At 37.4% G+C, this 144179-nt stretch overlaps 4 protein-coding genes across 6 annotated transcripts; 2 read left to right on the top strand and 2 right to left on the bottom strand.

Moving 5' to 3' along the window:
• Window positions 1–32623: 32623 nt before the first annotated feature.
• Window positions 32624–83889, bottom strand: LOC124155691 (putative tricarboxylate transport protein, mitochondrial). The gene is made up of 6 exons (XM_046529721.1): window positions 83571–83889; window positions 58167–58386; window positions 50580–50803; window positions 42834–43054; window positions 41169–41242; window positions 32624–33802 (listed from the first exon to the last, which is right to left on the bottom strand). Exons 1-6 carry the CDS (start codon window positions 83680–83682, stop codon window positions 33694–33696), a joined length of 960 nt encoding a protein of 319 aa, XP_046385677.1. The 5' UTR covers window positions 83683–83889; the 3' UTR covers window positions 32624–33693.
• An 83-nt stretch (window positions 83890–83972) lies between these two features.
• On the top strand, window positions 83973–94018 carry LOC124155690 (SET domain-containing protein 9-like). The gene is made up of 6 exons (XM_046529720.1): window positions 83973–84346; window positions 84497–84641; window positions 86378–86510; window positions 87247–87370; window positions 90270–90385; window positions 91861–94018. The coding sequence occupies exons 1-6, from the start codon at window positions 84270–84272 to the stop codon at window positions 92085–92087; spliced, it is 822 nt and encodes a 273-aa protein (XP_046385676.1). The 5' UTR covers window positions 83973–84269; the 3' UTR covers window positions 92088–94018.
• Window positions 94019–98038: 4020 nt separating this feature from the next.
• Window positions 98039–101560, bottom strand: LOC124155689 (nuclear speckle splicing regulatory protein 1-like). 2 transcript variants are annotated; one of them, XM_046529719.1, is made up of 6 exons: window positions 101471–101560; window positions 101226–101338; window positions 100962–101082; window positions 100725–100874; window positions 100431–100638; window positions 98039–99053 (listed from the first exon to the last, which is right to left on the bottom strand). In XM_046529719.1, the coding sequence occupies exons 2-6, from the start codon at window positions 101243–101245 to the stop codon at window positions 98344–98346; spliced, it is 1209 nt and encodes a 402-aa protein (XP_046385675.1). In that variant the 5' UTR covers window positions 101246–101338; window positions 101471–101560; the 3' UTR covers window positions 98039–98343. The 2 variants fall into 2 exon arrangements, with proteins under 2 accessions (XP_046385675.1, XP_046385674.1); XM_046529718.1 differs by having other exon boundaries at window positions 101429–101528.
• A 753-nt stretch (window positions 101561–102313) lies between these two features.
• On the top strand, window positions 102314–120440 carry LOC124155688. 2 transcript variants are annotated; one of them, XR_006864220.1, is made up of 8 exons: window positions 102314–102765; window positions 102880–102978; window positions 106511–106672; window positions 109423–109559; window positions 111114–111252; window positions 115129–115258; window positions 116145–116369; window positions 116477–120440. XR_006864220.1 is itself a non-coding variant. In XM_046529717.1 (7 exons), exons 1-7 carry the CDS (start codon window positions 102463–102465, stop codon window positions 116246–116248), a joined length of 1074 nt encoding a protein of 357 aa, XP_046385673.1. In that variant the 5' UTR covers window positions 102314–102462; the 3' UTR covers window positions 116249–120440. The 2 variants fall into 2 exon arrangements, 1 of the variants encoding a protein (XP_046385673.1); XM_046529717.1 differs by having other exon boundaries at window positions 116145–120440.
• The last annotated feature ends 23739 nt before the right edge of the window (window positions 120441–144179 follow it).

The raw sequence follows: 144179 nt of genomic DNA, 5'->3' as shown, positions 1-144179 counted from the left end.
AATCGTCCCCACGGGCGTATTTATAAAAATCCTATCCGGGAAAAATTCTTGGAATCGCAGAAACGCTGCAAATCGCGGCTCATGTAATTTCACTCCCAACTCTTAAAGCCGCCTGGCCAGAGCCTCCGACTCTTCCGTGATTCACCGTTGTCTAGCGTATTGCTCTCGTAACTCGCGCGCATTCTGTCGCATCAAGCTGGAAAATTCCACGGTACCAAGCTGTGGGATAGGCAAGAAGGTAGGGAAAAGAATTCCACCTGAAAAGGACGAGGTTGGCAAAATCGAGATCACTCGCGGAGAATTCATTCTCGGAGCGGATGGAATCCTACGGTGGAGGCACCAAGGGGTGTCCCGGCTGTACTTTTACTCCGCGGCGACATCCAACCCCCGCAGTGCCCACAGCTCATCCTTTATCCCACTCCAAAATCGGATTCTCTCCTCTTCCGGGCCATTGCTTTCCTTGCTCTACGTGGGCTTACTCTGCTTCTCTTTCTCTCGACTGCTCGCTTCGGTCCTGTGTTTCTTTTTACACTACAATAGTTGCGACTGTCCGTGCCAAATCTTTCAAACTGTTACGTAAACCTTCTGCGGTAAATAGTGGAATCGGAAAAATATGACGTGATTCTTTCCTGAAGTCGATATCTTTTAAAAATAAATGCTGAAGACTGACTTATAAGTAATTTATTTGCATGCGTTCCTTTACTATGATTACGCCTGTGGCATTATAATGATGATATTATTTAGTACTTATACTAAACATTTAAAGAGCTCGTTAAGCATTAATTCACTATAAATGTATGCTTGAGGATTTAACAAGAAACTGACATCGCTTTCTTTAAATTTCCATTACATATGCTGCATATTGTTGAAGGAAGCACCTCGTTCATTTTAAGTCTTCCTCGAATTTCCATTTGATGAAATCGCTGTGCATCACCAACTTTTCTACGGACGAATTTTGGTCATGGGCGAGTTGACCATGGTCATCAAGATAAATGAATTTGTTTGATTAAATTAAAACCGTTTGAGATGAAACGTTGAACCGTAAACAGTCACAACAATCACGATTTTCCTGCTACTCCTGATTGGCCCGAAATATGTGGGATTTTGAATGGAAAGGAGTTATTCCGTTTTTTATTTTATGAAAATCGGTGGGCATACACTGACTCTATTTCTGACAACTACTCGCTTCGTTTCTGTATATTTTTTACACTACAATAGTTCTGACTATTTGTACCAAATTTTACAGACTACTAGGTAAACTTTCCGTGGGAATTAATGGAATAGGTAAAATATTACGTGATTGTTGCCATCTTCTCAGGTTTGGCTATAAGCCTGTTTAAAGCCATCATTTCGATGAGAAACTCTTTCATCGTCATCACTGACACCCTTAGCCCTGATGAGGGATTTTCTCTAAGAAACGTTGGTCTTAAATAGCCCTACCCGATGTCAAACCCTAAAAGATTTCATCAATTTTAATTCACGAGATAGATTACGATCTATTTTTTAGTTAGTTTTTTCTGGAGAATCATTTCAGTGAAATCTTCTCGGAATTTCCATTTGTTTAAATCGTTATGCATCACTAACTTTTCTACGGAGAATTCGCGGTCATGGACAAGTTTTCTGGGGCCATAAAGTGAGTGAATTAGTGTAAGTTAATTAAAACCGTTGAGATAAAACCGTTGAACCGTAAACAGTCACAACAATCACGATTTTTCTGCAACTCTCAATTGGCGCAAAATATCTGGGAATTTTAATGAAAAGGAGGAGCTCTAACCTTAAAGTGGAATTCTACGGATTGCTAAGTTTGTAGCCCGCGTTTCAATGAAAATATAACAATTCGATGTTATATTACTATTTAAACCCGTGAAAGTCCCGAGAAAACTCCAGCAAAATGTGCGGGGTGCTTTCTTCAGTAAGGTGAAGTTTTAATACCGGGAATTTCAAGAAAACAACGTCAGTTTCTTGATAAAACCTCATGGCTGTATATTGCATTGATGCTTAATGAGATGCTTGAATTTTTAGAGCACTGAATAATACCATCAACATTCTAATCGTACAGGCGCAATCATAGTAAAAAGACTCTTGCATTTAAACTACGCATAAATTAAACAATCATCAGCTATATTTATTTACTCATTTGTAATTATTTCATTTTTATTAGGAAATTTATATGCTTGACGGTTTTATATTTGTGGTTAAATTTTAAATTTCTCATTGAAATTCAAGACTTGTTAAGTCAAATATTCTTCCTAGTTTTCAGGGATACCTTTAATTTTATTTTACGTAGTATACTACATATTATGTTGAAATTCTCACCGTAAATAATATTTTAAAGATAAAAAAAATACTTTTTTCTCTCTCTTCTTCCATGTTTGCTTTATTATCCATGTCATTTCAAATAAACTCTGTGAAAAGCGAAGGGTGAGAGGTTTTGAAAGATATAATGTTCTGACGTTATCTAATGACTAACACACCGTTCTCCCTGTATCATGAGAATGATTTTAAAAATTCTTTAAAATTATTTCACAAAAAAAGAGCTTTCATAACATTGTCTAATACATTCTAAGTGTTGTGTGTTATCTACAATTCTCCATGGCATATATTTTCCATTACTCACTCCTGCCTATGACAGTTTTTCCTTTAAATATCATCGCGTATTCGCACGCTGCCTCTCACGTATCGTATTCTCAATTTAATCGTTTAAGAAGTCCCCACTGGGTCTTTTGCCAATAAGTGCTTCGTATGCGTGCGTAAAACCACCTGTAGCATGCGTGTCGGAGGTATTCAACCGTATCCTAGGTGACGATTCTCCTTACTGGTAACGGTGTGTGCAGTCTGCATCATGTCTGCACATCCCAGTATAACTCTTTTCAAAATATAACGTGTTTATTGGTACAATTTACACTCTTTAGCGTGACAAATAGAGCATAATGGGTGAATTTAGCTAATAATCGGCGCAGTTGATTAAGACTTACAAGGGAAAGTCACTCACGCGTCACCACCAGATTTCGTTCAAATTTTGCTCGGTGATAGGAATGGAAACCCAGGAGGTGCAGCTGTTGTTTCAGCTTCCAATTCTCAATAATTTTCGAGATAATAGCGACAGAAAGTAACAGGAAAGCGCCTGGGTGTGTGCAAACCTCTGCGCAGCCACAGTCCCCTATACTCAGTTGCTAGGATGATTGTATTATTTGCTCGGTGATTGAGTTCCTTGATGACAATGTATTGTTGTGATGTGGGCTGCATTAACGTAGGCGTTTTCCTGTTACTATCCGTCGCTAAAATGTATTGAGTATTTAGCGGTTGAAACAAAAACTGCACCTCATGGGTATCCATTTCCTATTATTATTAATACAGTATTCTACCGATTAAGGTAGGTTTCCATTAGGTACTATAGAAGACATCTGGGAGCCTCCCTTTCCTTCCAGTACTGTCTTCTTCAATTCACTGTAAGGCCTAATCCCTTTCAATCTATCTAAAAATCCCATTCTTTTCCTTCCACTCCTTTGTTTCCATAACATTCTACCCTCTAACACCATTTTCAACATCCCCTCCTCGCTAAGTACTCCTCCCATCCATACCTTCTGTCTCCTCATCTAAAAGCTGCCTCTCCTTGCCAACCATATCCAGCACTTCGTTGTTCCTTTTCCTCTCTGTCCATTTCACCTTCTCCATTCTTCTCCATACCCACATCTCGAATGCCTCCAATCTTTTCTTGTCTTCTTTCATCAATTTCCACGATTCCGCACTGTATAGAGCTACACTCCAGATCAAACTCTTCACTAACCTCTTCTTTAAACTCTTACATAACGATCCTCTCAGAAGCTCCTTCCTGTTCATGAACGCCTCTTTTGCTAGTGAAATGCGCTTCCTGATGTTGCTACTGTGTCCGTTTTCCTCAACTGTACTGCCCAAATAGTTAAATTGCTCAAGTTTTTCACCACCCACCTTTATCTAAGTCTCACATTCCTCGCTAACGATGCTTTACAAAACCGCATTACCTTAGTCTTCTTGTGAATAATCCTCATCCCATACTCCTCGCACCGCTCGTCTCACGCATGCTCTAGAGCTTGAAGTCCCCTCGCTGACTGGCTAATCAGCCATTTCCTATAATCTTGTAAAATTTAAACGTGGTTTTGGTGGTGACACTTCAGGGACTTCCCTTCTTAGATATTATTTTTGCGCGTAAACCATCGGATGTAGTACTACTCCGGCCAATGGGCACTAAATACTGTATTAAAAATATTTTTTGAATCCATTTCCTTCTCCGGCTCATCACACGACCTATTTCTTTTACATCCACCGCTTACCCCCAAGTACTTTCATTCTTTTATACATTCAGCCTCGTCTTAATTCCACCCAACAATTCGTATTTTTTGACAACTAAATCTAATGTTTTTTGCATTTTCACATTTCGCATTTCTTATAGCATTCTTTATGATTCTCATTATTATTTTCTACTTTATTTCCTTGAACTCGACAATGAGCCTGTTTTCATTCTCTTTCACTCATAAGGTCCTCTTCACCGTGAAATTAACAGTGCTCAGGAATACTTACTCGACAATTAGAGTTGTGGTTCACGTTTTCTCTAAGTCATGGAGAGCCATTTTGAGCTTAAAGTTTATAGACAGAGTATTAGAAACAGTGAATAAATTTCTCTAACTTAGCCGCTGTTCAGTCATGTATAGAACTATTTTCTTACAAGTAGCTGTTCTTCGAAAAAAATCCGAAGTTAATGCCATGACTTAGGATCGTGGTTTAGCCACAATTCAATTAATTCTAGGTTTTCGAGGATATGCCTAGTGTTATTTATTGCTTTGTGTTATATTAGCTGCATATTTTGACCTCAATGGATAGGAAATCACGAAAGATTCTCTAACAGGTTAGCGGAAACAACTTTTACTTTCAAAACAACGAACGCAAATGCAAGAATTTGCGATGATTCGTAAAATAACCCATAAAACTATTCCATTGAGGCTTTGCTTAAAAATTTGTCTTTAGAGAAAAGAGAAGTGAGCATCTTTGTGATTCGAAATTAAAGATTCGTTCAAATTTCATAAGATCTCCGTAAGTAAAATAGAGAATACTTTTGGTAAACAATTGTAGGAAATGGGAATAGCATTGTTGACATCTTCAAAATAGTTTATGGAATACGGAAAGAGCAGTAGGCCAAGCTCGTATCTAAGACAGTAATATAGATGTAACTAAATTAACTTGTAAGATAAACAGATTTCCTTTCAAATTTGCTCCTATGCATTGCATTTTTTCTTATAAATAGATCTGGAATATATGGAGTGTCAAAGGTCGTCATTTCTTTAATAAAGTCTCCTCTTAAATTTATTCTCAATACTTGCCCTAAGTTTTCATCATTGGTATTTTCACAACTTTAAGTCATTCTGCAAAAAATATTTCAAAATCCTTCGGTATTTTAAATAGTGTGACCAGTGAGATCATCAATTTTTTTTCCTTTCTGTTTCCTGCGGAATCTACAGAAAAACCAGCCTTTTACAAAACCTCTCCTCGATGGTATTTACTATTTATTTATAATTAATATTAAGCTTCATCTCATTCCCATCGCTTCGAAAAGTATTATGCTAGTAGCAGTTGCAATCACACCTTTCCATCCGTATGACAACAGCGTAGAACCTTGGTGTGTATGCAATTTACTACTCATAAAAAGCGTGTGTGTTGCGGAACTATTAGGATGCGAGTCAGCCATAGTAGAGACGGTTAGAAAATCTCTGCGCACTTATTACCGCATGACATTCTGTCCTCATTTGAATAAACATGATCCAAGGATGGATGCGAAAATGTATACTCCTGCGTGTACCCGTAAATCTCGTGACGATATTTTTTTCAAAGGAAGAGAGTAAAATATAGTTTTCACTGCTCTCGCCAGAAAGGTAATCCCATCGCTTAGGGTGAAATTGTCATATTTTTTAGCCTTCGATATAACTCACGGAATTACGGTTTTTTCTCCACAAAGTGTTCTTTTAGGTGCAATAATTTGATTTTGACCAAACTAGTTGTATGTTTTACCAGGTATTTAAAAAAAAAGCTCAATTATTTTATTTTTTCAACTTAAGAAATAACTTGAAATTGATTTCTCTGCATAGAAGTAAAGAAATAGTATAGATGAGAGATTAAAATGACATTCCAAAGAGATGAAACATTATAAAACTCAATTGGAGGCTTTGTCAACATGTTACATTTCAGATATTCTCATTCATAAAACCAGTCTCAAATACATTTTCAGTTGAACAAGTTATGAAAATAATTCGTGAAGTATACCAATGTCTTGATTTGTGTTTCCTATTATTATTATTATCTATGCAAAAATGTTTAAGCTGTAATATTATTTAAGATGCTTTTGTTCATTGCGATTAGAAAAGATCAGATAGGAAAATAATACTTATGCGAAAAAAATCAAGAATTTCTTGCCAGAATATTTGGAGCAGTAATTATTTCATTTATTTGCATAAAGATAGTAAAAATTGCTTCAGGTATTTCATGTAAAGGCTAAATTTGCAATTATAATATCAAATCCTGATCAGTTTTATCGATCTACGGCGTATGAAGATGAATTGGTGAAGAATATTTGTGGCGTATGATTCCTGTAGGAATATTACGGCACGAAAGACTATGAATGCTCATTATTTAGCCATTTAGTTTTTGTTTTAATCATTTTATTTTATAAACATGATAATTTGTAGGAAATCTTTCAGAATCACATTCCATTATAACATGTGATTGTTGTCATCAATTTTTTTTCGAAAGCAGCATTTGGCTGCAGTTTAATCTTTTTCCATTCAGGTTCATTTGATGTCAATCTTTTTAATCATCCCACGACTCCACTGTCAATCCTCCCTAAAGGCTGATCTTCCCCGTTTGCCTGTCAAATTTTTGAAAAGCCTTTCAATCTAATGCTGGATAGCTTTAACCTTTCTTTGCAAACAATTTACCTTTATTCTTTTACTTCGTGCATTTTGATTCCTGTCATGACTTATATGAACGTTTCTAGCGAGTCAAAGTCATAAATGTTCCTTAACTTCCGGTAGTACGTGTATTTTTTGTGAGGCAGTGTCGAGAGAAATTTCAGGAGGCTCAAATTCCAGGGACAAAATAAGTATTTTGTCAATATTGTAAATCATTATCGTCTAATTAACAGTAAGTAATCAAAACCATGCTACAGATCCAGTTTATTTTGTGTTAATATAACTGCAGCAAGAGACATGAGCAAAATTTGGATTTTGTCACTGTTTCAGCCCCGAAGTATTTTGTAATTAACCTGTTGATGACCTGGTGGGAAAATTTTACTGCCTTTTCCGCGATCGTGGAATACTTCAGGATGTGGTAGGAGAATTTTAAGAATTTTAGAATGTAATTCGACTTTTAAGAATCATGATAAAATAATTTCCTGTGTGTAGTTTTCCCTTAAGAAAACACCTTGTATGAACCTTTGGCTGCCTTATTGGAACATTTTATAGCCGTCACCCTGATCCACATAGGAACAATCCTACCTCAGGCGCGAAGGGCTTAAAACGATGACTCGCCTTTGGGAGTCGTTTCCAAGTGACTACTCATACCACTCGGAATGGGTGAGATCACCACACTGACGGAACCCCCATACTAAAGTAGTATCTGGTTAGGAGCGCATCATTTATTATATACCTTTGAACAAATACTTGAGTATACTACCTCATCACCACGCACACCCCGTCTTATTTACCGTAATTATATAGCAATATGGTTCGAATAGTGTGCCACTAAATTCACTAAATAAATTCACTAAATTCACTAACTTGCACACTCCGTGTATAATGCGTGTAATGTGAACAATTGAAGAATCCCATGAAAGTGAAAACCAGATGGTTATCTGCCCCCAGAAAAAAATCCCTGACATAAACCTATCGGCGGCCTGGTTTGAAAATTTTACAACCCTCGCCGTGGTCCGCGAAGGAACACCCTTACCTCAGGCGCTAATGGCTTAAAACGCTGACTCGCCTTCAGGCGTCGTTGCCCGGTGACTGCTATGAACACGTGGAGTGGGATGGGATCGTGATTGTACGGAGGGGGAGGAGGGTTGGCGGGGGAGCACGAGAACAAAAGGGAGTTAGTAGAGTGTAGTGGTGCATTGTGGGTGGAGGACAGAAGGGAGCGGAGAGGGTTGTTCAATGAGGAAGAGGACGAGGACGTGTGAGCAAGGAAGGAAGCTGGGAGGAGAAGGAGGTTTTTGAATTTGTGGGATGATCGATAGGGTGTCTAGCTCACCGATCCGGTTTTTATATTCGTCGTAGGCAAGGCCAAGCCCCGACAGCCTTCTCTGTCTTTCTTCCCGTTGTTTTCCTCCCTAACTGACTCATGCCGTAGTGGTTGGGATAGTGAGCGGAGAGATGGAGTTTTTAAGGAAGAGCAAAGAATGGCTCCTCCCCTTGCGTTCTCTCTGACAAGGGTTGAGGGTAGGTAAGTGCCCTCCTCCCAGATCGGGCCTGCCCGGTGTGGGGGTGGCCGTTAAAGCCGGCCGACACGGCTGCGTTTAGACAACCTTCTGCAGACGGTCGTAGACTAAATTTCTTCATAGCATGGAATCAGCGTGGTTAGATCTTCGGAGAAAACGACTCCAACTGACAATTGAAAAGTTAAAAGTTAATTGTGAATCAAAAGAGAAAAAGTTGACTCTTTATCACAATTTTTTTGTACTCCATTTAAAATTATATGCCTCAATTTAATGGGGATAGATATGAATTTCTTCACTCAATACGGTGTCCTTCACTCAATGAGTCATATTTCAGCACTATCTTTTGAAATTAACTTACTCAACGTTGTGGAACTAAAACATTCGTATTATACCTTTCTCTTTGACATTATTTTTTAATAATATTTAATATGCATGGGATAACAATACACAGGTTATTCATAGGTTAGCCATTGTGGAATATTATAACTTACATAATTACCATGTATCGATATCGGTAAGCATTATAAACGGGCCATTAAGTGTGATGCTTGCGAATATTTGCTTTATAGCTATAATTTTACCTTGGTTATTCGCAGGTTTTATTTTTCATTGCAATTTGAATCATAGCAGGTGAGAGTGACAGATTCTTTAATGTAGCAGTGAAGGTAGAACTAAAAGGTAAGGATCAAGAGTAACTGTCAATTGTGGGCTGTAAATGGTATGCAATAAGAAACTTAAAATTAGAAACGCATCATGGATTTAATGTTTTAAACTGATTTGTGAGAAATGCAATAATTTGAAGCAGAATTATTTTTATTGATTCATGTTCCATAGAGTATTTCCAGCCATTTTCTTGTTTTTGTCATTTATTATCAAGGAGCATTCCAATAAAGCGGCTCCTTATGGGAAGGTTAAAATAGTTCGTTCGTGATCACACTACTTTTTAGAAGCGTTATTTTAAGATATTGAATAAATCTATGCTAAAATTATGAAAAACTATCAAAAATATCCGAGTTCTGTTTTTATGTATTTAATGTTAAAATTTTCTTGCAATAAAGAGTGTTAGTTATTTCAAAATTACCCTCGTACTTCTCAGATAAAAAGTTACAGGTGTGATGTGTCTGGTGATCACGTATACGATAGGGAGGCAAAGAAAACGAATATCTGAAAGACGAATTGATCCATATTCATGCTTGTGCCCGTAGCGCTCAGATCCCAAGAATTTTCGAGTATGTTCAACAGACTCTGTGGCATTCCTCTCACGTGTATCCAATCAAGCCTATTTTATGGGGCTCTCATTCTCCCATGCATCGCAGGAGACGGGAACCTCGTAGTTATTCCACATACATCTTTCACCGTGGCAAGATATCGTCATATGAGCTACCTCACCGGCACAGGAACCGTTTCAGTCACATATTGCTATTCTCCACCCCTCCTTCACTTCAACTAAAAATTATCCGATAAAAATGATAAATGGCAAAGGACGAATTTAATATATTCTCTATACTGACATTTTCCTTTGAGAGTGCTTTCCTGAAACATTTTTTTTTTCACTCTGAAATCGGTTTTTGCCTCGGTAGGCTTCAAAAACAAATCAAGTAGTTTTTCCCAGGTAAAAATTCTCAGCACTATCCACCTCTTGTTTCCATTTTTCGTAAATTACCATTCCAAAGGTAGGACAATCTATATTGTTTTTTAAAATATATTATTACTGTATAATAATTTTAATTTTACACCAAATACCAGAAATTTTATAATGAGTTTTGCGTTTTCCATAGTCATTAGCCACTTCCTCATTTCGATCCCTGGACCTTATGCTCGGTTATTACAGAATGCAAAAGAAATTACTCTCGAGGTTTCGAGAAGTCTTCCATTTTAAGGTTGGGATTTTTTATCATGACCTTAGCTTCTGAAAGATTCTTTCAAATTCTAGGATGTTGATGATAGACTTTTACCAATAAACCTTTTTCATATAACTCAGGCAAACTCTTCTTCTCCAGTCCTAACGATAGATGGCATCTCAGACTATTTCGCAATGAGTAAATCGTTATTGTGATGAAGCTTTGCATGAATCTATCTACCATGTGTAGCATCGTTGAATAAGATGATCTATATTGCGTCTCATCATCGAATGACCTTATTTATTTAAGAGAATAGTAGGTTAATTCGGAATTGGTGAAAACTGATCACTTTTTGCATTTGCTTGCTATGCGTATATTTATGTAACAGTGTTATAGGTTATTCAAAGAATATATTTTCGTTAAAATTGAAACACATTGTTCTTGTTCATCTGCTTTCTTTCAAGAAACCATGTTTAAAACAGAGGTCGAGCAAATGCTTGATTTTATGCTCTGCGGACTATGTTAGCTAGTCGCTCTTCAGTTTCCTACTTCAAATATCGATGCCGCGGCGTTTGTCTTTTTATTTTTTACGTCCTAGTGACAAGACTCAATTTACTTTGCCATTGGCGTGGTCTAATTTTGTTCCTACCGCAAAAATGCCACCAATGTGTGGAGCCCATAAATCGTCTGCTTCCCTAGGGTTAAAAATAAATGTTACATCATTGGAAGGTTTCCCCGGAATCAATGGAGGTTTTATCGAATATCCATCCTTGGGTCAATATTTATTCATTTTCATTTCGTCTAATCAAGATTCTCTTAGCTCATAAGAAATAATCCGTACCAAAAGTGGATTCCAACGCGGATGGTTGATTGAAAATTATTACGGTGATACTAAGTTTTTAATGATGCTTGATGGAAAATAATTTGTTGGAAGTGTTTTGATTTTAGCGACAGGTTTAAATAGAAATTATTAATAGTGATTGAAATTGCTCCTTGTCCACACTTTTATTTCGTTCCTTTAAAACCGTTGTCTTCGTTTTATGTAACATGCTACGAGTCACCACTTATGAAAAGTAGTTTAATTCTATTTTTTAAACCGCTTACTTATAAACCAATTATAATTCTCTTAAGATTATATTTATCCTTACCGTATCGTCCGTGGCTGTATAGACCATCCTAAGATTGTGACGATTTACCAGTTTTGCCTCGCTGATGTCGGTAACTCATCGAAAGCTTGGTCACTTAATGAACAGAGCGTGGATTGATGCTTCGCCGAATTATAAGCAGCTGAAACTTACTACGCAAAAGAAAAAGGCATGACCTAGAATCGTGGAAATGAAACAAATAAATAGTGCACAGAAGTATAGCTTTCAGTCTCGTCATATATGTAAAACTCACACAACTTTAAGAGCTTGTTAAAAAAATGGAGAATGTGTTGAGCTAATTAAATACGATGGATAATGAGCAAACTGAAATAAATCTATGCCGAGTGAGCAGATTTAAATGCCCCTCGTTAACAGAAAGTCATCGTAACTACTTTAAATACGAGAAAGGCGCGTGGGAGATCATTCACAACCCAAGAGTTGTCCTATGCAAAACTTCAATCACCTAGCTCTATCTTCTAAAGAGACGCTGTACCTTGTAAAAATATAGCTGAACCATATCGTCTATCGTCTGCGGTAGTGCCTCTGTTTTTACTTTTCACTTTGATTGCGAAACTTAGTCACAAATTAGTGGTGATCTTATAAAAATGCAAATGGGAATCAATTTTATTGGTAAAAACTAAGTTACTTTTTTCGCAAATAATTATTTCTACATCCATAAAGGACACAATCAAAGAAATTGGTTAAAAGAAACAAAATACCGGCAAGTTGCCATAATTTATCTTTACACTGAATTCGCCAACTATCGACTTGATAAGAAAATACGTGGAGCTCAGAACCTAGCCGTGAAATACTTTCGCGGTGGATTCTGGGGTTAATACCCTGTCTACTGGTACATATGCAAAAGTCAAAATTTCGTGGGCACTCTTGATGTACTTGATTGTAGCATTCGACCCGGGTAAAACCTCTACAAGTCGATAAGGAAAGCAAATTCGGTTATGTACGATTGCTCATGCGAAAGGAAAGATTTTGTGCATGAATCATATTTTTGTATTCACAAAAAAGTACGTAGAAATAATTTATTGTGGAGACAATCTTAAGGCTAACTCAAGAGTGAGCTAATCACGTACCTAATAAATCCCGGGGTTTATGGCATGACAATGAGCTTATGATGGAAAAAAATCTCTGTAAAAGTTTAATTCCAAGACGAACCGCATTCAGGCCGAACCACACAAACTTTTGTTTTCACTCTCAATTATCGCAGAGAGGTATATGGCTACCATTAACAAGCACTTAGGTATTAGAAATTTTTCTCACATACTACGATGCTAAATTCCAAAAGGAACTCCTCGACTGACAGTTTTATGACCATGAAAAAATAATTACGGTCGTAATATAATAAATCTCAGACATTTTATGCAGGCTTTTATATTTTTAAATCTGATCGCAGGAAGAAGCCATTCGGCAATGAACGAGAATAATTCATGAAAATAATTAATTTTTCAAAATTCTGGCCCATTGAAAGACGCGGTTGCGGCGCAGTGTCACGCGTACGACTTGGACTGCTAGTTGCATAATATGGTCAGAACTCTAGACCATATTGCTGGAGTCCACAAATTTCCACCGAGGGGACTGACGTCTCGGTTGATCAACTGGCAAAAGCACTCGGCCGGAAATCGAGGTATCCAGTTTCGGATCCCGGACAAGTCGAGTGATTATTCCCCTGGGAAATTTCGTGCATTTGTGTATTGCGGGTATTTCCATAAAGTTATCATCGCGGCTGGTACCATAATACTAGAGTCAGTGAAAGACTCTTTCATCTTTAAGGCGGAACACTGAAGGAGTCCAGAAATTATTGCCCTAATCACGTCTAACACTTCAGGGTTTTCCTAATACGGTGTTTCCCATTGAAGGCAGGTCCGCCGATTAAACAAATGTAAAAAAAGATGTCCCATTTAAATGTAAAATACTTGACTGGAACGATTTACCGACCAAACTCTTCGAGCCCCTCCCAAAAAACTTTAATGTATTAAAAAAAAGGGTAGTAAGTACAGAGGAACACGTGTCTCTTATGAAATTTTTGATGACATTAAACAATTTTTTTATTACGACTGGGAACAGCCCACTTCTAACTATTTTAATTATAATATAAAAAAATTGTGACAGTCTTTCTAAAATATTAGCACTTCGCATCCTGCTACTTATGTCTCAACGTTTTATTATAGAATTTCTATACACCTAACACTACAGTGTACCCAGCCGAGTTATTGAAGCGCGTGCTCCAACCCTCGTATCTCGTAGAGAGCCGTTGACGCCTAGCCACCGATGCGATGAGGACTATTGGCCGAGGAGGACGGGCCGTTGACAAAGGGAACGCGGTTGGCCTTGCTACCTCTCTCCCACAAGTCTCACAAGTGCACGGTGGAAGGGGTGTGGTAGGGGGAGGGTTTGGTGACGTCACAGTCCACCCACCCTCCGACGCCCACACACCAGTGGGTCACACAGCGCGAGATTAGGACTCGGAAACCCCTCAACCGGCGGCGCGGCGACAGCGGCGGTCGGCAGCGGAGGTTGAAGTCGGTCGTTTGACGGCCGAAGTGCGTCTTGGATGGACGTGCTCACCTCATGCATATTCACGAAAGAAAGGTCCGCCACCGCCATGCCAGTGAGCCAACGTGTAATCGCAATTCTAAGGTGTGCGCTTGAGTTATACGTAGATTTCAGCCTTCGGAATCCGGGATCGCATCCCGGTTTTAAGGGACATTTTAGTGCTCGGATTCTAGATTACCTATTTAGATTTTAATCGAGAATTGCTGAAAAATAAATTATTATCATCATGTTAATGAAATGGAAACCTTTTTTGTATTCCACCGATTGAGGACCGCCAAGAGGGATAAGTGTATTTTTTTTTATATTTACAGATAATGGTTGGTGGGATACACAATACTGTTGTAACAAAGAGATACATGTAAATCATCTAATCTCTATGATATAAGCTTATCAGTGATTCACCTGTATTCCTTAGCCACGAAAGTATTGTGTACCCCACCAACTTGTACTTATCTCCAAAAATAAAAAATTGCACTTATCCCCCTAGGCTTCTTAGGTCCTCAATTTATTTTAAGATACTAATATTTCGAAGAAGCGGCGTCATCCTCGGGTACAATCCTCAGTACGCGCTGCGTGGAAACTGGTAGTGCCTTAAAAATAAATTGGAGAATACCGCAAAGTTTTTCATTTCATTAACATTAAAATGGACTTCCACAAAGTTGAGCCTGAGACGTTAGTTATAGTTATGATATTTTTATTTTTCATCTGTCTTTCCCGAAAACCTTTCCACTCATATTTCAACAGTAAATCGTCTAATACGTTGAGAAACGTATCAAGTGTTATTTTATGTGTAACAATTGTGGTGAGTGTTTGGGTTCTCACAAATTTATAAAATTCAGCACTGAGAATTTACTTTTTTTTAGCAAGAAGTTTCTTCTACTTGATGAGAATTGCTTCTTTAGTGATCCAGTCTTTCGATTGTACGAAAATTTTACGAACATCTTCCTTTAAGATTTTTTTGGGCGGAATAAAGCCAACGTAATATACCTATCCATTTTTCCTCCTTTTCGCTAACGATTCTTCCACTCCCTTTTAACCGGCTTATTTTTCTTGGCACAACTGGGAACGCTGCTGGCCACTTTTTCTAAAAACTACCTCTCCAATAGGTCTCCTTTGAGTGCGTGCGTGCGTGAGACTCTTTTATGTTTATTTTTTGCGAGATATCTGCGTACTTTTTGATAATTTGGGACTAAATTGACTCTTTGACTTGTCGCCTGAATTCATACCTAGAACATGAATTACGGAAAAACCATTTAATCGCGATGAAATACAGAGGGATAAAGAAAACGTTAGCTTCCTTAATGTATTGAATAGATGGCGTTCCTATAAAAAGGAATCAGGATTTTTCCCAAAATCTTTGTCATTTCCTATTTTTCCTTTCGAATAAAATCAAGAAAAATTTAAATGAACGAGAAATCGAACAATAGATCACTAGCTTTTAGGATCAATGAGCAGATTATTCAATCCTCCATTTTTCACTATTCTACGTCTTTTGTTTTAATTCCCCAAGATTTCTATTTCCAATGTCTCTTGACTTACCCCCAATTACTTATTCCTTGTTATTTCTAGAGTAACTTTCCTTCGATTTTCTCTCCACCATATTTAGCCCTAAATGACAGTGTCTCACATAATGTTGCCTACCCGCAGCGAGTTCTTCATTGGCACAATGTGCCCTACTATGCCATTTCTCCCCATATTCTTGTTTACCTTCTCGTCCGTTACTTTGCCAATCCTCTGCGCAGTTTGTCAAAATGGGAATAATTACATTTCAAGTATTCAAACATGAGCCGTCGGTTCAATAGTATGATATTGAAACTATCGTATCTCTATAGCATTTCTTTTTAATTTCTGACGCGATTTCTACCGAAACGTATTGCAGGTTGCCTACAACATAATAACGCTGGAATCCTGGAGGGAGGGGGCAAGCCGCAATTACACAATCAATTTACATTTCTATTTCTATAACTAATCTCAATTTTTTGTTCGTATTTCTACGTCATTGTCGGTAAAATCCCTTCATCGGTTTTCCAGCTATATCCATCCAGCTCAAAAGTATAGAAAAAGAGGACCACATATCGTGGGTTACCGACTACCTGAGGGAGATAAAATCTTGGAAGGAGCCGCTGCGGCACATTCCCATGCATCTCTTCATCTTACCTCGACCAATTTTTTAACCATGATTCCTATGGTATCGACTATAAAAAATACCCACGTTTGGTTTATCACTGTGGGAATAGTGGAGGATGTGAAAATATAAAATTTAATATTCTATTCTTCCCAGAATTCGGGGGGTAAGATCCATAATCCCTTGCATGGGCGTACCCCTGCGGGGTGAAGGGGGGCAGCTGCCCCCCAGAAGAAAAAGTAAATGTAGTTCAAAAAGAAAGTTTTGAACAAATTTTCTTTAAATCCTAGAAAAGCCTTATTAGTATAAAACACGTGATTAAAATAATTTTTTAGCAAACATTTTTAAAAACTAATAAAGCGCTGTCATAATTTTCTTGAGATGTTAGTATCCTTAATTTTTCTGTGTTACAACTTGAACAGCCACGGCTTGCCCCCTCTAGTTTTGATCCTGGGTACGCCCTTTATCCCTTGGGTAGCATCGGCCATGGATGTGAGGAAATTTTCCTTGATGATGTATCGAAGGGCAAGATGAAAAATGCAATTTCACAAATATTAGAACACTTTAATTCACTGCTATGGTTTCGCAGCATATCAGCACCATGAGGATAGCTATCAGATGTAAATTTCATATTTTCTTTAGATTCACATCGTTCTCCTTGATCTGTCGACACATTATCATGATCTGCGATTCGCAACTAAAGAGTCGTTAAATGTCAAATTGTGGCGTTGATCGCATGCCTAAAAGTACTCCATAATCCTAAAAATACTGCATTCTATAAAAAATATCCTATTCACTCACGATTTCTCTAATGTTACATGCTCACTGATTTCGGGTCCATATTTTTACGGTAAAACTCGCTCATAACAATCACCCATGTCACGAAATCCCGCCTATGACGAAGTTAGTTTCCGATACCTTGGACTTCCCAAGGATCGCCAATCTTAATTTCCCCGCAGGTAACGAGTTCGGATGATACGAAATCCCGCTATTACGAACTATTCTTTTGTCTCTTTGGAAATAATTTCCTCTTTTATAAAGAAATTACGGACATATTGGCTACTTAACCGTTTCTTACATCAGTTGTCCTCACGGTATGTCATCACCACATAGTTCTACTGTTGATCGTAAAATCCTGAACTTTACAGCCGTTTGATGGAAAGTGTGGGACGATGGTTAATTGTTACTGGTATGACACTTAAGTAAATATGATTTACGGAATATAAGCCGGCAATCCTATGATCTATAGGGAAAAATTCTTTATAATGGGTATAACGAAATCCCGTTAATAACAAAATAGAACGATATTCCTGTGAAATTCGTTATAAGCGAGTTTTACTCAACGTATATTTTTCGGGAATACCGTCCAGAAATTTCTCTTGGCCCACCGGTTACCGGAGTCTTTTCCCGAGGCGTGCGTGCGTGCCCGTGTGGTGAGACGAAAGAACTGCGCGTGCCTGGCGTGGACCATGCGGCCGAGGGCGGCTCCTTTGAACGTGTCGCTTCGCCGGCCGAAAGCGCCTTGCGGCCGTCCCGGTGGTAAACGGAGAGATTACGCATCCCAAGAAAGAGATCGATGAAAGGCTTCCCGAATGGAAATTATCTGTCCAACCATGTGTCCCACTCATGGCAGTCCAACAAATCGATTGGCCCTCACCCTTACCGTGTGTGCTCTAGTCACTTCTTGCGTGAAGAGAGTACCTACGATGCTTTATGCTTCCTAAGGTGGTAAACAATGTGGTACCGCTGCTTTTCTCGGTGTTTTCCTAATTACGCACCTCGTTAGTATTTACCATTTAATGTATTTTTCATACTTGGAAATGTTGAAGTACAATATTTCCCGTGAATGACAAAAATGAAAACGTTCGTGTTTTGCAGTCTTCCTACGAAACTCCATTTATAATCACTTGCGTACACGTATCAAATAGCTTTCTGCACAAGTCATTTATCACTAACCAAAGTAAACAACTTATGCTGACGAATCTTACGAGTCGTTGATTATAGAGTTTTACTTTCACTATCATTAAAATATTTGTTTAATTTTTACTTCACGTTGTCCAGTAAATTTCCTAGTTCTTTGCAACAATTTCATGCCACAGGAAAATTTTATTAGTACATACGAAAGTCGCAATGTTCTCCCCAGTAGAGTACTTCAACATTTCCAAGTACGAAAAATACATTAAATGGCAAACACTAGCGAGGTGATGACACCTGATATTTGACTGACACCTGCTGTTTTTTGAGTGACAGACCGTTGTGACGCTGAAAGTGTTCTGTGAGTGAACGGGATTTATCACCATTTCGTATCTTTTACATTTCGAGTAAATTAGTGTATTTATATTTATTCAGGCGATGGACCTCAAAATTTATTAACTACCTGAAAATCTTAAGTTAAGGTGTAGGATCTGGCAGCACTCCCAAACCGATACACATGGGGATGAAAACTAAATACTCCATAGTCGCCGGCGTAATATATTACGCATCCGAATATCCGATCGTTATTGACTATTGGTGACGCAATATAACATGGAAATCACCAATGCAACCCTCCTGGTATCCGATGAATAATATAGAAAAATTTCATAAATTTTCTCTCTCAGAAACACAATTGTCATCTGGTGGCATATAATGGTTACAAGCTAATGTACTCTTAATAATAATTTTAAATTAGATATAATTGAGTCCAATGCATTTTTCACTCAGGTTAAGCATTCGCATCGTCCGAAGAATGGCGATAAAAAGATATCTTTCTACAGATAAATACATGTAAACACGGTACGCATCCTTGGGTAACACGATTAGGTTAGCATGGGAAAAACACACGCTCCTCCAATCACTTTCGTCGCGAACCGTAACGAGCACAACTCTTCAACACGTGGAGAGACGGTGATGGAACCTACCTTGGATGGCGGCCCACAACCAAACGCCGGCCCCAGACTCCCGAGGGCTTGGAGGTCGCGCGGCGTGGCCAATCCGGAGGGACGAGGTTCGAAATGGAGCAACAGCCCTCCCAACTCGCGCGCCGAGCACGCCAAGACTCGTTCCCCCTGTTCGCCGCCGTCACTTCCTCTTCCGGCCGGCCACCTGCGCGCCCTCCGACAGCGAGGGGCTCAACTAACGGCGGTAGGTGCGCCGGGAAAGCCGGCGCCGCCCCTCGCAACTTGAGGGCGCCGGCGTCGCCGTCGTGAGGGGTACGAAGAGTGGGGGCGGAGACAGCTGATGTTGTTGAAGCAAAGCCGCGAAACTGTGCCTCCAAAACACATGGGTCGTCCCCCAGAAAAATTTGACAAATCAATTGTTGTCTTATAGTCTTCCCTGGCGTTCTATATTCATTAATCTCTCCAACTTTCGGGTTTTCGCCGCAGTGTTTGTCATAGTTCAGCGATAGATACTCTGGGATTTCACCAAGCGTCTTCAGGTCGACGTCAATTAAGCCTGAAGATACCTGGTAGAATCTCGGCGAAACTGTCATCGACCTATGACAAACAACGCGGCGAAATCCCGAAAGTTGGAGAAAATTAAGGAATAGGGTGGTTTCCTATTATTTTTTACTGCCTAAATCGAAAGATTATTACTCCTGGAGTACGCATTTCATGCTTATATATTTTTAAATTACGATATCTATTTTTCGCGATTAAATGAAAAGTGAAAATTTTCAAACGCGCGAAAACGCGACGGCTAAGTATGAATGATGGGAAAACTCCGTGTGACGTCGTTCTGGTTCCCCCTGCCGCCGTGTGAGGTGACCTTGGGGCGAGGCTTTGAGCGCTGATACGACACAGGATGCTAGCAGGTGGCAGAGTACCCAGCTAGCTGGTAGCGCTTGGCTTAAATAAGGATTATTAATACCTTATCAAACGAAGAAAACTTTCCGACCTTAGCCAGTTTTAATAGGTGATTATTAAGACATGTTTAACTGAGCTCTGTGCCGCATGCATGCATTGGTAATCTCAGTCGATGTAAAACTCCTATCTACTCGTATAGAAACTAGGTCCCTGTGATGTCACGTGGAGTGGCATCGCATGGGCGCCAATCTGGCCTTTTTCAAATGCGGTTAAAATTGACCATGACATTCGTCTAAACTGGGATTTCTAAAACCAAAATAATTTGTATATTATGAATACACTAATGGTGGGTAAGGAATCGCAATCAATGCCTTTCGTTTTCTTTGATGAAGGAAACTACCCTAATGACAAATTGAAATTGTGGCGGCCATGCTTCACGGAGTGCTGGGTTACCCTGTTAGTATTATAAAAAAGTCATTTTGAATTCTGCTTAATTTTAGTTCGGAGAACGTTAAAATTTTAAAAAAATTTTGAGGGAGAAACGAGAAATTTAGGAACCCTCAAAACACCCTGGTTGCCAAAGTGGTGGGCGGAAAAGAGCTCTGAAGGGCGGTAAAGATCAGGCTTAGACTGCCGAGTGCTCTCTTTGGAATTCAAAACATTCTGTCTGTTTTAACCTTCCGTCGAGCGCAATGGATCTGACAGACACAAAACAATTTTTTTCCATTTCCCCGCACCACTATGCGATATAGACCCTTGAGGCTTATATTCGCTTTATATTTTCATACACTCTATGCAGCCTTTCACTTTTCGCATTTATGCCGACAGATCAGACGCGGATTATCCAGGATAATTGGGCAAAATAATGCCACAGTAAAGCAAAATAAAAGCGTTGTTTGATGAATAGATATATATTCTTATAGAATTCATATGCTAAAATACATTACATACAGAGATACTTAATAGGTACCCTAAAGAGCACGTTAAATCGCAACTCTATGGATCGGTCCGCAGCCGTATAACGGTATGTAAAGGCAGTGGCGCAGCGAGGGTGGTTTTAGGGGTTAAACCCCCCCCACAGCTCAGAGAATTTTTACAGAATTTAATCCATCTTACTTAATGAATTAGTGTTACTTATAGAATAGTGTTAGGATTAATTAAATATCCCTCATAAAGCCGTAAAACTCGCCATTTTGAACCATTAATCTTAAAAAAAATTCTGGAGGAGAACCCCCGCAACTCACACTCACCCTGGCGGGTATGCAATACCCCCGCACCCCAAAGTATTAGTTGCGCCTACAACCCCCCCTAGCCTTAATTTTTGGCAGCGTCCCTGTGTAAAGGGGTATATGCTTAGTACGAAAAACATCATGTAAGTGTTCAACTACATTAATAATGGTTATTTAAACTTAAAGGTATACCAGTGAGCAATACCAAGAGTTAGTAATGTTTTTTCATATCTGTGCCTGTCAGGCACATTCTGAACTCTGTAGTTCCAATATTGCGCCTGACTAGTAGCGTAACTATGGGGGGGGGATGAGGGGATGTAACCCCCACCCCCCCAAAGCCTTTGAGATATCAAAAAAATATTTAAAAATCTTTTCTGGATTTGATATATAACAACTGCATCTGCTTTAAGTTATATTTTAAATGCCAACATGATGTAAAATGCATATTCAGGCACGTTATTGTTCAAAATTTTTCCTCAATTCCCCGTTTTCTGGGGGGGGGCCTTAATCCCCCAAAGCATATTCCTAGTTACGCCACTGCGCCAGACGAAAGGTTAAAATGCTATATAATATAATAAAAAACATTTAGTAAAGTAATGAGAAATGAATGAGTGAAAGTATAAAAGCTAAAATACGCTTAAGATCACCTGCTTTCAAAGCTTAAAACCATGCGCAAAAACCTATTCCATAGCACTAAAACAGCAAAAACTGCCAGATTCCTTGGCTACGCCTACACTCTAGCGTCATCGTTTCATCACGTACTTCTGTCGGCACCAAAATCTTTTAGTCTCCAGTTTGAATGCCAATAAAATGAAAGGAAAACGCCATTGACCCAAAAAAAATTTAACTCTCGCCCAATAATACACAATAAAGCACTATGTTGGCAAGCATGGAATATGGGCACTTCTCACGCAAATACGATAAACCAACGTGTTGGATGCGGAGAACTCCAACACAGACGTTTATTGTGAGCATTTTGACGAGAGCTTGAAAATAGTTTACGTTTATTGTAGGTTTTCCTTTTGCATGATTGCATTTGGAGGCCGTTCATCATCCATTTCCCCTTACGTTGATATAAATAACTAAAAAAGGTAAAAAATAAAAGAAATTTAATTTGAGTATAACTTTCTTTGTCTCAGGCTTGACTTCATTCAATTTGCTTATAATTGAGTTGGCTTTGCTATAACTGGGCAATTTCTCGTAAATTGGGTTAAAATGAAAAAAAAGTAAAATGTTCCAAGTGATTTCTTTCAAATCAGAAATATATTACGGTTTTTTAAAAGTCTGCGTTATCGCATGCAAATGAATTCCTTTCTTTTCCTTATTCATACACCTGTCCAGTTGGAACCGACATATGTTGCTGCTCCTTCTTTGTAACCAGTGGCGTAACTAGGAATATGCTTTGGGGGGAGGATGAGGGAGGTTTGGTGGGGGATGTGTGGGCTTTGGGGGGGGGGGATGAGGGGGTTAGTGGGGGCTAACCCCCAGGAAACGGAAATTTCAGGAAAAGTCTTGAAAAATAACATGCCTGAAAATGCATTTTACATCATTGTGGCACTTAAAATTTAACTTTTAGCAGATGTAGATATTATATATCAAATCCAGACAAGATTTTTATATAATTTTTGATTTCTCAGTGGCTTTGGGGGGATACATCTACTCATTTTAACGTTAAGTTACGCCACTGCTTGTAACAACATCAAAACTTTGAAACTCATTGCCCTAGTATATTATTAAGTCTTCTCAACTTCAAAAATTACCTTATATTCATAGTAAAGTTTTATTCAGTCCTGTTAATTTAAATTTATATTTTTAACTAAAATATTTACCATATGTATTTATATTTACTGCTTTTTATGATTTCCATTAAAATTTTATGCATTTATCATTTTTATATTGTTCTAATATCCTTTGCGAATCACTTATTTCAGCTGAAATAATGGAAATAATAATAAATATTCCATTGTTATTACTATCTCTATGTCGAGTATCCCCAGTGCAATAATATATCTGATTGATTCACCATACTCCGATACAGGTGCGAATCCAAGGTATTGGACGGAAAAGAGGGCAACAACCTTAGCTACCAAATGCTCTTTATGAAATGCATAATATTCTGCCTGTTTTTGAGCGCTATTAATTGAATGAAATCATTATAAATGGACGAGTGAAAATTTAAAATCTAAAATGCGCGTAAAATGCCTTAGGTACTTTTAATGCCGAAAACCATGCACAAAAATTTATTATAAAGCACTCAAACCTTTTAAGATTAATGGCAATGGTAAGAAGGAATTTATTCTTTGAAGGGCCGCGGTCTGAAAAAGTTTTCTTCGTGGCCTTATTTGAGATACTTTGGGAAGTATAGTACGGGGAAGGTCAGCCTTAGAAAATTCACTTTATTCACAAATAAATTTTTAAGATTGACATTCTTGGTGGCAAGGGCCATAATCTCAAGATATATTTCCTCATATAAATGGGATAATAATTATTTCTCTGACTGTTATAGTTATTTTTTGTCTTCTTCGTGTCTAACATCAAGATTAGCCTTCTCTACTTTCCTCTGAACCCAAAAGATTGGTGGCCATGACTATTGCTTTGATTGTGGAGCTCGTCATCATAAGTTTATATTTCATCTAACTGTAATAAGCGCTTTCTTTTTCAGCTAGATCTAGACAGAATAGACATCTAGACCTTCACTTTGGTTTCATTTTCACTTTTTGCTACCTTCCGAGCACTAGCTTTCTACTAGGGATGTTTGAGTACAACTCTTTGATCTCGAGTCGAGTTGAAAACTATTTGCGAGTATCGAATCGAGTATATGGCAATTCCTGAACTAGGCAATACAGCAATACATGCCCCAACATATTCTCATAATTCCCTACTAAATTTTCCATTTTGAATGCTTAGCTTGGCCTAAAAAGGAAAAGATGATGAGGAACGTTGATGGTAATTGTGTCACAATTAGGAGATGAATGAAAATTGACGTGTCTCAAACAGTTCCATAAGCATAATAGAAATGAATCTATCTCTAGTAGTATGCCGTCAATTTAATTAATATATGTATTCAAGCTGCTGAGAAGAGCCCTCTGTATAGGCATTTGTGCAATTATAATAAATATTATATACGTAAATTAATCTTGTAATATTTGATCCTTTCAAATTCTCATGCAGAAAAACTTATTGCTCTACATGCTCACGCAGCAGGTTTTGACGTCTCCATGTTACAGTAGTACTGCCAACTGAAAATTGTCTTTCACATCACCTTTGTGTGGCTGCACTATTACATACTTTCTTGCCAAAATTAAAATATTTGAAAATCTTGGGAATATAAGTTATATCAACGATTTTTACGGATCTTGAATCTACGTGGAGACCAATTTTTTTAAATTTTATACTTCGTTCAATCGACCATTTCGACGTTTTTTTGTTAATTCAAGAAGAAAACCAAGCGCAACAAAAGAATAGACGAAAATTAACGTTGTACGTATGTTGTACGCAAAAAGGCTAAAAGGAAACACCACTTTCGATGTCAAATACCGGGAAATACCGGCATTGGCCACTAAAACCTAAAAGGTGCATTTTTTCCATGTATATCCCTGCAATTTCTACGTGTTCTCTCGGCGCTTGGATAAATAAAGTATTGTAGGATATAAAAGAATCGCATATGAAAGTATGCGCGATGCAGCGGTCCACTCCGACGCCGCGTAACCAAGTCGGATGACGGTCGGCCGCCGCCGCTGGCGAAATGGTAGTTGCTTCATGAACTGAATTCACTAACTCTTGATTTACTTTGTGGTATTCCATTATAAGTTTTCCTGGATATCAGACAATTTGAAATGACCGCCGTAAACTGGACTCTAGGGAGCAGTTAGAAATTTTAAAAATTATTGAAAGTCAGGACAGTATTCTTATAAATGAATATCTCTACCCATCCTTTTCCCCTATTCTGGCGTCCGTTTTAAAATTCATCAAGTAACTAGGTAACAATAATAAGAAAAAAAATCATAATTTGCGCCTGAAGATGATGATAATTCATTAAAACCCGGGTCGCGCTCTGGTAAAAAATTAGTGGTATAAGTAATTGCCTGATATTCAGGAAAACTTGAAATGGTAGTATCCGGCGCGCGTCGACTGCTATAGTGGTTGACTGCTACGCATACCAAAGCTGAAACTCGTAGGCTAAGGTATTATGACGACTTATCGACTTCAAAAACGGTATTTTTATATTAGTTTCATGATAACCTCCTGTCGGCAGATTTCTGAATTTACTGGCCTCGACAGCTCTGTTACCGAAACTACTCGACTCGATATTCGTACTAATGCTACTCGAAACGCTCGAGTCGAGTACCATGAACTACTAGACTCGACTCGAATTTTCGGATACTCGCACATCCCTACTTCCTACCCATCCTACCATAGCTAGAATTAGCCAGAGGACAAAAGACGTCAATAATAGTCACAGAAATATTTATTATCCCAGGTATAAAAGGAAACACATCATGAAACTATGGTTCTCGTCACCAAGAATACTAATCTTAAAAGTGCCAATTCTCTGTAATATGATCCCTCAGCACCAGGGGCGCAGCCAGGAATTAAGGCTGGGGGGGGGGGGGGGGGGGGTTAGGCGCAACTAACACTTTGGGGTGTGGGGGTATTGCATACCCGCCAGGGTAGGTGGGAGTTGCGGGGGCCTTCCTTCAGCAAATTTGAGGATCAATGTTCAAAATGGCGAGTTTTACGGCTTTCTTAGGGATATTTGATTTATCCTAACACTATTCTATAAGTAATACTAATCCATTAAGTAAAATGGATAAAAAGTAAAAATTTCTCTGAGCTCTGGGGGGGTTTTGTCCCCCCAAAACCCCCCCCCCCCCTCGCTGCGCCACAGCTCAGCACTGTTCTCTTTCTCCTTTTTCGCTCAACTAAAATGTTTTTCATCCCCTCCCCGTTTCATAAACGCTCGATCCAGACCCTTGGCTTCCTTATCTCCTTTAGAAGTTTACTACACTCACCCACCGTCTTCATCTCTTCCTCGTTTCCTCTTGGTCCATCCCACTTTCGCCATTTTCTTTTACACGCACATTTTGGACTCCTCCATCCTTTCCCCATCCTTCTTCCTCAGTATCCACTTTTAGATCAGGCTCTTCAGTGGCGTAACAATCGGGGGATTAGGGGATAAATCCCCCCCAAAGCCTCAAAGAAATAAAAAAATATTTTTAAAAAATTGTCTAGTTTTGAGATATAATAACTGAATCTGCTGAAAATTTAAATTTTAAGTTACAAAATGATTTAAAATGTATTTCCAGGCATGTCATTTCTCAAAAATTTTTCCGGAACCTCCGTTGCCTGGGGGCGGGTGGTCGCCCCCCAGACTCCTCAATGAGGAGTCCTCATCCCCCCCAAAGAATATTCCTATTTATGTCACTGAAGCTTTTGTTAGCCATTTCACTATCCTTTTATCCGAAGATCCTCTCATCAAATTTTAAGCAGTCATCAATTCTTTTCTTAATTCTAGCTCAGATATTCCGTTGTACCTATTTTTCTCTCAGTTGCTGCCCAAATAGATAAAACTAATCCTCTCGTTCGGTAATATCTAATTTATGCTTAACAACAAACACCTTGCATTCGAAGCTTTTCAAAACTGTAGGATTCATACCATTCTTGGCGTAGTGTTTACCCTGTTTACGTAAGACATCGACCGGTGCCTGCAACCCTTACGCACACTAGCTACTCAATGTTTAATCATCGGCGAGCGTCACTGAATTTCATGGGCGTACCCAGCGAGGGGCAGGAGGAGGCAGCTGACCCTGCCCCCCCCCCCCCAAAGCAAATATCTTTAAAGAAAATAATTTTTTTTTCAAGCAGATAAATTTAAAAACTAATTAATAGCTGTTACAGTTTCCTTAAACTGTTGATTTCATTCACCTTTTCCATGCTTAAATCTTACCTACAATTTGAACAACCATGGCTTGCACCCCTAGTTTTGATCCTGGGTACGCCCTTGCAGTATTTAACATCAATTCACCAAATTTTGCTCGTCCATATGGCCATTCTACATGGAATTAAAAACAAACAACCGGGAGACTTGCCTCATGCCTCGTCTTTTGCTTGCCACCATAATTCTCATCTACATCTGCATACTTCCAGAGTGGAGTCCTCGATACTACTTCGCAAACCACCTAAACAGGCGTGTGGAGGTTGGTTCTACACAACCCGTCACCCTCAACATGAATGATAAAACAAGTATAATACTTAATTAATAATTAACTCATTTATTGCTCTAGGAGTTTTAACTCCTTTGGAACACAGAAATTGTTAAAGTGGTGAGCAGTAAAGTTAACATGATAAACTGGAATTAACATAGTAAAACTGGAAAAGAATAGTCTATTTTTCTAACAGAAAAACGAACATTAAATATACCAAGTAATAATGAACACAACCTTAAAAAAGGAAATTTAGCTTAACAAATGAAAAAAAAACTAGAAGAAGTAGGGGCACGTTGTGAGAGATTTTTCTGGGTTCGCTCTGGAAAAAATCTCCCTGCCATCTCTCGTTAGGGTGGTATCCCCTTTATCTATTAACATTTATTCGTGTTTCACTTCTGGTTGCTAGTATCACGCCGTCGATAAATTCTTCCATTCCTCTTCCTCCCTTTCCTATTCCAACCCTAAAGAGTCGTGAGGTTCATATCGCGGCGGCACGCATCTCGCCTTTTTTCATTTCTTTTTCTACACTCTTGAAGAAAAGGTTGCATAGATCGTCACAAGATCATGATGGAATTTGCATCCACCTGCCCTAGTTCGACCAAGCATTCATGCAAGCCCTCTATTTTTCGGAGGAAAAAATTCCAATACCCACCCATTTGGAAAATTATTATTTATTGTTTATTTTATTGTTTCTATCAGGCCTGGAATAAATATTGCACTTCAAAGCGTTCATTTTCATTCGAGTTCGTCTCAATGCTGATTTAAAAGTATGACGTCCCGTTAACGCAGGAATAATCTGGTAATTATAATCCCTCCTCACGATAATGAATAGGGGTTAAAAATTCTTGCATTGATAATTGAAAAAAAAGAAAAATTCCTTGGAGCAAGAGCTTATTTACGAAAAATATAAAGCAGACAATTTCCAAAAAAATCAAATATTTATGATCTCGAGAATAAATAAGAAAAAACTGACAAAAAAATAATTAAAAATTTTGAACGGCAATTTCAAGCTTCGGATTTAAAATGAATTTCAGCCGCTTTCGGCAAGGCCAGTATAACATAACAGAGGGTATTACTGTCGAAGAGTGCACTCGATTTAACACTCCTAGTACAGTTCTAATCCCCACTCGATCCTTTGGAATCCTAGATCCTATAACGTCATACACGGTGAATGATCATGCGTATGCTTAGCGATTTTTTTAATTTTCATAATAATTAATGGATTTTTAGTTTTTATATTAGTCCTAGTCTTCCTCTACCCTTCCCCTACACTCCAGGAAGGATATAATGTCTACCCGCCAATGTTCTAAAATATGCTCTGTCTACCCTTGCTGAAGGGTATAGGAAGGGTAGTCCTATCCTTCCTCTACCCTTCATTGAGGCTTGCCCAACCCTTCCTCTACCTTTCCCCTACACTCCAGAAAGGATAGGGCCTACCCGCCAATGTTCTAAAATACGCTCCGTCTACCCTTGCTGAAGGTTATAGGAAGAGTAGTCCTATCCTTCCCTTACCCTCATTAGAGGGTAGACCTCCCCACAATGGAGGAGTTTATTTTTATCAGGCACGGAAAAATTCGCGAATGCACCTTCATTCGCATGGTCATTCAGTGAATATTAGAACGCGTTCTATTTTGCTGAATGACCACGTGATCATTCAGCATGATCATTCACCGTGTATAGTGGCCTTTATGTTTCGCTGGTAGGACTTAGCTAAATTTTTTACCACGAAATCGGCGAAAAACGCGTTGCGAAGCCGTGAATTATACCTTATACTTACATTTCAGTGACAAAATAAATCGACATAAAACGCTTAATATTTTGTTTATCACCTTTAATTTTTTCTAACTTTAACAGCACCAGATTGGTTGAGTTAATACGTATCTTGAGTAATATCAGTTATGTATATTATATCCTGTGAGATATGTTACGAGTTTTTATCCCTACGTGTGCACGTAAATTATATTTCATGTATTCATACTTTTTTACACACCCAAAGCCTCAAGACAAAATTTTCACATTAATCTAGTAGATCTATGCAGACCCTCGCCGGTGGACATATTTTATTATGTGCTTCAATAATGCCATTTGCAGATGATGATTAATTATAGCAATTGAAACGTGCGTACAGGCATTTAAAAGTTGAAAGAAAAACAGATTGAAAAACAAAAATAATTTACTGTAAAAAAAGAATGATCGTTAATGAATTCTACCCGGATTGTGGCCGGCTCAAGGAAAGCGACAAGATTCGAGGGATAAGGGAAGGATAGGGACTCAGGGAAAAATTTTTGATTTCCCACTGCTTTGGAGCCCTTTTGAAACTGATATGAAACACCAAAATCTGTCATGGAACTGCTGCAGAAATCATTTCCACTCATTTGTACCAAAAATTGTAAATATGAAGACGTTTGTAACTCATTTGTAATCCCCTTTCGAACTCCTTTGTACAGAGTGTGTTCGTGTGGAACTGCTTTCTACACATTTGGAACTCCTTTTGAATGATTCGACAGAATTTCCGGACGTCATCATTCGTATTGTAACTGCTGTGTACGGAGAAGATTCATGTGTAACTGCTTTCTACAGATTTGGAACTCCTTTGGAACGATTGAACGTCTTCAAGGTTCCATGGGTCCATCTCTCGGGAGCAGCTCTTCTAGCGTGGAACACGACGAGAGCCTCACCAAAACAAAATTTCCCTGTGCTCGAGGGACAACTCAACTTATTATATTTTGGGCCCATTTGCCCTCGGATATCATAGGCCCCTATTGACCGGTGTCTTGCCCACTACTATGGCGAAGGATTAAACCACCCACCAAGCTGCTCCATAGACACCCTCAGAGTGAGGGAAGGCTCACAATTAATTACTAATAGGTGTTAAAAATATGCCTAAGTGTGTAATTGAGATAAGTGAATTGAACTTGTACTGGAGGAGTGTACTCATACATAATAGTAGGCATTTTAGAGAGGTACTGTTTTAGGAAATTGGTCGTTTATTTTGGTGGGTCAATCTTGTTTTTTTTTGCCTTCCAGAACAATGCCCACAGTTCCCATTAAGTCAGCGAGATCATTGTCATGCCATCCATAATGATGCCGTCTAAATGTTTCAGAGGAAACTGTGCCCAGCCATGAAGAAGAATGTGTTACATAGCCACATGGGACAGTACCAAGGGTGTGCCACTAACACTCTAGTTCAGGTATTTAAGTACCTAGATGACATTCCAGTATGTACTTAGACAGGCACTTCAGCACCAATATATTAATTTGGGCCCAGTGTAATACGCATGAAATAACAAATACCTTGCATCCTGAAGAGGATACTTGAATTACGATGATTCTCTAAGCAATTGATTACCATTTTGAATGGAGCATGGCTGTCTAAGAATATGCTTGCACCAGCTGGGCCATTACCCATCACTTTTGCCCTTTTTTCAGATAGGAACAAATTGAATGAGGTGAACAGGTAAAAATGTGACTCATTGGACGGACTAAAGCTATCCAACCAAATTATTTTATTTACATTCCCTATCTCAATGGTTTTCTGCCATAAATAACACACATTGTTCTGGGATGCGAGGCAGTCGGCCTCCCAACTTTATAATCTGATGAATACTCATTGTTTGAGTGGTTATGGTTATGATCCAACAATCAGTTATGGTCATGCTAGTGCATTCCTGCCCCTAAGTATTGCCCATACTCTCCTCTGGGTGATCAAGAACTCAGATGAATACTATCAGTGGCACAGCAAGGGGGGGGTTTCGGGGGATAAAACCCCCCCAGAGAGAAATTTTTAAGTTCAATCCATTTTACTTAATTGGATTGATATTACTTATAGAATAGTTTAAGTATTAATAAAATATCCCTCAGAAATCCGTAAAACTCACCATTTTGAACCATTTATCTTAAAATTCTGCAATTTATTAATCTCACACGCTTATCCTGGTGGGTATTCCATACCCCCACACACCGCGGTATTAGTTGCGCCTAAACCCCCCCTAGCCTCAATTCCTAGCTGTGCCCCTGAACACAACTTACACTGAATACACTCAATTACCTATCTAGGTACCTTCTCCCTTGCGAACCTATCCTCACTGCAGAGGCATCAGCAGACTGCTTCTTGTAGTCCTACCTCCTTCTGAGGTCCAGACGTAAAAGTCTTGGACTTATGAGCCTCGTCTCAGAAGAGTATCCCTGCAGGCCTATCCAGAGTTTTGATTCTGCAGGCATTGCTGTTTAAGTAATGAGGCAGTGCTAAGAAGAGTGGGAGAAAAGAGAAGTCTTCTAAAAACCTTATGCAGAAGAAAGGACAACTTAGTTGGCCATGAGACGTGATTGCCTGATGAGACGTGATTGCCTGATGAAAACAATCATAGAAGGACAGGTGGAAGTGAAGAAGGGCGAGGGATGGCCCCAAGTGAGTTACACAGGTCAGATAATAAGTATGTAAATGAGAAGTACGTCACTATGAAAAGGCAAGCAGATAGGAGAGACGAGTGGAGAGCTGTGTCAAACCAATCTTGGGATTGTTGACTAATGATGATGATGATGAATTGCTGAACCTTCTGCCACTGAGCACCAGTACAATGTTTCGGGTATGCAGACAAGAGGGTGAGATGCTACCACACCACTGCCTGAAGGACTCTGCCACCTGAATTCATTGGCAAGATGAAACTGGACCTCCAAAGAGATACCTGCCTCTAAGGGAGAGACTTAAAGCCTCTAAAGAGGATACTAAAATGCATCCATTAATACTCCATTACCTTCATTACTCCATTACCTACCATTGGATGAAGCACGGGTGTCTTGGGACAGTCATTGACTGGCAAGACTGCAATCCATCACATTTGGTCAGTTTTAATGCATAAAAATGGAATGATGTGCACAAATCAAAATGTGACTCATTTGTCAGATCAGAATCGTCCAACAAAAGTTTTAATTTTGGCTACTAACCACAAGTAGCTTTGCTTTATCATTGTACTCTTTCATTGGACAGAACCAATCCTGAAGTGGTTCAAGGAAACAAATAATACTATGCTAGTGAAACCTTATTGTAAATATCTATTATGTATTTACATTTTTTGGGAAGCATTCTACTTCATGGTATTTTTGGAGATTAAGGGTTGGATAAGCTATCTTGCTGGCAACATCTGTTCTGAAACTGCAGTTCCTAACACTCCCCTGGGGTACACTTATCCAGAGATGTCGTACAAACTGACACTATATCTTGTTCTCACAAATTTCAGATTTCACCTCGAGCAATGACAGGCTGATAATCATTCTAAAAATTCATATTTATTTTAGTTAACACAGGAACATTGGTAATCTTTAGCAAATGTACAAATATTTGACTTTCCTATTTACTGTGCTTTTGGTGGTACATAATATGGTAACAGCACATACTACACATTAAACATAATGATATGTTGCGTCACAGGTGTAGTAATTTTTGAGTAGATTTCAAGTAGATAACAACTTCTAAAATCATACAAAAAACATCCATAAAATTTTCTGCAATTGAAATAATTTCCTTTTTGTTCCATGACAATGGTAGAGAAGACATTTCCATTTGCTGTATAAAAGGCAAAGCATTAACAAATTCCTCATTTCAATAAAGTTGACGAGTATAAAAGTTAGTACCATCACACATGGTAATGTGCTAAAATCGATTGGCTGCTGCCACCCTTCAGTCATAAAATCATTTTCTACCAAAATAAAATAAGCAAACACAACAACAATAAACTTAAATCATATCTAACAATCTTTCACCTTGACCATTACTATTAACAACTTCATGAAACAATGAATAATTACAGGAATGTCGAGTTCAAGAATTTATGGAAATAAAAATAATGAAACCACAGCTATGATGATACTGATTCACATAACACTTGATTGAGCACTCATTAGATGCAGACTTTAAATGCTTAGACCATGAAATTAGGGCATAATTTTTTCGTTAAATGCACATCAAGCAAAAGGCTTCCACAATACAAATGGAGTTTCTTCCACTTTGACAAAGCACAATCAATCATATCTATAAATGTGATCCATAATAATATACATAAAAAAAACAGTTCCTTTTCATCAGAATAAAATTTATCCCAATCACCAAAACTTGAATTAAGACAAACTTTTGTAGAACAGAAAAAAAGCTTACGGCATTGAAAGGTGATTGGTACAGATGTGAATACACGAAGTCATACATTCCTACTATCCCTTATGATCCCTCCTTCCCTTTGAACCCTCAGCAACAATTAATAGCGGGCAAGGGTTGCATGAGACTATGTTACGGCGTGCACAAATGAGAACTGCAGCTAGGCAACTGATGTGTTCTTCATCTCATCACTTCCAAAACTTGTTGAAGAGGTCCATGAATGAGTCATAAATCATGAAGGTGATAGCGACATCAAGGCACACACGGCTGAGTCGTGGAACCGTTCCCTTGTAGAAACTAGAGAGAAAAGACATTATGCAATAACCGATGCATTTCATAAGTTCCTGATGCAATCACAGAAAGGCAAATGAAATAAATTTATCATCAATATAGTATCAGAACAGAATCACCAGAAGGTTGATGAAATATTTTCGAATAAAATGAGGGAATTTTTTAAATATTGACCCACAATAAGGGATATTGACGAAAAGGCAAAATCTAACAAAAAACAAAGGAGTTTCTTTTAATGAAGAACATTAACTTTAAGAAGGAATATTTTGCTACAGATTAGATTCAGACATGAGTTCGCCATCACATTTTGAAGATTCTAAAAATTAATAACAAGAACTCTCGAAGTTAATAGCAACTTGCAATTCTTAATTGATCAGATTTGCACCACCTCTTATGCTAGCATTAGTCTACTTGTCATTCAAAAGAAGAAATAATAGCTCTTTATGATCATCACTACCTGGCACACTCAAAACATAGCCAACCAATTTTCAAGCTTTCAGAAATTATACATATTTCTAGCATTTCAGCTGTTGGAAACTGCCACCCATTTCTGGCTGACATTAACACCTTGAGTGCGGCATGACGTGATATCACGTCATGATGCGCTATCCCCTGGTGCTGATGACGTGATATCACGTCATGTGTACCCCGAGGGTTCCGGCCCTCCGTAAGAGCTCGGTTCAGTTCTATTATGACATTTTGCCCCCCTAAGTTGCTCAGCAGGGATCTAGCAGTGCATTTGTGAACGCCGTTTCAAGCAACCTTTCCTGGGAGGATCGGGAGAAATTTTTTCTTTTATCTTAAGGTAAGCCAATTTCCATTCATTTTCCCCCTGTATTTTATGCTATTATTTTTATTTATTTCTATTAATGCGTGAATATGACAATATTTATTTGAGTTTTATTTTACAAATCATAACTATTTACTATCTGGAACTTAATTATGTGTGTTTATTAATTTTCTATTCTGTTTTAATAATGTTTAGCGAGAATATAGATATTTTTTTCCATCCTTCTTTTTTTTCTTCTTGCGAGCCTAGTATTTTTCGAACCTTTGTTATCTGATGTTAATAAGTTTTATTCAATTAATACATGAAGTACTGTGATTAGTTAAACTTTAATGTAAATTTGAATGCCATTATATTTTATTTATGCAACGTAACATATCTCTAGCTTTTGCACCCTTCCTTTGTTTGTCAGTGCAACTCCTAAGCAGGGAGGGGATCGACAAGCGGCAATATTACGAGAGTGAAGAAAGTTATTTACGGAAAAAGTGTAAGTTTTTTATAACCTTTATTGTTGATATACGTATATCATGCACCTATAAACATTCTTATTATAATTGCAAATAACTGTTTGCACATTATCCCTTGGATTGACGAAGAAGTGCTGAGGAGTTGCTTTATAAAAATGCTGTTATTTGCTCAATAACTGTGAAATCAATGGCTTATGGGTGCTCTCAATTCTTTGTCTCGCCATTGTGAATATTTAGTTCCTAAACATAGTTTTACATTAGTAAAGCTGTTTGTAGCATTTCAGCTTTGGCCTATTTCACCGAGAGTGTTTATTTTGATCCTGTTATTTATCGGAATGTTTACAAAAAAAATACAATGTATTTATTGCAGATGGTACGGAAGCGAGGAGTAAAACGGAAAATTTTTCATGCTGGCCGGTAGTTGATGCCGCCTGAAAGAGGTGAAATTCTCTATTCATCAGCTTTTGCAGATGATCAGCAGTCTTCGACCTTCCATCAGGACCTGCAGCTATCGACGTCGAGGGAGGAAACCTCCGCAAGGACACAAACATTTCCTTCTTAGCTCTCTGCCGTCTCTAGACGAATGTACACGAAGAAGGAATAGCCGGAGCTCCTGGAAGAGAGCGGGATCAGGCATTCTCTGAAGACTCCGAGCTAGAAATTAGAGGGGAGGAAGGTGGGGAGGAGGTTGAACCCTCCCAGTCAGGTACTCCGTTGCCTCCTTCTACGCCCGATCCCTTTATGTCAATCCCTGGCCCATCCCCTTTTTCCTATTCTTTCCCTGAACCCTCTAACAATACCGTCAGTCTTCCATCAGAACGTCCTTTGCGGTGGACCCGTAGTTCAGTGACCCCTCAAAATATCACTCTCATAGAAAACCCAGCTCTCAACACTCCACCCCCGTTCAACGACCCAAAAGTTTTTTGCGTCTCCTTTTCCCAGACACCCTCTTTCATATACAGACATACTTTCTTATAATCTCCGAAAGAATAGGTAAGGAATTGGAAACAATTGACCTACGAAGAGTTTTACCTTCATAGGCCTAATATTTCACAAGTTAGGTATTCCTATAACTAATATATCAGACTATTGGAGCGTTGCTATCTTGTTTGACCAGCTTTGCTTTCGGAAATATATGAGTCGTGATTGATTCTTTAGCATTCTTCAAGCCCTTCATTTTTCACCGAACACCGGCCCAAACGATTCTGAGCCTGAGTATTTTCTCTAAAAAAATCCGTCCCTTTTAGATTCATTTCACCCCTCCATTGATTCCCTAATAATTCCTTCCCGAAAGTTATGCACGCTTTTTCATTTATCGTGAACCCGCCGGAAAGATTACCCTTTATAAATTCCATCTTTCTGTCATTAGATCCTTTATTCTTCCATCCTATATTCCTTATCCCAAGCCACTTTTACCATCAATATCTCAATCTCACTTCCCTGAACTCATCCAAGAGGAAGGTGGCAGAAAGAAGAATCGATGGTGCAAGTATTGCACTATTGCGGTGCAAGCACTCTTGGGCATAGGAAAGAGACCGCAGATATCTACATTGGCTGCTAGGTCTCCTCTACTCTATCCCGAGCTTTTTTCTTTCTTTCATAAGAAGGCATGAATAGTATTATATATTGCAATAGTATTATAGGTTAAATATATTGTTATAAAATTTGTGAGAGCGGTATTCCCTACATTGGTAAAACATACATGACTGTACGTAGTTGTATATAATATATAATTTGAAAATGGTCATCATTCCGATTGTATTGAATTTGTTTTGGGTAAATAAAATATTTTTTTCATGTCATGTGATTCCTTTTTTCAATAGACTAGGGCTCTTTCATAAATAAGAAGTAACTAGAGATTTCCAAGCACGATGGAATTAGTCTTTCCCTCGTGTAGTTAGAAAGAACACGCCATCGTTGCTTTCGGTAATCGGGTAAGTAATAAGGGGCATAGATGCTGCAAATATATTCCTAGCAATACGTATTATTGAATGGTTTACTCGAATTGATATTATTATGCACCAAATGAAAAAAAATATTATTGCGGTAAAAATTTACATCATTTTCAGATTTTCGCAGAATATTTGTAGTAAGAACCGCGATACGTGGCCTAAATGAAGATTACTTGTAAATGTTTGCTTGCAAATACTATTAGTTCCAGTTTTTATGCATTAATTTCTAACTCGGTCACATCATATTGCAAAAATATGTTATTGGCTTGAGTTCAGAAGATAGTAATGAGGAAGTTATGGGTTGATTATTTCTGTTTCCACATCCATTTTTATTTCAGCAACGGAGTCTCTACCCCAATGACCCAAAAAGGACACGCATCAGCAAAATCTTTCCTCACACCTTCCCCATCTTTTTGATGTTCCGATGGCACTCCCAAAAAAGCTATTCCTTGCTCTTACAAGCGGACCGACTAAATCTTACTATTACCCCTCGCTTCATCTCCGTACCCCCTCCACCTTAGAACAGCCGGCAGGAGTGGTGCACGTCAAGAGACACCCTAATACACCGTCGGAAAATAATCTCGAAAGCGGAGTGCCATCCATCTCAAGCACCTGCAGTGAAGGGAATACATAATGGTATGTGAAAACCATTTTTTGTTAAATAACTGATGCTTACGGGTGGTCGTATGGGAAGAAAGGAATTGGAGCTGAAAACATGAAACGAGTAAAGGAATTTGTGACGAAATAGTGGCTTCAGAAGAAAATGTAGAAATTATTCAATATTATAGAACCCTACCCCGATACTTAGGATTACTAGTACAAGGAATACGCCGAAATATCCTGCGCAGAATTACCATCCCAATCAAACAGCTGTTCACGGCGACTCCTTGTACTAATAACTTGCATTACATCCATCTAAGCCAAAAATTTCCCTATGGCAGTGGCAAAATACCAATGGCGATACCAATAGAACATTACAAATTCATTTTCCTCGTATTTTTTTGGATACATAGCGCAGAAAAAAAATGAAAGAAAACGGTGGCGCGGGGAAAAAATCCGACAGTATGCAACCCGCATTACGTTAATATCCCGCTGTGCGGGTGACGTGATATCACGTCATAAATAAAAAAATTCATAGCTAACAAATTAGGGCCAAGAAAATTTTTTCATTATTTTTCCCAGCTCTTTTGGCACCCATGCATGCGTTTTGCATTAAAAAACGACAGCCGCACCGGGGGTCGATTTTGAGTTTTACATGGTCAGCATTGAAAGTGTTAACCGGTAAATTCACAGCATATGTTATTTCATTCACACAACTATAAAGGAACCAATACAATTCCCATTCATTCACACAATCTATTTAAAAAACCTGACATTGAATCAAGTGGGTCTGCTTTTGAATGCCTAAATGAATTACAATTGTGTGTACAAAGTTGGGATGGATAAAATCGAATGATTTTATATGCTGAAAAAATAGGTTCCAAAATGGGAGAACCTGGGAAATATAGGAAAGTTGATCACTCTAACTTTAGCATTTTCCATCAGTAATCCAAGAATATATCTTCGGATAAAAAATTTGCATTTTGTTAGACTGTTAGTGGCACCATCAAAATTAGAGAAAATCAAGTGGAATACAGAGGAAACCCAGGAGATTATACTTTGCTTATGTTAACTACAGCAATCACAGTAAATTATGTACAGAGAATATTTATGATAAAATCTATTTGGATTTCATTTCAGACCCACAGTTATATATGCTAACTGTAATGTCCCTCAGCTGTGTACACAGTATTAATTAAAATGAAAAATTGGCTCCTTTTTAAACATAATTAATGTATATTTTTCTAAAATTAAAATTTGGTCACTTTGACCATATTAAATGCATAATAGCTTTCATAGAGAAGAGTAAAGATTTCAAAACACTTTGATGCAAACATTGAAACTGTAGATTTTAATGAATTTATAAAATGAATGAAATCTAAACAATCAATATGGGGTGACAAGTTTTGCTGGGATTTACACTTTGCTTGGAGAAAAAAATGCTACAACATGGCACCCATTAACTTATTCTCCCACAATCAAGAATTTCCTTTTACTGTCTCCCTTACTCTTCCTCCCCAACTCTGACATAACATCATAGGGTCCATGATGGTTCATTGCACCACACAACTCAACCTTCTCTGATTCCTTATAAATAACATGCATGAAGTGACACTTTGCATGCCATGAAAAAGCAAAAGAATTAAAAGAAAGGAAATAACAAAATCACAGAACAATAAAGTCGGAACTACATATTTGGAATGGAGCACATAGCTAGCTCCCAATTATACAGGCTAAATATGAGGAGAGATGGCACAAATAATCAGAAAAAAAAGGTAATCCAAATTTTTACTTTAATTTCTTGTAATGTTTATAATTTAAAAAAATCAAACAGTACATTACTATTTATGCACATAGTCTGTTATTTTTTATTGCTTCCCAGATTCATTGACAGCTTTCTTCAGCCTTCTGCCATATGTTCTGCAGCGATACCGTAATTGTGATTGAACTCACACTGACCCATTTACTCCAGCAAACTGTCTACACAGGCGAGTGCTTGGTTGTGACTCATACCATCTCTCCTTCCTTTGTCTCTGCTTCCACCTACCCACCGTCTTACTTCAACTATTTCCTCCCTATCCTGTTTAATCCTGACTGGTCTCTGTGTACTCTATTCAACGGCATGCGAGGCCATGGCAATGATTACGTATTTGTGTTATGGAAAATATGTTTAAAGATCATAGATAAGATTTTTTCTTAATTTATAACTATGGCTAACCATTGAAGAATCATCTTAATTAATCAAGAGTTTTTTTCCGCCACTCATAGTCTTCCCCAATGCTAGAGCAGACTTCCAAGTACACTTGAAAAATTCCTTGTCAGAAAGCAAATACAGTTGAGGACCTCAAATCCGGAAAGCTTGGGACCAAAGGGTTTCTGGATTTCTGGTTTTTATGGATTTCTGGTCTTCTATGTAAATACTTCCATATTTTGTTAGTAAATCAATCTATAAATACATTCAGGCTCTTGTGCTTGATGTTTGAGATCCCTACGTGTCCCTGCCTAGGTTGTTAGTGTATGCTCATTGTGTGTGTTAACTTCCTACTCGTCCCAGAAAAAGGTTCAGAAAGTGGTGCCACAAGGTGGCAAGTCGAAACATTATACGCCAAGGAATTTTCAAACATTCCAGATTTCTGGTTTTCTGAGTTTCTGGATTCCGGATTTGAGGTCCTCAACTGTACATATAATAATTCCATTCCATTCGATAGGCTTGCATTAAAATGCAATAATCGCGATGTTTTTGAGGCCGATTACATTTTTGCATGTATCACAGAAAACATCATAGGACTGTGAAACTAATGCATGGATAATTCACAGTTCGATAATCGATGGTCTACTGTATATTGTTGAAAAGAGAATAAATACAGGTTTTAACTGTAATACAGTGTGGCCTTTTAGCATGAACTTTTAATCCCAAGGTTGTAGGCTTCAAACTTTGACCTTGTATATCTAAGACCACACCTACCTCAAACGTAAAAAAATGTATTTCATTGCCTCAGTGTGTTCTATGTACTCTGAAAAAGGGCAAACTAATGACATCACCATCAAAATAATGCTTAACTTACTCACAGCACCATGAAAATACCAACTACCGGCATCGCTAGAACCTCCTCACTTTGCAAAGGTGGTTTTGTTTGATTCATGCCTGGACTTTTGCTTGTCAAACTTTAGGATTCTGGTAACGGTGTCTAAAAGTATCTGCTCAGTGCACTTAAGGTAACCTCGAATATCAGCAATACTATTTACCATATTACACAATATTTATTATAAAAATGTTCCACTCAGGCACAGAATAGCTCCCACTGAATTTCTCACCCTAGTTTTGGATTCTAATAATGTTTCGCTCTCAAATCTTAAATAGTTTTGGTTGCAGATCCAAGATATTTTTTTTAAACATAAATATATAATAATTTTGTTCAAGCTAACAACGATTTGATAAACTATCTGTGGTAGATAGGAATATAAAAATGAATATTTACCTTTCTTAGATTAGATTTTAAAATATAATCCAAACATAGCTTAAATATTATTAATAAAAGTTTTAAAGTTTAAAATTTTTAACTTACGCCATTGGCCCTTCATTCTTCCAGATTTTCATGAAACAGTCGGCAGTGTTCTTGTACTTTGAAGCTTCCAATCCCTAGAATTACAAAATAAAGGAATATGAGAATCTTAATGTGCATACACATCCCATAGTAATCAAGTATTATTCAAATACATGTCATTCAGAAAGATATTGAATTCAAAGGTAAATATGTAGTTTTACTTGCTCAAAGCAAATATCTTTTGGGGGTGCTTATTAGTTTGTGACTTTCACAAGGAGGAATGTTTGAAAAGGGGAAATGTTTGAAGCATTTACAATTATTATTTTTTTTTTCCTTTTCTTGACCTTATTTAATATATAATATGGTATTTCCTGGAGTATAGGTCATTTATACAAAAGTTAGCAGCCAACGTTTCGATTTGTTTTCTTAAATCATCTTCAGGGCTATGTTAGAAAAAGTGTGAAACAATATAAAATACAGAGAATAAGACGATACACAATATTTATACATAAAGAAGGAACAATTGGTTTTTTTTATATAATACAATATAATTTAAAGAAATATGTATATATAAACATATATATAAGAACAGAATGGAATATACAAAAATTTTTGACATACCTCTAAACTTTGAACATATTTATTTATGTTTTGTTTCTAAGGTATTGCCACAACCTAGGTTACCATTAATTTTTATGTAAATAAAATTAATTTAAATTAATTAAATTTTTTTTTGATGCCTTTTGTATAAATGACCTACTCCAGGAAATACCATATTATATGAAGCATTTACAATAGTGAAGACATTTATGGAAACTTTTTCCGGGCCTAAACTTTAAGCTCTTCATGGTGGTAAAGGGGGAGAGTATCTGACTACAGAGTTTGTGAGTTCATAAAAAGAGAGGGGGTGCAAAGAAGACTGCCAATCCCACATTAGGGTGGTCCTTATTTTCAAAGTTTTCGAATATTTCTTGAGACGCCCCCCAGTTTTGTTCCATTTGGTGAGAAAATAAATCGAGCTAATTATTTTTGCAATTGAATACCGCGAAAACGTACCGCATCGCACTTAAAGTTTTGAAATTTGGGTATTTATGGGTGTTTTTGGGACATAACTGAAGATTACTTTGCTCTTGGATTATTCTATCACTTTTCTGTCCTCTACAACAACTTTTTAGACATTTTTAGTGAATCACCTCAAATATATTTCATTTCTGCCCTTTGGTTCGCGGGATATCGCCCCGAAAGTGAGCGTGCGCCACCCCAGACAGACAATTTTAGTGGCACGCGGGTTGCATACTCTCAATATTTGTTGATCATTCTTACTCATCGTAAAATCATAAAATTCTTTAGAAGAACTTTAATCTTCATCCATATGACCTTGAATGCAATATCTATAAGTGTTTATTACCGAAACGGGCTTAGTAGCAGTGGATTATGTCTTCTATCAAGTGGAAAAATTTTTATTTTCATAGGGAGAACTCAATATATGATAATTATCAGGCTAAATATTTTGCATGGATCAATAGCTCACTAAGCCCTAAATTACACCTGGAATCTTTGAAATCTCTCATGCAGGGCCCATTAACCATGCTTTTCCTGCTACGGTCTTCAGAGTTTCAACATATAGACTCCTTGCCAGGTATATTCTCGTTACACTCACTGGGAAAGCAACAGATCTTTCTTTACCTGCATCCTTGTTTTGATGACATCGATTGGAGTGTTCCCAAACACTGATGCTGCTCCAGCAACAGCACCAAATGCTCCAACAACTGGCTTTGGCACAGATTTCTGAGGGTCGCCCCCTCGCCACCAATCTTTGAGAGATTCCATGACGTAAAATCTAATCGCTTGGTTGCTCCCTTGTTTCATTATGGTGGCAGTCAACCCTTGGTATACACCACGAATTCCTGCCAAAACAAGAATAATGTTTCAATAGAAATGTTCAAATTAATCACATAGCCTCCATTTTACTTTCAATGAGAAAATTTAAAACTAGAGACTTCATTCAACACTAGGACGACTTGAGTTAGTATTCTATTTTTTCAGTTATTTCTTACTCTATTTCAATTCTGATAGTCAAACTATTGATTTTATCCACATTAACTATTTTTTTTGGCAAATACCATTCGATGGACACTGGCTCTTTATGCAGGACTGTGAAAACCTACAGGCTACTCAAATTTTACTTGAGACATACATTACATACAATTTTACAGAGACATTTATCTTCATGGTGTTTCCTGTTACACAAAATGAGCATAGTTCACAGAAATATTTCACAATTGAGCAGGAAACATCCTCACTAAAGCACTGAGCAATTTTGGGGCTGACATATAAAAAGGGCACTCTGTTAAGTGGTATTCTCCTCTTACAGGAATGAAGCAATTTGAAATTCTTATTTATGATTAAGGTGCTTCATTTTCCAATATACTAAATTTGTTTGCAATAGCCCACAAAAAATGGGAATGAAAAACACCAACCAAATATTAATTTTATTCTTCCACCATTATGATTTGAATAGCATTTGCAAATGAGAACGGTTTGAAGAAGTATCATTTCCACCAAAGACAAAAGACTTGAAATTTAAAATTACATTGCATATTACTTGATTAATCTGAATCTCACAATGACCAATTAGGTCTTCATTAGTTTTCAAACAGTTTTCCCAACAAGGGTCACATAATTTATCCAAATTTTTCTATTGCAGTACATATTTGGGTTGCTGGCATGTACTATCATTTGCAACAAATCGAGCGGCGCCACTTTCGCTCCACAAAGATTGTGCTCGGAGGGTATATTCAGCAAACCAACACTAGTCTTCATGGTTCATCATATGGAGAACGGGTCACTAGGTGGGTGAGATATTTTTTCAACCTTTTCAGTCTCGGGATTTGATCGCTTGCATTTAAGTGAAATTAATGTTCATTATGTTCCCCCAAACACATTGTAGCATTTAATGCAGGAGGAAAGATCGAAGGTAATTCCTCGGAGAGATTTTAAAAAGTTTGTAGCTTGGCTCTTTTTGAGTGATCTTAGCTCTTTTAAGGGAGCAGGAAATCATGAGTCCTTCACTGTGAACATGGCGGACTTTTGTTTACATCTATCGACTCGGGTTGATGTTTTTAATACAATATCTATGACATAAGATACGAGGCAGCTGGGCCATTTCATCTCAAATCAGGCAGTTAGTGCAAAATCATGTCAGGTGACCGTCACCGATTTCTCTGAAATTTATATATGTGAAAGCAGTATCCTTGTGATGAATAACGATGACTTTATCTCTGCTCAGAACTGAACCGTCATAAAGTTACCGCCCCTTGAACATTGCAGTGTCAGGCCTCAGAGTAAAAAATGAAAAATCACATAAATGCTGATTACTAAGGAACCATGGCCCATAAAGCAGTGATTATTGTTTTATTTTGAAGAGAATTCATTTATGCACATTATGGCATAACCTGCAAGTCATTTGAAGCAATAATAAACAAATAGGACTTGTTTAAACAATAAAAATTATTCATTATTTAACAATTTATTACTAAAAAAGGCCACCTTTTATTTTCTTTAAAATTTCTCAGCAAGTAGTTTAAATGTTCTGCTTTTAATTAAAAAAATAAAAAAAGGTAGTATTTTTATACTTTTTGTTTTAAGGCATGTCAAAGTTAGGCATGTTTACGACTATTTTACACCAAGATTGCATACCTTCAAGGGGGGGAAAAATGCTGTTTCCTTCTACTTAGCATTCATAACAGTGAAAAGTTCATATCTGAATGATTGGTTACATCTATTGACTGAAAGCAAGTCCAATCTTGTTTACTTCCATGGCATCCAATGTGTGCAAACACCCACTGCTACTGGCTGGAAACAGTGAATGAGTCGCAATTTGCACAGAGTATTTTTCAATGGCAGTTCACATAAGTCTTTCTTCTACTTTGGGCCATGTGGAACATTTCGATGGACCATGTGGATGCATAAATGAGACACTAATGTCATTCTCTTCTAAAGACACTGCAGTGATTTTTGAAATCAGGTTTGACCAGGTTTTTCGGAAACACACAATGAAGTCATTCATGGTGAGATTTTGAGTGCTGTACGTCATTACATATATATCTGAATTTGTAAGTGTCACAGCCTGTTTGATTATGTGGATTACAGAGCGAGCTTTAGTTGTCCCGTGTCTGTTAACTACCAAGACATGAAACTGTTGATGCCATGCATAGGTGCACCTTTCACCCAATAATTTTTTTGTCTACATAGGGTGGTTTCCTATTATTGTTCATTGCCTAAATCGAAATATTATTACTCCTGGAGTACATATATCTCGCTTTTAGATTTTTAAATGATGATATGTGTTTTTTGTGATTAAATGATAAGTGAAAATTTTCAAGCGTACGAAAACGCGACGGCTAAATATGAATGCTGCGAAAAGCCTGTGTGACCTCTGGCTGCTTGCTGCCGAGCATGGCGGTATCGTAGAGTTCCTTGCTAGCAGGTAATGCTTGGTTTAAAAAAGGATTATTAATACCCTATCAAACAAAGAAAATTCTCTGACCAAAGGCATTTTTAAGAGGGGATTGTTAAGGGATGTTTCTCGCAGCTCTGTGCCTCATGTATACATTGGTAATCTCAGATGATGTAAAACTCCTATCTACTCGTATAGCATCTAGGTCCCTGTGACGTCATGTGGAGTGGCATCGCATCAGTGCCAATCTATCCTTTTTCAAATGAGGATAAAATTGACCATTAACATTCGTCTAAACAGGGATTTCTATAAATCAAATAATTTGTATATTATGAATACAATGAAGGTGGGTAACGAATCGCAATCAATGCCTTTCGTTTTCTTTGATGAAGGAAAATGAAATGAATGAACCCTATTTGGCTAGTTTAACATGTGTAAAATGCAAAAGTTTGATATTAGGCAAGGATATACTCACATGTTGTACAAAGGACTTGTTTGAATTTACTTGCCACAATTGAAATATCTCAGGTTTCAGTTTGAGTCATAATTTTTGACCAATTCTTGCAACTCTATCAGAAGGACCCTATTCATGTCCTGTTGCATTGAACAACCACCAATGACTTTCTTCCTGTTTAAGACTTTTCTCCAAGTCAAATATCTGAAATGTTTTTTTTAATTAGCGGCTGACTTTTCTAAAATATATGATTTATTTCTCCATATGATATCTTTTTACTCTATTGTTCTTCTATTGATTCATCCTAAGAAAAGCATGTGCAGTGTCCTGTGAGAAATCATCTGAAGTGCCTGCATACCTTAGTTATTGTATTCCACACAGGTTAATATTGATATCTGTACTTTTTGCCAGTCATACGGTTGTACTTAATCTGGAAGAATCACACTCCAATTCTCGGAAAAGTTGAAATGAAGCACCAACTCCACACCAATTAGTGTTACCAACTTCTCTTTTTGAATAGCTTCCCTTTCTTTTTCCCAAATATGGTGATGATAAACTCTTTTCTTGGTTCAATCCTAAACTTCGGCAATGAATTTCTCTGAATGAATGTTTTGTCTGAATGATTCTCAATGGCAGTGAACACATATTGCTGATTAGGAGTTACACAAGAACAATCTTTATCATCATCCAAGTAAAATGAAAGCACAATGTAAAATTGAGCACTATGAGGAAGAGGATGTCAGCAGTATACATCAGCATTGTCCCAAATTCCGAGGTTTTTTTTAGCTCTGCATGATATGTCAATCGTATGTTTGGTTGAAACTGGAAAAGCAGCCAATTTATGTTGTTTAGATTAACTTGTGGAAAAGAATGATAAAATTTGAACATGGTCACTCATAGACATTTCACTCTCGCTTCTTCAAAAACTGCTGAGACATTATTTTACCATGAAGTACATATTTGACATTTATCACTTTCATTAAGTTAGTAAATTCTTGCCTAATATGAAACTTGCATTTTACACATGTTAAAAAGCTCAATTTAAATAAAAAAATAATTAGGTGAAAGTAGCACCTGTAGATGGCGTCAACAGTTTCAGGCTTGGTAGTTAACAGACACGGGACAACTAAAGCTCGCTCTGTAATCCACATAATCAAACAGGCTGTGACACTTACAAATTCAGATATATATGTAATGACGTACAGCACTCAAAATCTCACCATGAATGACTTCATTGTGTGTTTCCGAAAAACCTGGTCAAACCTGATTTCAAAAATCACTGCAGTGTCTTTAGAAGAGAATGACATTAGTGTCTCATTTATGCATCCACATGGTCCATCGAAATGTTCCACATGGCCCAAAGTAGAAGAAAGACTTATGTGAACTGCCATTGAAAAATACTCTGTGCAAATTGCGACTCATTCACTGTTTCCAGCCAGTAGCAGTGGGTGTTTGCACACATTGGATGCCATGGAAGTAAACAAGATTGGACTTGCTTTCAGTCAATAGATGTAACCAATCATTCAGATATGAACTTTTCACTGTTATGAATGCTAAGTAGAAGGAAACAGCATTTTTCCCCCCCTTGAAGGTATGCAATCTTGGTGTAAAATAGTCGTAAACATGCCTAACTTTGACATGCCTTAAAACAAAAAGTATAAAAATACTACCTTTTTTTATTTTTTTAATTAAAAGCAGAACATTTAAACTACTTGCTGAGAAATTTTAAAGAAAATAAAAGGTGGCCTTTTTTAGTAATAAATTGTTAAATAATGAATAATTTTTATTGTTTAAACAAGTCCTATTTGTTTATTATTGCTTCAAATGACTTGCAGGTTATGCCATAATGTGCATAAATGAATTCTCTTCAAAATAAAACAATAATCACTGCTTTATGGGCCATGGTTCCTTAGTAATCAGCATTTATGTGATTTTTCATTTTTTACTCTGAGGCCTGACACTGCAATGTTCAAGGGGCGGTAACTTTATGACGGTTCAGTTCTGAGCAGAGATAAAGTCATCGTTATTCATCACAAGGATACTGCTTTCACATATATAAATTTCAGAGAAATCGGTGATGGTCACCTGACACCCCTCTGCCTGATTTGAGATGAAATCCCCCAGCTTTGATATTCCACGTGTTTCATCATATAAATATCTGAGCAAACACGTAAAATATGAAATTAGTTAAGCTGATCGGCATTAATCGTTGCGTAAGTAACAACAGAGTTCTCCGACGTCCATCAATCGGCAAAGATGTATTCCTTTCCATGTATTCAAAGTATGTCCGGAAAACTTAATTCCAGCTAAAAGTCCCATTTTTAACGGATTTCAACAGGTATTGTTTGATAATATGTTCCACTTCTGAATTAGTGTGAATGCGTATAATAACTCTACGCTGCTATGTGGTTGATGATTAAGTTATCATATTTAGCTGCAATCATTTACATATACTCTGATGAATTCGGGATAATGTAGGATACTTACTTAGCATCATTAATTAACTTCTCTACTTAGGTACATTAGGTAGGTTACATGGTATTAGGAAATGTGTTTGTTGGCAATACGTTTTATGTTTAAGGTAAGATTGAAATCAGTGGAACTGCAGCTCATTTCATAAAACCTTTGAAGTCAAGTAAGAAGGACGTAAGCAAATCCTTACAGAATTTCTGCTTGAAATGAATGTATACCCTTGCTTCATTACAAATACAAATACTGAGTTAGAAACATAATAACAAATAATAATAACTTATAAGGACAATACCATACCGAAGTCGCAGGCGACAACATCATAATATGTATTCCTATTGTATACACTAACCAGCTGAAACATAAAGTATGCGAAAGCCTCCGTGCTCAAGTTATAATCATATAAACGAATAAAATACTAAGATACCGAGAAAATGATTATTTTTTGATCAAAATTCGTTCAGTTGAGAAGCACATGAAAGCAGCTCAGTGTTACAATGACAACAAATAATTAAAATTGTCGCATCTGCATTCGTTATCAGTAATAGCTTAATGGATGAATACTAGTCTGGCGGCTGGAGGGGCCCGCGTTCAAGACCCTCAATTGCCCGAAATTTTTTATCCTCCTCACAGCCGTATTTTAATTTAAAGTTTTTTTATTTTTTAAATGTAGTTAAGAGGGTACCAAATGTTGAATTTGTGCATTTTTTTACAACAATTTCTAATTTAAATGCTCGTGCGACGGGAATCCTGCGTTGTTAGCGCGGTAGGACGAATCATTGCGTTTCCCTATGAGGAACTACATTCAGAAACACTGGTGAATGTGATTCCCAGTGCTATAAGGTTTCCTTTACAGCTCCAGTGTTACGAGCGAGTTGATTTCCGTGTTCCTAATGTCGAAATCGTGCCCCCAGCCGGCCTTATGGGGTTTACCATTGGAAGCCAGGCCTCATAGGTACCCACTCTTTTAACGGGTAAATATTTTCAATTATCTACTCCAGTCAACTACGAGTATAAATATAATCTCAAACGCCGCGACGACGCAACAACGTCTACGCTCGTTTACTCAACTGAGCATCGTAATGATTTCCTACGTCTCACTACCGTGTCACGATGACCCGTTCGTGAGTCGTTCCCGAGCTACCATGAAGATTCATACCCAGATAGTGATCATTTAAATGTAATGGTGGTCAGAAATCGACAATGGAGCGAAAGTGGCGCCGCTCGATTTATTGCAAGACTTTTGCAAATGATAGTACGTGTCATGGCAAGGCTATTGATATTTCAATGAAATGGCTTGGCTTAAGGTTGGTGTACATTGTCAATTTTGCATGCATAAAAATATTTTTGGTACAAAAGAGACCATCCAATACCTACTTGGAACTAGTAAAACAATACATAAATCCTGTTAAATTATGACAGGATAAAGTTAGACCAATTGACAACAGCTAGGATTCCATTTCATATTTCATGAAAATTGACAGATGTACCATAAAATAATTCATGCCATCCCCTGAAATAATTTTATTTTAACCGTAATTTAGAAAGATTTGCAGCAAGTGAGATCAACTGTGGAGAAGTTATGAATTAATTCCAGGCTCAATTGTACTATTTCTGTTAAAATTACCACCAAGAAGTCATTTAGTGGAGGAATAAGAATAGTCTGCAAATATTTGGTAGAGACCAAGAATTTCTTAGCAAGCGATTGTCAGCATTTATTCATTTATGCTAGCATATTTGCTGTCAACATAGGTATTATCAACAGGATACATAGCCAATTAATGTGCTTACTTAAAGGTACATATATAAAAACAAGAATTATCAGTTTGAAATAATTAATAATTGAAAGTAATAGTCTTTAAAAGTAGGTTAATTCTAATATTATTGTTTTACAATGCAATCTTGTAAATTTTTGACATTATAATTTTCTAGTAATTTCTTTCAATTTCATTTTGTAAATTGGATTAACCCCCTTATGAATAAATATTATTATTATTTCAAGCTAAACAGATGTGGCGACTCTACTTAAACTGTATGTTTTTAAACTCACCTTGTTCTTTGATTATCAGGGTGACCCCATGAAAGAAGCCACGGAAGCGAGGGTTCCCTGAGCGCTGATCATTGATAAATTTCACCTTAACTGTTTCCATCGGAGTGACAGCTAGGATCGCCTCGCTCACACCAGCACCAAGACCGCATAGCAGTCGCTGATAAGGAGCCAAAACGCCACTGCTATCGACACTGCGCTTCTTTAACTCTTCAAAAGCTCCAAATCTGAGCTTGAGGAAAGTTCAATTATTCATCAACCTCTGTTTCACCACTGAGTCAACATTATATACAAGAGAAATCAAACAAGCAAAAATACTTTTAGTGAAACACTAGCAAAATCATTTGATTTTTATTCACACTATGTGAGTGAAAAGAACTCTACCACATGCAGCACGATGGATTCGCTGATGAATGAATTAGGTATTTGCAATATGTTAGTATGTAACAAGTTTTGGTTTGACAGGGTGCACTAATGGAATCAACTGATGGAATACCACTGTTAATGACAATAAAGTGAGGCATCAAGCCAATCACTATGTACAAGCTTTCTTTCTTACATATCATAGGCAGCTCACTAATAACTGCAGTTCTTGCATCCTAAAACAATCACGAGCTATTGGATGATAAAAGAAAATAAAGCACTTGCCTTCATAAAAAGCATAGCAATTTGGCCATTATTATTTGACGCAAAAATATTTATCACAAAGGACACACTGATGACACATTTCAATGGGTTAGGTGAACCCTTTCATAATCAAAGTATTCACCGAGTTATCCTGCATTAAAAATCTCCACCAAAGTAACGACAAAACTTTTTTCCTCTTCTCAGTGCAACCAAATAAATAATCTTCCATACAATCTTATAGTTAACTTTAGCCAATATTTGATTTCCTAGGTAACTACACATGCAAAGCATGGTAGATTTGATTCATTAAAAAAAATATATTCTCCTAATTGCACTGAACTGATTCAAAACATTTCAGTCAAAAACAAAGAGCAAAGCTAGAAAAGCATATATACACACGAATATTTCAGAATCATAGTATTCGATAACATTCCTCATATTCATTCACTCGACATTCATTCATTGGAAGCAAACAATGGTACAAGAGAGAATGCACCAAACAACACTGCCAATGCTTTTACTTCAAAATCACAGCATAGAAGGAAGCTAATTAACACATGACTAAAAGCTAAATAAAAGCATTGGATTCGACAAAATTAACTAATGAGTAATGAGTAGTCCGTGAAAGTGGTTTTATTTGTTGCTAAATTTCGTTTTAAAATCATGTGATTTCAGTGTTATAGAAAATTTTGGCGGTGTTATTATAATGCTACAATTTTCCTAAGTTTACAGGCGTTTTATTATTTTATGGTACACGTTTCATGAATACTTATATGTACTTTTATTAAGTATTTTACATAACATCGAACACAATTTCGACTGTAGAAAATTTCTGATAAAACTAAATGAAAGAAATGGTTCAACTTATATTGGTTCAAGGTATATGATTGGTCCAAGCAAGTAGTCTTGGTGAATACAATCGGCAAACGGTAAATTCCCCCTACCTCATATGTACTTCTAGAGCCATTCCAGAATTTATGGATTGTAAATTTTCTCTACACTAAATAAAGCCTTTAAAAATGCTTCAGTAGTAGCAACAACAAGCTCCTTGTTTGCTTTCTTTGACTGAGTGACTGTGTGTTCAAATGATAGCTGTTGTTTTGCGGGTCCCCTTTCTTTGGCACGTTTATGTATACATATTGCTACTGATGTGCTTTAACAAAGTGTCACATCTTTCAAATTAAAATCTTTTATCGAAAACTTTGCACAGTAACACTTTATCTCTCACATAATATCCTTCTCAGCTGAATTCACAAGCCCAGGTATGAACAGTATTACTAGCTTTTGGCATTTTAAAATTCCTATCCTTCGTTCAATATTTAAAGCTGGAACTACAATTTTAAAAAAACGGTCCAACCGCAAAACACAACCTATCACAATGGTGTTTTCAAACTGAGTGCTGGGTAGCTACGGTACAACCATAATACTGTGTAACTTACAAATTGGCCGAAATGTTTCATGTTGGGGGTTCCCTTTCGATATCCCTCACCCAGGTGTTGAGGGAAGGTAGGACGGCAGCTAGATACAACAAAATTGCTTAGTTTTGATTACAGCTGTTGCCAATCAGTCAGGAATGCCAGTGAAAGAAGCACACATAACAAAACATAATCGGATTCAAAGAAACTTGAAAAATTATTTCCCATTAATCAATCCTGAAACATCTAGAATGAGACGCTTTTTCGCCTAAAGAATTAGATATTAGATTTGGTCAAAATAATAATGTCTAAATTTTTTTTTTTGCATTGAAGCTCAGTGGAGAGCCAAATATCCGACGATCCGTCCGCTAAAAAGGAGAACCCCCTCTCCTATCCTCCCTGTTCCTTCCTTCCCTTCCCCCAACTGCTGGCGCTTCGTGTTTTCAAATAACCATACGTGTCTATGAATGTCTTTAAATAAATTGAATCGCGCAGTTGACGGCAAGGCGCCTATTTCAATCCATCCCTGGCAGTGTGCGGTCTACGGTGTGAAATACAGGCAGTGCTACATTGAGGCCGCTTTCTGATGAAACCACTTTTCGCCGGCTGCCGTTCACGTCACGATGCCGTGAAATTCAAGCCGCTTTCAGACGAGACAACTCTCTGTCACGCTGTGGGCTTAAAAAATGAAGGCTTAGGCTGTAATTGATTCATTAGATGTGATTTTTTTGCTAATTCACCTAAAATCGCGTGTTATTTCGTGTTATTTCGCAATATCGCGTCTCGCGAAATTCACAGACCTCTAGTAATGAGTCATGAGGACTATTAGCCTGATGTCACTGGAGAATTATTTTTACCCAGACAAACATACTATTCCAGAAAATAATTTTCATGGAAGAACTACGAATATGAAATTCTCCCTGAAATAGGTTAACAATAGGTTTTAATTCTTGAACATTTGAATGTTTCAAATTGTTGCCTAACTCATGCACATACTGCAATGATTACCAAGATTTATATATTTACTTAGCAATAGAAAATTTTATGTAGTAATGAATTAATATTCATGTGAAGCTTAAGAGAGATTATTTTTAGTGCAGTGGTGACATGTCATAATATTTAGTTTCAATTTTAACAAATGAAGGCAAAAATGCTCCGTAAACCTAACATAGGTAATACAGCAAAACATAGTTACAGCATTACAGAGTTCTCCATACATCCACAGTGCTCATCATTTGCTGCTGAAGTGGATGCATGTCAATGTATGTGGCTCAAAAGCCACATTTAATACATAAATACATTGTTTTAGATGAAGACTTTAATGCATTTATGTGTTCTTCAAGGACACATTGCAATCAACCAATACATTCCCCACAAATACATAACCAATGAATAATATATTTTATCATACCATTTAAACAAAGCAATTCTAAGCATTGATGGACTATTCAAAACACAAATGCCTGCTCATTAAACAATAAGATAAGCAAGATATATTCAAACTTTTTAAAAAAACCTCCCTAACCAAAAAATGTCTGATGGCTCAAGTCATGTTCTAACCTGATTCCCATTATGCAAGTTAAAAAATAATCAGAGAACTTATCCACAACATAGATGCTGTAAAAAAGTTTGAAATTAACTGCTTCTATCATAACTGTTTAATCATGATGAACAATGTACTTTTAAAAATGATGGTTATGTTTTCGGGGAGAAATTAAAAAAAAAGGCTGAATTGAATATTTTCTTGAATGCCAAATTAAAAATGAATGACTGTATGGCAGAAATGTGAATGATTTGAGCGAGATAAAATGACGAAGAATTTAAAAAGCAATGAACTATAAAAGCATTGACTGCAAAAAAGAGATATATATGAACATACAGAGGAGAAATACTTTTTTAAAAATGAATACAGATATGTACTAGCATTTTGCATTTTCAAATTTCAATTTTTTGTGTTTTCAGATTTACTTAACATCACATTTAAGGTCTGTTCACTTTATCTTTGCGGGTGAGCTGGTGTGGCTTAACCGAGTTGGGGTGAGAGGAGGGAATGTTTATCTACACGTGACTTTCCCTCTTCCAATCAGCAGACAGTAGGCGTGGCCTAGCACTTCGGAATTTCAGTCGCTCTCAGACCTCCGTCGCGTCAACTTCGTGAATCTGCTAGCTGTGTTGCCAAATCTCGCGCGTTCTCTTGGTGCTCTTCGATCCTTCCATTTAAATCCAACTTATAACTTACTGTTCCTTATTCTTCCACTTCAATCCTTTTCCATCGCCTTCCCAGAAAAAGTTTTATTCACCTTTTGTATTCCCATCAGCACCAACTCCCTCCCTCCACCTATTCCCTCTCAGTACTTTTCCGATCCCTTTATTAACAAACCCTAACCCTTTTCCTCAACTCCGTATTTCTCGTATAACTCCTTTACTTTTGTGTATTACAACCTATATAGTTTTGTATACCTCTGATTTAAAAGAGTAACATCCAAGCATGTTTATTGAAGGCTCCAAAAGTGACTCCGAAAATTAAGACACTGACGGGAGGAATGACGAGGAGGTTGATTTATTAGCCACACCACTCCAGCAATAAGTACAAGATAAATTATGTAATAAAATACCCGTCGTGCTACTATTCTCCATTCTTTTTGCATCCTCATCCTCACGAATTCCCTTGCAATCCCCGCTTATCAGAATGTTACGCTTATGTATGCCTTTCACCAGCGGTCTCGCATTTAGCGGACAATATCCTGGCTTCTGAGATGGGATTATCCTCAATCCCCTCTAAATAAGTAGCTATACATTGTATGCATTGTTTCGCCGCCGGGCCCAAAATATCTGTGGCCACGTATGAGTCACACCTTTTCAGTGGGACACTAGGGCGCCTGTGTACATTTGGCAACGTTAAGGTCGTTCCTGCTCTCTCTCTCTCGGTACTACCCCTTCCTCTTCAGCGAGGCCCCTCCCCCTTCAGCGAGGCCCTCCGATAGTGTCCGGGATCTCACGAAAGCTGACCCGCTGGGATAAAATGAACAGATAATAGTATCCATTACTATGTTTTAATGCACAAAACTTTCATGATTTAATTCTAAAATTTCATGACTTTTATATGTTTTTAAAGATATTAAATGTCCACCTCAAGCTCACCTAAAATATGGAACATTACAAATACATCATTGCTATTTCATTTTATTGCCTCATTATGCAAGTTTTATCGCTATTAATAACTGATCCAAAATTGATAACTTAGGGGTCTAGCGTCATTGAAACCCTCGACAAATCTTTTCGACCCTTTACAAATGTAAATCTTACATCAGAAAATATAATATTCAATTTCAGGCAGTGCAAATATGGGTGAATCTATGTCTTCTTCGAAAAATAAAATCAACAAATATCAATTTTGAATTGAAAATGCAATACACTATATCATTACTGATGATCTTCATAACTTCTTTAAAGAGCAGAAAATATTCATGAATGCCACAGTAAGAATGAGATTAAATGTGCATTACCATAATATGATGAAATATCAAGCCAATGCAAAAATAAACCTTGTTCAAATAATGAATGAAGTATGATAAGCTGAAGAATAACTGTTGCCTACAGTACAGTATTCTAAAATCCCTATTTAATGACTCCCTACACCATTCAATTCATTCAACTTCAAGGCTGAATTACCCACAGAGCAAAGGCAACACTCACCATTAGTGATTTTTGTTGGGTCAGACGAATACCGTCTGCAACACTGTCACCCCTAAAGTACCTACTTATGTAATTTCCATTTAATTGTGGTGTACTATGAATATTTATGCATTCATATGACATCTCTTATTTGTCTTATTCATGAAATAGACTCGAAACTCCCCAGAAAAAGTTGAAACAAACTATATATCTCAATTTCAATTTTACTCTCTAAATGATTTCATTGAAATTTGAAAACATTCAGGAAATTTTGCACCCAACCCATACAATTTTTTTATTTTTTCTCAGAACCAACTAACATTTCAAAACTCCTTTCGCATGTTACCAGCCCATTCTACCACAGTTAATTATGACCAAGGATAGCTTTAATATTTGATAGGGTGGGAAGCACTTAGCATTAGGAGTTACCACATAACCATCAGCAGGTACAGAGAAAGACTCTTGTAGGAGAGCAGGACATCACAATTGATTGATACAGGGATTATACAATAATCGCTTAAAAAATAAGGGAATTCATTCAATTTTACTGCCTTTGAGGTAAAAATAAGAAATATATGGCAATGAGCTTTTAATAATTTTCTCAATCAAAGACAGAGATACGCTCCAGCAAAGTTAGTATTTGGGAGTTTTAAAAAAGCTTCCCTCCTTCCCCTTTGAAAATGCCACAAAACTAAGAGTAACTTATGGGTGAAAAGAATGATTTTTCTTAGCATTTTAAACAGAAATGCTCTTGTAAGGCATTAAGAAATGAAAAATGCTACAAAATTACTGTGGAACTGCATTCAGTACATAATTATTTTTTATGCATTGAAAAGATGTGCCCCACTCACTTTTTTTTATAAATAATCACTTAGAAATATCATTTATACGCAACAAGTTTTTGACGATGGCATGATTTTTATTTTTAGGAAAATATTTTGAACATGAAACAATAAGATAAGCTACGAAAAATAAATCATTATGATAAGAGATGATAAAAAATTCATATTTTTCATATCACACATAAGGACAGGCATTATGGCAAACAAAGCATTCCTGATACCTTTTAAGCTGAACAAAATGAATACTTATTTCATGCATTTCCTGAAATAATTAAGATCTATCTTTCAGGAATGGGGATATTAAATACTGCATTCAGTTATTTTTTTAAGCACAGGAATGTATAATAAAATAAGTAATCAAACGAAATCAAGCATTGAAGCCTCATACAGACCATGCAAAACATTCAGTGTTGATTGAGTTAAAAAAAACTGACAACAGCAGTGAACAACAGTATTGACTCAAGAAGTATCTGCTGTTAACTTCACATCTGTATAATATTGCTTTTCTTTTGACCCTGTAACTGCTTGGAAGGGCAATTCAAATATGAGAACCCAAGTAAAGATATGTATCAGAGAAAATCCACTAAATAATTTTACATTCTTAATTTTAAAAGATAAATAACTGCAGAATATTCTTGGTCAAAACAGTAATATTATTCAACTCAAAACTGTCCACTGCATGAAACAAGAAATTCACCAAATTGGCTCTAAAGCTTAAAAAAAACAGAATCTATAAAAAAATCTTATCTCAAACTACCTTAGTTGATAAAAGTTATCATGAATATTTCCTTTTCCAACTAAATGCCAACTTCATTGCATCAACATGGTACTTCTTTAGGAAACCTAAAATGCTGCATTACAGCAACGTACAAAATTAAGGATAAAATTAGGTATTTAATAAGTTGTCTTAGCACTCACATAAAAACCCATTTTTATCACCAAAACATGAGCCTCTTCAAAATTAAAACATCCAAATTCCTCGTCTACTCTATTCCTTGGAGTGATTGAAAGGCAGGCGAGAGAATAATTACCTGACGGCTGATTTCGGGATCGATCCATATAGCAGCACACTCAGACCTCGGTACAAGCCGAAGAAGCCATGCTGCCGAACTGTCTTCTTCACACAATCAACTATTCCACTGTACTTTTTATCACCTCCTTTTAAGCCCCCTTTCTCATCCAACTGTAGCTGGGTTTTAACATACTCAGTGGGGAATGTTATACATATTTCGATTCCACCAGTAATGCCACCTGAAAATATAAAAATAACAAGAAACTAATAATTAAAAAGGTCAAAATGTGACTTACAGTTATTACTAGTAACTTACAACAAACAGGTCTAAAAAAGATCTTTATAAGGATGTTTTGATTTTTCATATTTTAGAAAATAAAAACATGGGGCTGATGAATTCCGATTTTATACATTAAATGGATGAAACCAGTTCCTGAAAATGTCCTCAACTCAAGAATTGTGTTTTAGGAAATGGTACGGTATGGTATTGGGGGAAGGCGACCGACAGCTGTGGTCATTTGCGCCATGAGGGAAAGGTATGAAAGTAAGGGTGGAGAGAAACCCAGCGTCGGCATTAGCCTGCTCTTAACAAAAGGCGCCAAGGGGACCACGGCTTAACGTCCCATCTGACGGACGGAGTGTTGCGCTTGAAATGTCCTCCACACCACTCTCAAGCAGGGATCAGGCAGTCTCTGAAAATTCTCTGCCACTGCCAGGATTTGAACCCGAGCCCGCTGGGTGGGAAGCCAACACTGTAGCCACCACACCAACCCAATCCCCTTTAGGAAATGCATCATATCATTCGAGGATTTAAAAAGGGCAAGAATGGAAAAAAAGAATTAACTCATCAGGAACTTTGAATAACATAAATGATTGGTTTATCATAATTATTGTATTTAATATACAGTTTTTTCAATGAGAAACAAGGTTATCAAATAATTATTTTGACATATAGAACAATTTAATTACATTCATCCATGTAAACTGGTTTTGTCACCTTCAGTATCATTTTCTGGAGCAAATATAATATCAATAAGGATAAATTGAAATAATACTTGCAGTTTTCCTCGATTATAAAATTTATAACCACTTCGGTAATAATTTTTTTTAATCGTGGAAGATTGCAAGTAATTATTTCAAAATGGAAAAATTCCACTCCATCACATTTGACTATTTGGATTTTATTCATCAATTAAGATTGCATACCAAGTAGAACACATTAGAAGGGTAAGAAAAGAGGAGGAAGAAGAACAACTGAGGAATATGGAAAGAAGGTGCACACATCAAGGAAAAAAACATAAGTAGTTTTCAATTTGGAATCATATTAGAGCACAAACAGCCAAATTTCGATGGCAAAGGCATCTGGCCATATATGTATTTTGCAGTTTTAGAACACATCAGCATCCACGCTAATGGAGTGTTTGTATGAGTTCTACACACATGCAGCTTTTCTCTAGGCTAATTTCAATTATTTCCCAACAGAATACACACATTTATTACAAAAAATGTAGCTGGACACTAGCCGCACAGGCACTTAGGGAGCGTCACTGTGGAGTCTGCTGTGGGTGTCATTGCTGGGCTAGGATTTAAATACTTAAGAGACACTATGACACACTCTTAGCCAATTTTGGTTTTTTTGTTTACAAATGGGGCAATGTTTTAACTCCTTAACTGATTGGGGAAATCTCTGGATAGCTGAAAAAATATCCCATAATATAAATGAGATCCATAAACCACATTTCTTACTCCAAGCCCTCAGAAATCTGAAACGAGTTTCTGATGACCACCCCTGAAATCCAAGTGGAATTCGCCACTGTAAAACTTGGAATTCGCCACTGTAAAACTAGGAGTTTTCACATTCAATACTATTATTTTTGACATGATTCTATCACCCACTATAATCATTGTGCTTCAGTTTGGACAGCAGATCTCAGAGTCAAGAACAATTGACCATGAAGAATACAACATTATCTTTTTCTCAACAAATCTGAGGACTATTTTGAAATACATATATTATGGAGTTTGGTCTGAGAAACGAAGTATGCACATGCTCAAGAAAATTACAAAATATGCTTTTTTTTGTACTTCATCAACAGATTGTCAAATACAAACTTACCATGATACCAGGCCACATTTTCTAAAAATTGCATAAGAAAATCAGAATTTCTAAACAAACTCTTAAAGTAACATTTGGCATAAGAAAAATGCTCATTCTTGGTAGAAAATACATATGTACATTGTGAAAAAACTTTTGCAATGTGTGTCATCACTAGAGCACAGAAAAACTGTCTATTGGCATCTTTTCAAGCGGCACTTAAGGAATTTCAACTGCAAATCTCCACCAATTTTGTCTCATGGAGTGTCTTTTAGTGACTTTTATAGGTCACTTTTTGGAAATGTTTGGTGAACAGACACTATTTCCAGAAAAAGACTTTTTGAAACTTTTTGCTCTAGGAAGGTATGCCTTTACCAATATTTCTATTTCTACAGAAACCCAAAACTTCATTAAGTCATCTAAATACTTCGTTTGGAATTTAACTTTGTACATCGAAAGATAGTGTGTCAGAGAAAGATGTCCCAGGGCTAGCGATCTTCTCCGCAGATGTATTGCGGGTAGTCACTTCAAAAGAGAAAAATTCAGGATAGGGGTGAACTGAAACCCCAAAAACCCCCACGGCGTACGTGATTGAGAAAAAAGATAAAGAATACGCCCATTTGATCGGAAGCGGCGAGTCCTCCCTCCATACACGAATCTAAAGCGTGAATCACAGAACATTTGGCCATTCCTTCCGAGGGATCGCTCCATTGATAGTGGAAAAAGTGACCGTTTAAAGAGATAATTTTTGCGATGACTTGCAAGCACTTGCAGCGACTTTCGGGCAATGAGAACGTAGGGCCGCTAACAGCGACTGTAACGCCACACTTGGCTTTTAATTGAATGGCAGTCTTGAATACGTAAATGAAGTATCGGAATATGATATTTAGAATAGAGGCGGCAAATATATAATATATTCCTCGGTGGCGGCGGGGTAACGTCCTCGCCTGCCAAACAAGAAGTCGCGGGCAGTGGGGCAGCGAGGGGGGGTTTTGGGGGATAAACCCCCCCCCCCCCGCAGGGCTCACAGAAATTTTTAAGTTAAATCTATTTTACTTAATTGGATTAATATTGCTTATAGAATAGTGTGAGAATTAATAAAATATCGCTCGGAAGGCCGTAAAAATCACCATTTTGAACCATTTATCTTAATTTTTTTCCCGGCGGAGGGCCTACGCACCTCCCGCTTATCCTGGCGGGTATGCAATACCCCAATCCCCCCAGTATTAGTTGCGCCTGAAACCCCCCCCCCCAGCCTTAATTCCTAGCTGCGCCCCTGGTCGCGGGTTCGAGTCCCACCTGGGTAGGTTTCCCCGGTCCAGGGCATGGTTGTTCGTGTACGTTTACTTGTTACATTTTTTGAATACCCCGATATAAAATGGCCAATAGGAGCTGTATCCGGTAGTTTGAGAATAAAATAATATAACAAAAATAAAATGGTTATGGAGTAAGGGTTGGAAGAAGGGATCGTGGGAATGACCGTATGACTCAGAAAATTATGAGTCAAACTATCATTATTATATTCCCTGAAAACTAGGAGCTATCATTCTCAGGGATAGAAAAACTGTTCGTGTGATTCAGGCTTTATTTCCCGCTGAACAGCCAACTTCCTGGTCCCTTATCGTTAAATTACGAAATAGGCGGGAGGAAGGAGCCGCGGGAGAAGTTAACTTCCGTCAAGCGTGAAATATATTCTATCGCAGGTAGCTCAGCTATACAACGTCGTCTTTCCTTCGAATACCTGGTGGTAGGCGCCGTGGCAACGACGCTTTGCATATTCATTCGGTTTTTCATGAATGAAGTCACCTTGACGACGCGGTACAATTCATGCAAGAGCTACCAGAGCATGGAGAAAAGCGCCCCTCGATCAAAAATGGGACTACTATTTTCCAAGCTTGTTAAAAATAAAAACTATTTCGGGTACGCTTTACTCCCTCTCGAGCGGTCGTATTTTGTCTTGATTTCCCGACGCATTACTTGTTTAAAACATACACTCTCATCTAGAGAATTTCCGAATATTAATGCAAGTGAGAACCTTGTCAGATTTACCCATCTAAAACATATCAGTTTACGTATGATATAATATACTCGTACCAACAGTGCACTTAATCAATGATCAATAGCACCAAAAACGTGAAAATTTCGCCCTTAATAATTTTGGTAAATGAGTTAAAGGCGATTGTTGAGGCGAGTCTACGATTCATAATAATGATAATTTCAAAACAAGTAAAATAGAATGAAATAAAGCATGAATGGTTAAGTTATAATGACCAACAAATTCACCCTCACCTCCCTAATCAATCCTATCCTAGCCATATGAATGTGATCAGCGGATCTCATTCCAAGATACCTAGCATCCGCTAGTATTAATTGCATCACAACGACTCGTACTATATAACTTCATCTCGAACGCTCTTTCATGTTCAATAGCGATGAAGATACTAGAAAGACTAAAATTTATACGCAGTGGATTAAAAGCTATGTATTTCGCATCACTTAAGGATATTGTCGTATATTTTGAGAATGCATCAAGCATCTGAAGTTCGAGTTAGCGTAATTGAAAAGGTATGCAAATTTACTCGAGAATAAGCGAGCATAAAATAAGAAGTGAGCGAGAGAAAAAAATTAGAGATCAATGAAAACTCTTTTACCCAAAATATCTGACAATTTCCCGCCGAATGCCTATCTAAGCGCATTACCCGCGGCGCGTCGTGCTCTCCATTGAGTTAAAACCTTTCATTTTTCCCTGGGTTTCAAAGGGAGTCGACAATCATCACCAGAATCAGAACTTCAATGGAAAATTTTAATTTTGGGGAGCTTTTCCTTGATAATGAGTGCCGACTCTTCAATAAAAGCATCGATAAATGCATTCAGGAAATAACCACATACGGACTTTTATTTCGTCATTTTCACTTCATTATTCCGAATTGCTATGATATTTCCGATTTATTATGAAACCTCCTAGCATAGAAATCCATACTTTACAGTTTCCATTTACCGGCTCTGGATGTATAAACTTAACATCTATGCTAGCAATTATTATTCCGTCGTCTTCAGGAATCATTGCAAATTACGATGTGCGTCCATATTATTCTTGTCATGAATAGCCGAAAATTATCGACTCATATTACTGCCCAGCATTAAAATATCCATACGTCAATGCATAACTTGTTGCGTTCGAATTAGAACCAAGCTGAAAAGTGAAGAAAACAATAGAGTAATGGCAATAAAAATGATGAAAAAGATATCTTTAGAAAGACAATGGAAGTTACGAAAAAATAAAGAAAATACACTACTTAAAAAAGACCACATATACACATAAATATTAATATCGACACACAATAAGTCGTAACAAATCCTTGATGTCCTTCACATTAAGAAAGTATGGTTGGAAACCAAGAGGTCTACCCAAGTGGCATACTTCAAGAGCATGCAGAAGACAATGGGCCTCATGTCATTCGCTAATAGCCTAAAAGAAGTATAAATAAACAAGCAGAAATTGCGAAAATTCACTGCTTTCATAATCTGATGATGCCAACGCAAATGATTGCCAGAGTCAACTTAATATGAAAAAATGGTATTCAAAAGATAAAATACACATGAAAAAAAGAGGTTTGCGAGATTTTCGGCCCGTAAGTCACGGAGTTTCATTCATGCCATTCGAGTCCAGGACAAAATCTGATATGTATCAGCCACAGACTGAAGCTACCTAGCTTTCTGCATTTTCTACACGCTAAGCGATGCACACAATCTTACGATAGACACCCACATGCACAAATATTCTCTAAATAAAACGCTGCGAGTGCCTCCAATATATAGCAGACGAAGATAAATATTGATATAGGAAATTGATGGGAACATGGCGACGTTAAAGCTCGGAGAATGAAAGCAATTAAATAGAAATAGAATGCACGAGTTTAAGATGCTGTTATTTTCAGAATTGTTGGAAGCCTTTAACGCAGACGGGTCGAAAATGAATCCGCGTCATTGCATTAAATATGCCCAGAGAGCAAGCGAAAGCATGGGACATCAGGGCCACTAAGTAGAAGAGGAGCATACTCTCATTACAGTTAATTATGGGTCATATCCGTATTCTTGAATGATTAGTTCGATCATATAGGCTTATGATATAAATAGCGCTCCGAGCCTACTACTTAATGGATTTGAAATTAAGGCTTTTCCTGAAAGCCTACAACAGGGTAGTTTCCTTCATCAAAGAAAACGAAAAGCATTGATTGCGATTCGTTACCCACCATTAGTGTATTCAAAATATACAAATTATTTCGTTTTAGAAATAGCGGTTTAGACGAATGGCAATGGTCCATTTTTATCCTCATTTGAAAAGGGTCAGATTGGCGCCCATGCGATGCCACTCCACGTGACGTCACAGGGACCTAGTTTCTATACGAGAGGATAGGAGTTATACATCGTCTGAGGTTACCAATGCATGCATGAGGCGTAGAGCTCAGGGAAACATGTCTTAATACTCACTTATTAAAACTGGCTAAGGTCGGAAAGTTTTCTTCATTTGATAAGGTACTAATAATCCTTATTTAAGACAAGCGCTACCAGCCAGCAAGGTACTCAGCTACCCGTTAGCAGCCTGCGTCGTATCAGCGCTAAGTCTCGCCTCAAGGTCACCTCACAGGGGTGCAGCGGGAACCAGAAATAAGTCTCACGGAGAGATTTCCCGGCATTCATACTTACGCGACGCGTTTTCGCGCGATTGAAAATTTTCACTTTTCATTTAATCGCGAAAAATAGATATCGTCATTTAAAAATCTAAATGCGTGAAATACGTACTCCAGGTGTAATAATCTTTCGATATAGGCAATAAAAAAATAATAGGAAACCACCCTATTCTAGTGAGTATCATTGAATATATGCACATAGTCGCACTAATAGGCGTGTTTAGGAATTTTTCGCTCGGGTACCAAGATTTATTGCCCTCTTACCTAAAATTTATTCATGCATATGAATGATTAAGAAAGCAGTGCCTTTAAGACTCTTAAATTTAAAACTGTTCCACATAGGATTTACAAGTAATGTGTTTAAGTAACAAATTACTTGTCTTCAGTTTTAAGAATTAAAATTAAACTTTTATGCCAGATTTTTTTTGGATTTTCAAGGCAAATTTAGTGCCTCTAGGAGATCGCGCGTGGGTGCACTTTGAACACGCCTATGCCCGCTCAGCGCTTCAACTCTAAGGCTGGTTTGGATAGGTGAGGGTAATTTCATACCATAATAAACATAAGAAGTGTGTGTACCAGTATATGAAGCAGTTCTTCTACCTGGACCACCTCGCACCTACATGATTTGTTTGGGGATGTCCAAAGGCTTCACACAAGGTTGAAACGGAGGAACCTCCTATAATCAGCCAAAGGCTCTACCCACCTAAGTCCGTTTTACACGGGGCACGGAATTGCGCAGGTCAGAGCTGCATTAATTTCTAAAATGGCGTGGAATTGCGCGAATGCATGAACGAAATTAGAACAGGGGCTATTTTGCCGACTCGCATCCACGCATTCTCGCATGTGTTCTAGCAATTCACCGCTTTACACGACGCAATTTTGATTCCGCCTTCGCACGTACGTCAGATTGCGCAATTCCGTGTACCGTGTAAAACGGTCTTTAGTCACAATTCCCCCCTTAATTGACGCATAGCCCTCATTTTCACGATTTTTTTCCTGAGAAAGATGCAGCCCAACATATCCATGCATCATTTTTGCTGCAATCAATTCGTTTTCGCAGAGAGAGGGGCCCAGTTAACCCATTACAGCCCAATTTTGCTTCAAAGCAACATCAAAAATGTATAAATTTTCAGCTCTATTTAGGAAACATCTAAACTTAGCATTATTTTGTGGCGTAAACTTTAATGAAGAAATATTTACCTGCCACGATGATTATGATTGAGTGCAAAATATTCAAGTTTTCAAAGTGAGAAAATCTTGAAACTTGATTTCTACCAAGAGCAGCTCTGGGTTAGAAAGGGTTAAAACCTTTTCAATTAAAAAGGTTATGAAGGGGTAGATAGTTCACTGCAAGGTGGCCGAGGAGTGGAAAGTATTTAAGAAACGAAAAGATTGTCTAAGGATATGGGTTTTCATTATAAAATCATTACGGCATCGATGGTGTACGAGAAGCCAATCGAAGACTTGTCGTGATTGATACTAGCGTGACAGGGTTCTCTGTTATCACCCTCGTTGCTCAACTTACGTAAGCAAAAAGATGAGGGTGGAGATAGAGGTTAGAATGAAGTGACGGGGTTGAGATAGAGCTTGCCTTACTATCAGACATGAAACCCCTAGTAACCTAGTCAGCCGCTTGATTGCAGTGATTGCTTGACCTATATTGCATGAGAATTGTGAAAGGGGTCGCATGGAAACACTTATGTATTTTATATGATATTAAGGCAGGACTAATAGTGACGATGAGCATAAATGAAATATAAAGTCATATACTTGCTCATGAAATGCACAAAAATTGTCAATACATGTTTCGATAAATTATTTGGTTTTATCTCATAGCACAAGCTCACTGCTCCACTCGAAGGCTGATTTGGATGGGTGAGAGTAGATTTTATCCCATAGCAAAGTACCAGTAAGTGAATATTACGCATTTAGGATAGGGGGGTCAGTTTCTTCACCTGAACTACCTCGCACTTCCAGAATTTATTTGGGTATGTCCAAAGGATTCACTGAAGGTTGAAACGGGGGACCCGCCGATCCGACCTTCACAAGCAGATACGAATTTTATTACCTTTACCGCCATGCGCGGCATTAGAGTAGATTGTAGGTCCTCAAATAGTTGCGCCTTACGTGAAGTCCTTTATTCCTAGCGCTACCTTTATAAGAATCACGGATATTTCAAGCCTGGGCATAGACCATTAATGTGAAAGAAGGAGGCTTCGCTACTAGAAACGCCTGATTGGATTTTTACTTTAATCAGAAGACTTGAACTTCGTATTCATTACGCAGCATAACTACGAACGGAAATAATCCCCTACTAATTTAAATCCTGGAATCTAAAATAAGCATAATATCACGGAAATCCCGTCCATGAAAATCCCTGTTTATAACTACATTTTTTCTGTTGGCCTTGGAATATTTTATTTTTAGATTCCGTAAAAAAAGTACCGTAAGGAAATTCAGTGCGTAACAGCATTTATGAAAAATCGAAGTCTTTAGTGATGCCATTGCAAACACAATCATTCCGTATCGCACAGACCTATTGGAAGGAGAAATGTCCAACCCCAAAAATGTTGATTGGTCGCGAAAGAAAGGGATAAGAACTATCTAGATAAGCATGGATTCCGGAGCCGACGTAGTGATGAAAACATATGGCCCTTTCACAGGGATAAAAAGGTAACTGGAAACGCTGGAAACCTAATGTTAATAGTTGTGAGAGATTGAGACGGATGTTGCAGCATATGAAAACACCAAATAGCCTCATTGTATAAAACAGTTTGGAAAAAAACGCCTAAATCCTTTCCATACAAAGTTTCACGATTCCCTCATCACCTGAAAGACGTTTCTTTAAAGAGCATCAAATGCTATTAAATACAACCGGTTTCGAGGCGATGGATTTATGATGACGTCGCCGCCTCGTGATCGGTCAAATCCGTTATATTTTATCCGTGGTTAATTACATATGATTGAGTTTACAATAAAATGATTCCCCTTTTAAGCAGTCGAACCAGAACTCCGGGGAATCGCGTGCGATGACCAGAATAGAACAGAGTTAACATTAACATGGCACGATGGAACATAGTTACCATATAGATAGAGATCATTACTTAGCGTTCGCAGATGAACTTTGTGGAATAACGCGATAGACAACTTCGATTAGTACTCTTAATTACCATGGTTTCAACTGGAAATATCATTAAGTCTCGGACCTTGATAATGACAATTAATTCTGAGACCGTGGTGGACCATTCATTAGGATTTTACCCCCTTTCATCGGGCACATACGACATTTATTGCATTTACCGCCGTGTGCGGCTGGAGAGTGAGCAAGAGGTCCTCAAATAGTTGCGGCTTCTTGAACGTCCTTTTTCTCCTACGTTGCCATCTTAGATGGACCACTTAGGCATGATACATAATCCCAATGAACTAAGGTGAAATTGCCATGGTTGATGTCAATAAAGTAACAAATTACAATAAAATAATCGACGTTTGTTAGATCATCAGAAAAAGATCGTCATTAACCGGTACGGAATAAAAAATATCCGCCAAGCTTGCGTGACTCCTGATTCATGCATTCGAATAACCTGATAGGAGAGAGACCCTTGCCTAACTAACACAAATGCAATAATTCAATGGGATGGTAATGCCTGACTCGAATACTAAATCCTGACCCAGGCGTTAACTCACATAATTGGAATTATTATGCTTACACCGAATTGGAATTATTATATATTTTTTTCCACGGCAAACTTCATCCTTCGATGTATTTACCTTTGCACCCGTGCGCAAGACTGTGTACAAAATCACTTGTTTCATGCACTATTAAATGCATGCAATTCCTTGATGACCCGCATCGTGTTTCATATAACACAGAGCTACGAGGAAAATATAACCATGATCTTCTTTTATTCCATCCTTATGAATATAAGTAGCTATACGAATAATTCCCAACCATTTCCACCCACTGTTTCGAATCAATATCTCCCATCGATACCAGTGACGTCAAATTCCCTCACGAGACAAAACCTGGGTAGGAAGAGCAGGAAAAAAACGTCGCGGATGACAGATCCACTCACATTCAGATGATAGGAAAATCGAAAGCGGGTCGCGACTGAATCCGCGTGAATAGCAAAGGAAATTTACCCGTATGAGACCAATCGTCCACTGGGCAGCGGCCCAGTTACTTGCACCCGGTATTTACATGAACCCATGGCGTACAGCGTCTCACCGACCTTTGAGATCACTATACTACACTGGCTTAGGAGGATGAAGCAGAGTGGATCGGGGGCAAGCGAAGGGCAACAGGGGGCGCCCCCGAGACAGATAAATACGTCACGAAGGACATGTGTCCTCGTGCGGATCATGCCAAGAGCCCAGTTGTGGCCATCAGATCAGTTACGCGAAGAGATGGAAGTGTGAAACGGAAAGGGGGACATAGAAGGATGCTGCAACGCTAGCCTATCAACACACAGACACTGCTCACTGGCTGACAGAATTGCGTGAATTATTTTACGAAACTAAATTGAAAACGGCTTTGAATTTAAAAGAAATGAAACATTTACAAAAACTGTACTGCCCAGTGGGTAATAAAAGTTATAGCATTTAGCAAAGTGTTAATAAAAATACTAGCATGTTAACATTAGATCTACTACGTAAGACCTAATTACGATACCTTAAGTGCTTAAACACGAGTTTCTTTTTTTACCATTTGATAAAATTGTGAACATTAGATACTACTACATTTTACTCATTGTTTATAATGATATTTCACCAACCCTCGTTCGACAATATAGAGGTAAAAATATAACGAGCACGATGGAGTGAATTTTAAGGAAACTGATTCGAGAAAAAAACTACGAACAATACAGAGGTGAACGAGGCGAAGATATTACGGGGAGGTCAAAACTATTGCTAAGCTGAGAAAGAATAGTTTGCTGAGACCTCAGTTTAATCAAAAATAATATAAAGCACATCACGCATGCAATTACGTAAAGGTCACAGTTGATATAATATCTACTACTGCCGTCATATCAACCCTAGATGTCGAGAGTTGATTTTTCATTGTGAAAGAAAAAAGGGGACGAGACTTGGACCCCCAACCCTCTAAATCACGAATATTTAACAGCTGGATTGGCGCCTGCGGTAAACCCTTTAGATCTCGCCATCTAAATTTCCAAAGTTTCACCAATAAATACGAGATTTAAAGCAGTGAAACGAGTGAAAATAAATGAAATATTACACACACGATGCGCCAGATGTATACACAATCGTGTGGTTATTACAATTAAGGTGCAATCTCCTGCCTTCCATTTTAACGAACAATGAGGATCATACCGCCAAAGGTAGTAGATCATAGACATATATTTACGAATGAATCTTTGACAATAAACGGACGGATAAATCATTTTATTGGACTGCAGTAGAGATTAATCACTTCATATTCTTCGACAAAATTTCTTCCCTGGTTTCACGGAAAGAATTCACTTGAAAATAATGGTGTGTCGAGACAAAATCGTGGGTGAGAGTTGGACTACCGAACATACATAAAGACTTGTATTGACCGCTCGTATTTCTTTTCCTACCACAACACCGCTGCACGACCCTGACCTTCTTTTCTTTGCACTTCCTTCATTCTCCACAATTATCCTCCCTGCCCCCGCCCATTTCCACTATGCGACCACTTTTTCTTTTAGGTGTCACCCAAAACCTCAAGGCCACATTCAGCTAACCTTACCTCTTCCAAATTTAGAGTACCTATTGAAATTACAGCAAGCAATGCAGCATGGTACAGAAAAAATCAAATAATCCATACTTTAAAATATATTACGTTCGCAATTCATAAATTTTTATGCACCATCTGCGTCAGATGTGATGTTGGATGCAAAATAAGATTTTTAAAGCGAGTAAATAGAGCAGACAAAATTGAATGCTTAAGACATCAACCGTGAAAAAATCATGACTTGTATAAAAATAAGCTGTCAACTCCATTTTCCCTAATTTTTTCGATGCTTAAACAGATTTTCTATAGAATATTGAAAGGACTTTCCAAACCTGAGTCTATCATAGAATTTTTCTAGGGAACCTCGTGCTCGAAGTTCATTATTATTTAATCAATCACGAACACGTTTCGGAAACAAAAACTAAAGGTTATACACCACGTTGAATAAGAGTAAATGGTGGTATGTATGTAAAATAAATGTTCCTCCAATAATCCAGTTTCAGATAAAATAATTATAAAGTTTTCAAGGATTTTCCCCAGCCAAGGCCGACTCGAACTCAAGGACCGTCGAAATACCCACTTTGCAAGTAAAGGAACGACCACATATTATTCTGTAATTCTAATTTTAGATTTATCGATAAGTTCGAGGTGACATATTTCGTACTCCAAGGGAAAATATTAATAGTACAATGCGAGCTGAACTTCGACCGTGGTTGGCTTATGATTGAAAGGTCGGAATGATAAAGTGAGTTAGACTCACCTCTCGCTCACCACATAAACTAGTATTATATAGTATTAATATATGATTGCTTGCCTCGTATAATCGTATAATCTATGATTGCTTGCCTCTGGGCCATTTATTCATTTTAATTTTGAAATAGAACCACTGAAATATTAATTTTCAAGAGAGTAACCACCATGTGTATGTAGTACATGATATCGGTTACGAAAAAGTTCTGTGGAAATTATCTTTGCAAAGATATTATTGCCAATAAAAGCTCCTCTCTTTATTCATACTTCTTTTCCGGATTTAATGCTTCAAGAGTCGTTATCAAGAGACAAATGAAAACACGAAGTAATTGATTTCCCACTTAGCGGTGTTCCCAGCAAAGATATGAGGAATAAATACATTTTCTAAATTTAAAGCAAATAAAGTCACTCTTCCCCAAGCTTACTCCTTCCAGCGTCACCCTAGCAATATATTTTTAGAGAGAGGTTTTAACACAACGTTACGTAATGGATTCCTTAACAGTCACTGCCCAGCTCCAAGGCGTTATTGAGTCAATAGATCACGAAAAACATCCGGAGCACACCGCATGCATCTTTAACAAACTTTCTCGTTGTAACATTCCCCTTGTAGCCTTCGCGAAATAAAATTTTTCCGATCATGCCCAATACCCTTCCAATTCTTCTTAAACATTAATTACCTAAAACTCTCGTTGGATTAATACCTCCGTATCATTATTATAAAAAGGTTATAAATAATATTTTACGCCCATTCACCCCACGATAATCTCCGTATACTTAACATTTTAAGGCCCATTACCTTTGTTTTTATTAATTATTGTTGTTTCAAGGAGTAAAATGTAGTTACTTCTGTCTTTCCTCCAATTCCATGCATTATTTCTCCGCCCAAATTAGCCTCAGACGGTGAAGGTCATACGGAGGGAGCATACTTAAGAATTATCAAAGAATGCAGGGGGGAAACTTGAACTCCTTAATTCCTAAGCCCCCTCTCCCTCATGGTTATGACCTTGATCTCTATCGACGCAAAGTATCTTCATACTGCTGTTTCAATCCTATTCGTGCGCAAGATGCATGTCCTGAAAAACCACCTAAAAGCCTTTTTATTAAGATGAAAGCGGTCCAACATCCCTCCGCCATCTACGAAGACCCTCATATACCTTAAACATTCAAACTTATCGCCCATCGTAGCTGTCACCGTTTCCACTTAGCATTGCGTCCAGTGTCCACTCACTACTCACATTCCTTCCCTCTAGTCATGGCTTCTCTGTTCCACTTTCGAATTTTCCACCCTCTTACGGAATGCGTGCGGAGGGCTAACTTATGACAGACGTTCACGGTCGTGCACCAATTTCAAAACCGTGTACCCTTTAACCTTAAATGTGAGGAAACGGGAGGGGGAAGTTAAAATTTGTTTTTACAGATAAAGTCTTACTGTGAACTCAAAAGGAAGTCAAATTGGAAAGGTGACAGAACGGCGTAATGGGGAACATGCATGAAATTTGTCCATCATGCTAGTAAGTCTCATTGAATAGACAATTTTTTCACGAGTCCAAATATATTAGCCAAAACTCTCCTAGCACTCCACAAACGTCATTAAACGCTTATTAAAAGTGATAGAATACGGCTTGATGTCACGAGACCTGAAGCGCCTTCTGACGGCATCACATGGTACACCATTCACTTCGCTAAGAGAGTAAAAGGGCAGTCTTGATTGCAATATATCGAAGTAAAAATCATCAACGAGCTATGTAGTAGTTCCTCAAAGGACAAGTTGACTTAAGAGGGATTTAAGAAAGCACAATACGACAGTTTACCTTTGGTCGACTCCCTTATGGCGGCTGATTTTCTGAAAAATAGTGATTGCTTCCAAATCTCACCGAACAATTCCCTTCATTTGTTTCAATGACGCTTTGGCGACCCAACATATTCAAAATCTGCTGTTTGACGTAAAAACGCCCTATTATTTTCGCCATATTTGCATTTGAGCCCCCGAATAGACCGATTTTCTCTTCATTTCCTCAGTCAGTCATCAGTGGATACCGTGCCGTGACGTCACGCTCCGATGACGTTTTCAAGCTGTCGTTGAAGATTAATTTTCAAAGGCTCATAACTCAGCTAAAAACATTATTCATCCGCGAAATTTTCGGCGAGTATATTTGATGAAGGCACCTTCTTATTCTAGTACAAAGAAAAAATTGTGCATGTTCCCCATTCACTAAGTGTTCTACTCAAAGCTACCTAATGGTAGAAAACTTAAATTTATACGGCATTACAATGACAAGATTTTCCACATAGCTCCTTTCTCAGAAAGCAACCGAGTGTCTTAGCTTGCATTGCCGATTCCATGAAGTCATTATTCTTAACTTCTCTACACTCCGTGAGCGGATCTCAAGTATTAGGATCAAGGTCATAGAAAGCGGGGATTGAAGGGGTTCATATCCCTCAAAAGTTTTGGGTGACACGGTCATAATTGTACCACCTCTTCAAATTTACCCCTTTCCTCCCCCGGGAAAGTCTCTCAAACTACTGCCTCAATTGGGATACCAACGACTAAAGAGGTTCATATCCCCCCAAAATGTTTGGGAGACACGGTCATAACTGTACCACCTCTTCAAATTTACTCCTTTCCGACCTCCGGGAAAGCCTCTCTGGCTACTGTCTCGATTGGGATACCAGCGTATTAATATTTGTGTTCATACGGACCCTCCTTATTTATCTGTTCCTATTTACTCATTCAGTTTGTTGAAAGACAGCTTTTTCTCTTCCTTCCCTCTTCCCTTGTACCTAATATCACTTTATCACGGACAACAGAACCCCCAAGCCACTACGTAGATGGCCACATTGTCTCCATTTTATCTCGTTCATCTATTCCCTTTCGTCGCCCACATCACCTAGACCCTTCTCGTTTCACTCCCTCGCCGACAGTAATACCATTTATATCCTTATGCCAGGGGATTTTCATAGCTAGCACTCACCTAAGTTACCCGGCTTTTGCAGTCAACCACAGAGCTTCAGTAACCAGTTAGTGCTCAAGCAAGCATAACTCGTCTATCTAATGATACCGTTATCAGGCATGGAAATACACGTTCCACACTCACTTGGGCCTTTAACCTGAATGTAATATCCCCTTTTTCTACAACCTTCTCAATTAAAACGCATAGTGGCCACCGTGAACTAGATAGATTCTTCTAAAAACACCTCTCCGCGATAGATTCCGCATAGGAAAGGAAAAAGATATTTGTGTCAGGGTACATGTTTTTATATAAATCCACAGTTTTGCTTCGCTTTTGTTAAAAAGATGGTTCCCTCATGTTGTATCAATCAAAATTTCGCAAAACCCATTCCTTTTAAAAAAACACAGCATATTACCATGCACAGTATTTAACAAAGTCCCCGTAAAAAATAATAATTTGGAAGAAAGTGGGGAGTAAGTGAGCATGGAGAGAAGCCACAGATGCACACGCACCAGTTTGGAAGCGCAAGTGACACGCTTAGCTTGTTGGCCTTCACGTGCAAGGAATTTAATGAGTGGAACGTGTGATCCTCACGCGCTGTTCTCTTTGATATCAGATACTTGCGCTAATGAAACTTGTCTCAAGGTTGAATTTCACTCTTACAGCACAACGACATTGTTTTAAATCATTACCACATAAACCACAGGTACAGGAAAATTATCTTCGCAACCAATATTTGAATATGAAGTATTCGGGTACGCCAAAAAGAGGTAATATTCCAATCGAGTAAAGGAAAATCGCTCTCGACAACGAATAAAATAGCAACACAGTGGACCCAATTTTTCCCTGAATGACTTCAGTACGAAACAATATTGAATTTAACTTACGGATGTGGCTTTATTCCAACGAAAATACAATTGATACTAAAAAAGGAACATACCATTTCATGCATTGACTAGTTATCACCAAAATCGTCAACGAAATTTTCTAAACAGCAGGGGACAGTTTAAAATTTTTAATAAACACGTTTTTAGTGATATCATTTTTGGTTTTTGTAACCATCTATAAATAACACGTTTGTAGTATCTAAAGGCCTGGTTACACGATAAATTAACACCTACGAGTTAATATCAAAATGTATGAACGCGAAAATGCACCGTGTAACAAAACCCCCGAGTAACCCAACTTGTGCAAACGCATTAACAAAAAATAGAACCTGTTCTTATTTCGTTCACGTATTCCCACATTAACTTGTAAGCGTTAATTTACCGTATAACCAGGCCTTAAGAAGAGATAAAACAGCTTCACGTACGTTGCTCCGAGAGATAAGAAGACCGTAACATTAACCAAAGTCATGATCGATTGTAAGAACCTTGGCGAATATTACTATCTCCTGATTTCGGCTGTCTCCATACGAGTTTAATTTCACATTCGAATAAATCACTAGTCATCACCGATCGGCGGGAATTGACCTCATTCTCACATACTCTATTTACTTGCCCTAAATTCAAACGGACAACTTTCTCCAACGGAAAATAAGTGGTTTCCGTGTTTTAAATGAATTTTGCTACATTTTTAACTACGAATATCAACATGGCACTAATAATAAAAGTCAAAGAGGCACTGCCACTTTACGATATTTTGAGAGTAAAACCAGAATTTCATGGTATGTATCATCGCTTTAGCTAGCAGTAAAAAGTATTAAGATACGTAAATAAGTTCTATTCTTTCAGTAGTGAGTGATAAATATTTGATGAGCCAATTTTTGGAGGTTCAGGGTTGCTGACACTATGCCCATATCGCCTCCACAATGAGCTGTGTCCGTAAACATTCCAAGGTGCGATAAATTCTTGCAATTGGTAGCAAAAAACTTTATACGACTTTATAACTAGTATTTCAGGGGCGAACGTAAGTTAATAAGAATCACGAAACATCACTTCCACTAGCCACCCAAGCATATCCTCATTCTCTCCCAGTCTTCAATTCGTCAAAGGCCTTTCAATACTCATTCTATCCATGGCCCCTGTTATCTTCTCCCCGCTCTCGATTGACTAATTGATCAATATGTATCGTAGTAATTATTTAACTAACAGTAAGGAAACCGAAAAAAATGACAGAAACAAAAGTGTATCAGAGGCCAATGCAAAAATAAATAAAAGGGACTTTATATTATTTTAACTACTTGACAGCACATCTGGGCGAAAGTCTCAGAAGAATTAAGAAGAGATTAGCGTCGGTTATGGAGGAATTTAGGAATCGGAAGGAGATGAGGACAGGATCGTCATGGATGTCACTCTTGGCTAGTAGGGGGGAGGGGTCCTCTTAAGGCCTGTTTACACTATACATTAACACGCACGAGTTAATGTACGTTTGCGTGAATGATTTTTGTGGACCGGAATGGAACATGTACGAATGCATGAACCAAATTTGAACAGGTTCAATTTTCTGTGCATGCATTCGCACAAATTGGGTGGTTACACGGTGCATTTTCGTGTTCATTCAATCATTCATGCATTTACACATTAACTCGTACGGGTTCATGCATCGTATAACCAGGCCTTTAGCCCCTGGTCCCGCCACTGAAATACGATGACGCACAAGAGCTAAGGCAAAAGACTACTTCTCATTCCCCGATGCAGGAGTTCTAGCGTGAAAATGAAGGATTTGTGCAGCTACCGGCTTCGCACGAGAAATTCTCGAATTTTACCATTCGCGATTCGAAGTGATGGAAGCCGATACTTTACCACCTATACTGCTCAAAAAATTTCCTCCGAAACTTTGTTCGGGGACGAAAAAGCACCTCCAGTGGGCTTCCCTTCCCCTAAAGCACGTAAAACAACTGTAACATGTCCATACTGCATTACTTTCCTGAATATACAAGTGGCAGCAGTATTACTACAGTCGTTGGATATCATGGAAGGGATTATGAAGAATGAAAACGATATTACGAGTTAAAATTTTTAAACGGTGTTGATGCTACTATAAAAGTAACATATACTTACCTTGGCACTGAATTATTTTCAAAAATTGAGATAATTTGGCCGTAACGCCCAATTGTACTTAAAGGTCTATCACAAACGAAGGAAAGAAAAGAGCGTTGGCAACAGAGAGCTTCATTCATTTTCTTCTAGCTGTATGCATCTTTAAAAATGCTTTGCACACAATCCCTACGAAGGCCACACATGCTTGACAAAACGTGAAGCTGGAGCGAGGTATGAAAGTATCACACTAACATAGAAACTGGTGGACAAATCTTTGCAATGATTTCAAATAGTAAATTTTCAATGAGAATAATATACCCTTCGTAAAGTTCCCCTGAAATAGAGCACCAATAGATAGTGACGATTGCCTACGAACAGCAATTTTCTGTTTCGACTTCGATGCCATTGACACAAATATCCGGGCCATTCATTCTCTTTATGATGCAGTATCTCACTGAATGTCGTGCAGTTATGCAGTCACGCGATCTATCAATATTTATTGAGTTACGACGCGTAAACTTAAGTACTAGAGCCAAAACATCACCCATAGGAGAAAAGGCGATATCATCCTCGTAAACGATGGAGTTCTTTCCTCGCATATTCAATGAAAACGATAAAATGACACGGCAACTTTTGCATCAATACCCACCGTTGAAAAAAATTGAGTTCCGACGAGAAAAAGATCACGGACGACAAGAAAAGCCGAAGGTTGCACCGCCTGCCTTGTCGTCAATGTCGACGGGTGTCCTTCAGAGAAATCGTGCAAGGGTAATACCAGCGTAGTGCGCGGGTGTTATGAGAATTATCCGTTGGTGTCCGAGTGCCTTGGATGAGATACATATCATAAATCTCAAGAAGCAAGCTGGCTTTTCAACGGTCGCTACAAATAAACTCACAAAGACTTCCCGTCCTCAAGAAAGTGATGCATTCGCCGAAAGCCTCGAAAATAGGTCTCCTTGTCCTCAGCATAGAATATACCCTCTAACGGTAAAGTTCTCAAGGCTAGAGAGAATTCTTCGTGTTCGGGCGATTCAACTTGAAGTGGGTGCACGGCGACCGGAATCTACCCAGCGAGCTGAAAATTATAGATTTAATTTCACAGACGCATGTACACATTTTGTCTGAGTTTTTTGGCGAAAAAAGAAACAAGTTTCGAGTAAATTGGAAAAAAATTGATGGTTGAACTTGATAGCAATTTAGTCCATGATCATAACGAACTCCATTTCTATGGTTACGTCCGCAAGAAAATAAAAAGAGAAATACGGCAGGAGACCTAATTGGGAGAGAACATTCAGCTACGGACCTTCGGGCTCGGGATCGAATCCCGGGAAATCCTTCAATTTAGACGCATCAAAGTCAACTTCCGGCGGCGACGAGTTCTTTTATTAATATAAACGATTGAATTTACTGCAATTGAAACATTTGTCAATCCTTTGCAACTGAAAATGAGCAAGCAATTCTGGCATATTCCGAGTGGGCGTAAAAAGCGTCGTATTTCCATTGGAACCAGCTTGATTACGTCATGAACACAAGCAATGGAAAGATTACTCAATAGGTAGGTTAGAGATAACACTTTTTCCATGAACGAAACTATGGGGGAATGAGGTGGATAGTTCCACCCTTCAAAGCCCCAGAGAAATAAAAATATTAAAAACTATTGTCTAGTTTGGACCTATAATAACTGCATTTGCTTAAAGTGCCAATAATATGATGTAGAATGTATTTCCAGGCATGCCATTTTTTTCATTTTCCCTGTCATTCCCGGTTGCCAAGAGAGTCGCTCCCCCAGGCCGCCCACCACCCCCTAAAGCATATTCCTAGTTAAGCCGTTGGTACCAAGTGAAATTTACCTTTCCTATTTCAAAATTATCTTATAAGATCCAGACCTCCTTCAATGCCCTCGATCCGAGTGGCAGCAGTACCAGTAGGACTCATTGTGAGATTATATACTGATCTTCTTTTTTACTCATAAATGCCCGTGGCAACGCACTCGTTCACCAATATGCAGGAGTTACATAACCAACCGCCTGGTTGAATTTTTCAGGCATCCACGTCCGGTATCCCTCCCCCACTCATTTCTACTTGCCTTTGTTCGGCTGCCGGCCTGCATGTATTCTCATCGTATGTAACAGTTCAGTACGCAGTGAGTGTTTATGTGGTGAGCTTTACACAAATAAAATAAAAATCTAGGCACAGAAGGTTTCGGATTATTCAGTATGCCTTCGGTGAATTGTACCAGTGACTGTTTGTGACCAGTGCCGTAACTAATATGAACTAAGGAATATGTTTTTGGGGGAATGTTGGGGGGGGGGGTTGCTTCTGGGGAACCCCCCCCCCGAACGGGACCATATATGAGTGACGACGACCGGGACAACGGGGGGTCCCGGTCGTCGTCACATATTAATAAAGGGTATTTAACTTTAAGCAGATGCAGTTATTCTACGTCAAAACTAGACAATATTTTTTCTCTGAGGCTTTGGGGGGATAATCTATCCCCCCTCCCCATAGTTACGCCATTGCTTGCCACTATCACTCGAAAACAGAAAGCAACATCGTAAAACCAGCGTATCCGTACGCCGGATTCTATTCTATTAACTACTAAACTACGGCCAGCTTCGTCAGTGTTAGCGTCCGATCCACGTACGTAATGTAACCGCTTTATCACTAATTACTTAATAGAAAAAATGCTAGATTATAAGTTATAGTAGGTGCATTCAAGGTAGTGAACCCATGGTGGTGAAAAAATGATAAATTAATATGCAGCCGATTCTATAACAGGAAGCGTGTTTCCACAAAGTAATGCTGTAAACAGCGGCGATACTGAGGGCGGGGCTAAATCGTGTAAAATTTATTTCCGAACGGACGACTATTACTGAGTTATCTGAACTTAAAAGAAATCACTGGTAAGCAACCCCATCCCTCACTCACAACCGATGCTTGGTAAGCTTCTTAGGTACCAATCAATTGACCACTTTACACGTAGCTGATAAGCATTATGTTGATTGTGTCAATGCCAGTACCAACGGTGGAACCGCATATGTGAAAGGCAGTGGCGTAGCTAGGCCGAATTATTTTCCTTCATGAATTAACAAAATATTTCTTTAAAAATTAAAATTTTCCGATTACGAAAAGTGATAAAATTAGTTTAAAACTCTCTACTTAGTACCCTGTTTTTAAATAATTTTCCCCTCTGGTTTTGGACCCCCACGGAACGAAATTCCTGGCTACGCCACCGGTGAAAGGCGTGATCATTGAACTATAATTACAAAAATTTACGCTGGATCCTTCTTAAACCACCACTGCTTTAAATGCTGGTCCTACGCCCCTCGAACCACAAGGGTGATGACCTTTATGTTTTGGTCGTCTGCCTGCCAAAACATTCTCAGCTGTGACTGTTCGGTGATTGCCTACGCGTCAGGGGAAGTCGTTGCGAAAATCGGCACTAACATTAATCTCCAGTCAGTATGAATACAAAAATATGACAACAGGCTTTACTCGATACGCAAGCGAAACACGAATTGTGCATAATTGGGCAAGCAGCGTACTCCCTGGTTATAATATTCAATTGACTTCACCAGAGTGCGATTAAAAAGTGGCCTAAGGAATCGAAGCATTTTCCAACTAACAGCCACCAATTAAGAAAGTTGCATAAAGTACTGATGCCCCGTTCACACTACGTCCTTTTTACGCCGGTTAGCCCCGACCATGGTTACAAAACGAGGTGTGAACGCAAGTTCCCGTTAACCGTGGTTGGGATTCTGACCACCGTTTTCCGACCATGGTTGGCGGTAGTTCATGCGTGTGTGAACGCAAGTTGGTTAAAAGCTGGTTAGAAAAAGAAGAAGGCGAAGCAGCAACAAAGTGGGATAGGAGGAAAGAAAACAGAAAATAAAGTTTCGAAGAGGAGACGGTCGTTATTGTTGAATTATATTCGTCAGAATTAATTTAAAGGAAAGTACTATTGATTCATTCCGTAATGTGTTGTATAGTATGAGATTTTAAACCTGATTTAAGTTATGCGATATACTTTATAGTTCGTAGTTATGAGCTATTAGCTCGTATTGTATTGTTACGGACAGATTGAATAATCTATATTAATATTTTGCTAGAATTAAGTAAAATGTGCGAAACTACCATAATAAAAAACCGAAGGTCACAATGATTTTAGTGTTTTGGTAAGAGTTCTTTGTCCCAGTTTGAAAAAGATCACTTACCTATGTTCCTCCTTGAACAAAAGTTCTTCCCATATCAATAAAAGTATCAGGCTAACGGCTAGTCAGATGTAACGATAGAAAATAAATTTAGAAACGACGGGTGATACCACATATCGCAAAAATTACCACGTTCTCTCTCTTATTTCATAAGTTAAATTTCAACAATCGTCACATTTCTGCAAGTTATTCGTCCACATTTGAAGAAGAGGTAAAAGAGTTTTAATTTACGGTATAGCATCAGATTGGATCATGTCCTTTGTCAAAGTCAGAAAAGAGTAATAGCTAAGAATGTAATGCAGCGAAAAGTGTATCTCCATCCCAAATCACAAGTGTCTCAAATTGAGGCTCAAGTCTCAAGATTAGGTCCTCGATTTTCTTCACCTACATCAATGATTTGTCGACACATCCGAATCAAGGGCAAGTAGTAGTATATGTTGTTGATATCAACCTAATTATCAGTAATATTCGCTTTCATTCGTATTAAATAGAGCAGTAGAAGAATGCAAGCCACACTATGGATGAAATGATTAGTTGGACGAACACATTTGAATTACCTTCTACGTAGCAAGGAACAATGATTGTCGACGCTGGAATGCAATTTTTAATTCATAAGCAGCTCATAATATGCACATATGTTTAAATTCATCATCAATATCATTGCAATTAACACAAGAACTTTTCCCTGCACATTCTATATTTCCTTCCAACAAGTTATTCGCTCTTGTCAATTCATTTTTCACTTGGAATTACTCTACCACTCATCAGATGTCGCCAGGGTCTAACCATGGTTGAGTGTGAACGCGCGTTGGTTCTGACGTCACCTTACGCTGGTTAAGAAAGATGGTAATGTGAACGGGGCATGAGTGTATACGGTAATTTATCGAGGAAAAATATTTTTACAAATGTGAGTATAAATGGTTTTGAATAACTGCTTACATCGACCAACTACGCCTCATGACACTCATTCACCGTCTTTGCTGCAGCCCTTTTTCAAAGAAAGTAGCAAAAGTTGAGACAACACCTTTACCATCCATTAAGGGAGTTAAATATTTCTTAAAATACATGCGGCAGCATGCATCGTTTCGTTCTATAGGTGTAGAAGCTGGCGGGAGAAAAGTATAATAGTATATCCAATTTCAGATATAGAAGCATCAGAAATAAAATGAAACAAGGGGGGTTTGAAATTTCTTTGCAAGAACTAATAGATGTAGTAACACCACATATATGCGACACATTTGGAAAAAAGGATCAATGGAGAAAAAGTCATATAACGTGAGAATTTAAGTGACAAATAAGCCGACCACACTGAAAAGGAAGAAACAGATATTTACTGAGACAGGGCCTTTCAGATAAGGCAAAATTTGATAAAAACCAGCAGACACGAGACAGTATACAAAGAGTTAACTCAAATGTAGGTTTATCTTTTCATTCGGTGAAAAACTGTTTACTTCCTTGAATGCTTGCATAATAAACACACACAACATAGTTAGTAATAAATTAGATAGAAATTCGCATAGCATAATCACGTGGCAAGAATTTCTTTCATATGTCAACAAGATGTGCTCAACTTTCCAAAATTCAAATAAATAAGCCATTGAAGATGGCTGCATAATAAATTTTCGAATGCTCGTACAATCTAATGAGAGAAAAAATCGTTTAATCCGCATTCCATAGAGTACACTGACACATGATTTTTGCTAGGTACAATGAATTAAAATATCAAACGGACGCCGAAAGGCGCAGTAATAGCTGATGCTATTGTAAGAAGTTATTCAATGCATACATTGCCTGTATGTCTATATTGAAGATATGACCATACACACATATTATATTTGATTTTATAAAGTAGGATCAATAACACCAATTCCTAATTAATGTGCATATAGATAACTGCAACATATCCCACAATAGGCAGTCCATACGTTTAATAAACAATGGAAATAAATGCACGCAATCACTCAGGAAATCGCCTCACCATAATCTACCAATTAACTTAAAGATTATAAATTTTTAATAATGTTTTACCAGCCACGATTCCTTTTAGTCCCATGGAACTGGATGCAGCGGCCGCCGCGCCTGTTTCTGTCATCCATGGTCGGGCGAAAGGATTTCTAAAATGCCTTCCTTTGGAATCCATAACGTATCTTATGGGTAAGCTGATTAATTCTTAAATACTATATTTCTTTTAAAGATCCTGCCTCGCTACGTTGTTTACACACTCCCATCACACTACACAGCTTCTCTTGTCCTCAGAAACATCCACAGACTGCCAAGTACCAACCACGGCAGAGAACCATACAAAACACGCGTCTGATTTGCTCTCGCTGCTGAGATGATTGTGGATTGTGGTCTGATGCGATATGTGATGTTTCGATAATCGGTCGTGCGGCATACGATCGATAGTAATTTCTGCCATCAATTGTTTTTCCAGCGTCGTCTGCTTAAGAAAATTCCGTTTACGCGTTTTCGTTCATACAATAAGTACACGTGTAGACGGTGCGCGAATGTATTATGGTGGGAGTATTTTTTCAATTTTCTTCTATAGTGAAGTTTGCGGACACATCGTGTTCATTTCATCTAATGGAATACTTTCCTCCCTCTTGGCTTGGTAGTTTTTGTAAGCGGTGTCGGTTTTTTGCCACTTATTATTTATAGCATCAGGGAAATTTTTGACTTAACTTGTGCTGCTCCGTATAAAAATCAAGACAAAAATTTAACATCATTATGAAATCATTCTTCGACAAGTGGAACCGATACAAGTATAGATTTGTGCCGTGGATTGCTCTAAATCTTAAAAACAGGTTAATGTCCGATTCCCATGTGGTTACGCATTTTAGTGTAATTAAACAAGCTCATTCTTATGTATTGAAAATGAGTAACACCTTTTTTTTAATTTTCCGTCTCAGAATTACCAAATTGTCTTACTAGATAGGTTTCCCATTATTTCACAGGACAGCTCGCATTGTGGCTGCAGAAAATAAAGATAAAATCATCCCAGATGATGAAGTTCGGGATTGCTTACTTCGATTACTTCCCCAATTTTGTAAGAACTTTTCAAGTGGTGACAGTCAGGAAATCGCTACCAAAAACTTGGAGGCAAGTCAGCCTTTATTTCCTTAAAGTTGATCACTTAAAGAACTTAAGCATACTGGAACATAACATTATTAGTGATCTTGAACGGAAACAACTGGCAGCAAATTTATGGTGTAAACTTATTTGCTTCAACGGGTAGTACGTTGAGGTAGCTTTTCTATATGCTTTATCCTATGTACTTTAGGCAATTTCCCACTGGTGCACCACATCATGATGTACCAGTTGTGGTAGCTTTACATGGTAGAGAAGGCTGTTGAGTAATTGCTTCCTTCATTTTCTATTCATCATAATTTTTCAGTAGAGCTTTTACTCACCCATTAGCCCTTTTCACTTCCTCATCCTTCCCCCCTCATTTAATATCCTCCCTATCCTGGTTTTCAGCTCACATACTCACTCCTTCGTATTTATGGTCCATGATCCACATCAATGACCTGCTGAAGGTTATTGGTGCATATCGTATTTGGTTCAGTCGACCTATCGAGGATTGGATTTTATCTCTATCAATTAAGTCATATTAAAGAGTACATACTACAAACAGTCTGAAATCCTCTCAATTTAGATGATACAATTGTTAGTGCTCTCCTCTAAATATTTTATAGCAGTTTCCTGCCCTCATCCATTACTACAAGCATCAAAAATGTCTTAGGAGAACCAAGTGGAACACAAAGGGTCATCTTTTCCTCCTCCTCTTGTCATCTTTTCTGTCTTACCTCCATTCCCAAATTTCAAAGTCATTATTGCCCACATTTCTGGCCAGTGAGAAGTGGTGTTTCAATTGAGACTCTCCATTGGTCTTTCCTTCACCTTTTGTATAGATATAATATTATAGCATTGTGATCTAGTCCCTGAAAAAGACTTAGTTACTTAGGGGTATTCCTTAAGCATTTATTTAAAAATTATATCTCAATGAAAATGTCTTAGGAGAACCAAGTGGAACAAAAGGTTCTAGCATTGAGGATTTAAAGAGGTTTTTGTTAAAAGTGAGAAACTTCCAAAATCTCATTCAAAATGCTCCTGGCAGCCTAGCAATGTGATCTTGATTTCTTTAATTTTATGAAGATGTTTTCAACATTAATTTTTCATTCCCCACAAGTCAGTTCATATTTTTAAGGGAGGATCTCCAATATGTATATCATTTTAGCTTTTCAAGGCACTTGCTAGGAATTATCCTTTTCCCCTATGAAAAAATTGTATGAACCTGCATGAAATGTGCATACATTCTTGTACAATTTTCAAGACTATGTATAAAAATTGTATACAGGTTTATACATTTTTTTCATAGGGGTTGCCCTTATCAAAAGGTGTTGTCAAACCTTTGAAAAAGCTAGCTAGCATAGCTAGGAAGAGGTTTTCAATGGTATTCATGGAGGTGCTGCAGTTCAGATTGGATTTAAACTATAGTTTTAGGGTCTCTGAAACATCTAAAGGATTTTTTTTGGCAATCCCGGAAAATTTCACCGTAAACTTTGCAACAGTATTTTCAAATTTTGCTTAAAACCTTTATAGGCATCTTCATTAAGTTTAAAAAAAAATCAAAAATTCTCTTGAAAACCTGACCAAGTCTCTTTTTGGCTATGATTTCTGTCAGGGCTGACACCTCTTTAGTCTTTGATGTTACTTGATTGAGTAATACCAAAAAGTTTTGCATATGAGATGCTCTTGCCTTAGTAACTCAAGAAATATCAATGAATGGAATAATGCTTCATATGTTAATGAATGCTTTATTTTATATACTTCAGGCAATGACTAAAATAATGGGCTTTGCAGTAGAGCGTGGACCTAGCAGCTTGTCTTCAAGGAAAGTAGTAGGTACAGGTGTCTTTGTTCGCAGAGGTTCAGTGCCCAAAGGATCGCTGGTGGCACTTTATCCTGGTGAGCCTGAATCCCTGATGCCTCAACTGGGATTTCTTAAGTGCTGTAGCACCATCTAAATATACCCATTTTACCTTTCTTAGCCAATTTGAAAGTTAGATCTTATGTTCAGCTTGGCTTCACATGATTTTGATTTTCTGTAACTCTTTACCATCACATGAATTATTTGTAATTTTCCATTTACTTTGAAGGAGACTGGGCATTGATTAATGTGCTTTAACATCAACTGAGATGTATATTATCATTTCAAGCACTCAGTGTTATAAACTAAATGTCTTTTATCAGATTACCTAGGTATACATATTTAACAAATCAGCTCAGTTTTTGCTGTGTACAGTACTTTTTTGGATTGTTAATGATTTGGGCAGTTTCTGTGTATGACTACCATTTGTTTTCATCAAAAAATCAACTCAGTTGTTGATGTGCGGCATATATGATGCAGTATATCCTGCTATACAGAGGATAGGTTGACTAGACAACAGCCATAAGGGCCGATCTAAGCCCATGAAAACATAGCATAAATATTTACCCATTGATTGCTGGTGTGGAAAACTGTGGGCCTTGAGATGCTGATGGAAAGTATGATGCTCATTCTGGGGTATGGGCTGGGAGCTGTACTCACCAAAATATATTTTACTCACTCAGTTAAAAGAATTCTTCTGCATAGTAATGTTTAAAGTCGGGGTATGTAAGCCTCTTTGATGAAATCTCACTGCGTATATATTTTGTATTCCAGGAACTATATATCGTCCATATGAGCCCATTCTTCTTCAGTCTTTAGGGAATCCATTCATTTTCCGATGCCTTGATGGCTTTCTCATTGATGGAAAGGACACTGGTATATCAAAAGCCATTTACAAGTAAGCGAATTTTCATAATTATAGTGCTTTGATGATTTCCTGTGTGACTGGACTCAAAATATGTATGGGAGTTATTTCCCTTTGCATTATAAATCAATTGTAAGATGTGTTTTTGGTAGTTGAGCTGGGTATGTTGGTTGTGAAAAAGATAAAAGATGGTGCTGTCCTGTCGATAATTTGGCTGTTGAGTGGCATACAAGTAGAGTGGAGAAATGGTAATGACATACGGCTTACTGTTACCCTTTTCAAATTCTGACTTTACTTTACTTCAGGAATTCAAAAGTCCTTGCCAAAGGGAAACATTATTTCCCTCGCATCATTCGTGAAATTGAAAAACTGACAGATAATTTCAATACCAATGATGGGTAAAGACTTAATACAACCTCGAAGAGACTAATTCGCAAAAGTATGCCAAAATCCTCGAGGTCCTCGATGCTAATTGGTCGCACCATTGGATGATATGTATAGAGGGCTATTTCCATTTACTTAGAAAGCCTATCAGTGAAGCATTAGGCTGAGGGGAAAAACAGTTTAATCACTCCGTTCTTGTCAAATATGTATCTGAAAGTCTGATGTAATTGTGAAGCACTTACTGCCTGGGCATAGTGCTATCTTTACTATCCTAACCAGCTATGTAGCATTCAATATTTGCATATGCTCTGTATACTCTTATTTTTCCAGAAATGGAGTTTTTCCATTGAAATCCGTGGTCAATCCAATTTTAAAGGGCATTTTTTTAATATATGTATATATATAAAACATTCCAGCTTTAGGCTTCTTAGACAATACTATTTTGAAAGATAGAATTTACTGTTGTGAGCTCTACTTCAGATGCCTCTGGCCAGGGTAAAATAGCATCCTCTTCTATGGATTACACTTATCGATCGGTAGGTTATTTCATTATTCATGAAAGAAAAATCCAAAACGAGTGGAGGATTGCATGGATTTTGTCAAATGTAGCAAGTGTGAGAAACTGAGAAGATATGTTTACTTAACTTGGAGATGGATGTTGTTCCTTAAGCATTAACCTTTTCCATACTTAAGACGTAAATATGCATCTGGACATTTCTTGACCTGGGAGACGAAAGCCGTATATGTATTTTTGTCGAAGATTTTCCTATGCAGGTGAACAAATTCCGAATATATACGTTTCCTAGCTCTCCCGGGAGAGGGGCCCCTTTTATGATGGTCGGGAGTGTGTGATGTCTTTGTTTCATGACCCAACACTGCAGGGCTTAGGCCATAACCTCAAAATCCGGGAGCAGGTACCCATCTTAGCGGCAAGGGGCCGGGGTCATTAGGGTTATGACTTTTTTGTAACCCCAAGTTCCTGTGCTATAAATTGACCGGCATTTGTCCAAAAGTAAAGAAAAAGACATTATTTCTATTTAGTTTTTGAAAAAGGTCACCCCCAACCTAAAAAACTATTTTTACCACAATACACTTAGGTGAAAAAGTCATTTTGTAGCAATTTTTATTTAAATTACAAATTAAATTATAATGATGCAATTTTATAAAACTAATGTAGTTACACACATCTGTCCAGTAGTGTAATGAGGGGGGGTCCGGAGGGTCCAGACTAACCTCCCCCACCGAAATATAAAACGCAATAACTTTCCTTCATTAAAGAAAACAAAATATGTATTAAAAAATCATGAATTTACAAAAGATTTCTTTGTCAAATGAAGTTTTTTTCATTTAGAAAAAGTGTTAATAGTAGTTTAAAACCCTCTACTTAGTACCCTGTTTTTAAAAAATTTCTGTAGATTTTCCGCACAATTTCTGCATAGTGGGTGACTCCGTAAAAGTTATCACCGTGGCTAGTCCCGGTATACTTAAACGTTTGTTCCTTTCTCAAAAAATATAAACTAAGAATTGAAATATTTGTCTTTTGAGTACCGTTTACAATTTTTAAACGAAATTCTACGATAAATATTAACTTACATCTCGATTTCAATATAAACATCAACATGGAAATTGTTGCTGCATTTAATGCGTTAATATTGATGGTAGAGCTTCATTCAAAATTTGACAATTCTCAGAATAAAACGAGGAATTCAATTCAAAGTCTGCAATTTACATTCAAGCCACAATTACATAGCTAATTCATATAAACAAAGCATGATTGACCGCAAACCAATTCTGCTGGTAGGGTTATAATCCCCGAAAGGAGGGAGCCCAACTACCCTCAGAGTCCGAGATAATGCAGAATCCTTGCTAGGAAGGGTCGAAAAAGGCTGGTGCCGAGAGTGTGTAATTATCCACGACACCTTTCTTCACGAATGTCCTGCAAAAATGCTCCGTGTGGAGGGGACGGAAGATTCTCTCGGGGCTCAGTACAGCAGTCACGCTAAGGACAGAACTTCACCGTCTCGAAAGGGTTAACAAAAAAAGTTTTATTGTTAGTATGATTGGTGAACTGATAGCACTTCCTTCCTCTTATTTGTAAAACTAGATGCACTAAGAGGAAAATCATAACATAATTTAATGCTGTTTGTGATAGAACTAGATAACCGGCTCCTTCTGATCTGAGGAAATGGTTGAACTGTGATATTTTTGAAAGTGTTAAAGTAGTGCCTAGTAAAGTTAATTTTTTCTGATTTCTACGTTTTGGGCTAAAAAATAGAAGTTGTGATGTAAGTTTTTTCTTCTTCTGTGTTGGATTTCTTATTCTCGGTAATGCATGATATTTGTTGGCTATTTAACTGGCTTATGTTTAGGCCCAAGTGAAAGCAGAGTTATTCAGATCCAAATGGTTATTCATATGGGCCAATAAATAAATCAAGAGAGATAGATAGCATCCTAAATAAGAACCTGCTGACAAATGAAATTCGTAGAAAAGTATTTCTCCTGTAACCTCTCATTATATGGCAGCAGTGGTCTTTTTTCTTTTCCACAGGTCATGTGTACTAAGGGACAGATTAGGTGGATTACTCACATCTGATTTATCCTGGCTTACAAAAAATTGTGCCAACCCATTAAATGTGGGGCAGTATGTAAATAACCAAAGCAAAGGTAAAGTATTAATGTTGTAGCTTTACAAAATCTTAGATGATTTTTCACTGTAAGTTATTGTGTGCCACAAGAATGAAAACAATTTCTTATAGTTTTATGCATTGGTAACTCAAATTAGTTCACAATTAGCCCGCTTACATGAGTCTTCTACGTCATCCTTAATCACTTACCTATGTCATCCATCTTTTTGCCCAATATATCCTGATGATTCCAGTGCATTTTTTTCCATTGTATGAGGCTAATAACTAAACTGCATTGGTTATCATGGTTTTGAATAGATCTAATTTTTTGTAAAGCTCCTCAACCTAATAGATAAAGGATAAATATCAGCACACATAAAAATTAGGAATTATAAGTGTTAAGAGCTGTAGCATAAAGACTATAATAATCTAAAACACACATTCCTTGGTGATATCTGAAGTACATATAATTATTTGGCATGACATCGCATCTGTATTTTGAGAGCCATAAGAAACCAGGGCAACAGAAACATTGAAGGAAGCAGACTTATAATTGTGCCATCACATTTGGAGCTAGTCCCTCTTCAGCGCCCCATTGTCCTTAAAAAGGATTTTTATTATCCAAGAAAAATACACCAAGCCATAAGTGGAGTGGCGTCACAGTTATCTCATCCTCTGAGGCATGATTTTTGGGAGAAGTTCCGCCTTTTGCCACTCAGGGGTTCATTTTTTCTAGGACTGTATGTATCACACCCCAACTACTGAGGAGAATCCGTAATATTTTTCAAAACAAAAATATGTTTGAGATACATGATAGTCAATATTTGCTTTTTGAGAGTCAATATTGTCGGGGTGTGATGCCTACAGTGTAGATCCTATGTTACAATTGATGTAAAGAAAGTTGGATACATGTAGCTGACAGGGAAGAATTTCTGCTCAAGAATAAAGTAATATGCATAAGAAGGGTGTGAAAAAATGGTACTGTGCTTCCAATTTGGAATATACTTATCCCAAAATGATGACCGGAATGGTTTTCAAGCAAATCTTATTTATATTTAATGAATCCATATGCATTCCTTGAACCCAAAGGTTGGCTTGAATAAGTGAGCGTAGCTATCTTCTCAGGGGCGGATTGAGGGTTCTGAAGAGATTTAAAAAAATTGCTTCTTTTCAAGTTTGAACCAAGTTCCAGCAGATATGTATGTTTGGTATTGTGGCTGGAACAAAGAGCTAAAGCATTCTTGGTCAGAGAATTACCTGTGATACTTCCGCTCAGGAAATTCCATGGGAGAGGCAGCTTAAGCCTTTGCTGCAAGCGTGAAAGGGGTGTGGATTTCCTAGGTCATAGGCCATGTCTGTTGTCATCTGATTTGCTAAGAGGAAGTAATGTGCTGAGAAACTTTCCTATAGTGCACACACCACTTGCTTTAGGTTCTCCTCTCCTGAAAATATATTTGGAGCCGAGTATAGTCATACTAATTGTTAATTCAATACCTTCCTCTCTTACTTTGAAAGGTGCTGGTTGCAATGTTGCTTATCAAGAAGTTGATGTTCCTGAAGATGGTTCCACATTCTCGCTTCCACTGCTGGGTCTTCTACCCAATGCTTTTTACTCATCTAATTTTGCTGATATAAACTTTTACAACCAGAGAAGAAAAAGGAGACTCATTGCCCTCATTTCAGTGGTCGATATTCCTGAAAATTCTGAAATATTGTCATCGTATTTCACATTTGTTCATTAGAAAGTGTGCATTAGAGGAATAGTGTTTCTAATCCCCATCTCATATGAGATCGGTATCAACCATTTTTTAAAAAGTTTTTACTTATTTCACTTTATCAGAAATATTACACCTCTAATGGCCATTTTAAGTGGAAAAGCTGTGTGTGCCATTTTAGTTGTTTGGTTACTGAATGAAATGGATTTAAAATATGCTGAACATTCATCTTTACCTTTACCGATCCGCATTTCATTGGCATGTTATATTTGTCTCTAGTCATAGTGTATCATGTGTTTGTGGTTTTCATTTAAAATGGATGTAGTTTAAGTTTCAAAAGATGTGTCACTCTGAGATTGGGTGGTATGATTGGAGGTCTTCAAAGAAGTAGCTGACAGGACAGTGGTGGGCAGATGAGCAAGGAGTCAGGTGCACGGATGGGCCACTACGAAAATTACTATTTGTTATGAATGATTTATTCTAATTTTTAGGCCAAAAAATTAGGAGTGTGACATACTCAGAAAGGACAATTTGTGGTATTACTGTGATATTGTTAAATTATGTACTCCCGTTCTGCCATCAGCTCATATTTGAGACATTCCTTGATTGCCACAAGATGATTCAGTGCACTTCTTTAGTCAATTTCTGCCCAGTTACTAATACATATATTTTACTTGGAGATGAGTCATGCTAGAAGTTCTAACACCTAATACTGGTGGTTCTAACTGCATAAAAGTTTCCGATATAGACCATCCAATGGTTTGGCCATAGGTTGAAAGAGAAATAGGATAGGAAGAGGGATGGAGAGATGGTTCAATGAAAGGCGATGATTCTAACAACGCTTTTTACAAATGAATATTGAAGATAATAGCATGGAGTCAAGTCAAAGCATGAGGTGAATCACAAGGCAGAAAAAGGAATCCAGGCACTAGACAAAAAAACAATTCAGAGGACAAAGTTGGGAATTTGGACATGCATACATGAAAGAGGCTCGTGACTTGATAGGTTTCATATGGGATAATACATCTTATCAACAGGGACATCATCATACATACATCTTTGCCCGCTAAAATTTGTCTCATTAAACTGTTTATATTTTACAGTTAGAATGGCAAAGATATCTCATTACCATGATTACTCCTCTTAGTACACTTCCTTCAAACAATCCATTTTTGAAATTTTGTTCCTCCCAATTTTATTGTTGTGAGAGAAAAGAAGAAATGGAGTCTGAAAGAAAATGTTATGGAGCATATTGAGCAGAAAATGTTTTACCCAAATATTGGTGTAATGGGTGAGGGCAGAACCCATGGTGTGATAAAGGCTGCAGTTCTATAAAATCTACATTCAGTCTGTGATTGTAGTTTCATTTCTTGTATCAAGATTGATGTAGTGTAGATTTCTTTCACTTAAGTTGTGATTTTTTCCTCATTGAGGTGGATGTGTATTTTGTGATGTGTATGTGATTATCTCAATGAGAATAGGCCTATGAATCTGTCAATCAACAGTGGATTTGCAAAAAGTGCCTTTAAAATCTATTGAAACCTCTTTCAATATGATGGTAGAGATTACCATTCACATACATACTAAGGTTTTCCCATAAATTGGAAATCATAATTTCTAAGAGTAAATATAAGTTATATTTACTTTTTCATATCAATCTTCCTAAAAGGTGAAGCCCGGGAAATTGATACATTGGTTTTCCCATTATTATATTTGAGTTATTAATGAAATCATTCATTTTAAATGATTGTTAGCTATTGCTTCAAAGACTGATTGTGAGGTGTGGCAGTAGAGTTGTAATCAGTAGTGTTCATAAACCAGAAAATATTTTATCCTTTTTGTGACCAAATGAAATATTGCAGATATGAATGGATTCGGAATTTTTGTAGTTTTTTGATAAATTTTGTTGCATCAATGTTTTTTATCTATTTACTACCAAAATAAAGATTTTAATCGAGCTTAAGGTTTCCTTTACTCTGTAAACCAAACCCTTGCATACCCTTACTGGGTCATTCCATGTCAGTTCATCCAGGCATGACACCCACCGACTCGGATTTTGATGAAACTTGCCAATTTTCATCCTTCCATGCTGGAATGAAAAAGTGTTAAATATTTCTTGGCTATCTCTAATAGTTTTTTTTTCACGACCATTTGAAGTTTGGGTGAAACAGCTGTTTTTCAATGGATGCGGTCTCCAAAGGCACTTGCACCTCCAGAGGGAAATAATTTGTCTTAGCCATAGTTTTCATCCGATTCTTATGAAAATTTGCAGGTTTACTATAGAAGTCATGAGGATTCCAAAATCTTATTGAAAAATATCCTAAGGAATATTGGAAATTCTCTAAACTCGTATGTTTCATAAGATTTTAGAAAATTTTGCGTCAAAAACATGGTTCTATAAAACATCAAATTTTGACCTGAGGCAATATCTGAATCAAGCTAAATTATTTTTTCTAATATTCCTTAAGGTATGACCCACCACCTGTAAAAATAAAATTCATGGCTTTTTGCTTGCTTTGTTGTTAAAAAAAATTTTTATGCAAAAAAAAATCCTTTTTCACGACTCTGGTCGTCAGTGTTGGGTCCTCCTCCAAGTGTGATGAAATGCTTGTGTTAACTGCTTTCTATATCTAATAAAATATTTACAACATGTATCTAGTGCATAATACATTCAAAAATTAAAACATTTTTTTATGTGCAGGTTGTTTTTCTCCCGATACGAAAAATATATTTTTGAAATAGAATATTTTAAGGAATTCATAGCACTTACCCATCATTGCTGGGGATAACTTGATTGTTGCTATATAAAACACATCAAAATACAGGATGCATGTCAATACAAGTCACCTTTCTTCATTTTGTATTGACAAAAAACTTCACGAATGTTTTTTACCTCATTAATGTTGTTCTACTTTGAACAAAAAGGTTTTCAAAGTACTGGATAAAGATTTCCTTCCAGAGCATGATTCAGAAGTTCTTGATAAAGCGAGTGATATGGATGTGCTAGTTGGGTTACTAAAAGAAAAACTGGTGACAGCAGGCATTCAGCGAGAGATAATTCAGCTACTAACACTAGCTCCGACTTCATGGAGTAGGAAAAAAGTAGCCACCAAAATTAATGTTAGTGAATATACAATTCAGCATACTACGGAATTCTAAGAATGAAAGGCATCATAGCCATACCAGATCCAAGGAGGGGGAAAAACATAGAACAAACTGCAGTGGACTTAGTTCAGTCATTCTACCAAAATTACGAGTATTCACGCCTTATGCCAGGAATGAAAGATAAGGTGAGTGTGTCCAAAAATGTCCACAAGCAAAAGAGGTAACCTAAACGAGCTGTATGCAGCTTTTTAATTTGAATTCCCACATGTAAAAATAGGGTTTTCAAAATTTTGTCTGTTGCGGCCTAAATGGTGCGTGTTGGCAGGCTCCTCTGCAACCCATTGTGTGTGTCTGTGCTATCCATCAGAATGCATCACTTCTTCTCCATGGATGGTCTATAGAGGAGACCTACAACGACCTATTTGACTACTTGGTATGTTCCAAAGATAACAGGGATTGCATGGTACGGCACTGTTCAGAATGTATGTATGACAAACGCCTGAAGGAACATCTGAAAAGTAAATATGAGGAATGAGACCCTGAAGATGAAGTGACATACAGTGCATGGGTGACAACGTATCGAACCCAACAAATTAGATTAACAGTGACTCTGGATGAATACATCAATAGTCTGGTGAACAATCTGGAAAAACTTCTCCCACATTCCTTCATAAACAAATCCCAGGCGAGATACCTAAAAGAACTAAAAAATAACCTACAGCCAGATGAAGCCATTGTTTTGCTGGATTTCGGTGAAAACTACCATTATGTAATACAAGATGAGGTTCAGGGTCATCACTGGAATCAGGATGGTTGTTCCCTACATCCAGCGGTAATTTATACTCGTGGACAGCTGAAGAAAGATCTGTGTGTGTCAAGTTTGTGTGTATTTTGTGACGATCTAGAACATGATGTAGCTTTCGTATTTGAAACGCAAAAAATAGTCACTCAGTTTTTAAAGGAAAAGTTCCTTGAAATAAAGGAAGTGCAATATTTCAGTGATGGTTGTGCTGGTCAATATAAGAACTGTAAAAACTTTATAAACCTGTGCCATCATCACCAGGACTTTGACTTGCATGCTTCTTGGTCTTTTTTTCAACTAGTCATGGAAAATCTCCATGTGATGGGATAGGTGGAACAGTTAAGTGCATTCTTACAAGAGAAAGCCTTCAGCGGGATCTGGGTAATACAATGACTTCCATTAAAAAGGTGTTTGAGTTCTGCAAGTACAAAGTGGACAAAATTTCATTTTACGTTTTAAAAAAAGAACAATTATCAATGATTCGGCAACAATAAAAAAACTCGCTGGTACCTTGTAAAAACAATCCCAGGTACTCGTAGCTACCATTCTTCTATACATTATTGCGACAAAAAAAATTAGCTTTGATACCACATACAGTTCTGTCCACAATTTCTTGATAAAGCCAAGTAGGGAAGAAATTTTGACAAAAACTTGTACTAATTCTTTTGTGGCCTGCTTGTATGAGAATCACTGGTTTTTTGGGCTACTTATGTCGATGTTGATCCATTTGATATAAAAGTGAAATTCTTTATCATTTTACTGGCCAAAAGAGAAAGAAGATATTTACAATGTTCCTGTAAATGATGTCATTTGTTATGTGGAAACTCCTACCACAAGAGGCTCAGGACGAATGTATTACTTCTCGGAGAAAGACATTAAACGTGTGAACCGACGGCTGTTGGATTTAAAAGGAAAACTTGGAATTACCACTACTGGGAAAAAAATGTAACTCTAGTGTAACTGAAATATTAGCTTTCTCAGAGATAGGCCTCAGTGAAGACCTTGGATACTATCATATTTAACTACAAACTGATGCACAGACAAAAGTGACTATATATTGTAATTGTTCATTTATAAGTTGTGCAACATTATTGAAGTAAAACAGATTCGTGAAGTTTTTTGTCAATACAAAATGGAGAAAGTTGACTCGTATTGACATGCATCCTTTATTTTGATGTGTTTTATATAGCAACAATCAAGTTATCCCCAGCAATGATGGGTAAGTGCTATGAATTCCTTAAAATATTCTATTTCAAAAATATATTTTTCGTATCGGGAGAAAAACAACCTGCACATAAAAAAATGTTTTAATTTTTGAATGTATTATGCACTAGATACATGTTGTAAATATTTTCTTAGATATAGAAAGCAGTTAACACAAGCATTTCATCACACTTGGAGGAGGACCCAACACTGACGACCAGAGTCGTGAAAAAGGATTTTTTTTGCATAAAATTTTTTTTAACAACAAAGCAAGCAAAAAGCCATGAATTTTATTTTTAAAGGTGGTGGGTCATACCTTAAGGAATATTAGAAAAAATAATTTAGCTTGATTCAGATATTGCCTCAGGTCAAAATTTGAAGTTTTATAGAACCATGTTTTTGACGCTAAGTTTTCTAAAATCTTATGAAACATACGAGTTTAGAGAATTTCCAATATTCCTTAGGATATTTTTCAATAAGATTTTGGAATCCTCATGACTTCTATAGTAAACCTGCAAATTTTCATAAGAATCGGATGAAAACTATGGCTAAGACAAATTATTTCCCTCTGGAGGTGCAAGTGCCTCTGGAGACCGCATCCATTGAAAAACTGCAGTTTCACCCAAACTTCAAATGGTCGTGAAAAAAAAACTATTAGAGATAGCCAAGAAATATTTTACACTGTTTCATTCCAGCATGGAAGGATGAAAATTGGCAAGTTTCATCAAAATCCGAGTCGGTGGGTGTCATGCCTGGATGAACTGACATGGAATGACCCTACTTGAACTGATAAATGAATGCCTATTCCCTTATTGAAAACTCATGCCTGTTTCTAGGGCATAGATTTCTTAGAAAAAGAGTATCAGCATTTCTGCAATAAGCTGAAAAAATGGAATCTTTATTCCACACCAAACAATCAATGATATGACAGTAAGAAAACTTAAAGAGCATTTTTTTCGAACAGCCATGATAGTCGAATATTAGAACATACCATTTTTTTCATGGAAAAGAAGTGGATAAGTAAATATTAATTTTTATACACATACCATTGACTTTTGTAGCAATTCCAGCAAAAAAAAACATCACAAACCTTCACTTCTAATATTCAAAAGGTTCATCATTACTATGGATATAAAATTTCAGTATACGAAATAGAAATCACACAGCACTGGATCATGATGATAACTTTGCCATCCTCACAGCTTTTCGAGCCAAATACCTCTGCAAGGCAGCATCAAATAGAGGTCCGACAGTCTTCTTTTCCCAAATGTTAGGTTTTGGTTCTTCAGGTACTTTTTCTTTCTCTTCTACATCACCAGATGCCACAGGCTTATCACCCTCCTTGTCCTCAGTGGTTCCATTTAAGTTTGCACTCTTAGACTCACCTGGATTTTCGTTTTTTTCACTTGTTTCATCAGGTTCACTTATTTTCTTATCTTCGACCCCCTTTTCTGTTTCCTTTTTAACTATCCCATCATCCTCCTCGTCTTCACTACTACTACTACTTGAATCACTACTGCTACCTGAGCTACTATCACTACTGCTACTGTCTGTATCACCATCAGAGCCCTCTATTGTCTTGCTTTTCTTGGCAGTGTCATCTTTCCCACCATCAGAGTCAGATGAACTGGAAACCTTCCGTTTTCTGTAGCTACGTTCTTCAACTTTAACTGAAGTTTTCAGTCCACTTGGTTCTGGTAAATCCCCATAAATATCATCTTCCTCATTCTTTTCATTTTTCTCCTCATTGTTGCAATTCTCATCATCTTTCTCTTCCTTAATCTTTACTTCCTCCTTCTTACCCTCATTATCGCCAACTGTTTGTTGGAATAGGTGTCGGTAAAAGCCACCAAGATCTTTCTGCTTGACCACATCAGTTAGCTCTGCAGAATAAATAGAGATAAGTTCAATTAGAATCAATAAACATGGTATTTCACTTTATCTAGGATTCAATGCAAAGCAATAAACAAATTCCCTGAGATTTCGAGGTTTTCCAGGGTACTTTCCAGTCCTAAACATTTTCAATAAAATAATAATAATTTTTGCCCTAGCAGTTTAGGGCAAATATTGCTCACAGGAAAAAACTTCTGGACACAGGAATATTTTAAAGTCATTTTAACGCTATGTGTAACATCTAGAGGTAATAGAAACAAGTTAAGGATCTAAAAATACCACTTGTATAAACCCTTTATGTAGGCTACTCCTCACCCTCCCCTTTTAAGTTTTGAAAATTTGGTGTTAAAGGAGTACATCCAGATTTTTTCAAAATATACTGCACTTAGATGTATAAAAGCAAAAAAATATCAATTGCTGTTTTATTTTTTCAAATTGATGGGAAAACTTCCAGATTCCAGAAACCAAACTTCAGATAACTTCTAAGTTTCCAAATATGAGCTCCAAATGTGCAAATAAGTGTAGAGTTTTAAATAAGAAACTATTCTTGATATGGAAATTTATTGGAAGAAAGCTTCCACTGAAGGGATTAAGAGTACAACATGGATTTTTCTGGGACATTTGCTGAATTCCCCGAATTTTTCTAGGAGACCAAGACTCCCTAAATATTCCGGGTTTTTCCCAGTTAGTAATAATAGTTAAAAATACTCTGCCATATACATATAATTCATCCTACACACAACAGAGAAACGTAGTTACATTGAATTTCTTGAAAGAAAAAAAATCGATGGGCAAGAAAATCAAGATAGGTACCTAGCTTTTGCAAAAGTTGAATATGAACATACTAAGTTTAATTGCATCGCATTTAGAATCAAAACACCACCAGCCTAGGAAGCTCTTTTAACTTGTAGTATCGATGAATTTACATATTCAGAGTAGAAGTGAATCATATTGTAAATGAATAGGGAGTTGTGATTATATTCGAAAAAGATCTATGAGGAATTGAAAGAGCTTAGGTAATTGCTGTGAAAGTATTGATCATCATTTAACTTCATTAACATCATTCATTACAAGGTAAAAAATGCAGTAACAAATTCTCATCACTTAATCAACTGATTGGCTAATTATTGACGCAATTATTATTACTATTGAAACAGCTGCATTATTGAGTAGATCCGTCAACTTGCTGTTGGTTGAAAAGAAAAACGATTACTTTTCGATGCAGTTAAAAATATCCAATTTTGCCACAACAAGGCAGATAATTACATAACGAGAGGCAAAGAATGCACCAATAAACATTTTTACCACACATAACTCCACTCCACAGCAAAATCCCAACCCCACTACGATCAACGTACGAGGCATACCTTCAATTTTATCTTGTAACCTTTCTTGCTCATCCATTGCTTGGAATTCCTCAAGCTTTTTCCTGTAAGCTGAGGTGACAAACGATTCCTTGTCTTTAAACTCCTCTCCTTCTGCCTCTCTCTCCTTTTGAACTTTACGCTCTGTTCTCCTTTCTTGCTCTCTTTTCCGCCTCTCTGCAGTGGCCAACAGCGTTTGAATGTACTTCGGCTATTTATTTGGGAAAAAATAACATCAAAAATTAACAGAACAAGACTCACTGAATTAAGACATTAATGACTTCCTTTTCTACACACCTTCCTTTCAGGATCCTTATGCTTTTTCTTCTGCTCCATTTTTTTCTCTTCCATTTCATCGTAAACTTCATCATACTGATAGACAGTTGGATCTTGCTCGAGAGCTTTCTGGATGTCCAACTTTGTTTGCCTTTTCTGGACACTTTCATTCTGTGGGTAAAAGAAAAAATGTTGGAGAATACCATGCCATTATGCCAATTCGGCTAATCGTTGATTTAAAAAGTACAAAGAAATCACCTTAAAGGATTTCCCTATCCAATTCCCACCTTCACCTGAGTCAGAGTCACTGTCATCACCAAATACAGAAGGCCGCGGCTGTAGGTTTTGTCCAGCCTTTTTCGGGACGAGTAACCCATACCTGCGCACATAATTAAAATAATCGCGGTAAATACCACTCCACAAAAGGTGTTCCACAAAAATGACAAGAATAGTGATAATTAAATTGCATGCACACGTAAGGATTGTAGCACATACGCTCAAAATATAGCATCATATACATACTGTTTTCCAGAATTTTCCATTTTTCCCAGAGAAACTCGTAAAATAGTCAAATTTAGTAACACTAAGCTGGATTTCTTAGAATATCAAACGCCGGGTGTACCACAACATGTCACCTGCGATCATAGAATTTATAATCCTTGAAATTTTCACACGAGCTTAGAGAATAACATTTCCATGTAATCGTAGACTGTATTAATTCATACAAAACATGTTACGTGTCAATTTTCAGTGCTATTCTTGCTCACCGAGTAACGCATATGCTTTCATGAAAGCAACAGAGTACAGTCCGACCACCAGTCACCAGAGTCGTTTTTCGACTATCGCTTCTGAGAATGCGATAGGTCGAAAGAAAAGGCGACGTGGACAGTGGACTAGTGATGAGCGGAACTGTGATTTTCGGATCACTTCGTTACCTGTGACTGCTACTCATCAGTAACGGTGATTCTTAACTGTGATTGCGATCACCGAGGTGAATCACTCTTTAAAGTCATCGGTGATTTGTGGCGCTGCTATTCCTGCTACTTTGTCCAATTCCAAGGAATGAGCTCTCCTCAATAGGAACAAATAAACTTATAGAAAATTGTAAAATTAGGCAAAATATTTTTTTGAGGGAATAGTTCTAATTCCGAGTTTATATTACAATAATTAAGTAAATTTGAAGTGGTAAAAGAATTGATAAGGGCCAATCATTTTTTATACATATTTATAATCAAACCATCATAATTCAAAGCTTTAGCTGTATATTTCTCACAGAATGTCTTATTTATCATACAAGATGAATAAGACATCCTTATTTAACTATTGGTAGCATCATGGTAGCTGCCGAAGCTAACTTCACCGTATTCACAGTCGCAGTGATTCAGAGTATTTGGTGATTTAGTCACCGGCAGTGATCGGCTACTTCTCTTCAATCACAGGTTGCGATATATCGCATATCACTTGGTAACAGCCAGAGCTATCTTCACCGAATCCAGTGATAGAATCACCGATCACAGTGATTTCGAATATTGAATCACCGACAGTGACTGCTACTTTTCAGTAACGGTGATTCAATCACAGTTAGCGATATATCGCTCATCACTACAGTGGACTGGTGGACCTGCGTGGACCGATTTCCTATCGATCGTTTGGAAGAATTTGGATTCCTTGACAAGCAGTAGGGATTTGTCATCTGCTCTTTCCGTTAGCATTATTGTGAGATCAGTCCGTGAGTGAAGCAGAAATTATTCTACTGAGGATGGGGACTACCAACGCAGCTACCACTAGGAGGCAGAAAGAGATGGAATATCAAGAAAAGCTGAAATTATTAGATCAGGAGTTGATGTCGTTCTACCAATATTGTCAACAAGCTGGGTTCTCCGAGTCAGAAATGGATAAGATTTGTGCTCCTTTAGTGGAAACTATTCGAAAAACTTACCTCAAGAAAGTTTTAAAGGTCACTTGCATCATTTTTATGTTTTTGGCTTCTATTTATGCCGCAACGAAAGTGGGTAGTGTAAACATGCACTTGACAGCGCTGAGCCGCATCATATTGATCAAGGTAAAGTTGCCTTAAATTTACTGCTGAGAGATGTAGGTGTCATCTCATTTGTGCAAATCGATGACAACATAGATGTAGGCATAAGAGTTATGATGCTTTTTTTGTTCTTTTTAGATTCTTCCGTTTTGGGACTGGACTCCAATGTTTTATCGCACATGCTTGGTGTCTAATCCCTTCTATGGTGAATATGCTTTGACGGAGGAAGATTGTGTGGTAAGTTTTGAATATCATTATCGAAATTCTAATCTGTTTAAATATCGATTATGAATCATTTTAAGAAAATGTCCATAAGCGTTTTATTTTAAGGAGGGATTCTCAGTATAGGCTCTTAAATTCGTTGCTGTTCACTCACTCGGTAATTTTGCAACCCCTCAGGTTGGTAAATTTTTTAAAAAGTGAATATCAGGCCTAATTCTTTTTTCGTGTAAAATCTATTACTCGTGAATTATTTTATTTCCGGTTGCTACTTAGAAAGTGACAAATTGATATCGTCACGTGCTCATTATTTAAGCATTCATTTTGAATTTAAGGCTCTGTTGAGCACCCTGCCCAGTCACTTGCCTGTTTGCTGCAGAAGTTCTGTTGGATTGGGCTTCTAGTGTATACGCTCTATAGAAGCCCAATATAGTGTAGTGTTCTAGTGTATACACTGTATATATAGTGTATACACTAGAAGCCCAATCCAACAGAACTATACATTCAAGGCAGACTATAGTAGTATCATAGTATCATATCAGTATAGTAGAGACCAGTATAGTAGAGATCAGTATAGTAGTATCATAGTATCATATCAGTATAGTAGAGACTATAGTCTGCCTTGAATGTGTTTTTAACTTTTACCACGCCTACAATTTCACCTGACTTCAAAAACCCAGATAACATAGTCTCGTGCACAATTTTATGTGGTAATTTTAATGTACTATTAAGTGTAACTCCTTTTCTGGGTGTAACAAATGTAACTTAAATGGTTTATAAAATTTCCACTTAACCAAAATCTATGACAATGAAGCTCATTGAGAAATAGTTAATCAACAGCATGGGATGGATAAAAGAGGTAAATTTCAACATCTCTAGTCAGTCATTACAGCATCTATAATATTCACTGCTGTCATTGTCATTACCTACTCAAAATATAAGCTCAATCTTCGTGGCCAAAATTCTAAAGCAGTTACCGTTTTATGGGACAAATGGGATAAATCAGTCTTTGTGCCATTTTTTGAGCAATTTTTGCACGTACTTATTGTTGTTTTCAGATCAACTTTTTCTATGTTATCTATAAGTAACTGGGGAATATATTTGGAGATCACTTCTATCTCCTGCCTCTTAAATTATGTACAATGACTGAGATTTCTTCCTCAGCTGAATACTATACACTAGGGATGTTCGAGTACTTGAAAATTCAAGTCGAGTTGAGTAGTTGTTACTCGACTTGAGTGTTTCGAGTAGTATTCCGAATGTCGAGTCAAGTAGTTTGGGTTACAGAGCTGTCGAAGCCAGTAAGTTGAAAAATCTAATGGCAAACTAATCTAACGAGGCACCAACATGGAACTCATGTAATAATATCGTTTTTAAAGTCGATAAGTCATTCTAATGCCTTGGCCTGGGAGTTACAGCTTGCTGTATATACTATAGTAGTCGACGTGGGCAGTGATTACCTTTTCGTCAGCCATGGTGGCCAAATGTCTTCCAATCTGGCACCGACTTATTCAGAGAAATAGGAGTGGATCACTGCATGGCTCATATTTTCTAATGCAATAATTTTATACCCTATCTTACTTTCTTTAATCAAACACCGAGAAAATACGTCAAAACTGTTAAGATTTATGAGAAAAGAATGTAACTTGTAGGTTTTAGCGGACAATACCAGTTTTTCCCAGAGTTTGACATCACAACTTCTCAAGTGGTGCCAAATTTTAGCCATTTTGATTACTACCAACGTCCGATGTTATTTTTTGTGTATTCGTTTGTTAAGTTTAGTTTTCTACTTAAAATTACAGATCAAGAGTTACTTAGGCTGATTAAACAAAGCCAGGACTAAAAAAAACTTTTTTGGTCTACGAAGCTAAAGCTAAGTTCTATAATTTGTTCACTTTGTCCTCTTAAATTCCATAAAGGTCAATAAAAATCATTGATATAATATTTAATCAGAATTCCCAAGTTTCCCAAATAGTGCAATTTTGGCAAAAGAGTACTTGACCAGCAACACAATTGTGTAGGGAAACACAATTTTTCTGCAGGATGAATATTATAAGATGGAGACGTCAAAACCTGCTGCCTGAGCATGTAGAACAATTGGTTTTTCTGAATGAGAATTATAATGGTTCAAATATTGCATGATTCATTTTTGTTAATATTATTTATTACAGTCGTGCAAATGTCTTTACTCAGGGCTCTTACTAGCAGTTTGAATACACATATGTACTAGTTAAATTGACGATGTATTACTTTAGGTTAATTCATTTCAATTGTGGCGATGGATCTGTTTAAGACACATTTATTTTCATCCATCGCCTAACTCTGACAAAATTACCATCGAAGTTCCTCATTATATTCTCCTTTTTACATCAAACTAAGCATTCAGAATAAAAAATACACTCTGGGGTTGGAAAAAGAGGATATGTATGAGCATGCATTGTTGTGTTGCCAGGTGCCATACTCGACTCGATACTCGCAAGTAGTTTTCAACTTCACTCGATACTCAACTTGAGATTAAAAAGTACTACTACATCCCTACAATACGTACACACACAGATTTGTGCAGGGAAATATAATGAAGTTCTATTTCTCCCCTTTAGCTTGGAAATGCCCGTAAATAGGTGTAGAGAACTCCATATGAGAATGTGTTGAAGCACCATTGAGGTAGGCCAATGATAGAATTTCAAAGCACCTTTTCAAGGTGCGTGTAAACAAATGTAAATACCCAAAAATGGCATTACAAACTGGGAAGGTTAATCCTTGGTAATTCATGGCAGAGCACCTAGCTCAGGTGATCCAGGTTTAGATCCCAGCCAAGGCAAATGATTTTTTCCTCTCTGGAATTTTTGCACTTTATGTACATGTGTAGGTGACTACCTAAATATAAACCACTGGCTATTCTGCAATTGTGCCTTTAGTAAAACTTTAGAAGGTGTTTGTATTAATATTGACAGCTGACTCGGCTGTCAAATTGTCAGCAATGAGGCAAGTCAAATCCAATTTTAAACCTAAAAGAGTTTTATCCAGGAAATAGAATCCATTCTATTTTGGTTCATGCATTCATTCATACTTTGTTGTGGTCCACCAAAATCATTCAGATGTCAGGTCTTACCCATTCTTAATTTCTTATCTATTAATTTCATATATCATATAACCATGCCTTTTTAATCCAGCCACTTCTAATTCGACCTGTTATCTCATGATATTTTTTGTACTGATTAATGACTACCGTATAAGTTAATTGTTTTTATTACCGTAAACTATTCACTCCAGGTCGTATTAGTATTATTTTTTTTCTGTGCTGGCTTTAGGGTGACCGCTACGGCAGAAATAATTTCTGAAACATCAAAGCATTAATGCAATGGGGTGCAATTTGGGTTGCAGTATCCTCTGACAGTTCCTTTAAAGCATCTGAAATATGAATCTAAGGGCATTACAAATTACTAAATAGGGGGTCATAACACCTGTATGGCCTGAGCTTTGTTAGCTAATGGTGACTTACTCCGCAGTGGATGTTTTAATAAATGTCATTTTCCTGTTTCATTTTTAGTCTTGTGAAACTCTTGAAACTGTTGATCGGCTTGGAGATGTGAACTATGAGCAACTACTTGAAGGTTACTTGCAACGTGATGCCCCACTTATTGTCACGGATGCCATGGATTCTTGGCCAATTATGCATACAAATGACTTCTGGTTTGAAAATATCACTCAAGTAAGTGATCATTTAATTTTTTCTTGTGTCTTTTCATCCTTGATTTTTTTCTTATGGAAAATTGAACCTATATCTTGTGATCAGGTTTATGTAAAATGGCAAATTCTCCTTGACATTTGTATCCTGAGTCTATTGTACTTTTTCATTCGTGAGGCATATCATGTCTCATTAATTTATCACTAATCACTAATATCAACACTAATTAATGGCAAATCATATTTGTTTTCTTGTGGTGGCTTGAGCTCTTTTAAGGGATTTGGTGTAATCATAGGTCACCATGTTTACAGTTTTTATTCCTAACATTCAATTTAATGCCTAAAGAATGTACACTTGTTGAAATTCTGGGAAAATGCTTGGCTTACCACTGACACTGAAGCCAAGTGTTGGGTTTAGAGAAAGACTCTCATGTCATTGACACACATATGGCAGTCAAAGCATCTGCAAGGTATGTGGGAAATGAAAATCTAGTAAAATCCGTTCATAACGTGGCTATAGGGGTCGGAATTTATGTCAGCATTTTTGGCAACCAGTGTTATTACAGGAAACTTCTTAGCAGTGGCATAGCGAGGGAAGAGGTCTGGGGATCAGGATTCCCCCCCCTAAAGTATAAAAAACACAATTTGTTTCCTTCGTAAAGGCCATTTTACACGAAGCACATACTTGCACAATCTCCCATGTGAACGAAGGCGCAGTGAAAGTTGCATCATGTAAAGCGGTGACTTGCTAGAACACATGTGAGAATGTGTGGACGTGAGATGGCAAAGTAGCCCCTGTTCTAGTTTCATTCATGTATTCGCGCAATTCCACGCCATTTTAGAAATTAATGCAGTTCTGCCCCGTGCAAAACTGCCTTAATAGAAAACATAATTATTGAGAAATTATGAATTTACAAAAACATTCTTTGACAAATGAAGTTGTTTTGATTATGAAAAGTGTTGAAATTTGTTAAAAAACCTTCTACTTAGTACCCTGTATTTAAAAATTTTTCCACCCTGGTTTTGGACTCCCCTCAAACGAAATTCCTGACTACCCCACTGCATCTTAGGACACATAAAAAACCTATAAAACTAAGTTTTTCCATAAATGTTTTTGCATATCACAGTGAAGAAAATATTGTTTAATTTATCGTCTATGATCTACTTGACAATTAAAGTTCTGAACTGTGGCTTTGAATTTTGACATTAGTTTCAAAATTCACATTTCAAAATAGCAAGTTGAATTTTCAGGGGCATGATTTCATAAGATTAAGTTGGCCACCTTGTTGATCAGTTGAAGTTGCACTTTTGGCACACATCAGCTGCCAGTCAGGATAAATATTTTCAAAAAGTTCCTCACCAGTAGCATTCAAAATGACAGCGCCATGACTTCGAAGGGCAAGTTGAGATCTGCAGTACATCCAAAACTGTGCTTTCGTGGGGTGTGTTATAAGCAGTTCCTACTGTGCATGATTGGAGGAATTCTATTCACAACTAAAAGATTATTTGGATGTCAATTGATATTCTTTCCTTATTGTCAATGCCCTCAGCTTTGTGTCAGCTTTTTCAAGCGTTTTAATTCCACTGATGCATGAATTACGTGATTCAAATTTCATGTTGTTTTGTACATACTTATTAAGTTGTGGATTGAACTCAGGGAGTGAATTACTCCAGGCTAGCTACTACTCTGGATAATCTTGTTTTTCTGGGGATATCATTGTATCTTTAATGTCGTGGAATGCTGGCTGGAATGGAAAATAAATCTGGAAAAATGTTATTTGTTGTAAGAGTCAGATGTAATATTTCCTCATCCTCCTATGTGTTGCTCTTTCATTATTGGCAATCTTTATTATTTGCTCATTATTCAAGTTGCTGTTCTAGTCATTTTAATACCCCTGACTTGTCACCAAATTATGGAGTTTGCATAGAAATAGTCATTTTTAAAGTCTATTTCAGAATGAAATCAATATTTATTCCTAATTATGTTTTTATAATAATCAATAAATATTTGCCAGCATTTTCTTTCAGTAAGTATATAATTTGCATAATGCTCAGTAAATGTTTAAATTATTTTTATGATTATAAATATTAAGAGTTAATTTTCAACCACAGTAAATTATGTAGCGATCTATTTTATTGGCTGAATAATTTCTTAAAAATACTTACGTATATAATCTTGAAAATCTTGAAACAGAGAAACCTAGAAAAGTGAGTAAATTCCAGCATTGGATTTGAGTGGTCGTGTTGAATTTGGCATAAATTACATGAAATCTAGATCAATGTGCTGGTGTGATTCTACAGATAGACTGACATAGGGAATGATTAACCCTCGTAGTGCTATCCTTCTTCGTGGGGTACTGGCGAGAAGTGCGGAGGGTATTTTTATAAAATGTAGCAACTAGGAAAAAAAAAAACAGTTCAAAGCTATTTTACTGCGTATCGATATGCAGTTTTTTTAATTGATGAGGTCAAACTGGTTAGTATTGACAAAATATTTTTACATTTACTGAAATAAGTTATAGCAAATTAAATAATGGACTACATATGTAAGAGGTGATTGGCCAGCCACACTTTTCGCCTGAGCTGCAAAAGCCGATATTTTGGCCCGTCGCACTAAAGGGGTTACTACTTATTATCTGAGGCATTGTAGGACTAGAAATAATGATGAATTTGGATTAAATGGTTATATTACTGTTTGGGTGATGTATTAAATAAACATAATAGCAGTGACAGATATCCGTAATATTATTGTCTTTGTCTCAAAATTTTCTTTAGCTGTACTTGCAAGATGAAAAATTGAGAGACACTGTCCCATGCATTATGACTACTAACATCAGGACTGGCTCCTCTGATCTCCATGCTTTTCTTAAAAAGATTCACAATCCTAAAGTAGACAGGTGGTTTGTTCATTGGTGAGTGCCGGGCTGTATTTCTTTCACTAATGCCTACAGTTTTGAATATGTGTAACTGCATGATCTGACTTTAGCCAAGGCCATAGTGGGGAGGAGGGAGTTCAACTTCCCCCTCCAAATATTTGGGGGATAGAGTCTTCTTCAAATTCCTAATGCTTATAATTTTTGTCTATGCCCTTGTGGGATGCTACCGAATGAATCCACTTCTGAATGTACCCTTCCTCAAATGAATTCCCCAAAGCATATCCTGACTATGGCCTTAGTTAATACCTTGCGGTACTGCTTTCCTGGCTTGTTTTTGTTCTGCTGTAGATCCCTGCTTTGCCATAGGTTGGACATGTGATACGATATTCAACGTACGATAAGAGTTGGGCTTTTTTAAGTTTCAAATTTCACCTATTTTTTAAATCCGGAAAATAATTTATTAAATACGTAATTCTGCACTTTATTTTTAAAGGAAAATTTTTAACATTGCAACATATATGTACATGTGCTGATTCTCTTTAAACTGATTCATCTGGAAATAGTGCAGATTCAGCATGCTTGTGAATTTGCTTTATGATCAGACTTCTGAAATTGATTAATTGTAAAGTGAAGGTCTACAGTAGTGGCTTTTACCTTATATTATTTAGTCATTGAGCTTGCCTTGTATCTTATGCCATTGCATTAGTTAAAAACTATTTGCAACCCATTACACGTAAGATTGCTGTCTTATCCAATGCTTCGAGCTTTGCTTACAAGATAAGGAAACTGGATCACTTTTTTTAGGGGGAATATTCTTTCCTCCCTAACTCTTCCAAGCACCTCCCTATTTCTCTCTCTTCTCATCTGCATTCACATATTTACCCGGTTTCCTTCTCTCTGGTAGGAGCTGCTTCCCTAGCCATTGGTTTCTGTGTTAACCAAATTTAATTTTTTTCCTATGTTAATGTTACCTGTTCATTGTTTGCACTGGGTAGGCCTCATGTCAAATGCTGCAATGGCTCCCAGCCAGGTTTGAATGTCACTCTGGTTTTGACTTAATTGAAAGATGTATTGAACCAGAGCTTCCCAGTAGCCAGATCGTACTTATGAGTAGTTGGTGTCTGCTGTAGTTTTGAATATTAGTATTCTGCTTATTTAATTGGGTATCATAGTCTGTATTAAGCTGTTAACTTTAATGCATATTTTAGGAGGTAGCTACGTACCTGTATTGCATGTAGGTGAAATAGAGGTGCCTTAAGTGACTGAGTAGTACTGAATCGGTTTTGATATGTTTACTTAAAAATACGGACTTATCATTGTTTTATCACAGTGGTGAATAATAAAAAAAATCCATGTATGAATGCTGATAGTGCATTTAGACACATCTTCAAGATATCTTGAAGTTCTTAAGAGAATATTCAAGAGTTTAAAAAGTACTGCTCTACTGGCCATTTTTTCTACCTTAAGCTTCGGAACAGCCAAATTCCCAGTTCCAGTTCCTACTACTCACCATACCAATGGCTGGTTTGATTGGAGGATGATGAAATCCTCTTCCATGGTCACATAACTTTTTTTTCTTTTTTTCCACAGGCAAAATTGTGACATAAATGCTGTAAAAGCCTTGAGAAAGTTCTACCAAAGACCCTACTTTCTAGCTAGCTCAGTTTCACCAGCCCATTTCAATTGGGTGCTTATGTCTTCAGATTATAACACCAAGAACTACAAGAAGGTAAGTTAATTTTAATTTTATTGCTTAGATTAAAAAAAATTAGTTACTGCATTTTGTAGGAACTTGTCTCTGTACTGTTCTCTCTAGAATATAATCAGTGTGTATAGATGTATCATCCATCACATGCTATCAGAATGTTATATATCCCTAGGAGGCATTCATTGTCATCATATCTTAAGCCTGAATCACACGATCATTTTTCCCTTGGAAGGTAAAGGTAAAGGCAAAGACCCCTATCCCAGCATTGTGATCATAGAAGTACCTTTAGATGGCCCTTCCTGTTGGGTGCCTGAATAGCAGTTTTTTCTGCTCCAACAGTTGTTCTAACCAAAAGTATGAACATCCAAGACATATCAGAGCAATGCAGTGTTTCATTTAGCATATTCTTGGTTTGTTGCTGTTGTGAAGACATTACTGGGGAAGGTGAAGTTTGGAGGGTATTTAACTTTACTGGAAGCTCTATAGGGAAGGCAATCTTGGGCAGGGGAATGAGTGGTACGGCCCCACAGCTCATGGATTAATCTAGGGCTATCCACAGGGAAGTATGCATGAGGGAATTTGCACAATTGGAAAAAATTGGAAAGGAATTAACAAATTTGGAGTGTTGTCACACATTAGAGTATTTGAAAAAATACTGATAAAGAAATATCAGTTATGTAAATCAAAGCATTTTATACCTTTTATAGTAATTTATGTTTATTAATAAAGGTAATAATAATAGATGGAAGGGAAAGTTTATTGTATGTGCATATTTCCCTCTGTATTTTTCTCTCTTGATGATGCATTAGTAAAGGCCCTGAAATATTATGAACAGAGGTAATTTTCATCCATTACACCAAGAAATACCCAATGGTACCATCAATGGTTTGAGGCATCATTTGGTGAAATTGATTCATTGTGAATGAAAAACTTTGTAAATTTCTCATGTATATAATTTTAGATGACCAATTTTGTTATTGTGCGACATTATCTGGTGATGTAGCACTGTGAATGAAACTGCTCTGAAATGAAACAGGTCTTCAAAAATTACATATATGAGAAATAGGGTGGTTTCCTTTTATATTTTTATTGCTTAAAGGGAAAAATTATTACTCCTGAAGTACGCATTTCACACTTTTAGATTTTTCAATGACGATATCTATTTTTTGCGATTAAATGAAAAGTGAAAATTTTCAAGCACGCGAAAACGGCTAAGTATGAATGATGGGCCCACGTGACGTCATTCTGGTTCCCGCTGCCGCCGAGTGAGGTGACCTTGGGGCGAGAATATGAGAGTCACTGCGATACAGGCTGCTGGCAGGTAGCAGAGTACCTTGCTAACAGGTAGCGCTTGGCTTAACTAAGGATTATTAAGAGATGTTTCCCTAAGCTCTGTTCCTCATGCATGCATTGGTAATCTCAGATGATGTAAAACTCCTATCTACTCAGATAGAAACTATTTAGGTCCCTGTGATGACACATGGAGTGGCATCGCATGGGCGCCAATGGCCTTTTTCAAATGCGGTTAAAAGTGACCATTGCCATTCGTCTAAACTGGGATTTCTAAAACCAAGTAATTTGTATATTATGAATACACTAATGGTGGGTCACGAATCGCAATCAATGCCTTTCGTTTTCTTTGGTGAAGGAAACTACCCTTGCTTTATCTTGCTCTTGCTTTATCTTTCCATCTGCTGCATGAGGGACAAGGAACACAAGCCTTGTCAAAACCTTGTCAAGCCTTGCCCCGCGTTGGCCCTCCCTTCATTCCAAGGACCAGCTCGGGTGGGTCATTAGGGTGGAGAGAAGTGCAATCACGTTTTGTGGGAGGGGGGATAAAGGTGGTGAATGACGAATGAGGAAGCTTAGTGGGAAGGTATGGATAGTCTCAATGTTTGGGTGAGTGAAACGCTACGGACAGAAAAGGTGAGGGAAGTCCACCCAGTGTGAGGGTATTTTTGTCACCCCAGAACATTCTTCCATCAGTACCTCACGCAGAGCTGGATGAAAGAAAATAGGCACCTGTTCCTTCACCCCTCCCACCTATAACCCATACTTCTAAGAAGTTATTTTTTTGGATTTCCCACCAATCCAGGAGTAAAACCTCATGTGGTGCACTCCCACGCATCACATTTATCCGTCCATCTCTAAGGAAACATCAAACATCCTCAGTGAGGGAAAAAATACTGGCTGTTCTAGCTCCACCTCCAAATTGGCATTGGGTTCTTTGACACGTAGCTTATTATCCCATATTCTTTATATTTCAAATCCCAGACGACTTTATATTTTTTAATTGCAGGATATAAGCTCCCAGAATATTCGTAAGATTTGTCTTGATCGCCAGAATCCTGTAAAAATCACGAAAGTAACACTCGTCTCTTCTCACTTCACCTAGACCTGTTCGATTATTAACGTTTAATAAATTAGCCTTCTAAATACACTGCAACGATATAACATATGGGTGGACGCAGTGAAGCAAAATGATATCACATGGGCATAAGCGAATTTTGTTCAGTCCTCATTTTTAGTATTTAGATACATAAAAATATAGACAATATAATCATTAAAAAGCAGAGTTTGTCCATCCCTGCATATCAGAAAAAATATTTGAAACAACCACAACACAAAATTAAAACTTTCATTTGAAAATAACAGACGACAGGAACAGGAATCGAGAGCATTACGGCAACAAATGGAAAAGAATGCAGCATTCTAGATTTTTCGTTATAACTTCCACAATTATGGGTTAAATCTAGTAAAACATGCTGAGAAATAAAGATAATAGATGTATTTACCATAAGCAATCAGAAAACTTGTAAATAAAGGCTATCTTTGAAATATAATAACAAAAATTGATGCTGCGGCGCTATAAATCCAACGACGTAACTAAATTAGTAAATCCATATGAGGGCTAATGGTGCAGGTGGAAGACATTTGATATCTATCATAAGGTAATTTGTTATATATTTTTGATAGGGAAAATAAGGGTCCTTTCTTGGCAGAAAGTGCTATGGTAGTCTTTGAGTTTATGAAATTGACCTCCATTTAAAAGAGACTTCAGAAATTACAGGGCATTACTCATGTTCATTAAGTACCCTTTTTGACCAAAGTATTGTAGGAAAAGCCCTTGATTAATACTGATGGGAAGTCCTAATCAGATATAATTGTGTAATACCAATTGGTATGGTATCCAATGCTGTTAATTAAGCTAAATCCCTATGACATTGTGGTAGTTAACCTAGTGCTTAGTGTTAGATACCTGAAGAAGTATTTAATCCCTTGAAAGGAAAGCATTACCATTAAGTCTGCAGAATGAAATGTTGATGATATATATTCATATCTCATTGGCTGCTATGCTTTTGATAGGTATAGTGTAATATGAATTCAACTTGGATGTCCACCTGGGGGACAAAAGAACCTCTAATAACACTGGGTCTAGGCGTTGGTGATATTGGAAGTTGAAATTTGCAGTGTGGTAATTTTTTAATTTTTATAAACACTCAGTGATAGATTGTGGGTATGAGCCTTCATCATTGTGGTGATGGCATCTTTGAAAGTGATAAAAGGCATCCAGTTGAACCTTCTTTCAAATTTTAGCCCTAAGGGATGTATGGGAGTGAGTGGAGGTAAGGATTGTCGCTTTTGGGGGTAATGTGTATGCATCATTGAGGAATGTCTAGATCAATCCCTGCTCAAATGAAACCCGTTTATTGATACAATGTATTGAAATTATGATCAACGTAGTGTGTAAAGGTTTCTTTTGATCTCTTATGATTTTGGTGATTGAGCGTCCTGTTTATGCTAGTAGTGTACTATGTGATACGAGGTAATAGATAAGAGTGAGGTCAGTTAAAATTTATTCCAATTTTCTAAACATTAATTTTACTCTTATTCCAGATTGAATTGGATTCTGGCTTGATAATGCTTGCTCAGCTTCGAGGCTCCACTTCATTCAGGCTGACGCCACACAGCCCATGCAATTCAACTTGCTCAGAATTAGTTGGAGATTTGATGGAAGGAGAAATGCGTGAGTATGACATGCACCCTAATGATTAAATTTTACTGGCTCAAATTTGTGGATTATTGATATTAAATGCTGATATTATTAAAATGCAATCAATTAGGATGCGGAATGGCTTCATTCTACTGTATTTTTGGTTCTGGCTGCATAGATCTTAGCTTCAATTCTCGGTTCTGGTTCATAATTGATCGCCTATCATTCTTAATTTTGAAGGAAAAAAGCATCAGCTTTCACTATGCGAAGAAAGGACCAGTTTTTAAAAAATTTTTTGTGAAGTAAGGATTATATGTATCTCAATGCATAGGTGGATTTAGGGAGGGGGGGGGGGGGGCATCTGCCTCCCCAATACGCTTAAAAAATAGACAAGATTTTTAATATGGTTATCATAACGTTCGATTTGTTCAGCTAGAACGGAGCCTCAATCAATTAGTTTCATATTGATTACTTTCATGTCAAAATAAAGACAATGCATTGTAATTGTTGTATGTTGTTTTTTAACTTCAAATGTGTGAAGACCGTTTGTCTGTCAGACCCCTCTCCCCCCAGAAAAAAATCCTGGATCCACCCTTGTCTCAGTACGGTTTCCTTAATTACTTGGTGTTCCATGTGAGAAATCTCCCTTCATGCGCTGTAGTGAACAAATTTTACACACCATCTTAATTGCCGGATGCAACAGAGTCAAATTTGTTAAGAAAAATGAACCAGTTAGTTCACCTCTGTAAGTGAAGAGCAGATATCAACCTCCTCACTCAAACATGAATTCTCTGAAATTTGGGTTTTTGGTAATGGGCTGCAAACTGTATTAGCAAGTACGGGGAGCTAAACGTTTGTTGGGGTTATTTTGTACCAAGAATGACATCTTGAGTTTATAGCATTGATTTTTCTTTTTCAGTGGTGTTCACCAATTTCATGTGGTCATTTGAGTATTATCCTGGAAGAAATATGGATAACGTTGCAATCCTCACAGAAACAGTGTGGGAAGACACTGCACCTTGAAGGAATATATTCATAAATCTGGATGTGTTTTAATGTTGTGCCATAATGTTCATTCATCCAATGGTGTATTTAAGTTTTGGCTTGTTTTGAAAGGATGCATTTTTGCTCATTTTGTGCCAATGTAAGTCGTTCTAGTGTGCGTTTCATTTTCTGGAACCAATCTAATTTTTATTTATTGTAGATCAGAATTCCTTTGTACCCTGTGTGATCTCATCTAGTCCATTTCAGGAAAGAGATGTCTGCTTGAATGACTTCATTTGCCTTTTAAAATGATGAAGTGATCTCTTTGGTAGAAATAGTAATACTGAGATTGTGGATATATATAGGTGTAATGCATGACTTGGTTGGTTGGAGAGAGTGCAGCTACAAGTTGAGTGAAGGGAAGAATGATTTTGGCTTTGTTGTTTAGACTTCTATGTGAAGATAAGCTTTCTTGCCATTGCATGATATCTGTGGAATTTGGCTGTTGAACTCTCCACAACAGGTTTGTTGAATAACTTGTTAATTACTATTTATTTTATAAAAAGTATTTGTTCATAGATTCCAATTCCATGCTCTTGAGTGCATTTTTTAAGGTTGGACTATGATAAGTGGTGTTTTTACATATTTTAGAATTCCTGGAAACTTCTGGCACTCCTCTCTCCTAACTAAGCAGTGGCCTTTTTGTTTATCATTTTCATTCGCAAGATATGAATATTTACTATTATCTCTGCCTCCATCAGTTATGCTCTATGTAATCAATAGCTGGCTGATGATGCAACATTGAAATGCATTTATCTTGTTATAAAAATCTCCAAATTCAGTGCACATTAGTGCTGTGAAGGAGAAATATGTTAGTATTAGGCTCATGAAGCATGCATAAGCATATTGGAGAAGAGAAGTGAAGAGAGAATGATATGAGTAGCTGCTATTTTGTGCTCTAATCATTTCACTCACTATGTTTCTATCTTTTTACAAGTCAGTCAGTTAATTTCCTATCTCATTCTGGAATTTAATGAGTCAGAATCAACATTCCAGCTGTCTTTACGCCTCCCAATAGTCAGAGGTAGACTTGAACTTCAAGATGAACATATCTCATTGATTTATTTATCATTAATCATAGCAACTTTATGAGGACCTAATAAATCTTATATCTTTTGATTCTTTATTTTGATAAAATACTATATTTTATAAATCCCAGATTTGGCATTTATTGGATCAATCAAGGAAATCAGCTTCTGCCATACTTCAACAGCTTAATTGAAAAGGAGCCCTTTAGAGCAAACATTAAAAGTTGTTTTACAGGCTACTATGAATGCATATTACAAATAGGTCAGCCCATAAAATTATGTCATAATTTTTAGACAATTTTTTGCTGTGGTTTTGATGATTATGCACTGTTGAAAATGTTCCATTTCATAATTTTCAGTCATTTAAGCTCATTTTTTTTTAGTAGTGGAAATGACAGAGTATAATTATAAGTGTCATGAGGTTTTCTTGCTGAGGTGTGAGTTCTTCACAAGTTGTGGCTTCAAAATTTGTATTATCTGCCCATTTTGTATGTAAAGGCAGCTGATGAAATGGATGTGAAAAATATCAGTATTCAAAAATACATACATATATACTGCCAGTAAGTATTAAGCTCTGCATTTTTTGTCTCCAAACAGAGTCTATTTTCAGCGTACTTTGGGCTGTCAATGTCTTTTAAATGAAATGATGGATTTGAGGGCACAGATCATTTCTGAGTGTGTTTGTTCAAGTGTTACGAGGTCTTCATGCCGGTCTCTGTTTTAACTTTTTTGCTATCACATACTTGATGTGAAATATCAGATTTAAGGTATCATAATTTTTGCAGTATCCTGCTTTTATCTGCCGCCTGATCCTTATTAAGAAAGAAACATGGCTATAGACACGCCATGACCTGGTTTATTTTGGTCTTCTAGGAGAGATTTTTATCATTCTGGCTCTGGTGACTTGTCAGCAGCTGCCAATTATTGTAAAAATGTACGTGAAATGTGCAAATTTGATGGACCAAGATTCTGGAAATTTTGTGAATACGACTTTTGTATGATGCATATAAATGGAGGGCTCATTTCTAGTGCATAGGATCTTGTTGGCAGCCTTATGACTACACTATGACAAAGACCTTGTTCAGCAGTCTGGGGCTAAATCAAGGGGCTTGTGTGCTTACTTAAACTTCTACCCTGTATTTATTCTAGTCATTGGAGCGGAATATTCTTTTTTGTTGGAATGAAATAGCTGTAATATTGCTGATATGATCAAGTAGTTCCGAAAAATGGCTCAATGCCAAGTGAATTATGTATTAATAATAACATGATCTGATCATTCTGTTATTTTTTTGCAATGCAATATCCATGAAAGGGAGGTGGAAATCTAATTATTTTGTACAAGTTTTTATGTTAGGAGACTATTTTTTAAGCAACTCCTATCCAATCTTGAAACTTTTATGCAGAACCTAACATTGTGCATTACATAAAGTGTAGGCCAGCTCTTGAAATATTACTTTTTAGGAAGTTATATTCTTCTTACCTTTAATTTCTCTGAGAGGAGTCATAGATTTAATCACTATTAAGTATTAGACTGTACAAGTAAAGGGAACAAATAGATTTTTGAATTAAATAACTGAAAAGTATAGTGTCAAAAATTCTGATGTGTATTGAGAAGGAAAGGTATAAAATGTGATTGGTTTAGTACTTTGAACTCATTACCAAATCACAGGCAAAGTTTAGTGGCCATTGTGATCGTGGTTGGCTTCAGGTGTATTGCATGATAAATGTAAGTCAGTCTGATGGTGTTCATGTTCTCGCTTTATTACTTTTTTTTGGAAGTGAGTCATTATTTAATACATCCTATTCAGGGTATGTTGGCCACTGATATTTGCAAATGGTTAAAAATAACACGGCAGCATTGGTAGTATTTTCTCTATAATATACTTATTTTGAAAGGAACTATGCTGATATACTCTAAAATGATGTAAATATTATAGAGAAAATGTCAATCCTTTTTTTCTAAGATTTCAGGTGAATGAAAGTTCAAATTAATTCCAATACCTTTGGAATTTTACTTTTTTCCCCTTTATTTTACTTTTGTGTAACTTCTTTACATTCTGCTGTGAGTTCAAGATGGGATGTCAGGCCATTCATCATAACTGAGGCTGGCAGCATAAAATGTTACTTATCCAGGATATTGTCACTCGTAGTTTGAGAAGGTTATTGAATCACTTTTTTCTCTAAGTTTTTTTATCCTGCAATCTATCTTGATTGACATTTGATTGCATTTTTTTCATTAATTACGTAATCTTGCATTTTGGTTGATCAACCTTGCACAACATTTTTGATTTTTATTGGCTTGATTTTACTTAGTAAAATTGGAGAGAAATGCTGAGAACCTTAGATGAGAACCAATAGTAAGTGTTTTTTTAATGAAATTTCGAATAAAAAGTGATCTTTTTAATTATTTTAAATTAAAAAAGCAGTATGTCATTCCTAAATTTTATCCAATGGTTTCATTTTCTAATAGGAGAGTCATGTTTTCACCAGAGTTAGGTATTGTAGCAATGGCATTGGGACCACTGTCTAAGCGTACAGTGCTGAATCTTTTTCATTAGTGATCTTTGATGACTAAGTGGGTAGATAAACAGTCTGAGTAAATAGATTGTCTTGAAAGCTGGGTAGACTCTGAAAGAAGGGACAATACCATTTGTTGTTTTTCAGTGGGTATGATGGCTGAAAATTCACAAGTTGGTCTTTGTGAATGTACCATGCATGATGTACCAGTGTTTTATGCATTTATGATGTATTGATTATGCCAAGGTTTAGCACAAATTGAAAGCTACGATTAAAGTGAGGTGTTGATTCTATTTTTTTGTTGACAGAGTGAGTTAGTTTTATGGAGGAGATCTAAACTAAGATTTCTACCAATTCTTGTGGTCACATTTCATGAGAAATCTTGGTTGGAATCATTTTTTTACCCTTAGAATGGGTAAAAAACTAAGGAGTGGATTTGTTTGAATGAATTTTAGATTGTTGTTTTCTTCAAGTTTTGTTCTGATTAAGCTTTGGCCAAAATTATTCACCTATATTCTATTTTCCTGAAAATAGTGAGATGTGGAGGTTTTATGTCTATGATATTTAAAGCTCTTTGAATGTAAAATGTATGTATTTCATTCAATAAATCTTTGTTCCAAGCGTGAGAACATGGGAATTATTTTGTAGAACTTCTTGCTTGCGTAAATTTCTGTTCGACTTTTAGTCTGCTGTCCCCTGAACTCTTCCAGGTGTATCTATAATGATATCTATACCAATTGTTGGTGATAAATAGTTTTTCTTCTGCAAAGCTCTCCTGATTTATTCTCCCGGTCATTTCCCAATGCCAATTCATATTCCCGCTTTGCATTTCCATCTCCCTCTGCTGTAACATTGCCATCATCCATCACCACCTTTGGATTTTCATCATTTGTTTCCTTAATTTTTTTCCTCTGGTTGCTAATACACCCTATGTATCTCATCTCATCGTAATATGCATTATAAAGTTGGCAGAACTCTTGGATCACCACAAATTTGTGGGATGAGCCTCTATGTCTACCAACGGAACTCTTTAAGTTATTAATTAATTAAGCTGAGGTAATTACAACTATTTGACCTATGCCTAGTATCATTGATAATCTAATGGCTCCTATTAAAAACTAAAAGTGTCTCTCATCAATTTGATTGCAGCCTCTAAATATATTCCTGTGTCCATCATTGCAGTAGCCCTGATTTTTTATTCAACCTCACATAATCACAGCATGAGTAGTCTCCCTTCCTCCTGTTTCTGATATGTTTTAGCTTAGCCACTATCATCATTGTTAAGCACTACATCGTCCTGAATTCATTCCCGTTTTCTTCTCCATTTTGGTCGTCCCATTTTTCTGCTGGATGCTTATTAGTCTGGAAGGTTTTTATGTTATGTAGAGTGACTTTAAAAGCCTTACCTCTATTACTACCAAACACACACGATCAATGATTGGGTCCAATTTAGGCTGAGTGTAAGAGGTTTTGAAATATTTATTGTTCCATGTTTTCATGGAAGAGATAGAAGGGTTTTCCGCTTCTATCCGAATAGTGTTCTTTCTTTATATGACTCCGTCACATGGACTACCTTTTACCTGCCTACTACCCTTTGATCTGTTTGTCATAGTTGGCCCTTATAAACTAGGACCTTTGGAAGTCTCATTATGATATCAATCTTTGATTATATGAAATATTAATACGAATTGCTTATGAAATAGTATGTATATTCGTTTAGAAAGTTGTAGAACCTAGCAACCTCTAAGCAAAAGACTTGAGTTTTTGAGAATGTTTTTGAACGTGAAAAGTATGTACATGATAAGTTTCTGTTATAATAAGTTACTGTCAGTTGTACTATGATCTCTTTCAAATAATATCCATTGGAGCACAGCGTGAATTTGAGGTTTAAATTTTAGTTGGAATTTTTCATTGTTTTATTTCTTTGTGAACATTCATTATTTCTTTTATATTATTTACACTAATTTTGGAAATTTCTAATTTGTTGGTGTACCCGGCTAAATTTAAGGGAAGCTGAAATATTTTGGAGAAGTGGCTTAGAGCGAAAGTATGACTGATAAAGAAATTTAAAGCCAAGTGTTCTGGAAGAGTTCATAATCCTTGGAGAACGGGTTTTAATGAAGCATGGAATCATCTTGCAAGTATATTTTTCTTTAAAAATTTCTCTAATTCTCAATATGTAATAATGTTTTTGTGTGGCATTAGCTACAGGTAAATGGCAGGGATATTTTAATTTTAATGTAGAAATTTGCAAAACTGAGGGTTAAGTATCGTAATCAGGATAAGCAGTACCTAAATTTGAAGTTTTTAACTTAATAAATCCCTTCAATCCGCCTTGATCTCCCTAATGTGCAGTGTAGATTATTGTTGATTCATTGCTACTCATGTATATGTCAGCCGCAGTGGCAGCAAATTAGTCCTCACTTGTCAAACTGAAGGTCTTGGTTTCGAGTCCAGCCTGGTTAAGTAAACCCTATCCTTGATGTATGTGTCAGTGTTCTGTTGTTGTTAATTTTTGAATACCCCCATTGTAAAAGGCCACATGCATACTGTTTTTTTTGGGGAAATGGATATGAATAAATAATTAATATACTTACGCTGGACATTTTGAGGGGATATTTTGTAGAAGAATGATGAAATTTTGAAATTAAAGCCCTAGTAAATATTGATATTTTTACTCAGTGCTAAACATAGCAGACTGGATTTGATTGTCTGTCGTGTCATCATCACTGGACAACAGGTCCTGAATTTTATAGGGCTGTTTCACGTTAGAGGATTTCACATTAGGCTAGATGTTGCAGAACAGTGACAGTGGTGAATACATAAGCTGGTGCCAAATCCTTCAGGGGTACGCTTTTGAGAACAGTCATCAAGGGATAGGTGTTGAGGTACATGCCAAGGTTGCAGTTTGTTGGCGGTCATTTTTAACTTGCCTGAGAGTGATACAGTGCTGTCTCACTTCTGCTCTCGTACTGTGGTGTAGCTCCAGCATTGACAGTACTGCCGGGAGACCTTAAATCCTGTGCTTTCCCTGAACGTTACAGGTAATCACCAAATGTTTTTCCTACACTAGCCATTGGTTCTAATCGAGAATTTTATAGTGGAACTTAGGTAGCCCAACTTTATTGTCATCCAATCATGTTTTGGTGACAGTGATCATTGTATCATTTAGGGTTACTTTCTGGAAGTTAGTAGTGGAAGGTGGTATTTTCAGGGAGGAGTTCAAGGAAGGTGGAGTTCTGGGGAGTGAGGCTATTTGCATAGTGAGGGTGCTAGATTCTTTGATTTCAAATGATTTACAGAATATACTTGAGGTGTGCTATATATTTTGTGCTAGGGTGTCCTGTAGGCTAGTCTATGGATCAATTGGGATGGGGAATGGGAGAGATAGGCAACATTTACATTCAGGAGGTTTGCATGCGAAGAATTCTGAGGTAAAGGAACTGTAGGAATAACTGGTGGATTATTTAATATCTTACAAATTTGCACAATGCTTGAAAAAAATGACTGCAGGGAATGACTGTTATAGGGGTGAATAAGAGTATTTTTTCTTTAAATGGTTGTAGATATCGTTAACAGTTCTGAGCAAGTTTTCTGTGTTTTTGATAAGTTCAGCAAATTTTATATAAACATTTTGGCAGACATCTTCAACAGTCTTAATAATTAAATTGACATGTTATAAAGCTGCTTCCAAATCGCATAAGGGAGATTGAAGTATTTTGCATTGTGACAGTGTGTATGGGAACAACATTCCTAAGCAACATAGTTTACAAAAAAAATCACTTGAAATGACTGATCTTCGAAAAGAATTAGCCTCTAAAGATGTCTTAAAATCCATGTCAGTGCTCAAGCCGTTTAGTGTATCAACAATTGCTTTATATATTTATTAAAATCGGAAAATCTTATCATGATTGTCAACCCAACGGGTCTCGCTCATTTCTGTAAGGTTTTCCCTATGCGTTTCGGGGAAGTTTTTTTTATATTCTCTTTGAGGCACTTAGTTCGTTTTTCCGAGGACTTGATAAAATTTACAATTGATTTTATGATCCCAATAGCGTTTTGAATAGGCTGAACCGTGCAGAGTGACCCAGAGCTAAATTCCGTGAATGTGAGCTGCAATTAATGTTTAAGGCTTCTGGATGTGAGTCACGTATGTACACCTTTTAAACTTCCATTCATCGTAGAAGATCCATAATATCCTTGCCCGATCAATTACTTGCAATGTACTCCTAAAGATTTTAATTCAGATAATATTGCATTAGCTAAATATTTTCCTGTTGTATTCTCAACTGTGACTAAAGTTAAAAAATTTTCACGAAGGATGAATCCATCATCTTTCGGCTTGGCATATCTCACTCAAATTGGCATCCGTTCTTTTCGTGAAATATCTGATGTTTCATCAATCAGGACCGAAAAAAATTTGCAGAACTTGCTCAATTTTTATCTGTACTGTTTCACCACAAATGGCTATGAGTTAATTTTGTATGGTCGCGGGTGTAGGTTGGTAGTGTTTAACGTCATATTTTCCATGTGCTTTATCAAATTTGAGTCTCCACATCTGCTCCTCATCCGTTAGATAGCCCAAGTTTCCAACATTGAAAAGAAAAGATTGTAACTATGCCTTAATGAACAAAATTTATAACTTTTTATACTAATAATGTTTCGATAACTGACCTTGTGATTAGCCGCTTGGACGCAATAACTTTTGCTAAAGCTGAAATAATTTCGGTGAACGCTTAAGCGTCAATAGTACCCTCTGGCTTGCAAAGGTCTCTAGCGTTGCCGACCCCTGCTGTGAATCGTTCTGATCCCGCGCTAATCCTTATCCAGCGATTATTTGTCGTCGCTTTTTCTCTTTTCTATTGATACCTTATGAACCAGCCCCCTAAAACACCCTTGGGCCTCATCCTCTCGCTCGGTTCTTTTGGCTCGGCACGAACGGAGACAGCAACGAATGCTCGCGATACAAGGGGGCGTATGAATGTTGGGCGCTGCTGGAGACTTGAACAGGCGAGTGGGCGAAAACGAACGCGATATTCGGCTTTAGTTCGCCTCGGGGATGTTGTCGGTCGGGAACGGCAGGGTGTTGAGAATGGTGGGTCCTTTTTCGGGAGAGGGGAGAAGTTGATTGATAGGCCGGGCGTGTGATGGAGGGGAAGGGTGGGTGAGTGGGAGGGTGGTACTGGCGAGGAGGGGGCAGCCATCCGGCCGAAAGATGAGCGGTTGAAGAATTAGGATGACTGATTGCATTCCTCCCGGGGGGACGTTGCCATGTGGGGAGCGTGCTGAATAATATTTGCATCTCAAGTGAAATCGTTGGAGTAATGCGCGTCGGAGTGTTGAGTCTTCATGTTTTTACCCTCTCAGAAATTCTTTACTCTCACGACGTGGATTGATAGATGCGTACTTAACGTGCGGGTGAGTGAGCATGTGCTTCGCACAAATATTACGATGCTCCCTCTGCTGATACATAGTTGATATACTTTCCCTCGTTACAAAACTTGGCTTTGTGGGCTGCGGATTATGCGTAATATGTTCTCAACCTCTTTATGTATCTGACGTCGACCACCTAGAAAATTTTTACTATTGCTGGTTTTCATGAGCGTTCTTGCATAATTTGTCGGAAACGTTCGTCATCGTAATCTTCATTACAGTCATTTTCTAGTTTTACCTGAGATTATCGCATCCATAAACTATGCTATATCGCTACATCGGGTACCATTGGGGACAGAGCGCTAGTCAATGTGGGCTCGGCCCAGTTTTTGCGGACTAATGTACTAAAATAGCTGAAGTAGGAATAAATAAAATATAATGCTCTATTTTGAGAGAGGGGTTCAGATTAACTGCTCTTTTTCTCTATTTTACTTTTCCTCAAAAAGTTTGTGTCAAATTATTTCACTCTCGTTTAAATATCATTCATTCTAAGCGTGAACTTTCATGGCCGAAGATTTAAATGAGACAAGGCAGGGCTGAATAAGTAATATTTTTTATCAGAAGCAATGATAGGTATTAGTTGACACCCTTAACCATAACCTCTAGTAATATGAAGTGGACGGAGAATTTTGATCGCTAAATTGTTGTTAAACATGTTTGAGTCGATATCAAGTGTTGCATATTTATGTATATGTTTAGAAATGAAATGGGGAAGAAGAATCTATAATTTTCAGTTAAATGAGTAGATATGTTTGCTTTCTTAATTGTGGACTGCATGGTCACGAAGGAGCTGAGCGACTAATCGGAGAGTTGATTTTTAGATGATTTGACCTTCGCTATCCTCTTGTTTGTGCCATATTCAATAAAACGTTACCCTAGCCTATGGCATTCCCTATTGGACAAGATTATCATAACAGATTCGTTCGGGTATCGGAAATGGGAACGCTCTATGATTGATGACCGTGAAATAGATGGAAGAATAAGAACCAATAACGGTAAAAAAAATTCTTCCTCCTTCGATCGTGGGTGGGGGCCAAACTTGCAGAAATTCCCTTTCGAATATTTTCGTGGGGATTGAGACGTAGAGTGAAATATAGCTCGGCGTAATACCCGAAATAGCATCATCATATCAACGGGAGCCGTGATACAAAATCCGCCTCGATTTAAAAAAAAGTATAAAGCCATTTTCTAGCACTTGCAATTTATCTGAAGAGACAGGAAGGGGAGAATGAGACCGCTGAGGGCTTGTGGAAAAATGCGGCAGAGGGATGGAAAGATGAATGGAGCGAGAGTTCTTCACAATCAATTCCCACAGGGTCACGATCTTCGTGCGTCAGAAATGAGCGGTGGAGCCGAGGCGTTTGGTGAGAAAAGATGCTGCATGATCTCGTGTGCGTTTTTAGCAGTGGAAAGAAAATGAACGTCGAGACACTCGAGAAGGATAGAGTAGAAGATGCCGAGATACAGCATGATGGATAATTGATCAGATTGCCTGCAGGAGCTCAAGAAGTCAGCGCTAAATGCGCCGTCTTGACGCTGGGGTTAGCAAAACCTCCTAATTTGATTGTATTGGAAAAGCTGTCTTAGCGACATTGTTTTGTTAAAGAATTAGGATTTATTTATTCCAATACCACCGAAAACAGCACATATTGGCCTTTTAAATCGACTTTTATCCTACTATTGCACGAATAACCATGCACTGGAGAGGGGTAAACTATTCAGGCGGGACACGAACCCATGATCTCTTGTTTGCCAAGCGAGAAATTTACTCCTCCCCCGAGGCCGGCATCTAAACTTTTTTACTTTTTTGCTACTAAACTTTTTTTAAAACAGAAAAGCTACCCACTTATTCACAGACATCGGATACAATGCTACAAAAATTGATTCCTGTGATTGTGTATTTTTCTTTTGAGTTTTTTGAAATTTTGTTAAATAAATGGAATTTCATAATGTTACTAAATAATGGATTTCACTGTTATAATTTAAGACCTTTGTTTTGTTTCAGAGCTACCTTTTGAGTGGAGTCATTGGCCACATCGCTCGTATAGGTTAGTTATTACGTGCATTGGTGTATGACGAGATCATTAGCTCTCTCTATAATCATTTCGTATTTAGTATAGATGCGTGATTTATTTAGCAATAGGATGCTTGTTTCAAAATTCAAATTATTCTGCGTATTCAAAGCCTCAAAAGCTGTGATTTTGAAATCTTCCTCAATGGTATTTTGGAATTCAACTGGGAGTAGATTTTATCAGGAATGTTAATGATTTTATGGGATTACTTTTATCTCGGTATGGCATTGTGGCTACAATGTTGATTTCATACCTTATGGGCCCGGATTCGAATCCTGGCGGTGGCAGAGAGTGGGCTAACGCCAATTCCGGGTTTCTCTCCACCCTACTTCTCGCCGCAAATGGCCTTAGATGTCGGTCGCCTCCTCCAAACTCCATAATATGAATGCTTGATTAATGGTGAAATAAAGAAAAAATATTATGTACGTAGTACACGTATATTGTGCCCAGAATTTTTTCCCTATGAACATTTTGTTCCTTACTGGCGATGTCCCCTCTTTCTAACTTGTTACACGGCAATGAAAGTTGATGAGGGTCAACAATTGGAGGTTTAGGTATGTAGTTATTTTGCGCCCTTAATGGAGCGTGAAAATGGTGGAGTTTGAAAACAATACGGAAAAAGAAACCGTATCGTGCAAAATCAAGTCGGGAAAAGATGGTTTTCGCTTCCTCTAAAGTGGTATCGTTTGGAGAGCGAAATTTGCGAAAACCCCATGGGGAGGAATTTCTTGGCGTGGGCGCAAATTGACGACCTGAGAGCTGTCTCATCTGCCGGAACCGAAAGAAATACGTCTCCTCCTCCACTCGCGAACTATTACGACCTCGGGTCCTTCTTATGCATCCCCGTTTGCGCCGAAGCGTTAGGAGGTAGATTAGAGGGTTGTGAACAGAGAAAGGAGTAACTCATTACAATTCACTGACTTACCGGTAACGAATTTTCTACAGGTATAATTTTACTGCTATCTTTATATGTTCAATACATTTATAATGTGCACGTTATATGGAATCATTCGTTTCTTTATTCATATTTCCTTTACCAATGTCAAAAGACCTAAGACAAAAAAGTGGTGGATTGGTGTTACCTTATACCTACACTCTAAGCGTAAAAATGCTACAACAAGGGATAGTGAGTGAAATAAATGCGGTGATTGCCAATAATAAATATAGCGTGTTCAAATTTTAGCTTATAAAGTTCCATACTATAGTTTCACGAACATCAACCTTGCACTGAATCTTAAAAGTCAATGAAAAGTAGCTGTAACTTTACTTGTGGTCGTAGGTAACTACTTCTTATTTAAAAGTGTGCTAGTAAGGTGTAACTCTCATTGCATTGGCACACGTAACTGATGGTAATTTTTTCTGAGAAATAACTAAAATTGTGCCTAGTTACTATTTCAATGTACCTTCTCATCCCTTGGTACGAGGAAGAACCTTATGCGGGGCGGAAGAGAAGGATGAGGAAGCCAATAATTTGGCAACCTCCGAAAGATTTTTGATTGATTTATTCGTTCCGATGGACAGCTTAACGCGAGTTATTAACCTCACTCAGATAGGGCCCGGCAGAAGGCGAAGGGCAAGGGCAGGAGGATACTGGGTGGGATGGGAAGTTTTTCGGGTCCTGACTGAACGTTGAGGCTGGGAGAGAGAGGGAGATTTAAGATGGGTGGATTTGGAAGGAGGAGGAGGGGGTAGTGGGAGTGAAGGAAAATATGAGAAAGGTGGTGGAGATAGATGGCAGTGGTGTGGGGGAAGGGGAGGAGAGGATACGTGAGGGCACGAGAGATGGTTGGTTGATTGTGGGGTTCAAAGACACGGCTAAACGTTAAAAGTTATTCAACGTTCCCTCCCTTTCGCTATTTTGAAGGGCGGAGGCATGGAAGAGGGGGAAGGTATCAGGCCCGTAAATGCTGAATTAATGAGGCCCATGTTCCGCGTCGCGAGAGGAGGAGGGAGTGTGATCCCATGCAAAAATAACTGCAAGTAGCAGACTTGGCAGCTCTCGTCTTTTCTTTCTTCTCCCGTACCTTAGAGGATCTCCGAGGATTGCGTTCGGGTCGGACGTTGAAGGATGTTCAATTATTGCGCTGCACATTTGTAAAGCTCGTGATCTTTCGCGATGATTGCTTTTCGATAACATGATCCCACATCTTTGATGGAGACTCGATGTATGAGGTATCTTTTTAATATTAATTTATAGTATTGTAATTCTGACATTGGTACACTAAAATTCTCAATATATAATGCTAGTTGTTATGTGTATAAAGGCCGTTTTACACGGGTCACAGAATTGCGCAGATTAGAGTTGCATTAATTTCTAAAATGGCGTGAAATTGCGCGAATGCATGAACGAAATTAGAACGGACTATTTTGCCGTCTCGCATCCACGCATTCTCGCATGTGTTCTAGCGATTCACCGCTTTATAGGACGCAATTTTGATTCCGCCTTCGCACGTACGTCAGATTGCGCAATGCCGTGTACCGTGTAAAACGGCCTTAAGAGTTTCTGTTGTTTGGAAGAGGAACTGAATCCCATCTGTAGTGAAAGATCTCTTTATGATTGATGAAATTCACATCACCATTTTATACATTGATTATAAAAGAAATCATCTCCAATATTTATGAGTGAATGACTGTTCAATTTTTTTTCAGCTTAGTTCGTATACTTTTTGTCAAAGCAAAAAATTTAACTATTCTCAATATGATATTTCATTTCATGATTGAATTTATTTCCAGATGCACTTTTCACAGTGAATGAACCAGAAGCTGCATTTTCTGCGGAATACCGGAAAAATTATTAACTGTTGCATGGGCGGTAATGTTGAAAATAGGGCAGCTTACTTCATTTTCAGTTTTTTTCGGTATGAAAATGTAAGTTAGTGTTTATTTAATTATAACCTATTGATTAATAATATTTTTTGTCAGCATAATACATATGAATGAGTTAAAAGTATGTTTCATTAGCTACGGGGGTGAAAGATATGATCGGGTTTTAAGATGTGAAAAAATTGTTAGACCGGCCGAAGGTTATCTTATGATAACTATGATTGTGGAAATTCATTTTGTTACTCAATGATCATCGAAATTGGTTTGGAAAGGTGAGGGTAAAGCTCACCACCTACTAAGCCACGGTGCGGCGTGTGAATATCACATATTTTGGGCAAATGGGCAGTTTCTTTCCCTGGGATACCTCGCACTATGAGAATTATTTATTTATTAGTAATTGATGGAACCCCATACTAATTCGCATTTGGGAAATATTCTTTATTTTTTGTGTGAAATTAACTGGAATACGACGTTTGAAGTTATTTATCAACCTAAGCTTGACCTCATTTATGTGACTTGTTGATTGCTCTTATATTTCTTATTTCTTCAACGGAATGCATAGGAATAAAATGTGCCTCCATAAGAAAAACATGTCCGTATATACTCAGGTTTAGATTAGAATTTTGCTCGTTCCTTTCGCATTTCACCAAGGTATGTTTAATTTAGGTCATATTTCTTCTAAGTCATCCCATGTAGCATTTACATTGACGTAATTGGCGGCACTTTCACGTTCTTTCGTGAGGCGGAATATTAGCCGTGCAGCTGCGAAAAATTTACTGCTGCTTTTAATTCAACGTGAGTCATCAGGGATACCTACACAAGAGTATTTGATTCTGCTCGCAAGCTTGGGGCATTTACTCAATGAAACATACCGTTTTGAATTTAATTGTTTTTTAATTTTAGACATTAAAATGGACACTAATGGAGAAAGTTAATTATTTATAACCGGAGTTTACTAGTTTCGCAACGATCAAACTTAAAATGCCGTTTTGTACATAGGGTATTATTAGTAGCGCTTAGAGTGACGAAGTTATTCGGTTTGCTTACAATATTATGCCGAATTGTTTCGGAGAAATTTTGCACGAAATTAAAAAGTAACATTATAATCCAGGCAAAGAAGTTATTTTTTCCTATCCCATCCGTCGCGTGGACATTTATGGCGGGGGATTATTGTAAAGTTTCTCACTTGCTGTCGTTCTCTTGATTAAACAAATTGGAATGGACAGGTTGGTCTAATTGAAGTTAGGCATATACATTTCATCTCGCAAGTAATTCATTGATATTTTTGAGAATTCTAGCCTCACCTTCGTTGGACAAAATATTAAGTTTAAATCGATTATTGATAGATATTTTACTCGTAATTGAAGTTTACTTTGTAACGGTTATAGAGTTTGAAATTAGCAACATATATTGAAACGAAACTGAATTCGAAAAGGTGTGTGGTCTGTTCCTCCTATACTTACGGGAGAGCTGGGCAATCATACAGGCGCACGTTCGAATCAGCAAAGCTAAGCGGTACGCTAGTGATTTTATTCTAAGAAATAATTTTTTATGAAAATTGGGCATTTATGAGCTATAATTAGTTTATTCTATCAGTAAATACCCCCTGTAATATAAGTGATGATTTCAATCATGGCTGATGGTTATACGGGCTGCATGAAAGAGTTTTGAGAGACACATGCGGCTGAAATGATGATAGAGACCATCAACAGTCGAATATCAATTACGTGATTACTCACAGTGAAATGGAAAGCTATCATTGAATTGTTGATGACGGTTCCGATGCATGGAATCATTAAATAAACCAAAACCCTGCCCTGTGCCAAGCTTTTGCTTGTCAATCCGAATCTTATCCTACGTCGTGGAAGCCCATCGAAAAATGACAAGCGCACTGAGTGCTCATAATTATTTTGAATTTCCGTTATGATTGCATTGCATTTTCAACGGTCCTATCTGATATTCGATGACAAATGCATGCTTACCACAGAGCATCATATAAATTAGAGCGGATTTTTTTCATCCCGCCCATTGTGATTCTTCCATTAAAGAGTTGCAGCTTTGAGGCGTTTCGGAATGCTAAGCCATCATCATTTTCCACCATCCGCGACCCTCAGTGAGATGGCAGCGGCTTTCGCTAATCAATCCGCAAATAATCAAGGGAATCGAGCCTCACGCCTCAGAATGTTAATGAAAAAGATATTTATTTTTTCTCTCCCGAAGGAGGTCGTTGACCCTCGAAAAAAAAGAGGCTCTTTGAATGGGAGTGGCGCCGGGAGGCGGAGTGGGCGAGCCAGTGGCCCACCGCGAAACACTTGCCCCCCGCTCTCAAGACTTTCTATTCCGCCCCCCCCCCCTCCTTCTTTCTCTGCTCCAGCCTCCCTACTAATCCTCCTCTCTCTCTCTTTCTCTCCCGCGAGTTTTCCTCATCACACATCATCTTCATTCTATCTCTCACTTATACCTTCTCCCATTCAGTGGCGCAGCGAGGGGGTGGGGTTTTGGGGGATAAACCCCCCCCAGAGCTCAGAGAAATTTTTAATTTTAATCCATTTTACTTATTTGGATCAGTATCACTTATAGAATAGTGCTAGGATTAATCAAATATCTCTTAGAAAGCCGTAAAACTCGCCATTTTGAACCATTGTACTAAAAAAAATTTTGGAGGAGTGCACCCGCAACTCCTGCTTACCCTGGTGGGTATGCAATACCTCCATACCCGTAAGTATTAGTTGCGCCTAAAACCCCCATTAGCCTTAATTCCTAGCTGCGCCCGTGCTCACATTCAAAATCAGGGGGACTGCATAGAGGAGGCCCAATTCCATCCCATGAAAGGCTGATTTCTGTTAATCGATTAAAAAAATATGTCCGCGGCGCGGTGATGAGTGCAATACGATCCAATTTTTACCAGGTAACGGGTAGAAGTACGATCACCGCCAAAATAATGCACTAACATCCTCGAGAAAATTACATTTAACCGATTTAGATTATTAATAGGACTTGGGTCTGGAATTGTTATGTCTTTGGAAATAGTACTAATTATTTCATTGTTTCAATGGAGATGTTACGTCAATTTTTGTTAACGATGTGACTAATTTTGAGTAAGCGAAAAAGTACCACTTAGTACTTATTTTTTCTGACCGCTTAGGTAAATTATGTCCGTATGATTTTTCTATTGAAATTTTTATCTCTTCTGTCGTTTCTATTGGCTAATTCTACTGAATGTACATTGCTTTAAAGGCCATTATCGATTTTTTGAAATCTTCTTGTCGTTTGTGCTACTTTTTATGCCTGAATTCCCTCAAAACCGCCAAAATTTAAACTGGGCGGATCCTATGTTTCAGCCGGAATGCGTCGGTGCTCGATTAATGCTCGTAATTATGCAGTTTGGTTACTCAGGCCTTTCAGATTTGTGAGCGGATTCCCAAAAAATAACGGGGAGAACTCAAATGAAAAATGCTGTTTCGAGGCAATGAGAAATTATTGGTTTGGGCGCTTCGGGTTAACTGTTTGCCGGGGGCAAGCGGGCGATTCGCCCACGCCTCCGGCCTTTCGTACCCCTCACATCTCCACCCCCTCTCCCCTCTATTCGCATGATTCCCACCTCTTCGTATCATCCCTCGATCTCTGTCTTTCTGGAGCACCTCCCTTGCAATCCTTCACCTAACCCCTTTCTTTTTCATCATAAAAATGCAACTAACTATCTTGTATGATGCGCGGCACGATTTGAAGGAACTTGTTGGTGCTAGTTAAATGAGAAATTACAATATTTCCATAAGATTTATTATAATACGATGCGTTTCGTTGTTACAACAACGTTATCAAGTGCCTAAATATTGGAAATATTGCGATGTCCCTTTTAACTAGAATGCAACTAACTGCTCCATCCATGGGCGTATCTAGGAGCGTCTGAAGGATGTGAGGTTCACCATTGGGGAGTACTCGCAATTGAAATAGGAGGTTCGGGGATTTCGAAAAATGAACACATTAAAATGACTTTTTGAAGGTTTTCTTTGCCTTGAAATTTCCGTAGACAGTGCATGTTTTGACTTAAATTTAATAAAAAGCCAATTTTTATCCATCAGGGTTACAGCATCCCAAATCCCTGTCCTGGATACACCCAAAAATTCTATCGCTGTGAGGAATAACTTGTAGGTCTTTGTCGTTACTTCTTAAATATACTCCGCACACAGTATAATGAAATAAATTTTTTTACAGCTTCCAAGTTGTAATAATAAAGTATAAACTTGGGTTTTTCCACGTAACTCTATTTAAGGATTAATAACGATTATTAATAGCCGGAACATTGCCTAGTATGAACTTTTCTCAGCAAAGCTGTTATGCTATCCTATGGTCTGCATGTTCTTCGTATCATCGAATCTTCGTGTCATATTACCAAGAACTTCCATTTTTCATTCTATGGTATAATTTTTTCAACCATCTAAATTTTTATCTAAGACCAGCAGTTCTTGGTTTTAAATCTAAAATGAGCAGTTTACTTAAATATCATGCATTATAAGCCGGATTTATTGTGCATATAATTTAATTGTGCTCTCATACAAATGCCGACGGCTGCTCTGTGCGATACTACTCTAGCATCTTCCGAAACGTTCTCTCCCAACAATTGTCTTTTTTGAAAGATTTTTGCATCATTGACACCACCTTTTCATTCCTGCCGACCGCATATTTTCATGGCTACTTCAGGTACGAGTATTTGTATATATATAGGTAGGGGATATTTTGCACTATAATCACTGTACGACAGTTGAGGAGTTCACTTGAATAAGAACCTGTATCATTCAAATTATCAATTTGAGCGTAATCTATTTGTGCTCACCATGAAATGCCCACCCCAGCGCCGTATGGTACTGATCTAGCCCTTTTCACCATATTCTCTCCCAACCATTTTATTTTTTGACAGATTTTCTTCCTATTTCTGTTATTAATTTTGGAGCTTTCATTTTAGTAGGTTATTACATAAAGAGTGAGGTTTCCAAATTTTTATGCTTTTTACTAGTTGAATAAAATTGTTTCCCTTCTCGTACTGCGTCAGTTGAATTGAGAATGAGTTTTTATTTCTTTCAGTCACGCTGAACGATTTAAATTAGAGTGAAATGTTTTTTTTTTGTAAATTTGAGAAACTTATGCATTTTTTCTTCTTATATTTTCAAATTGTGCAGACAATGCTGAAATCTCAAACGGCAAAAGTAAACTGTTGTTACGAACCGTTTAACCATATTTACTTTTTCATTTACTTTTTGAAATGCGTAACCGGGAAATGGCATCCTAAATTCAAAAGTGAATCATGATTACCTAAGGTTATTCTTAAAATGTAACGATTATTTAATATTTTTAGTGTCAGTCAATAAACAAAATGTAATATATATGATAAGTTATGTATTTCTACTGTTTCATTGTATGCGCATTTATTAGTCACAGTGCTATGTGCTTAAATTGTGTTCTTTTTTCTCGAATCCACAAATAGCGCGATGGACTGAGAAAATAACATAAGGATGTATTCATAACAGAATAAAAACGTGCATATAAAAATGGAATTGTAACATCGGCGCGGAACGTATCGTAAAAGGTGGGGCAGTAATTAAAACGAAAAAATCTCTACCCTTGGACATTCACTGGGCCCTTTTTGCATTGCCTGTCATGTGGGCTTCAGTGAATTTCAGTGGGACGTACACCGCGATGCCTTATGACAAGGGCTGTGCAAAGGCTTCTCTGTCAATGGCGTCTCGGTAGGTACGAGGGTAATTAATCGCATCGTGCCCAAAAAGTGACAGTTTGAGGCGTTGGAGTTAATTGAAGCGAGGAATATGCAGATGGTAATTGTTATTCAATAATCCCTATGCAATATCTTTTAAGTTCCCGTCGTATCCTTAAATTTCAGAGAGTTTTTTCGCTTGACTGAACGTAAAAAGAAAAGGCCGATTTGGTCCACCGATTGATTGAATTTTTATTAAAAATGACGATGAAGTTAATGAATAAATTAATTTGCTGCAAACAGCCAGTTCTTTTTCAGATGCGCAAAAATTTTTAGACACGATAATGTCGGCTTAATGAGCAAAGATTGATTCTTGATTTTTTTCATAACATTTAAAATTCTCACAATAACAATTATTTCTTCCAGTTTCTCTCCATGAGTTGGTTTCATGCTGAGAATGCGGTTGGCATATGTGTGATTTGTTTTCTTTCTTTCTTTCTTGTAGGAAATGGATGCAAGAAAAAGAATTGTAACTGTGCAACTTTCGTTCATAGGAGAGGCCGATCTGTCGCGAAGAGGTGTATCCAACTCGATTCTGTTGACTTTTCCGTCCATAATTTTCATAAATTGTCGATGTAGGCGTTGTGTAATTGGAGAGATATTGATAACGAGAAACGCAATTATTCGCGGGAATATATTATTTCATTTTCACAAGACAATGTATGACAATAGTTGTTGCATTTTCTTCTAATGCATTTTTTTATGGCCACTCTTTCACCGTGTGTCTGCAATCGTCGGAAAGAATTTGTGTATCGATTAAGTATAATACGCAATTTTTCTCAGCCAATGTCTGAATTAGGCTCCAATAGGATGGGAACCCAATATCATCAGTTTTTTCTCTCTTTCAATGTAATTTCTTTTCTGATTTGCCCAGCTTACATTAGGTCATGATTGCCCTGCCTTGTTTTTATACTTTTCGGGGTGGTGAACTGTTTATACGCCTTCTCAGTTAAGATAATGCAAAACCTTAGTTTTTTTCGTCCATATAATTCCCACTGTTAATTTTAATTAGGGAGCGTCATGAATAAATCATGTACCTTGGTACTCTGCATACTTTTATATTGAAATCAAAAAGCACTCATTTCATGTTTGATCTAAGAAAGTATCGATTTTATGTTGATCGTGTGATTATTTATTGCTTGGTTTTTAAATGGGGAAAACAATTTTGAATTATACAATCAGTTGTTGAATAAAATTTTTCAGCCTTCTGAATTTTCAACAGGGACGCGATATTCGTTTCTTTTAAGTGTAAAATTATAGTTCAACATAATAGCTTTCATATCAAGCCTGCTAGATGAGAATACCCAACTGATGAATTTTAACATCTCGTCCTTGGATTTTATAAAACCATTGACATTTTCTCTCGTATATATCGCCGGCTTGTCACGCGCTTCTTAGTTGTCATTCCTCTCTTCCGATCTTTATTTTTCACTTCATTTACACTGACTTTTCTCTATTTTTTTCCCTTTCTCTCAGCTTGCATGTCCTCCTTACCTTTACTCTTTCTTTAAAATTCTTCCTTCCAATCTTCCTTCAAATTCTTTCTTCACTTCTTTTCCCTCTAATCCGCTCCTTTTTACACCACTCTTCTTGGTTCATTTCCCTCCTCTAGGCTTTCCATCCGCACTCTCTTCGCACAAGTGTCTTCTGTATTTTTTTTGCATGCTCGCGGAGGAGGTGATAATTCTAGAGGGCCCAACCCAATCTGGAAATCAACATCTCTTCCTTCCTCACCCGCGCCTCTTGGTGTTCATTCCCGTGACCCCGAACCGAAAAAAAATGTTATACTTGAAAAATTCCGATTCGTAAGGTACACGTGAAGATTTCTTCGTCACCTCAATTCTCTCACTACACGGGAGCTCGAGCACACATGTGCCCTTCTAATAAGATCACCACGGTTCGCGAAACGTGGGAGAAAAAATGCGGAAAAGGAAGGAACGGTTTTCCTAGCCTTCCTAGTCTTTGATGTATCGCGAGTCTTTAAGGACGAGGATAAAAAGTGCAGTAGTGGACCTCAGGTGGGACCGACGCGACGTTAAAAGCGTTCAGGACACGCTTTCGCTGCTGTCTATTTGACTGTAAAAGCGAAACCCGATTCATCCAATATACATTTTACAGAATGATCGTCTGGGCTGGAAGTATTGTGATAATATGTAGAAACCGACGTAACTCTGTTACAACCTTGGCATTGGAATTGTTTAGTATTTCGTTGAAATAATTTTGAGGAATCAGAATTGAATGATAACGGTTGTTCGTATATTTATGGAAAAAATTCAGTTTGCTCTTTAGTAGGTATTTGGAAGCGCTTCAGAGGGAATGGGCGAAGAGGACGTCTCTAGTTGGTGAAGCGGTCATGTAGAGTTCTTCCGTCAGTAATTTTTCTAGAAATGGGCGCGGTAAGTGTTAAGGATTGAGTAGTTTAAATGAGGTAAATTTTTATCTAATTTTATTTTCCGCTATTATCTTAGGGTTATCGATATCAAAAAAGCATTATAATTCGTGGAAGCGTATTTATGTGGAAAAATCAAGTTTTATTTTACTGTTGAGCGTGGTATGTTACCCAAAGAGGTATTGGCTCGGCTTTACATCGATGGTTGACCCACAAAAGTACTTTAGTAACGTGATTAAGGAGGTAAGAAACCTGCGAAAAGAATTATTTGAATACAGAATCACTAATTTCCTTTAAAATATCTCTCTTCCGTTGTTTTTAGCCACATTCACCTTTTATTTTCTCCGGTGGAATTTCTCTAATTTTTATTGGACTAAAATATCTTGCTCATCACGCATAATTCCAGGTAAACTACTACTGGATGAGCGTGGAAATATTTGTATAAAATACTCATCCTTAAAAAAATCGAGCAATGGTTCATCTTATCAAGGTTAAACGCTTTATCTCGTTTTAGTTTGGAGAAAGTTCATTTTAAGGTCGAATAGTTGTCTTTTTCAATGTAATGTGAAAACATAGGACCAGCTATTTACTTTTAATTTTGAACAATGGTTTTATTTTACATTGCGAAACTATTTTACAGATAACTTTATTTCTTCTGAACAGCCCTTTATTTTAAATTTTTTGCTGAAATGCTCTAATTACAAAGAAGTTTTCCCGAGAGTATTTTTTTAAATATTTATAATCACTTTCAAATTTTTGCTGCTAGCAATGATAAAATTCACCTGTTTATAAATGCATGCTGAGTGTAACGTAATATAGGTTTCTGAGTGCCATGATGAAAATTTCCATTGGTGCCATAGTTGCTGGTAATTTTCGAGAGAATGCGAAGTCTCCAGTGACGTTCGGATAGGAAATGAGGTGACGTTAACATTTTACACCCATTTTATTTATTTTATTTTTGGGAAACTACTACTAAAATATGTTTAACTCTCAGTGTATTTTACAACCCATAAGTTACAACTAGTTCTCTGAAGCATGGAGGAAAAAGCAGTGAAGTATGAATAGAAAATATTTCTGACCTTTTCCTTTTGATGCTACTATTGAAAATCTCTGGTCTCATTATGACTAATTACGGTTAATTAGGGAAAAGTACTATTTACCTGATCTACATATTTAATATTGAAATATTTTACAAACTGGCGTTCTTTTTTGCCCCTCTTTAGGAGTTCATTGCTATAAACTGCCGAAATACCGTGAATGGCTAGAGCAGGTATATTTCTCTTTAGCTTCACGTAAAAAATTCACAGCTTTTTCATAGCTTACGAGTGAAAAATAAACCCAAAATTTGTTTCCTTTGGAAATACCGATTTCTTGGGGAGTTTCGTCCTTTGAAAGTTATTTTAAACTTTTTCGCAGTACCAGCATAGGCTTCTGAAAACTTAAAAAAAATATTTTTTGTGGATAGTTCTCTTTCAATAATGAATCGTGTAGCACATATCTTTAGATATGCTTAGGAAATTCAAGGACTTGATGCTTTTGGATTTAATAGTGGGTTTTCTTGCCTTGTGTAATCCTGTACTTGCCCGGTATTATTTTCCTGAAGTGGTGAAAGCCTGAGAAGGTTCAATTTATATTGTGATCATTTAATGTTGGAGCATACACGATTATTTTTAGAAATAAACATTTTTGAACTGAATTGAAGCCTGTGAAGATCGCTGCCAATTCCGAAGAATTTAACACTCACCATTTAAAGAACGTGGCGTCAGGTGTAAAATAATGAAGAGTGATCGGAAATTCCGACTAGAGAGACGCACGTGAGAGCTGCGTCGAAGAAAAGTTATTTTAGCTCTTAAAAACAAGTCTCATGGTCGTAACTCCGCTCCAATTGGGAGTTTTATCTGATTCGGGCGGGGAGTATTATCACGATTGATGTGCTCCAAAGGAACATCTCGCTCTGCTTAGGGTTATTCAACTCTTGTTTCATTCATGGCGCCTTTGATTCCTCATTTTTTCCACCCGAGCCATTACTTTTGTTGCCTTTTTTTCACTCTCTTGCGCCTCGTTTCATTTTCTCTTTTATCTAAATTCGTTTCATTCCACACCCGATGGGCTAAATGTAGGAAGGCAATTCAAAATGGTCTCGACTCTTGCCCACGTCTTCATTTTTCTCCACCCAGTCCTTTTTCTCTCTGTTGATCATTTTCTCTCCCTCTCCTTTTTTATTCCTCCAGTATTACCCACACCTCTCCTCATCGTGGCTACCCCGCTCGCGTCCATCCTCATCCACCCAGCGATCATTTAAAATCCCCCCATTCTGCGATGCATCATTTCACTACTTCCTCCTTCGTCTTCAACGTTTGGTTTCCTCCTCACTCCAGTAATCTTCCCTGCCTGATTAGCCTGCTGGCTAGACGAATGTCACGTCTGTAGGCAGTGGCAGGGGCGCAGCTAGGAATCAAGTCTGGGGGGGGGGTCAGGTGCAACTAACACCGGGGTGTGTGGTGGTATGGAATACCCATCAGGATAAGCTGTAAGTGCGAGATTAATGAATTGCGGAATTTTAAAGATAAATGGTTCAAAATGGTGAGTTTTTACGGCTTTATTAGGGATATTTCATTCATACTTACACTATTCTATTAGTAATAAATCCAATAAAGTAAAATGGATTAAACTTTAAAATTTCTCTGAGCTCTGAGCTTTATCCCCCAAAACCCCCCTCGCTGCGCCACTGGGCGGTGGCGGATCTACTGGGGTCTAAGGAGGCTAAATCCCCCCCCCCCCTTGGGTATCCAATATACACTAGATAGAATTGTAATTATTTTCCAACCCCCACTGCTGCTGGAATTTTTAACCCCACTAAACCCCCCTTGTCCCTATCCTGGATCCGCCATTGTCAGTAGGTACTTAAGGTTACAATCGAGTGATTTCGTATTCGTGAAATGCCAAATATGTCCTTCATGACATTCTCTATACACTGCCATTGGCTTGTACGTTCAGCGTTATTTTTAATACTTAATTATTTAATATTATTTCTTAATAATTTAATTACCTTATTAAAAACCCATATATTTATCTATCTGATATCTGACTAGCTTGCTGGCTAGGCGACCGTCTCGTCAGTGGGTACTTAATAAAGGCTCCTCCGCGAAACCTAATAATTTAATTTATTATTTGCAAAATGCCAAAATATGTCCTTCATGTTATGCTCCATAGGCTATTATTTGGTAGTACTGTCAGCGCTACATTATAACAATTAGTTTTAAATATTGTTTTGCTAATGATTTAATCATGTCCTTAAAAATCCATAAATTTATGCAAGCCCTTACGACGATGCTTGTTAATACTTAAGCGTCGAAGAATGTGATTGCTACTAGAAGTCATGGAATGTGGCTGAAATATACAGAGCTCGTATAAAATAGGTTTTAATTTTCGTTCCTCAAGCGTCATCCTTTCTATTTTTGGTGAACGACTGTCAGTTTAAGTGATGAAAAATAGTTGTGGCCTAATGAAGTATCCTCAGATTAACGTGGAGGTTTTCGGGGTTACTACCACGTAGATTCATCTCTGCAGACCACATGTTTCGCTGTCATTGCAGCAAGCATCTTCAGGTCAACGAATTGGAGATCCGTGATATAGCCCGTCTCTTATACAACCCCGAAAACCTCCTCGCTGAATCCTGACCACACCGCGAAAGCCTACACAAAGATATCCCCAGATTATTTAAAAATATATAAAATTGCATTTTATATTTTAATCGTTTGCACAGTAAACAGTACTTTATGATTGGTACGCTCATAGTTAAGATATGCTACTCAAAATTAACACAAGCATTACTTGCTCTAGTATAATATTCGCAAACTGAAAGCTAATTTTTTATACCTTAGTTGCGGTTAAAGCGCATTAAATACGCCAAATGTGTCATATTTGTAATCTTCCAGTGGTAACGAGGTAATGAAACCCCGTTTATTGGAATTGTATTACAATCGCACAACTTCGTTCAGTCACTTATTTGAATCGAAGAGGATCTACTTTGATTGGTACTAATCGAAATGATAAGATAAGAAATCAATGAGTCCTCAGTAAGAAAAAAATGAGTCCTCAATCATTAATGCAAAGATAATTATTTGGATGATCAATGATGATAGGGAGTAAAACTCGAGAATATTTAGTTGTAATGATCAACTAAAGGGCGATTGAAATAATTTTTTTTTTCTAAATTCATACAATCATTGGTCATATTTTTAAAATTTTTGTTTTGATCTGCTTTAGAAAGTGGTATACGATCGTTGGGAGTAATTATTTCACCATCATCCGGTTACAGGGACTGTATCCCCCTGTCTCTGTATAGGGTCTGTCTTACGCCTGCCTATTATCCAATGCTTCGTTCAGCCTACGCTGACCGGCAAGTTGATTGCTCTGGCCGTGTGTTTTATGCAAGGCGGAAGGTCTCTCTGTCGTTCGCTACCGCAGTGGGTGACACGCGAGGTATTAGCTATGGACAAATTGGGCGATATCTTATGACGCGTCCGTAATTCCCAATCTTTTTGCTGAGCGAGGGACAAGTGCCCGACGAAGTAACTGGATATATTTATGCAACCTCCCCTTCAAGACCAACGATCTCAGTGGTGTTATGGCTGCGGCTTGGTCTGTTTTCGTTTCCCACTTCCTTTTCAAGTTTTGTACTTTGAATTGCGGATCTCAATGTGGCTATCTATTTGAGTGCGATATCGTGGATATGTCGGTTCATAAATGTGGATTCTTCTTCGGAGATACAGGGACGATGCAATGATATTCAAAATTTACTCTCAATGACGTCAAGTACATTGTGTTCTTACTCGATACACTGACATATGGTGCACATTGCGTTGAGGTTTGTAGTAAGTTGCATGCATGAAAATTAGTGAGATGAAGCCAGAATGTGTTCTTGTAAATTTATGCAATTTATCTTTACTAATTGCAAGTACTTTGGCAATGGTCCCAGTTTTCCGTTCCACTGTCAACGGAAATCGTCAATATCTTTATCATTGTGCAGAGTTCTGAAACTATTATTAATTCTACAACAGTAAGTGACTTTACGGTGGGGTTTTCTTGCCATTACAAGTATAAAATATATAAACGAAATGAAAATTTAACGCTCTTTATCAGGTAGATCTGTAATGACAAATAGTCTATTATTTGCCATTAGGCCTCATTGAGCGAGGTATGCGTTGAAATGTAATTCATTCCAATGAGATGAAATCTACTATCTTGAATTAGGAGCCGAATCAATATTTTTGGTTTTACTTGAAATTATAATTAATCAGTGGCCAGAAGAAGTGTTTAAAGAAGTAAATCGCTCGAAATATAGCTTAACTTCTATGATTTTAAATAAAGGACATCCCAATTTGCGATCGAAACTGAAATATATCGAAGCAGTATGTAAATAAGAAACTCGTATAACATTAAATAAATCAATATTCAGCCCTGATGATGAGTGCCGAGACGGTACTTGAAACGTTGGCCGTTATAAAAACACTAACCCGGTGGGAATCCCGAAAAAAGTTTACCCAACTCGAATAACCTTTCCCTTTTCTCGCATCCCGATCTGCATTCCTCCTCTCTGTATTGTTTTAGTGAATCATTAAGTTCAACTAAACTCGTTGCAATTTTTGTCCATTATTTTAGTAGTTTTATGGTATATGTTCTCGGACTGGCGGATTGTAATACACCCTAACCTGAGAAGATGATATTGGTGACGAATAGATTTATTTAAATTGGCTTTAATACCAGGAAACTTCTCGTGAATCGAAGAATACGCTACCCCAGGCTAAATCTAAATAATAATGATGGTCATAATAGCATAACGAAAATAATAGTTGACTTTTTTATTGAAAAAATT

This window comes from Ischnura elegans, chromosome 3 (genome assembly GCF_921293095.1).
Source record: "Ischnura elegans chromosome 3, ioIscEleg1.1, whole genome shotgun sequence".
In the NCBI taxonomy this organism is placed as follows: Eukaryota; Metazoa; Arthropoda; class Insecta; order Odonata; family Coenagrionidae; genus Ischnura; species Ischnura elegans.
The sequence above is the reverse complement of the archived record's forward strand: the minus strand, read 5'-3'. Positions and strand labels throughout refer to the sequence as shown.

Bases quoted from the DNA above. Each gene is read 5' to 3' on its own strand.
- LOC124155688 (XM_046529717.1), top strand. From the start codon at position 102,463: ATGGGGACTACCAACGCAGCTACCACTAGGAGGCAGAAAGAGATGGAA. The intron at 109,560-111,113 runs GTGAGTGCCGGG...TTTTTTCCACAG, and splicing joins GACAGGTGGTTTGTTCATTG to GCAAAATTGTGACATAAATG. The intron at 115,259-116,144 runs GTGAGTATGACA...TTTCTTTTTCAG, and splicing joins TTTGATGGAAGGAGAAATGC to TGGTGTTCACCAATTTCATG.
- LOC124155690 (XM_046529720.1), top strand. From the start codon at position 84,270: ATGAAATCATTCTTCGACAAGTGGAACCGATACAAGTATAGATTTGTG. The intron at 86,511-87,246 runs GTGAGCCTGAAT...TTTGTATTCCAG, and splicing joins GCTGGTGGCACTTTATCCTG to GAACTATATATCGTCCATAT. The intron at 87,371-90,269 runs GTAAGCGAATTT...TCTTTTCCACAG, and splicing joins ATATCAAAAGCCATTTACAA to GTCATGTGTACTAAGGGACA.
- LOC124155689 (XM_046529719.1), bottom strand. From the start codon at position 101,245: ATGGAAAATTCTGGAAAACA. The intron at 100,875-100,961 runs GTGATTTCTTTG...TTTTACCCACAG, and splicing joins GGATAGGGAAATCCTTTAAG to AATGAAAGTGTCCAGAAAAG. The intron at 99,054-100,430 runs GTATGCCTCGTA...TTTATTCTGCAG, and splicing joins GTTACAAGATAAAATTGAAG to AGCTAACTGATGTGGTCAAG.
- LOC124155691 (XM_046529721.1), bottom strand. From the start codon at position 83,682: ATGGATTCCAAAGGAAGGCATTTTAGAAATCCTTTCGCCCGACCATGG. The intron at 50,804-58,166 runs GTAATTATTCTC...CCTCAAGCTCAG, and splicing joins ATCCCGAAATCAGCCGTCAG to ATTTGGAGCTTTTGAAGAGT. The intron at 33,803-41,168 runs GTAAGTTAAAAA...TTTTCTCTCTAG, and splicing joins AAGAATGAAGGGCCAATGGC to TTTCTACAAGGGAACGGTTC.